The sequence below is a fragment of the Danio aesculapii genome, chromosome 14 (genome assembly GCF_903798145.1).
Source record: "Danio aesculapii chromosome 14, fDanAes4.1, whole genome shotgun sequence".
Classification (NCBI taxonomy): Eukaryota; Metazoa; Chordata; class Actinopteri; order Cypriniformes; family Danionidae; genus Danio; species Danio aesculapii.
In genome coordinates this window covers 14,040,951-14,160,950 of record NC_079448.1, presented here as the reverse complement: position 1 = coordinate 14,160,950, position 120,000 = coordinate 14,040,951, and the positions used below count along the sequence as shown (strand labels likewise).

The window sequence follows — 120,000 nt, the reverse complement described above, 5'->3', positions numbered from 1 at the left end:
GCCAATAATTTTGACCTCAACTCTATATTGCTCATAATATACATGCTATACTTATTTTGATACTAGTATTTGATACTATGCAATTTAAAGAAATAAATAGATTATTATGTTAACCAGGCAAGTTAGGATAATTTGTAAAGTGGTTTGAACTGCTAATTGAATATATATATATATATATATATATATATATATATATATATATATATATATATATATATATATATATATATATATATATATATATATATATATATACATATATATATATATATATATATATATATATATATATATATATACATATATATATATATATATATATATATATATATATATATATATATATACACATATATATATATATATATATATATATATATATATATATATATATATATATATATATATATATATACACATATATATATACACACATATATATATATACACACATATATATATATATATATATATATATATATATATATATATATATATATATATATATATATATATATATATATATATATATATATATATGATGCACAGTGGTTTATGGCCAAGAAACTGTACGAAAGTGTATAAAACAGTTCAGTGCCAGGCATACTGTACAGATGGTTCTACACGCTATTGCCACATTGTACAGTAGCCTAAAATGCCCTGACGCAAAAACAAAGAGCTGCACGTACTGTTTTCTTGTCACGTTTGATTTCAATCAAAAGCTTTGTTACATACATTAACGATTCTTTTGAAAAATGACAACGCTCATTTGAATATTCATTTGGTTATGAAAAGAACTATGCACTTATAACCCTCACGATGAAGAAACTCGTATATATCTGTGCTTCTACGTCCATCAAAGTTCTCAGCAAGAGCACGCAATGCTCAGTAAACTCTGAAACAGACAAACTCTGGAACATAACCTACTCTGGCTCTGGCGGCACGATAGCTCAGTGCTTAGCACTGTCACCTCATAGCAAGAAGGCTGCTGGTTCAAGTCCCAGCTGGATTAGTTGGGATTGTGGAGTTTGCATGTTCTCCCCGTGTTTCCTCCAGGTGCTCCGGTTTCACCCACAGTCTAAAGACATGCAGTATAGGTGAATTGGGTAAACAAAACTGGCCATAGTGTGTGAATGTGAGTGTATAGGTGTTTGCCAGTACTGGGTTGCGGCTGGAAGGGCATCCGCTGCGTAAAACATATGCCGGAATAGCTGGCGGTTCATTCCGCTGTGGCAACCCCAGATTAATAAGGTTTTTTCAAACATAATATTTTATAAAAACAATTTTTAGTCTTTGCTATTATGAAAGTGCATAACAATATACTCTAGTACAGTGGCCGAGAGAGCTTAAGGTGCTGCAACTTAAGAAAACACGTGTGATTACAAAAACACCAGCAAATTAAGAAAAGATCTTCATCAGTTTGACAGCACACGTGCTGCAAATCCTCACAACGCATACACATAAAAAAACACTTTTAAATAGCATAAAAAATAACAAATGTTTCAAGGAGACCCTAAAACGTGACAGACCAGGCAATTTAGGTTATGGTTATTTAGGCTAACAAAACACAAAAGACAAGGGAATCAGGTTGTTGAAATAAACAAAAAATGCACCTTTTGAAGATCACCTACAACTTCATGGAGTAATAGACACAGCACAGTGGTGTCCGTCATGTGTTTGGGTCCCCTTGAAACATTTCCACTGTGTTCTATTGCTTTTGTGTTGTGAGAAAATGCAGCATGTTTTCATTAATTGTTTGTGCTGTGAGAAAATGCAGCATGTTTTATTCATTTGTTTGCATTGTGTGAAAATGCAGCGTGGTTTTTTTATGTGTATGTGTTGTGAGGATTTGCTGCACGTGTGCTGTCAAACAGATGAAGATCTTTTCGTAATATGCTGGCATTTTTTTGTAATTGCATGTGTTTTCATTGCAGCAAGTTCAGCTTTCTCGGCCACCGTACTATTGTCATTTTGCAAGATACTAGTATTCAGCTTAAAGTGCCATTTAAAGACCTAACTAGTTAAAAGTTAAGTTAGGTTCACCAGGCAAGTAATTGGAAAACAGTGGTTTGTTCTGCCAATCAAGAAAAAAAGAAAAAATCTTAAAGGGGTATTAATGTTGACCTTAGCAGTTTTAACAGTTTTTAAAAATAATGTATTTTATTCCAGCCAAACTAAAAGAAAATACTCTCCAGAATATGATAATAGGGAATACTGTGAAAAAAAATTATCCTTGCACTGTTAAACATCACTTTCTTTAAAAAATCTTTTAAATACATATGACAATAATAATTTTAATAATTTTAATTAGAATCAATTTAATAATAATAATTTTGTCTGCTTATATTTTATCAACTACAATTTGTGTGGTAGCTGGCATTTTTCCATATTTTACTTTTAGAAGAATAGTTTGACAATTAATTAACTGTATTAAATGGTTCAGTACATGATGTAGTTTCACACATTTTCAGCACTGCCACTTCAGCGTTACTAGAAGTAGAAAGCATCCTGATGAAAAATCAGCCGTGATACTGATTGGATCATTCAGCAGCAACTATGCATTTAATTGCAGCATTCGAATTTAAAAAGGAATTGCAACAGTATTCTTGTTTCTCTAGCTTTTGCTTCCTTTACAATTCAGAAACAAACAAAAAACAACAATGAATACTTTAAAGAATAAACCTGTAGTTTATGGTTTCATTTTATACAATTTGCTGGACAAAAAGTCAAAGTTAAGGATAAAATGACAGAGGGAAAAAATCTGACATTAAATACAACACCACATCACTCCATTATACAAACAAGTGACTTTTGCTCTTACTTAAAATGCAGTCCTCCTGCTGCACATCTGAAATCACTTCAGTCTGAGCAACAGATGCGTTTTAGTGTGGAGTTTACCTCTTTAGTTATAAGTGCAACAAATCTCTAAACCCTTCAAATGTTACAAAGCAAATCCTTCTTCACTTTAACACAGCAATCAGAATATCAAACAATAATTTCTTCTCTTTAAAATAACATACAAAATCACATTTGTAGCCCTGTGTGTTATTCACTTGCAAAACAAATCATTTGCGCAATTTTACCTCGAGGTCCCTCACAATTATTCCATACATCTCAGATATGATTGTCGAATTCAATAGGTCCTGCTTTAGGAATAACAACAAAGTTAAAGGCACTAAATTGAGAATAACCTCATAATCCATTAAGTGGTTAGTTCACCCAAAAGAAAAAAATTGCCTTTAATTACTCACCCTGATGTTATTTCAAAACCCCTGAGATTTTGTTCATCTTTGGAACACAAATTAAGATACTTTAGATGAAATCCTGGAGCTCTCTCACCCTCCATAAACAGTAATGGCCCAGAGAGGTTCAAAGTCCAGCAAAGGAAAAAAATGACTTTGTTTGACAATGTCTTCCATTTCAGGTGTACGTTTTCTACGGTGCAAAACTATTGTTTTGTGTGTGTTGTACTGCTGACCTTATCACCAATAACTTGTATTGCCCATAGTACACTACCTGACAAGTCTTCTCGCCTAAGTTTTAGAAACAACAAGTAATAACTTCACTTTAAATTGATCATTTGGTATCAGAAGTGTCTTATATGAAAGGCAAAGGCCTCTAAATTACCCTTATTTTACCAAAATAAAATATGATCATGCCTTGATTTTTAATTATTTAAATAGGACAGTAAGTGGAAAAAAATTAATATTATGTATGACTCCCATGATCTGGGAGGACTGCATCCATACATCTCTGCAATGACTCAATTAACTTACTAATCTGGAATGGCAAAGAAAGTATTCTTGCAGGACTCCCAGAGTTAATCAAGATTCTTTGGGTTCATCTTCAATGCCTCCTTCTTCATCTTACCACAGACATGCCTAATAATGTTTATGTCTTGTGACTGGACTGGCCAATCCTGGAGCACCTTGACATTCTTTGCTTTCAGGAACTTTGATGTGGAGGCTGAAGTATGAGAAGGAGTGCAATCCCGCTGAAGAATTTGCCCTTTCCTGTGGTTTGTAATGTACAGTAATGGGCTGCACAAATATCTTGGTACCTCAGGCTGTTGATGTTGCCATCCACTCTGCAGAACTCCCCCACACCCATACTGAATGTAACCCAAACCATGGTTTTTCCCTTACCAAACTTGACTGATTTCTATGATAATCTTGTGTCCGTTCGTTTCAATAGGTTTTCTGCATTATTTGTGATGATTGGTGTGCAGTTCAACAAAAATTCTACCTTCTGCCACTTTTCCAAATGATCAACTAGAAGTCAAGTTATTATTTGCTCTTACCAATTTTTTACAACTGGGATCGTTGACAAGACTTTTGTCAGGTAGTATAAATATGCACCCTGACCTGACGTGGAAGAGAAAACACAGGCGAACAAAGTAATTTTTATAGTTTTTTCCCATGCAAAAGTGTTTTTGGAGCTTTATATGATTACAGTTAAACTACCAAAGTAACATGGAATGTTTTGACAATATTTTTGGTTCATTTTCTGGACTTGTATGGAGAATGAGAGAGCTCTCAGATTTTATCTAGAATATCTTAATGTATTCCAAAAAAAACCAAGTTCTCAGGGGACTGAAACAACATAAGGTGAGTAATTAATAACAGAATTTCTATTTTTGGGTGAACTAACCCATTAATCATCAGTTACATTTGGCTTCAGATGACCTGCGATTAAAATATGAGGCGAGAGAAATATTGACAAGAACTTAATGCTACTGAATAAAAGCTACATACAGTTCAGTCTAGATACCACAGCTCTGAGTTCTGCAATGAAACCTTTGATAGAAGCTGTTGTAGTCTCTTCACGGTCTGTAGGTTTTTATAACGTCCTTGATGGGTCTCCGACAGATCGGACAGCACGCATTGATCTGCCTCTTGAGCCTCTGTCCGCAGTCATTACACAAACACATGTGTCCACAGGTATAGATGACCGTGTCTACCTCCTGATCGAAGCACACAGTGCACTCGCTGCTCTTGCTGCTCAAAGGAGCGTCTGATGAGGACAGACAAGGGGACACTGGAGGACTGAGAGGAGAGCTGGGAGCCGTCACTGGAAAACAATATTTAAAAAAAAATTTGAATTATATAATAACATTTATACAGCCCAAAAACAGAACAGATTCATTGAATTTATTTTAAGAAAAACTTTTTTTAAGGTAAGGTTTATTTGAGGTAACTATTAAGGTAACTATTTATATGATCTAAATGTAAACAAACAAATTAAGTTACTTTACTAAGTAACATCTGTTTGTTTAAATTCAGCCCATATAAATGCAATTTTGTTTGCAACCAGTTTTTCAGTTTTCCTGGTATTTTGTGTAATATACCGTTATGGGTCAACCATGGATAAAAACAAACAAACAAACATGTAGCTACTAACAAAAATCGTATGAAACATCACTATTCAGTTTACTAATGCCACCGACATTCAGTTCACTTCACTATTATGTGCCAACTATATATTTTCTATACAGAAATACTATTTCTGATGCACCATTAGTGTCCTCTGGTAAATACATTTGTTAATTCATTGGTCAAAAAAGGAAGATAGATTTGGCTTTAAGTTATTATCATTTCATCTGATATCATGAGAGCCCTACTTTACAATAAGATTTGTAATGCATTCCACGCTGACTTTAATCAGCCGTTTCATTAGCATTCTGCCTCTTCTAGCGGTTCAAAGCTGAGAGTGAGCTGATGAATGCTTGTTGAGACTCACCAAGAGAGGACTCAGATGCTGAAGATGATCTGTTGACACTGAAAGCCAGATCAGAGTCACTGTCATCAGGCGTTGATCCTTGAGACACTGATGGAGAGGTGGGTGGGCTGGCCTGAACCGTTCCTTATGCAAAAAAAGAGAATAATTGAATACATCTGCCTTCCTTGCAACAATCACTGATAAACTACTGATACCATCTTTATCTGGCAATGACAGAATGAGTCCAACAAAATATTAAAGTGCAACTGTTTATATAATATCTTTCCTTGTCCATGCAAAACAGGGTTTCTGCAGGTTTCACCAAGTTAAATTTAAGACTTTAAGACATTTTTCAGACCATTATAAATGAAATTTTAGACTCATATAGGGCTAAACGCTAAGGAATTTTTCTAATGGTCCAAATGGAATTCTTTTTATTTGACCCATCAAAAATGATAATTTAATACATTTAATAGTACAATAATACTAATTATTTAATTATAAAAATGTTATAATTTTTTTTTATTTCTTAGCAACATATTTTAAATACTGTCTCAAAACAAGCAATCGCTAGTTTTTATACATACACTTGTTTTTAACATAACCTTTCTTTAATATATATATATATATATATATATATATATATATTTTTTTTTTTTTTTTAACAATAATAAACTAACTGACAGATTTTTGAATGAAGGGTGCATTACTTGATTTTAAAATAATTGAAGGAAACACACATACCATCTACTGTCTATGATTATTTATTGAACAACAGAAATTAATCTGCACCATCCAGACTCGTTACCACTATCAAACTGACCAATCATAATGACTGTGCTAAGTGTCGTCGCGATGTGTAGTTACATTTTTTGAGAGGTGCACAGGTATGTGACTGTGAGAAGGCTGTGCCAGACAATATGCATGCACTCGACGCAGGAGTATAAATCTTAACAGGGCAGGATCACGTAACTCCACACGCGAGTAGGCAAAATGAAAAATAAAAAATTGCCCTACTACATCCCGAATTCTACCTAATAATACAACCATAATAACTATCAATAAGCAGCAAGTTAGGAGTTTATTGAGCTTAAAGTAAGTTCATTGTTTATTAACAACAGATCAATAATAAATTGTACTTTAAAATGAAGTGTGAGCTGGACTTTGGATTGATGTAAAGTTTTCATTCTCATGTAATATATTTTCTTCTGTGTGGTTGTGAATCATTTAACTAGACTAGAGGGAAATTATTTTGGAATATTGGTAGTGTCATCTTCAAGATAAACTAAAGTTGACTGTAGAACCTCTTTGAATGTACTAGTTGTGGGATGAGGAACGCTGGGAGAAAACTATTTTATAGTGATTGTATTTATAGTGAAGAAGTTATATGTTAAATTGAGCTCACTGTCGCTAACACACACACAACCGAGTCATTCTACAGTGAACTAAAAATAAAAAACAATACCACATACACTAGCGGTCAAAAGTTTGGGGTCAGTAGGATTTTTAAATGTTTTAAAATAAGCTTCTCCTGCTCACCAAGGCTGCATTTATTTCATCATAAATACAGTACAAATTGTACAATTGAGAAATATTTTTGCACTTTAAAATAACTGTTCAAAAGTAGTTTATAATTTAATTTAATAATTTATTCCAGTAATTTTAATGATGAATTTTCAGCTTCATTACTCCTGTCTTCAGAGTCACGTGATCATTTAGAAATCACTCTAATATTAATTATTATTTGTATTATTATTAATGGTAATAGTAATAAAAGTAATAATGACTGGAGTTTCATTTGAAACTACATACAATAAGTAATAAATAAATATTTAATAAATAAGTATTTAACAATTTTTTTTACTTGATGAACAGAATCATTTTATTTAAATAATAATAATAAAACAAAAACTAAACCAACTTTTGACCGCTAGTGTATGTCACAGATACATTTGAAGTCAGAATTTTTAGCCCCCCTTTGAATTATTATTTTTTTTCTTTTTTAAAATTTTTCCAAATGATGTTTAACAGAGCAAGGAAATTTTAACAGTATGTCTGGTAATATTTTTTCTTCTAAAGAAAGTCTTATTTGTTTTATTTTGGCTAGAATAAAAGCAGTTTTTAATTTTTTAAAAACATTTTAAGGTCAAAATTATTAGCCCCTTTAAGCTATAGTTTTTTTTTCAATAGTCTACAAAATAAACCATCCTTATACAATAACTTGCCTAATTACCCTAACCTGCCTAGTTAACCTGATTAACCTAGTTAAGCCTTTAAATGTCAATTTAAGCTGAATTCTAGTGCCTTGACACATATCTAGTAAAATATTATTTACTGTCATCATGGCAAAGATAAAAAAAATCAGTTATTAGAAATGAGTTATTAAAACTATTATGTTTAGAAATGTGTTGAGAAAATCTTCTCTCTGTTAAACAATATGGGGACAAAAATAAACAGGGCTAATAGTTATGACTTTAACTGTAAATAGCAAAACCAATCAATGTTTTAAATGCTGAATTTATAATATCACGAACTGTTAGATGTAAGAGTTTTTCCTTAAATTAGTTTTGAAGACAAATATTTTGTACCTACAAAATAATTTAAATGCAAAATTAAATGTGATTTATAAAAAGCCACTATGTAAAGCATACAAATAAACTACTTTGTTAATGCTAAAAAAGCATCTCAGAATGCTTTTATACCAATATGAGCACAGAAGCTCAGATAAGAGAGTCTTTGGATTAAATGAACAGGTCAGTGTTTCTCAACCCAGCTCCTGGAGGTACACCAACAGTACATTTTTTGGATGTCTTCCTTATCTGACCTATTTCAGGTCTTGGGCCAATCCCAAATGGCATGCTGACCCCTTGTGGTCCTCCTTTTGATCCATGTTATTGTGATGTATTAATGCTTTGCAACTCTTTTAGTGCTACAAGGACCTGTTTTAGTTCCCCTCCTGTTTTAGGTCCCCCTTAATTTACATGCTGCCCCTTAACATTAGAAAACATGGGGTTAGTTTGCAATGTTATGTTAATGATACTGTAGGATTATTTTTCATAAAAACAAGGTGAAATGTCTCCGTCGAAGTTAACAGAATGTATTACTGACGTTGAAGACTGAATAACCAGTATTTTTCTTTTTAAGAAAGACTTTTCTTTTTAAAAAGACTCATTGGAACAAATTCTGTACACAGAAGATTTTGGAATATAATTAGGATCTATGAGGATCTACTGTTGCTTCAGCTTTTATTGTAAAAGTCCTGGGTGTTTTATTAGACAGCAATTTGACTTTATATTTCATTTGTTTCAAAAAGAGCCTTAATTAGTGCTGTAACGGATCACAAATCTTATGGTTCAAATCACATAATATTTTTTTAGTCACGAATCAGACCATTTTTTGCATCAAAAGGGGAGGAGACAAATGTAATTTGCTTTCCATTTATTACAAAAATAGTACTGCAACACACTTTTGGTTTTAACAAACAGAACTTAGAACCTGTCATTTTATTAAAAATAAAATGAAGAAATAATCAGCTGAGTAAAAATAAATTGTAAAATATTCAGTACTATGAAAAATTCACTACTACTACTGTTGCTGATAATGCTAAATGTTTAAATCTAACATTAGAATTTGTACAACCCATATTTATTTCTAGTCTCATTTTCAATAAATGATTCAGTTATTCACTCATAAAACTTCATGTTTCATTGCTAGATAGATAATTTGTGAAGAAATATTCAGTGGCATACTTTTTAATGTAATTGCTCCCTACAACTTTCATTTTTGAGCATCATTAAATGCATATGACGGTGGTTTTAATCTTTACCATAATCATCAGTGGGTTTATATAAACTATAAACTGTTATCCCAGTACTTGTAACTAATTTGTAACTCAAAAGACTAAGGACTAATTATCTTTCTTAATTTTTGCGTTTTTCAAACACAGAAAATTCGGCAATTCGATGGATTAATAAACATATGCAAATCACAATCATTTATAATTTATGTTCCATGAGTGTTGAGATCCCGATCTTTTAATGATTAATCATGCAGCTTATGCTGAATGCATTGATGCAGGCTAAACAAGTAGTAACAGAAAACACCTTGAAACCCACCACATCCCGAATAACCTTCCACAACTACTTCCGTCATCATTATAATTTACAGGAAAACCTAAATGCTTTCATACATGTGATTTGAAATATGCGAGAGGCAATCCCTTTGTGATTGTTATCAGTATACAAATCACGGATTAACCATGATCCGTTACACCTCTAGCCTTAAACTACCTCTGGAATATTGGCAAGTTACAAAATATGTTGTCTATTTCTGATACCAAAAACTCATTTGCGCATTCATGACCTCAAGATTGGAATTGGTTATCCAACTGGTTATCCAACATCTTTAATAAACAAGTCATTAGGTTTTGCTTAAAGCCTGGTTGATACTCGATGCATTCGCTACTTCGCTTGAGTGCACGCGGTGAATGTGACGTCATCGTGGTGTTTGCGGAGGTTCGCTTTGGGTGCGTGCGACATGATTTCGGCTGGCAGAGCACACTAATTTTTTGACTTAAGTGAACAGTTCGTGCGGCGCCACATTTGATTTGAGTTAAATATGAATCACTTTGATAAGATTTTGTCTGAAACAGGTACGCCTGTACAGACATCTTTATGATCCGTTCATGCGTGATCATAGAGATAACCAGATGGACAATAATTATTGGCTAGAAATTGCAACAGCTGTGGGAAAGATAGTCTTTGTAAAAGGTTTAGAAAAACTTGAGGGATAAGTTTGTTAAAACCAAAAGGCAAAAGTGGAGACCCAGGTGGTTTTAATAAACAATTACAGAATATGTTTTTTTACCATTTATAGGTTTTACACTGATGTATATATTACAATTTTGAATTTAAAACTATTTAATAGTTACAAAACTAAAATGAAGAGACAAATTATAGATTATTTGAATATATCGGTTTACAATATACCCATGCCCTGTTTTTCTAGGCTTTATTTGTGATAATGGTCAGGAAAGTTGGACCATTATTGCCTTTTTAGCATATTGGCAGAGGACAGAAACTAACCAGACAGTAATGTGTGTATTGTGGAGTGAGCTAAATCTAAAAAAAAAAAAAGTCAGTATTATTTAGAAAATTTACTTTTTTTGTAAAGCAACAAGCATGTTCTGGTGTCATTGATATTATGATAAACTTTAATAGGTAGCACTGTCCGAGATCTGAACAAAAGCAAGTGATGCCTTAAAGTTTGATTTAAAAAAAAATCTTGAATGGTTATAAAAATCTTTATAACCATTAAAATAATTTATAAATATAATAAAAATAATTCGTTTAAAAATGTTGAAAGATATTAATGATATTACCTACTTCCGGAAACTTCATACTTCTATGTTTATCCATCTGGTTTTACGGTCTCTTTCTTTTGAGCGCTCTCTGTCATTTTAAAGAATATCCCAACGGCGAATGCTTCAAGTATAAAAGCCTTGTCCATTTTGTGAGGTGCGCGCGCAGTCAGCAGAGATCCGCGATGTGGCGCCAGGCGAAAGTATAAATCAGCCTCAATGGGTTCTGCTTAATAGTATACAGCTAATAACCTACACCTTTAAATTGTTTAGTTCCTGTGTACTAAACCTGTCTTCTATCATACTTAGAGGCCCTAGGGTCTCAACAAATAAGCTTATGGGTAACTTGTTGTTGAGAAAAAGTTACTTACCTAATATCCTGAGTCGGTTCACAGCTCCATGCAGCGTGAAGAAGGCCCACAGAACCTGAGAGGAGTCAACACACAGGAGACGACCACGCGCCACTCCATTGACCCCATGATGTACCTCCCCGTTGGCCAGAAAGGTGAAACTGAGCACATCACCTGCTGTGGGCACAGGAAAACCCCTGTAGACCACCCAGTACTCCTTACGGTCCAGAAGCAGCTCTGGGTCTGCTGGCAACTCCCCAGCACTAAGAGTACCAGGATCACAAGAGGTCATGCCAAATAGTAGAGCTCCAAAGTACGGCAAGCCCAGATGGCCCACCTCCAAGTACAGAGTCTCGCCCACCCGAACAGGCCTGTCGCTGAACATCAGAGTCCTGCTGCTGTCCAGAAAGTGAGTACAAGCAACTGTGCGATCATTTGAGAGAACCACATCAGGGCCTCGCACAGGGTGAAAATGTAGGTCGACGTCGAGGGGCAAGGAGAGGCTGCGGGCAGGCCTATGGACAGATGAAGAGGGGGTAGAGGAGGTGGAGCAGCAGGGGATCAACTGGTTGTAGTTGCTAAGTTGTAGTGTGGCAAATTTTGCAGCGGCAGCCTGGTTGGTCTCTAGCTGGTTGTTACTGTAGTTGGCAGAGTCGTGGTTGCTCTGGGGCAGATAGGCACTGAGTCGGGCGGTACTCAGACAGCTCGCGCCTACGCTCTCAGCAAATGTGCTCTCTGAAAGAGGAAAGAGAGAGCAGTGAGACGATACAAATGATAACAAGTGAAAACACTTTCAATCCTTCTATTCTAATAACAACAGTATGCCTTTTTACTGTCTTGATTTTGCTCTACAGGCAGAAAATTTACTTTTCCTCTGTAAAATTGCTATGTGTCTGTTGCTATCCCTAGTAACATAGCTTGACAGCAAGCGCAATTATCCTCCACTTATTGAGCATGTTGTGATGAATGAATGATGAATGGATAGCTCCCTATGAGGAAAAAATGACTGCCATTACTTTTAAAGAACATATACTTTGCTGTGCAAGGCTAGTGTTAAAATAACGGTAATAATTATTTTTATTTTTTTTCATTCTATAGGCATAACAACAGGTGTTGAGGATAACATTAGAAAAAGATGACACCAGTGTCTCGTGGCTTGGTCCGACATTTGGCACAGATGTCTTTTGAGAATCACATTGCACCCTTTTTACCCTGTGCTTTCTCGCCTGATCTTCATAATATATAGGACCAAAGTGACTGTGAAAGTGAAAAGCACAATAAACATTTACATGTACTACGTTCCAAGAGTTATAAAAACATTCGGTGTCTTTATTTAAAGAACTGACAGTGATAGTTAAATGCAAGTTGACAGAAACTCTTCCCTCTGCTGCAGCAGTCATTCATGTTTAGTTACGAGGATCAACAACAGTAAAACTCTTTCCAAGACACTCCAGTTCATTTGGATCACAAGTGAGAGGTTAAAACTACAAACACAGGCCAATCCATGGTTAAGTAGAGAGGTTTAGGAAAAGGGGTTTGAGTGAGTAATTAATTAATATAACCTGATGAAAAATACTTAATCTTTAAAGGGCATCTATTTTACCCCTTTTTCAAGATTTAAGATAAGTCTTTCATGTCTCCAGAATCTGTCTGTAAAGTTTCAACTCAAAACACCCATCAGATTATTTATTATACCTTTCAGATTATTGGAATTTTCAGCTCTGGACACACTGTAGCTGTTTTTGTTGCCTGTGCCATTAATGCAAATGAGCTAGTTCTCCCCGCCCACTGTTGCCATGTGCCTGTCAGAGTCAAGCGGCAACCTCCCGCTCTCCCTCGGGAAGCCAATACGGAAGTAACTAAAACTGCGATTCAGGGAAATTCCGCTAGTCTTGGCTCCATAATAGAGCAAATTTCAATTGAGCCTACTGTTAGAATGGCCAACTTTACAACAGAAAAAAAGGTGTTTACAGCCTGGTACAAAGAACGATTTTGGTTCATATAGCTATTATTACCCTCGGAATATACATCGTATATTTGTGTTGTTTTATGTGGCTTTACAGTTGCCTTTTGGACTTATTTCTTACAATTATCAGATGATATGGGATGCTGTGTGCACTTAATTGTGCTCACAAACCAATCATGTGGCCTCGTTTCCCATGTGAGTAAAGTTATATACTTATATACCATCTTTATAAATGCATGTTTTATTTAGGATCATTTATCATTAATATTTTTCTTTAGACCCGTAAAGCACTCCAGAATGTGACAGATTGATTAGCTGTAGGCTCTAGAACAGTCATCTGAAGCGTTGTAATAGTGTTATGTTGGATTTCATCAATAGTCTTGCATTTACTAACAGCAACACAGGCTATATCTAAAGTGTTTGGAAGTAATTCGCATTTTCGTCCTGTAGAAAAACATCTTAAGAACAATGTTTCGTGGCTCAATGTATTACAACAGTGTTTTTAAAAGTCTAAACACTTTATTGATGTTGTGTACAACCAAGCACATGTGGTCAGAACAAGAACGAGTCACAGGTAATAAAGTATTAAGCGTTCCCCCAAAGTAAAGCCAGGCCCAAGCAAAATGCCAGCAGGTGTCTGTAGCTCCGCACACTCTCTGCCTCTTTGCCCCTGTTTGGTATCCCGCCGTGGGTGTGATGACGCGCGAACATAATGGCGACGGTTGGCCGCGCCTACTTGTAGCTTCTTTTGCAGTGTTCAGAAACCTATGGGTGACGTCATGGATACTACCTCCATATATTTTACAGTCTATGGTCAGAGTGTGTCTCCGTCTCCTGCTGCGTCAGATAAACAGCACAGTGACAGACAGATCTCATGTAATGTTTGTGGGAATTACTATGGTAAGAACTTTTCCAATAATTATTTAATGTATTTGTTGTGGAGCTAATTCAAGCCTTTCTCCAACGATGAGTCACACACAATGTTGTTACAAAGTTCACGCACACACACAGCACTCGCTTTTAATTTTTGCATGACAAATGTGACAGGATACATGTTAATATAAACTGCTGTATGGATATCTGTTATGTTAATGTACAAAATAAACCCTTTAACGTTGTGAACTTTTATACAGACAAGCTTAAATGCATCACTATGCAAAAACATAAGAGGGTCTCAGCACGAAAGACCACTGATTGGCAGATCAATAGACTACTTCTGCAGCATAAATGTAATAAAATGAAATGAAAAATTTCATTTGTAAATCATTTTAGTAACGTAGTGCTATTTTGCGATCCTTTTAATGCCACAGGGGCCTGTCTTAGGCCCCATCCTGTTTTCAATGTACAAGCTGCCTCTTGGCAATATTAATATAAAACATGGAGTTAGTTTGGAGTGTTATGGTAATGATACTATAGCTATATATTTCATTAAAACCAGGTGAAATGTCTTTATAAGAGACATAGAAGAGTGGATGATAAGTACTTTTACTTCTTTTAAATTCAGACATGACAGAGGTATTACTCACTGGACCAAAACCTGTAAAAAAAAGCTTCGGGAATATAATTTGGATCAGCATTGAAGAACTGCAACAGCATTTAATAAACCAAAATGTAGATTTTTGTAAATGAGGAGGTTAACTTTGACAAGATTTAGGGCCAGTTTATGGTGACAGGAAGCATATAATTATGTAACACGTTGGTCTGAAAAGCCAGGGAACAGATTCACAAATTCACAGCAGAAGGTCCGGACTACATAGCAGCTTTCTTTGGCCAAGGACTACCCAAAGTTTTTCTGACTGACATGTAAAGCAACTAATCACAATAAGTTTTGTTTGGTGTCAAGTTTAGGGCTGTGCGAAAATCACATCATTGTCCCTACAATAACATACTCTATATACTCAATAACAAAACTCTTCGATGTAGTTTAAATTGTCTAAATTGGTTAAATTGGTTAAAAAATACATATACTTTTAAAATTTATCTTTTTAGATGATCACGATAAGTGCCACTGCCAAATGTCACAACTTTAAACACGATGGTTTACTTTCTCCATATAAAATGGGCTTACCATTATGAAGGCAAACCATTAAAGCATGTGACACACACTCATATCTCCCAGAGAGCATGTAGAATTCAACTATGAACCATGAAACTAATTTTGGGTCATATGTGCTTCAGATGTTTTGCCAGTGGCCTGTGGACATGACATCTGAGGCTGAGACTACCAAACAGTCAAATCATTAAGGAGTTTATTATCTTAAATTAATTAAATATTTAAAATTGATTGTTGTTTTAATAATTAGGTTACAGACTAAAGACTACATGCCAACTAATTCTCATTAGATTATAAGTAGACTGTTAGGTTGGGGTTAGGGTAAGTGTAAGTTGACATGTACTTGCAAAGTTTCTTATAGTCAGTAAAATGTCTGTTGAAGGAGCAGTATTAGCAGTGTTAAGCAGACAGTCTACTAATACTCAAATGGACCATCAAAATAAAGTGTTACCATACAGATTATGTTAAAAAAAATTCTCCCAGATACCTACATGAAAAAAATAAAAAAAAATACTAGTAATTTACATAAATACTACAGTGTTTTTGTACACTGTAAATTACATCACAGTAAATCCAACACACTTAATTAGAGTCTTCTTTAATGTGTATTGTTCATTTTTGATTTGGAATTCGTTTTTAATTTGTAATTTAGCTTCACAGTCAAAGTTTTAGTTTATTTGCATTAAAGAGTCTTCTTAAGTTTAAATTATTCGCTTTTTTATTTAGATTATGTTTTAAAATTGAAATTTAGTAATTGCAGAAAATATTTTATTTTGGAAAAAAAAGTTGTGCAGCATTTGAGAAAAATGAAAGGGATCTTGTTCACCTTAATTTTGTCTCAAATAATTTTGTTTAAAAATTATGACAAAATCGTGTCTCGTGAGATTAGTATCGTGAATCATAACATTGTCAGTCAGGTGATTCGTTACATCCCTATTTACTACAGATCAAATACACTATAGAATTTACTATACATTGCTAAAAGTTTTTTCATTTGAAATGAGTCGCCCAAAATCTTCATTCTAGTGTTAGTCTGTGTGAGCTGGAATTGCATTTTTTTTTGTATGTTGAAGTACTTCCAACTGAAGTTGATATTGAGTAGGGGACAGAGCTTTTACTTTAGTGTATTGCCTCATAGCAAGCTAACTGTAAAACAGTGTCATAAGTATATGAAACGCAGCACCACAATATGCAATACGATATCTTTAAATGTTAAAAAGAGTTATCTGTGACGGTGATATGCATAATTTCTATTTTAGAAACAAGTTTCTGATTCAGCCATGTCATAGCATATCACCTCAGGTACAGATTATGTACCTAGAATGAGAGAGAGTTCCAAGCCATTTACAGTGATGTGAGCATGGGCAATATGGGCGATCGCCCAGGGCGGCATCTTGCTGGGGGAGGCACGGGGAGATGGTGCAAAAATAAATAAATTTGCAAATGTATTCATTTAGAGTGGTGATTCCAGAATAAAGACTTTAGGGGCCATTCAGACTTGCCGTCAAGTTTGTTATTCTCCATGTGCAACCGAAACAACACTGGTGAAAGGAAACTGACTTCCCGCGCACCTCACGCACTGCTGTTGCTCTCGTTTACAACTCCAGTTTACATTGTCTTTAAATTGATTTCCTGTTACATTTAAGATTGTTTTCTGTTATTTATTTATGATAATAATATTAATAATAATTTTCTTTATAATAAATATAAATATTTTTAATAATCCCAATTCTGGTTTTGTCCATATTTTACCCAAAGTTTGATCAAAACAACAACATTTTTTAGAATGCACATGTTTAACTAGATGGTTTTGGGGAAGGGGGTAGGGGGCAGAGGTTGAGGGGCGTTTATAAGGTGATTAGCCCAGGGTGCCATTTAAGCTAGATCCGCCATTGGCCATATCAACCATATCGTAAATAGCAACTTTTAATTTTCTGTTGATGCAACTACAGAAGATTCAAGCTTTAAATAATAAAATGATATATATATATATATTTATTTATTTTTTTTTCAGTAAGATGCTACTGGTCTAATTTAAATCAATGATTTATGCTAGGCTAAAAGAGCTTCTGCTAGACTGAGAGATTGGCTGAATTTATTAAAAGATGGTAAAACTCAACTCTAGGTGACTTCTAAAAAGAGCCTATTTGTAAAAAAAAAACTGTTGCTTTAAAAATCAGTGTATATGGCAAAAAACTACACAAATAGTGTAGAAATAGCAAGAAATAGTGAAGAAAATGGGATTCAATGGTTCAGAGTCATAATGATTTATAATGCCATGCTCAGTTTGATAGGGACTTCACTTGAAACATTTGTTTTGGTGGTGTAAAAACATCAGATTCTATGTTTACTAATATACTATGACAGCTCAATAAATCTTTCTGCCTATAAATACATCTTTGCGAGCCAACAAAGCAACTGTCAACACATGCAAAACATCGCTACCCTGTAGGTCTGGGTACGGGTTCAGCTGTTCAGTGAGGCTGGGACCCTTACTCCAAAACCACACAGCAGCTCTGACCAAACATGGTCAATGATCTCGCCAGACACAATGTAAACAAAGGAGCCAGAAAGAAGAGACTAGGACAGAAAAGGAAGGGAGTTCAGTTCACTGACTCCCATTCTTAGATTTAGGATGTTCAATGTCAAAAAAGTATTCTCTCACTCACTCACACTCACACACACACACGCACACACAGATTTCCGGTACACTGAACATTTGGTGTGATGTGAATATTTAGGCCTCATTTGACTGGCGCTTTTCAGAGGCGTCAGTCCGGGCGAGTAAGTGAATCATGGCACCTCAGCCGAGATGTTTCTTTGGCATTAGGCCATTCTGTATGCCTCCGGGAAGTGATTCCAACAAAACTGGAGGGTCCATTATCTAATCAAGTAAAATGAGCTCTTATGTCAGCTATTCTAACTATCTTCTGCTAGTTCCTCCTTTTAAAGTCAAGTTGTCTATATTTCATCCACCTGTTTTTATGCGCATTTTGGAATATTGCATTAAAAATGCTTAATGCAAATGCCAAGATGTGCACAAATTTTGAAAATGCGCATAATAATATGTATGCACACAACTGAGTAGTATAAAATTTTTATTCAATAAGAAAAAATTTGCCTAAACTACAATAGAAGCACATTTACCGAATAATGTCCAGCATGTGCATCAAAAAAAAGTGAATCATGTGATTTTGTTTTAACAGATGTGGTAACAAAAATGGATGCAATGGGATGGCATTAATGGACCTCATTGCACAACATCTGAAATGTTGTTTTGGTCATTTTAAAATTCCTTAGCCAAAGTCTGTCATCAAAGTGGTTGTGTCTTGTTACCTTCCAGAACTCTATTGAATACGGAAGTCCTAAGAGGCCATGCAGTAAAATACTTTGTAAAAGACTCTTGCTTTGTCGTGATCATGACTTAATTATCTCGTAATCTTGACATAACTCGTTTTACCGTGATCTCGACATAACAAAAAGTTGTTTTCTCGTGATCATTTTTTGCTTTTATTTATGTATTAATTATAATTATTATTATATCAGGCCAATGTATGAGGCAACCTTTTTTTCTGCCTGATGCCCAAGACATGCCTAAGTTAAGTGTGTGCAATGAATACACAGGCTTGTACAGAAGTTTTTAGGTGTTTTTATAGAAATCAATTTAGTTCAGCTGAACATGTTATGCTACCACGTAGCAGGCACCGCGTGTCTGTTCAAAGCCCGCTCTGAGCTGTAGGAGTGACGAGAATGATACAAAATGACAGATGCAGAATCGCAAGAGAAACATTGTTTTTTTATTTCTTCGTTTAAAATAACTGAGTTGGTCTGTAGGGATGTCAATTACCACTAAATCCCGTGATCGATCATTATTTAAATTAACGATCCATTATAGAATAATAAAAATAATAATTATCATTATAATAATTAATACATAAATAAATAAAAGGAAAAAAAAATGTCATGATAACAAGAAAACAACTTTTGTTATCTCGAGATCACGAGACAACAAGTTCCGATTTTTTTTCTCCCATGTAGCACAGATCGGATATGGCCCATGTACGTGTAAGCAGGAACAAATCACATGGATTCCGATTTACTCAAATCAGATTCAGGCCTTCATTTGTGGAAATTTATCCGATATGAATCGGATCTGTGCCCTCGTGTCTGCAGTGTAAGCAGGTAGATCGGATTTTCACCTGTCAATGCGAGTCGCGCGTCATTGAAAACCGTAGCGAAAGACGTCAAGTCTGACACTTTCTTTTCAGAACAGACCCAAACCATAAATCTCACACACGAGGACTTAAACAGCTTTCATATTGTCATATAGCACACAGGTATTTAAGCATGTTACCGAGACCATTTAGAAACAAGTGATTAGTAATTATATGAACATAGGATCTCATACAGCCGTGCCCCCCACTTTTAAAATGTCCGCTACGCCCCTGATTGTATATGCTTGTAATAGTACGGCAACTCTCATACTCTCATCCTGTATAAAACTGTGAAATGTATGCAACATTCATAGTCTGTGCTTATAATCTGTGTCTTAAACAAGACAACTTCACTAAGTACAATAGTATATTTCTTTTTATTTAATAGTTCTCTCTGGTTCTTGAATCTGATTGGCTGATAGCTGTGCGATATTCTGCAATAACAGCACTTGTACAGCCTCCTCACGCTTCTGTATTAGTCCGCCTACATAGAGTGACAGCAGATCAAAAAACTCAGTTTGACAAATATTGCAGCTGTTGGACAACATAATGTACTTTTGAGGCTTTTTTAGGAAAAAATTTAGTTGTTTAGATTGCAACTAAGCAGTTTATTTATAAGGATAGTGTCTATTTTAAATATTTATAATTTCGGAGATACAGCACGTCAACATTCATCAGCCTGTCATACTGAGCAGAGCAAAGACGGCTGATGTTCAGCTACAAGATGACAACTGAGACCGCATAATAAGCCCTTAGAGGAGAAAAGATCAGTGTATTTCAAACTACAGCTTATCAAATCATTATAAAACAGGTAAGCGTCTTTCTGAGTCGTTCGCTCTCTTTTGTATGTTGTAGTGCTCTATTTATACCATAGTCTGGTAGTGTTTCTGGGGTTAATTATTGTGATATCTCGATTGCAACAGAGAAATACTGGGAAATGTCTCTAAACTGGTGGCATTTCATGCTGTTCAGTCTTATAATCCTAAAATGTGAGCAAAATCACCCATTTTGTCATCACTTTAGACATTAGGCTACAGAATCATTCCAATACTAGCTCTAAAATTATGTTTGTGAAGTACCAACGGTTTCTGCTGTTCTGACGACTGCTGCAGATGTGAATGAATGGCGGAAGAAAGTAGTTCCTCATACAAAAGGATTTTTAGACTCTCCGTGTTTGATTTTTTTTTATATCCACGATTATGTTATCAAACTGTTGTATAAAAGCAATATCACACGAGTAGCAGTGCGATGAGGCTGTATATTGTCACTGGTGGGACACTGAGGCCTGCAGCCTCGAGCCAATGCACGCCTTCTACCAGTGCAGATTTAGCGCCATATCACACTGCTACTCGTGTGATATTGCTCATTTCTTTTTTTGCATGTATAACTGCTGCAGTCAAGTGTTTATTTAGGCTTTCAAGTTTGTAACCTACATGGCTGCCTATAATCATCGCGGACAAATCTACATTTAGCTTCATTTGAAGTAAAGCTTTAAGTGTGACAGCCAGAGTGACATATCCCAGATGACCCTTCTCTGACCTACTTAAAGCTGAAAAAGTTTATGAAAACCACTGGCATATGGCAAATCTGTGAGTGTCCCCAATGAACATGAGCAATGATGTCATGTATGAACATTTGTAAAGGGAGCTAATGAAAACAATGCTATTTGGGACAGTCTAAACCTCTCTATTAGTCTTCTCTGTTTTTTCATCTTTCTACATTTCTTGTTAATGTAAAAGATTAAGTCTGGTGGTGTACAGAGTTACTGAATAATTAACATTTATCTTTCAACCACTTGATGGTGTATGGGTCAAGGACAAGACTTATTTTAATATCTTGTTCACAAATAAAAAATGTCTATACAGAAAAGGCATATTAAATAAGTAAACATCTGTTTTATTGTTTAAAACATTTGCAAAAATATAATGTCAAAAATTTGGTGGGATATTTTTGCCCTTCAAAGCATCATACAGTTAAAGACAAAATGATTAGCCCTCCTGTGAAATTTTAATTAATTTTCAAATATTACCCAAGTGATGTTTAACAGAGCAAGGATATCTTTCACTGTGTTTACTAGAGCAATTCCATGCAAATGTCAACCTTGCCATGAAAAAATTAAGTTTTTACCAAAATACAGAAACCGTTTCTGCATTTTTTGTGCAAGTAAGTATTTTACAGTACTTCAGAAATACTCAAAAAAGTCTCTGTCAATGTTTTCAAACTATTATATGTGATTTACCAAAGCCACGCAAGCTTCAATTTCACATCTGTCACATCCATAATGACACTTTTTCCACATAAATGCAAAAATGTAAAATCAAATAAAATCAATCATGTTTGTTCTATAGAGAGCCAACTCTTATGCATTTGATAAGCATTATTTCTCTTGGGTTGTGAAGTTTAATTCACAGAATTTCTACAAAGTATGTTGTATCCTGTAAACTATCAGACTTTTTTGGTCACATCCACAATGTATGTTTATTTCTCTCATTTACAGTACAAAACATGTTTGCAGATTGATATTTTTTGTCCCTTAACTCTGTGGTCAGTTGTTCTAGAAAATGTAAACAGATGTTTTAATATAATGTTAACGTATACTTTCTTTGTGAATTTATGTTTTGAGTTTTTACTGTAAATGTCACATCCATAACTCTGGAATTGCTCACTATTATATTTTTCTGCTGTAAATAAACGTTTTAGTTCTTTTAATTTGGCTGGAATAAAAGAAAACATGTAACGGCTTAGGTCAATATTACATTGCACTTTTTGCTCAATCTTGCACAATAGGTAGTAGAATATTATTTACTGTCATCATGACAAGAACAAAAGAAATTTGTTTGAGAAATAGAAAATGTCACACAAGGGCTAATAAATTTGACATATTTATGAAAAATTTAAACAAAATAGGATTCTGACCAGTACTTAATAAAATATAGGACAGAGAATCTGAAGGTTTAAAACTACAAAGATATATAATTATTCAGTATTTTGGTGCAAAACTGAAGATTGTTCATATATGCTAATACATTTAGGCGTGGATGAATAAATAAGATGAATGAAAGTTTATCCAAAATGACAATTAAATTTAATCGTTTACTCACTTTAAGCTGTCACAGATTAATATGCCAATATCAATATTATTTGGACACACCAATGTCCAATATTATTTGTAACTGTAAGAAATTAAAAAAGTCAGATTTGGACTGATATCATGATGAGTAAACTGAGTAAACAGAATTTTCTGTCTCTGGGGCACAGTATCTTTTCAATAATTTGCAAACTTCTGTGCTTATGTTGCTCATAGTTATATTAACGCACATCAGTGCTTTATTATTACACTTTACTACTATTGTGAGCCATTTATTTAAATGCAACACCAGCTGAGAGAACTTACACACTTTGAAAGCAATGATTCTTCCACCAGCTGATGCTTTATTCAACATCATTAATTACTTCTGAACTTCTGAGTCAATTAAACTGTAGTGTATACTCACCCAGTAATGTCACTTCCTGTGTAATTCCGTAGATGTCTATGATGGCCCAGACCGGGCAGCCAACTCTTAGGCCACAGTGGAAGAGAATGGGCTCTCCGTCATTAATACTGTAGAAGACCCGGCCGTGTCGGTCCGCCCAGAAGGCCAGAACATTGTCCCGCATGGCCAGCCTCTCTGGCAGAGCCTTGGCCCAGTATCCTGGCCGTGTCACCAGGTCGGGGCAAGCATATTTGGGGATGTCAGCTAAGGAAAGCTCACTGGGGTCTAAACTGGTGAAACCAAACCGGAGAGCCCCACTCCAGCCTGTGTGGACTCCCGAGAGGCGCAATCGCACCTTCTCGTACAGGCGCACAGGACGCTGACTGAAAGTGATGCCATTGCAGAAGCTGTTCTTGCGGGTGGCCCGGCGCAGATGTGCGTCCAGCCGAATGTTCTTGCCCTTGGCGTGAGGATGAAAGCGTGGAGACTCGATGCTGACTGGAGGGGCAGATGAGCGGCGCTCTGCTCCACTGGTGGACACTGTGCAGTACTGCCGACTGGCCACTGAGCGATGCTGTAGATTGGCATCTGTTTCAGTAAACACAATAGAGACTATTAGAAAGATCTACACTGCCATAGAACACTCTTATTAGAGTAATGCACACAAATGACAAAATATGAAACCCTGGACCACAAAACATTAAAAACTGAGTTACATGATATTTAAAGCAATAAGACTAAGTTGAGATACAATTTTTTGAACATTTGAAATCTGATTCACAATGCTTAGAATGTCACCTAATGTCTAAATGAAGACAGAAATTGAGTTTTGATCAGAAATTGAGTTTTGATATAAAGTAGGACCATTATTTCATCAAAAATACAGTACAAATTGTGAAATGTTTTTGCACTATAAAATAACTGTTCAAAAGTAGTTTATAATTTAATTTAATAATTTATTTCAGTAATTTTAATGATGAATTTTCAGCTTCATTACTTCAGAGTCACACGATCCTTCAGAAATCACTCTAATATTATTAATATTATTTTTATATTATTATTATTATTATTATTAATATTAATATTGGTAATAGTAATAAAAAGCAATAATGACTGGAGTAATAATTTCATTTGAGACTACAAACAATAAGAAAGCAGTTATTTAATAATATTTAAATAAATATTTAACAATTTATTTACATGTAATAAATGCCACTTTGTTGAACAGAATAATTTTCTTAAAGGTTCAAGACACCCTGGAGTACTTTTATTGAGATTTTAACAGATTTGTGTGTGTTGAGCATCAGTTAAGACAACGTTAGCACCTGTTAGTTTTAATTATGGGGAAAACTGAATCATTTTGAGCATTTGTCAGCTAATTTCATCTTCCGGGTTTAAAATAATTTTTGGGGCTGGATAAAAATCGGTGACGTAGCGTGAATCTGCTAGTGGAGTGATGACTGTCTGTTTCTCATTACTATTCATAGCGGAGTTTTCTTATCCTATGAGAAGTCCCTGCTTCTTAATTATTCATGTTTTTACCTGCGATGCTGTCAGGGCCGATACAGTACAGCTGTTGGTTTGCAGCAAGCATTTTTGTTGGGAGAGCTGTACGAGAATTGGAGAATGGCAGCCTTTGTCTTTTATCAGTTGAGTTTGTTACCATTCAGACACATCACCTATATCCGTGCTGCCGTGTTCGCCTATTTTTAAAATTCTCTGGATTACCAGCAGGGTAAATGGTTGGACAGGGCAAGAGACCTGCTAGACTCCTATCCACTGTGTCTGCATTCAGACCCGGGAACTGAGGAGGAGAGAAGTCCTCCTCATTTATAGTGTTTATATAAGCACTATTATCTTTATAACGATATTACAAATTGTGGTTGTGTGTAAGTGAAATTCCAAATAACAAATGCAGCAGGACATTCAATTACTTACTGTTTATTTCTTTACATTTTTACTTTGTAAACTATAAAATCATGGGTTTCACAGTGTGTGTCTCATTTTGTTTCATGTCCCTTTAAAAAAAAACATGAAAAAAAAAACTTTTGACCAGAAGTGTATATACACACACACTTGTGCAACTTAAAACATTTGATCCATAGTCACATTTTTTACAGGCTGTATCCTATTGAAATTCAATAAATCTCATTTAACCATTTTTATTTTAAAAAGTGATTTTTTTATCTCCTAGTATAAAGTACTCTCTAAATAAAGGCAGTGGGATTCAAGACTAAAGTGAAAATATGAGCTTTTATCTCTAAAGGATAGCTCACACACAAATTCAAATTTACACACCATTTACTCTGCCTCAAGGGTTTCAATACCTTTACGAGTTTCCTTTTTCTGTTAAAAATAAAAGAAGATATTTTGAAAAATATTAGAAGTCAATGCTAAAAGGTTTCTGACATTTTTCTAAATATATTATTTTGTGTGTAGCAGAAGGATGAAACTAAAACAGGTTTGTTAAAAGAAGGGTGAGTAAATGATGACAGACTCTTCAGTTTTAAATTTTTCTTCAGTTTAAAATTTTTCTTCAATTTTAAATCTCGAGATTGGCAAAGTTCGATGAAAGATCATTTGGAAACTTTCAATTTAATTATGATGAATCACTGATAAATTATATCAAATTAACTGACAATGAAAGAAATAATAACATTTTACAAGCAACTGAAAAGTTTTTGATCTTATTGTCTAGCCCTAAAATGTAGTAAGCATAAGTGCATTGGTATTTAGTTCAGACATCTCTCAAGGGCACTTAAAAGGCACTATTCCAGGAAACAATGGCATATAATCAGCAGCACTAAAGAGTATAACGATGACAGCATTGACAGAACTCCCATACTTCACTGCACATGCCGCAATATCAAAGTAGAGCAAATCAGCAGCAGTAAATCTTCCGTACCCTAATTTCTCACTTCCAAGAACAAGCACTGCATGCATCTTAAATAGCACCTTACAAGAGCAAACATACTTGAACCGTTTCTGTCAAAGCCATTCTGGCATTAGGTGAATCTAACAGGAAAGGAGTGTCTGGGTTATGATTTACTGCAAAATCATGAGAATGTACACAATGAACAATGAAGCCATAAACATTTTTGTGCAATGTGTGACAGTATTTTAATGACCATTGTGTACACTCTGTGTCTCAGTGTTTCCTTTGCAACAGAGTGCACACTACATGTGCTTATGAACTATATTAATCAGTACTAAATTGTGCAATTACACAAGGACAGCTTATACACCTAATGCTACTCTTACCCTCGCTAAGCGTCAAAAGGAGGTTAATAAATGCTGTTAGCTGTTAATTTTATTCTAATTCTACCTGAGAATTTGACGTAGTATGACTATCAAAGGTCAAGTAAAATGTTTGAAAGTAACATCCCGACCATCTTCCCAAGTCTATATCAACAATGATTTATAAAATCCACCAAAATAAAAGCTCTATGCATATTTGAAAGCAAAAAACAAAAACAACCATAAACAGTATTAAATATTGTATCAAAGTGAAGGAGTAACCAACCACATTTTCTTCATTTTCCTGTTATATAATATATAAAATATTGTTGTATTATTATTTTGCTATTTGTTTTAAAGGGTGGCGTGGTGGTGCAGTGGGTAGCGCTGTTGCCTCACAGCAAGAAGGTCACTGGTTTGAGCCTCCGCTGGGTCAGGTGGCATTTCTGTGTGGAGTTTGCATGTTCTCCCCGTGTTTGCATGGGTTTCCTCCGAGTGCTCTGGTTTCCCCCCACAAGTCCAAGGACATGCGTTATAGATGAATTGGGTAAGCTAAATTGTCTGTAGTATATGTGTGCGAATGAGTGTGTATGGGTGTTTCCCAGTGATGGGCTGCAGCTGGAAAGGGCATCCGCTGTGTAAAACACATGCTGGATAAGTTGGCAATTCATTCCGCTGTGGTGACTCCAGATTAATAAAGGGACTAAGCTAAAAATTAAAATGAATGAATGAATGAATGTTTAATTGCTTGATTTACTGTCATTGTTTAAAAAGTGTGCTTTAAAAGGTGCTAAATTGTTTTGTAACAATGCATGAATAAATTACTAATCCAGATTTGTTTAAGAATATACATTTTTATTGGGGGGAGGTGTACCTAGTAGGGATGTGTGATTTGGGGAATATTTCTAATAGCATTTTTTGACAGATATTGCGATTTCGATTTGACTTAATATTTTAGTTAAGCTTCAGCTCAATCGCACTCCTTATATAGCTGCCTGTGGTTCTTTTTGGGTGCCGGTTGTTGTATTTTTTTGTGCCGGCAACAATTCTGTGACAGATCTTACAAATTACCTGCTTTTGTTCGGTGTCTGTGACTTTGAACCCAAAATATTCCCATATTACAGACGTGCTGTTTTTCTTTGATATTAATTGATCTATTAATGCTTTTGAAGCACCAGACGCCATCATCCCGCTTACAGTTTTTTTTTTTTTTTTTTTTTTATTGTGGGCATTCTGCGCAGTAATGTTGCACTATTCTGATTGGGCAGAATGAAAGTGTGCTCATTTAATTGTCCAGTAAGTCTGTCACACACCTACAGCAGTCATGCATTTCCTCTGCGTGGGGAAAAATAACTCGATTAATTGCACAGCCCTACAACCTGGACATTTTTTGTACTGTTTTAATGATATTCATTCTCAATTTAAAAACAGATAAATTATTACATTTAACAACTGTTTTTTTTTTTTTTTGTGGCACAGTTATGTTTTATTTTTCATTGTACTAAGCTTTTAGCTCTGCCTACAAAAGGTTTCTGTACTGATTAGCTCTATGTACAATCAGTAAAGCTTGATATATATAACTGCATTTGAAGGGGACCTATTATGCCCATTTTTACAAGTAGTAAACAAACAGTACGTCAGATCAAGTGTGATTTCGCGGCCGCAAACATCATTACATTAAGATATAAATGACATTTTTGGGTGATTTATACTTTATAAATACAGTATGTGACACTTTTAACACCATTTGGAGTTGTCCATGTTGGCAAGCAACATATGTAAAACAATGTGAAGACTTGTCTGACCACCTTTACATTTCTCTCCTGACCTTGAAATATAATTGGCTGAATCATAGAAAAGCAGAATTAAGATCATGTGTAGGGTCTAATCGAGATCGTGACCTTTTTTCATATAATCTTGCAGCACTATCTTTAATTGAGCAATATTTAATGTTGGGCCAGTAACAGTTTTGCAATAGACTTTGAAAAAAGTGTTTAGTTGATAAACATCTATTTTATATTTCTACACCTTTATCAAATATTTACGAATTTTACAACAAATATTAGCCCTGCAGTTCAGATTAAAGTGAGAAATAAAAGTATGTAAATTAATAATAGATTGAATTTACAAAAAAAAGTTATATATCATGAAATTACTTGATTTGATACCATGATTTGAGAAATGTGGAGTAAGCGGGGAGAACCTAGTAATTTAAGTGGGCCTGGAGAACGAACTCATTTGCATGAACGACACAGGCGCAAAAACAGCTACATTCTCAACAGAGTATATAACGAATAATCTGATGGCTATTTTGATCTGAAACTTCACAGAAACATTATGGAGACACAAAAGACTTATCTTACATCTTGTAAAAAGGCCAAAGTTGGAGCCTTTTAAAATAAGTCAGAATCATGCTCTTGTGGCCTGGCAGCACTCTGACACATGGATTTGTCATATCCCCCGGCCCTATTGTAAATCTGAGGTGAAAACATATTTAAAGAATAAGCTTGGTTCTACAAAGTCATTCAGTTTTTGTTTTTTCAATGACTCAAGTTAAAAGGGGCACATACCTGAAGGCTTTGCTTCAAAAGTACAGCATTTAATCAGGTGAGATACTAAGGCGGATTGCATCACAAAGAATGTGCATTCATTATGGAGCTGAATATATAATAAAAATGGGGATGTATGATATTCATTCATTTTCTTGTCGGCTTAGTCCCTTTATTAATCCAGGGTCACCACAGTGGAATGAACCGCCAACTTATCCAGCACATGCAGCGGATGCCCTTCCAGCCGCAACCCATCTCTGGGAAACATCCATACACACTCACCCACACACTACGGACAATTTAGCCTATCCAATTCACCTGTACCACATGTCTTTGGACTGTGGGGGAAACCGGAGCACCCAAAGGAAACCCATGCTAACGCAGGGAGAACATGCAAACTCCACACAGAAACGCCAACAGACCCAGCCGAGGCTCGAACCGGCGACCTTCTTGCTGTGAGGCGACAGCACTACCTACTGCGCCACCAGATGTATGATATACTGACAGTAATAGTCTATTTTGACTGTTGACTTTCCTGTGGTGTGATGCATCATACGCAGCAGACATGTGCTTTAGAAGTGTTTACGCCAAAAGGAAAATAACATCTCAGTGCTGTAGGGGTTTTAAAAATTTATCAGAATTGTGATTTGTAAACAATACTGGGAATAGAAAGATCTACCGTAGATGTTTCCATGTTTTCTGCATTAAAAGTTTTGAAATAAAATCATTAATCGGCCCTATGTGTTTGCCCTTGAGTTTTAGGGCAGGATCGGAAATTAATTATTACCAAACAATAAGAAAAAGATTTATTACTGGCATATATATTGATTATTACATAGCACAAATAAAAATGATATGAGTTATCAATTGGGCTATACAATATCCTAATACCAGTGTATCATTGTAGCACTCAAATATTTCATTATTATTTAATTGGTAAAAGGAACTGTATGAAAATACTTTTGATCAATAATCTGCGTTTCAAAAACAACTTTGTGTGACTGAATCATAAAAAACTTGGTGTTTTACTGCCTCTGAGTTACTTTTTTATGGCTGTGAATTGTATGTGTAAGATACATACGTTTTGAGGTTTTAAGGTTTCAAAATCCAATTTTTATTCATTTTTATATTTTTCAATGTGCAAGGCCTAGTTTGCAAAAGTGAAAAATAAGGTGGAGAGAAAGTATCCAGAGAAAGTAATGGAGCAATATAAAATATACTTGTACACTTAATATATTTATACATAAATAGAAAATATATTTATTCAGTTATAAATAATGCACCTTTGTAGGGTGACACGGTGGCTCAGTGGTTAGCACTGTCACCTCACAGCAAGAAGGTCGCTGGTTCAAGTCCTGGCTGGGTCAGTTGGCATTTCTTTTCTTTTGCTTTTTTAACAAGTGTTTTTATTTGTTTTACATTTTTCAATAATTACCAAACAACACAACAACAATAAAAAATACATGGAATAACCATAACAATACAAAGAAAATAATACAAAAAAAAATTTATTATTAAAAACAAATAGGGGGCGTCACGGTGGCGCAGTGGGTAGCACGATCGCCTCACAGCAATAGTGTGGGGTTGTGGCTAGAAGGGCATCCGCTGCATAAAACATATGCTGGATAAGTTGGCAGTTCATTCCGCTGCGGCGACCCCAGATTAATAAAGGGACTAAGCCGAAAAGAAAATGAATGAATGAATGAATGAATGAATGAAACAACAATTGGGACATATAAATGGTTTCAATGAAAATACAAAGAGGTAGTCAATAGTGGTAGTTAGTATATTAAGCACTGCCCTGCTGCTCAGAATCCGCATTATATTGGCCCAGGTGATCAAGAAATGGTTGCCATATATTATAAAACCAAGATTATCAATAACTCCATAACGGACTTTTTCATGTAAACTGCATTTCGTTGCCTTGTACTTGTACATGTGTAATGACAATAAAGTTGAATCTAATCTAATCTAATTTGAGTGAGATAAATAAATCATGTCTTAAATTGAGCAATAGAATCTGACTTTCACAGTTTTAGAATGACACTCTTAGCAATAAACATTCAATTAATTATGGTGCTTTGTATGGACATATTATAATCCAGCAGAGAACGAGATTACCCAAATATAGCAATTTCTGTGTCAGGTGTAAAGCTAAAACCATACATATCAGACAACTAAATATGTCACACCAAAAATCATAAAGATTTGGACATGTCCAAAAGAGGTGGGTCAGGGAGCCTTCAGCAGACTTACACTGGTCACATGTAGGGGAGATGGTAGGATAAAGTATGCGTAATTTAGATTTTGAGTAGTGTCAGCTGGCATTTCTGTGTGGAGTTTGCATGTTCTCCTTATGTTCGCTTGGGTTTCTTCTGGGTGCTCCGATTTCCCCCACAGTCCAAAGACATTTATAGGTGAATTTAATAAACTAAATTAGCCGTAGTGTATGTGTGAATAAGGATGGATGTTTCCCAACACTTGGTTGCAGCTAGAAGAGCATCCGCTGTGTAAAACATATGCAAGATAAGTTGGTGGTTCATTCCACTGTGGCAACCCATGATGAATAAGCCGACTAAGCCGAAGACGTGTTAGCGTGTTTAAAATATACATTCATATTTAAGCTCAGAATACATAAAATCAATGCCCTATAATCATTTTCTGTAAATAAATATTCATAAATGAACTTTTGAAGACACATTATCAGTAGTTTATAAAGTAGAACATAAACGAACATTTTATCTAAAACATCTATTAATGGCTAATCAAAAGAACAAATAATAACTTTGAAGTGCAATAATAAATTAACCAATCTTTTTTTTTCAATAGCACATATATACATATATAGTATATATAGTATACATATATAGTACATATATGTTAAATATGTAGATACATTTCTGCATTTGATTTTGAAGTTGACAGGAACAAATACAAAAGAAAAATAAATAAACGTGGTGAAGAAAAAGAGCATGAGCTGGGACTTAAATCACTCAAATCCACCCAGCTCATTCTGATTAGGTACCCCTATATGCATTTCTGGAGAGAGCAAAATATGTCCCAGGAGCTACATACGTTTTTGCGAATCCACCAGAGGCTGCTGTGTATGCTTTTTGAGATCTCAAATTTCTCTCACGAGTGCCATTTGTGCCTGATCTTCTCACCTAAATCCACCAGAGGTCGCTGTTGACTAACTCACTGACTGACTGACCAACCGACCAATCCCCCCCCACACCACCCCCTTCCTTAAACCCAACCAATAGTATTTTGAAAAGCACCGATTGAGCCACCCCCCCTTCCCTAAACCCAACCGCAGTGTTTTGAAAAGCAATGCTGAAAAAAAAGGCCCCCTGATCTTTACCATGTTTTCAGATTTTACAACATTCCCACCCTGTTATTTACTTGTTTATTTTATTTTTTGGCTTCTGTTTTTATCTTACCCCCTTTCTGGAACAGTTCTTCACCAAACTCGAACCCCCTTGACACTATCAACTCCGCTCTGCATCTCCAGTCCACAGACGTACCCGTCGAGCTAACTGGACAAACTGGTGACAGTGAAAAAGCCATCCACGTGCATGTAAGCAGTCAGCTGGTTAGCGAGAAAAGGAACGATGTCATACCGCCACGTATCGGTCATTTAAAGACGAAATGCATGCAGCTCTGGCTACATAATTTGATCTCCAAAAATGTATATTCTGTAGGGCTACATTTTCAGAATGAGCCTATGTTGCTCAAATCCATGTATATGGCAAAGAGGTGGCCCACCGCACAAGCACACTTCTGACCTATATTTATTTTAACATTTAAATGAAAACAAAATCTACAATGTTTTTATAACTAGCGCAGATTGTTAGTCTTAAAGTGAACAATTAATCCATGGACAATAATCCACAGAAAAAAATCTTTAATTAAAATATTGATTTATTATCATTATATCCTTCTGCTTTGGAATGGCAGTCAATCTCTGGGGATGTCAGTTTGACGGCTTGGACAAAATATGCGTAGCCATGCCCCTTTGACCATTAGTTGATGGTCAAGATGAACTTCTGGTAAATGCTGATGTTAAAACTGATTAGTTAACTTTTGGTTTGCATTGCAAAAAAAAATTAATTAGACAAAAAAAAAATGAATGAATGCTAATGACTGAACACTAACGTAAGTCACGTCTTGCTGGAATTTAGTATGAATTTAGTATTCATTGCCGCAAAACTTACATATTGTGTTCTGACAACATTCTTGTGCGTTGCCTTCGATAGCTTAGTTTAATACATATTTTATAGCTTTACACATTAATGAGTCGTCAAATATAAATACAGACAATAAATGGACTGAATTTTTTTTTTTTTTCAAATCTGCTTAACTCTGGCAGGCTTCAGGTCTTACATATGAGGGAGCCATGCTGGGTAAAGTATCTGGCAAATAATTCTTGAATTTCCTGCCTTTCATTGTCCAAGATGTATGTACCAATACCCATGTGATCCAGCCAGTTGGGCAATAGCATCTAAATAATAGGCAAAATAAAAAGAATGATGAAAACCATGATGATGAAAACACTCATGTGTTTCCAGACCATTCCAAAAAAGTACTGTGACCTGATCCAGGATTGTGTCCCACACACCCAATCATGGTGTGCTTCACGAGTTGAGCTGTAAATCACCTTTTACCGCATGCCAACCCATACATTCAAGCATGTTTATTCAAATTTAACACACAAGTTCACATTTGCCAAGAAATAAATCACTCATCGTCCCCTTTAAATAGATGTATCCATGCTACACGTCTACATTTACAGTACATTGTGCTGTGGGGGTGCACAAGTTCTACAACATTCCAGTAGTATCAGAGTTGAAGCAACTGCTCGAGACAGAACTGGTTACCAGAGGGTGGGGACTGAGCACACAATGAGAAATAATGGATACCAGATAGAGCTTTACTTGTGAATATGAAAACAAAGCATATTCTTCTGGGGTCAGCGAGCAGTAGATCTCCAGCACTGCCATTGAAACACATCCATGGCTCATTTTTAACTTTTAGATACAAGCACATGGTGAGCATATACATGCGTTGGCCGTGCTTTGCTGACCGTGTAGAATTTGCCAATTATATATGTAATTAAACCTAGTAATGCATGGTTAGTGACACTTACTTTTCTTCAGCATTGCTTAAAACACTTAGAAACAAGTAAAAACTCTCTTTTGATGCAACATTTCGATTAAATATTACATATTATGAGCAGAAGCTGAGCAAATATTTAAAATGGACAATATTTTGATGATGCTTTTATGGAGAATGAACATTTGACTATCTGTACAAAGTGATTTATACTATCAGTTCCTAATGTTCATATTGAATTATTGAGCTATAAGAAATATGTATTTGATTTATGTCAAAAATTATCTTTAAAGTGCTTAAAACCAAAATAAAAAATCCTTTTGGACTTTTGGATGCGTCTCCATGTTATGCATATACATTTATTTGAAATAAACACACTTCAGGTACACTTCAGGTCTCTAGATCCCATAAAAGCAATTATTTAACTTACAAAGATTTAGTAGGATTAATTAAGGCTTTAAATGGAAACTGTGTCCATATGGTATGCTTGAGGCAAACTCTGTGTACATTAAATCTGGTCGATGCTGGAGTGTGTAAAAAAAAGAAATGCAGAATTCAGCACATATGGATGGAGAAAGGTCATCTTTACAATTGCAGTTTGTCATCAGCATCAAATTATTCGCCCATGGTATTAAAGATATAATATTTGATGAAGGCAAGTACTGTCAAATAAGTATTATCCAAACCTGAATAAGGAGAATATTTATTTATGACAAGATACTTGGAGAAACTGTGGTCGGTTTCCCTTTCCAAATACTGTTTTTCGTTTTAAAAAAAACATGCAATATCTACAAAAATCATAGTACAACATTAAGGTTTGAGTAGTGCTTAATGAACTAGCTTTGAGCAATGACACATTTGCAGGATCTCTGAATAACTTGATCATCACCGTCATATTCTCACTCCTACGCAGCGCGCGCTGTCATCCAAATATAGTTCAGAAGCGTGTTATTTGCACCAGAAATCAAGACATTTAGCATATCTGTCCACAGTAAATCACACAAAACGCTGTTACAAGTCAATATTAACCAGTAGGCAACCAAGCCATCTCCTACCTATTAGTGGTTTGGGTGTTGTATTCCCCATTATTTCCAATAATTGCTCTCCCTCGGTGACAAGTGGATCGGGAATGCTCCCGCTCCTGGTGCGTCCATTTATTATCAGATTTAAGGAATCTTTTCGCAACCTCGGTTGTGTGAAATGTCTAGGCGTTTGAGAGTCTCAGCGTCTTCATTCTATCATGCACACAGAAGCGGCTTTTCAAGACATTGGTGTCTATTAGCGCATTTGGCCAGCCAAACCCTCCCCACGCCTCTGCACGCGACGCAACCAACCAAACTACAACGCTGCCGCTGAAATCAATAAAACTGACCGCACTGCTAACGCGCTACGTCTTAAATGATGAGAAAGTGTTAAATAAAGCTCGCGACGGAATAGAACCGTTAACGCAGGTATCTCAAAAAGCTATTTAACTTATCACGCGTTTTAAGACGCAACGCCAGTGACGCGAGATGCAGAAACACAATGGCAAAACGCAACGCAACGGCTTTCAAACGCGATGTTGATTCTTCCTGCTTAAACAAGGCGTTTAGTACGCGTTTCAAACAGCTGGGCGTGCGGGTGCTATTCGCGTTGAACTATTTTTAACTTGATATAGCCAACTAATTAAGCAACGATGGGAAACACGCAAGTGCCAAAGACGCAATTGTTTTTTGACCAATAATTATAAACGAACTATAATTTTGCTTGTTGTTTATCATGCACGTAATTTGTCACTAAATCCGTTTTATAAAAGCCTCCCTTTACTTTTCAAATGAATCACGGTTTTACAAACACACTAACACAAATAATTATGATTTTGATAACTATGCAGCCTATGATATGTGCTTATGCAAAGAGAGAGAGAGGGGGGGGGGATTAAAAGAAAATAATAAATCAATACATCTATCAAAATGACAATCAAGTTTCATAATATTCAGGCCCACATTTTACTCAAAAGAATAAAATGTTACCTGTGCATGTCCAAACATCATGGTATTGTGCTTTGAGTATAAACGTAAAAAATAAATAGATATGTAATTTCAAAAAAGCTTAATTCATTAAAATGAATAAATATGTAGTATATACACTCTGAAAAGGTTTAAATCAGGGGTGCCCAAACTTTTTCTCATGAAGGGCCAAAATCCCTTAAAAAAATAAATATAGCAAGCTGTATTACATTAAAGTTGGCATGGTTTATTTCCTAATTTATTTCATAATATAACTCAAAATACTTTGACCATATTTACTAATGCATTGAATTTTTTTGAAAATGTATTTTATTTTAACAAACTTATTACATTCATTCATTTTCTTTTCGGCTTAGTCGCTTTATTAATCTGGGGTCGCCACAGCAGAATGAACTGCCGTTTATCCAGCATGTTTTACACAGCAGATGCCCTTCCAGCCGCAACCCATTACTGAGAAAAATCCATACACTCTCACATTCAAACTCAAACACTACAGACAGCTTAGCTGCACCAATTCACCTATATCCGGCGCACCCGGAGGAAACCCACGCGAACACGGGGAGAACATGCAAACTCCACACAGAAATGCTTACTGATCAAGCAGAGGCTTGAACCAGCGACCTTCTTGCTGTAAGGCGACATCGCTACCCACTGCACCACCGCGTTGCCCAGAACGTATTACAATAAAACCATAAACAAAATTCCATTTATAAAACAATGAGTTCAATGCTGAATACACTAGTCATGCTGAGCCTGCCTTTGCCTTGATTTGCATGCTGATGTCTTCTGCTTTGTCCCCTATTCATTCCGTGACAGTATGTGCATTTTTTAAAAATCTGATTCATTTGAAAAAATTATTTGAAACATTTATTTTTGTTTATAATTTTCATAATGTTTTATAACATTTAGAATTTATTTAATAAAAAAACAAACAAACAAAAGGTTACATTAAAATAGAAATGAAAATCTCTGTTAAAGGCTTTGTATAACCCTTCTCAATCATTTTCTATCTGGCGGGCCAAATCAAAGGATACAAAGGACCAACTTTGGCCAGCGGGCCCTAGTTTGGGCCTCGCTGGTCTAAATAAAATACTTTAAAGACACAGAGCTTGTTTTATCCAATTAGCTTGGCCTTAATGTATTATATGGCTCGTTTCCACTGACTGGTACAGTATGGTATGGTATGGTTCAGGTCGGTACGGGTCACCTTAATCTGGCTTGCGTTTACACTACCAAGGGTACCCTTTTGGTGTGCGTGGTGTATGACAAAAAAGTTTCAGTCAACATCATTTTCGCTCAAGAAAATGTCTACAGTAAAGCTGTATGGGTCGCTTACATATCATATGAGAAGCTCTTCTCACAAAACAGATGCTTTATACACATAAATACTTGTGTACATTCTTATTACTAACCTTTCTATGAACATGAGTTGATTATAACTGCAGATCAATGACAGTGCAAAATAGCCTACTGTAACGTCTGCAATTATGTAAAATAAATAAATAAATGCAACATATATGAACACATACAGACCCTTACAGTTTCCGATATGTTACCAACTACAGAAGACCTACACACAACATATTTAGTCCTTATTTGGGTTCAAAAACAACAGGAAATATAGCCAACCATCAGAGCAGACCTCTCATCTTTGTCTGTAATCTTCAGCAGCACATGTAGCCTCTGTTAAAGAGCAATTCCATCATTCTGAGTTCATAATAGTCCAAAAGGTGGTGATAATAGTGATGATAATTATGAAAAAATAATGTGCTCCTTTTTTTCCGGCTACTACTTTTGTTTTTTTCGCGCGCCACTCTCGCGTTTGGCAGTTTTCTGACAGGATCAGGTTTCAAAAGCATGTCAATAATCAAGCGCACGTTATTATCATCAGCTCAAGAAGTTTGTTATTTCAAATATAGACGTGCGGCGAGCGAAAGCAACAAAGCGAAACCGCTCACGCTTCAGACTGGCGCGTAAAAAGCTACGAGGCACAGGGTAAAATCTCCTCTTCTTTTTGGCTTTGTGGCTGTTCATCAAGATGACGACATGGTTTGTTTGAGCCCGGGTGGAACATGGCTCTTTATTAAATGTATATATATTGCCACTGTAATCTCTTGGCTGTGTATTTAAAACATGGCGGTTCCTTTGTTTTCATTCTGGCTTGTTGCGTAAACGAATGACGTATCTTTGTAAACCAATAGTGTTCAGCTGCGCGTCTAGCTCTGCCTTTTGCTACACTTTCTCGTGTTTGGTACCCTTTCGAAAGGGTGCCAAAAAAGTGGTATGGTACGATTCGGTACGGTACGCCTTTTGACAGTGGAAACAGCCATAAAAGCGTACCAAACCGAATAGTACCGTACCACTCAGTGGAAAAGGGCCATTAGTGCATAAGTAATGCATTTTTTTTACCTCACTATATAAATGCACATTTAAGTGCAATATAAACTTTGTATCTGGGCTAACAAACAAACCAACAGATATTAAAGCACTTGAAATAACAAGACAAGGAACATACTTCTGTGTCTACAGAATAGTTGGGTATTTTTTAAAAAAGACACTATAGGCCGTCAGAGGAAATCCCCTCTCTAGCCCAACCCCCATCCCATCTCCTCACAACCTTGACCGCTTGGGATCCATGCAAGCTGCTTCCTGTCTTGTGAGCTGTAGCTGTCTCTGAGGAGCCTTGTCCAAACAGACCTAGCCCATGATTGCCGGCCGTAGGCCAACGGCTATTAAATCTGCCCCAGATCTTCTCGGAAGAGTTACATTCACATTATGCACAGCATGTCACCTAGAGTGACCGTTCAGACAGAAACAAGGCCCACGGTCACTCCAAATTCATGCATGTGAAATGATTTCAAAAAGCCTCTTGTTTTAGCCATGGTTGTTGGGATGGGAACGCTGGTGCATTTCACACAAAAAGGGCAACTGTGGACGTCAAAGAACTTGAGTGGGATTATTAATGCGTGTCTGGTTTTGGAATGCCAGCTATTTCCCAGAAAAATCATTTAACAACGCGTAGCCTAGCTTGAAATGTCCTTTAATATCAGACCTATGCCGGTTTTTAGTGAAGAACAAACTATGAATACATTCATCTGTATCAGATAAAAGTGCTGACTTTCCTGTTATGAGACATGAACACTAAAGCAGCACCAGTGCACAATGAAAATCTGAAGAAACGTTTATCATGGCTCTAGAAGGAAAGGCGGCAATAAATGTGGTTTACACGGGAAGAATGCTTGAGGTGGAGACTGTTTGAACTGTAAACAAAACGTCACATGAATAAACGCATAAAGGCTCTTTGTCTGGCATAGATTGAAATCTTGTGATGAGATGCATATCATCAGATCATCTTTGAAATAAGAAACAAATGCTTTATTATGTTAAATTTCATAATACATTCTACTAAATATGATTAAATGTATACAGTGCAAGACATTAATACATTAACAAACATTAATAGCCCTCCTGTGAAATTTGAATTCTTTTTCAAATATTCCCCAAGGGCTGTTTAATGGAGAGAAAGTTTTTAACATATTTTTAAACATAGTAGTTTTAATAATTAATTCCTAATAACCAATTTGCTTTTGTCTTTGACATGATGACAGTGCATGATATTTTACTAGTTATTTTGCAAGATATTAGTAACTTTAATTTAAAAGGTTTGACTAATTTAATTAGCTAGGCAAGTTATTGTTCAACAGCAGTTTATTCTGTACCCAGTAGGGAAAAATATTAAGCGGGCTAATAATATTGACCATAGCAGTTTTTTGTTTTGTTTTATTCCAGCCAAAGAAAAAAAAACTCCAAATGGAAAAATATACTAGGAAACACATTGAAAAATGTCCTTGCTCTGTTAAACATCACTTGGGTTGAAAATTAACTGTATGAAAATTAAACCAGCAGGATTAAGAATTAGGATGAATGTTTATGATTGTCATGGATTGGTCAGGCTCTCACGACCCCCACTCACGAAGATCACCATCACCTGACTTCTAATGAGCACACAGCTGCATCACATTCACGAGCACCAGATAAAAGCACAGCACTCCAGTCGCTCATTGTCCGGGCTCGTCTCGACGAAAGCGGACAACTGAGCGACCACTCAGCGTAGTCATCCTCAGCTAAAACAAACGATTTACTTACCTGTTCTCTTTGTATTCCTCCTAGTCTTCCTGGTCCTCCCGAATCGTCCTGTCTTCCAGTCCTTCCAAGTCTGTGTCATCCTCTGTCAGCTGTATCTGGTGTGTGCTGTCCATCCTCGTGTATTCCTGTTACCCAGCCACGGAGGAAAAGACCCCAACATCATTCCTGATCCTCCTGGCTATCCTTCATGTGCTCCTTGTTGTCATTTAATAAACACCCTAACGTTTCCTTACCTCTGTCTCCTGTCCGCTTCATAACAGAAGCCCGGACCCATAACGACGACAACATGAGCACCCCCGATCACCTTCAAGAGCTGGTGGACCAGTTGAAGCGGATTCTACAGCCACCAGCTCCACTTTCCAACGCACCACCAGCACCGAGCACTTCCGCCTCCACAGTTTCTTCTTCGGCCCTTCCTTCCAGTCCCATGGCCCGACCAGCGCCCTACTCAGGCGGAGCGGGGGAGTGCAATGGTTTTCTGTTACAATGTTCCCTCATATTCGAAATGCAACCTTCTCTATATCCCACAGATAAGTCGAAGATCGCCTACATCGTATCTCTACTCTCTGGACCTGCACTTAAATGGGCTGAGACGATCTGGAACCAAGCCGGGCCGGTCATGAATTCCATCACTACCTTCACGGAGTATTTCAAAGAGGTGTTTGGACGTTCTGATGGGGAAGTAGCCGCTGGAGAGCAGCTGTATCATCTAAAGCAAGGTACTCTATCTACACAGGAATATGCTCTCCGGTTTCGCACTCTAGCAGCTGCAAGTGGATGGAATGAGAGATCGTTGTTGACCACGTACCGGCTCGGCTTGGAACCCACTCTCCGAATCCAACTGGCCACATTAGATGATACAATGGGTCTGGAGAGATTCATCCAACATTCTCTCCGATGTTCCGATCGTCTCCGTTCCTATCAACAGGACACCATCACCCCCTCGTCTGCACTCCTCCAATCGCCTGAGTCAACAGCCTCTCCAGAACCAGAACCCATGATAATAGAGTCTGGAAGACTGACATCAGCGGAACGACAGAGGAGGCTGACCCGGGGTCTGTGTCTATACTGCGGTGTCAGTGGACACACCCGTATGGAGTGTCCCCTTCGTCCCATTCGGACTTCAGTGAGTGTATTCAGTACGAATATTGAACAATGTAAACCACTTACTACCACCGTACAAATAACTACTGCCTCTATTTCTCTCCTTGTCACAGCCCTCATCGACTCCGGGTCAGCAGGGAACTTCATCTCCCAATCCCTCTGTCGTCAACTCCACCTCCGTACTGAGGCGTCCTCGCATATATACCAGATACAACCGATAACCCAGTGCACTCGATCTTCGACCCGTATCCATCGACAATGCGAAGACATCCTTCTTCAAGTGGGGTTGTTACATCAAGAGAGGATTCAATTTCTGGTTCTGGAGGGTGCAAATATGGACATCATTCTAGGGCGCCCGTGGCTGGTGAAGCACGATCCCATCATCTCTTGGGGCACAGGAGAGATAAAGAAATGGGGATCTGGATGTACACCTGCCTGTTTTCCAAATCTCCCTCTTCAAGGTCGGAACCCCATTTCTTTGTTTGCAACATCGGTCGAGAGCCCTCCTGAGAAGCAGTCTATCCACATTCCTAAGGAGTACAGCTCCTTTCATGATGTCTTCTGCCCCAAGAGAGCTTCCCAGCTACCGCCGCATCGGCCATGGGACTGCGCGATCGACCTAGTTCCAGATGCCCAGTTGCCAAGAGGTAGGATCTACCCGCTCTCGCTTCCAGAGAATCAGGCAATGGAAGATTACATAAGGGAGGCTCTGAGTCAGGGGTACATACGTCACTCAAAATCACCAGCCGCCTCAAGCTTCTTCTTTGTGGCCAAGAAGGACGGAGGGCTGCGTCCATGCATCGACTACAGGGTCCTAAATAACGGTACAGTAAAATACCGATATCCCCTTCCTCTGGTACCAGCCGCTTTGGAACAGCTCCGAGAAGCTAAAGTCTTCACTAAATTGGACCTCCGCAGCGCGTATAATCTGATAAGAATACGTGAGGGGGACCAATGGAAGACAGCATTCGTGACCCCTACTGGCCACTATGAATATGAGGTCATGCCTTACGGTCTGGTCAACGCCCCCTCCGTATTCCAAAACTTCATTCATGAAGTCCTCCGGGAGTTTCTTCACCACTGTGTAATAGTGTACATAGATGACATCCTCATTTACTCCCGGAGTGAGGCCGAACATCGCCAACACGTTGCGGAGGTCCTACACACATTGAGAGAACATCACCTCTACCTCAAAGCGGAGAAATGCTCATTCCACCAGAAGTCGATTCATTTCTTGGGATACATCATTGACCAAACCGGTATACGTATGGATGGGAAGAAAATTGAGGCTGTTCTATCCTGGTCAGAACCCACTTCCATTAAGGAGCTCCAGAGGTTTCTTGGGTTTGCTAACTTTTATAGACGGTTTATCAAGGACTACAGCAGGATTACATCACCTCTCACTAATCTCCTCAAGGGTAAACCCAAAGGACTGGAGTGGACCAAAGAAGCAGCCGCAGCCTTCCGCCTTCTTAAGAAGGAGTTCACAAGGGCCCCACTCCTGACTCATCCTGACCCAAATCTTCCTTTCGTGGTGGAAGTGGACGCATCCACCACCGGCGTCGGGGCAGTATTATCTCAACATCATGATACACCGCCCCGACTGCATCCCTGTGCCTATTTCTCTCGGAAGTTGAGCCCGGCGGAGCAGAATTACAGCATAGGAGACAGGGAGCTTCTAGCAATCAAGCTAGCCTTGGAGGAGTGGCGTCACTGGTTGGAGGGAGCCAAACATCCGTTCCAGGTGATCACAGATCACAAAAACCTCCAATACATCAAAGAGGCCAAGAGACTATGTCCACGTCAAGCCAGATGGTCACTTTTCTTCTCACGTTTTGATTTCTCCATTTCCTATCGTCCAGGACCCAAGAATCTAAGAGCAGACGCTCTCTCTCGTTTACACGAGCATCACGATCATGAAGAACTCCCAACGAAGATTCTTCCCGAACACATCTCCATTTGTCCGATCACCTGGAACGCTCCTCCAGTCGTTGCCACTCCGGAAGCCCCTGCTCCGCCGGGATGCCCTCCTCATCGGCAGTTCATACCACCTGAACACCGGGTAGATCTGATCCACTCCTTACATACCTCGCTAGGCACTGGACATCCAGGGATCAACAATACTCTCTCGCTAGTATCCCAACGATTCTGGTGGCCAAACATGGCAAGGGATGTGAGGCAATATGTTCAGGGCTGTAAGGACTGTGCCCAATCCAAGAGCCCACGTCATCTACCCGCTGGAAAGCTCCATCCCTTGCCGATTCCGAACCGTCCCTGGTCACACCTAGGAGTGGACTTTATCACTGACCTCCCTTCGTCAGAAGGTAATACCTGTATTCTAGTCATAGTAGATAGATTCTCAAAGTTTGTCAAACTAATCCCTCTGAAAGGTCTTCCCACAGCCTTTGAAACTGCCGACAATATCTTTAATCAAGTCTTCAGGTCATTTGGTATTCCAGAAGATATTGTGTCGGACAGAGGTCCACAGTTCATCTCACGTCTATGGAAAGCCTTCTTCAAGCTCCTAGGTGTGGCCGTCAGCCTCTCTTCTGGATATCATCCCCAAACCAACGGGCAGACAGAGAGGAAGATTCAGGAGGTGGGACGGTTCCTGAGGACCTTCTGCAGTGGTCACCAGAACTCCTGGAGCCAGTATTTGGGCTGGGCAGAATATGCCCAAAATTCACTGCGGCAACCCTCCACCGGACTCACGCCATTCCAGTGCGTCCTGGGCTTCCAACCACCGCTCTTTCCCTGGGATGGCGAACCATCTGATGTCCCCGCAGTGGATCACTGGTTCCGGGAGAGCGAGAGAGTCTGGGACGAGGCTCATCAACATCTGCAGAGGGCAGTCCGTCGAAGCAAGGTAACCGCCGATAGGAGAAGGTCTGAAGAACCCAGATACACACCCGGACAAAAGGTGTGGCTATCCACCCGGGACATACGCATGCGACTGCCCTCTCGCAAGTTAAGTCCCCGATTTGTTGGTCCCTTCACCATCGTGGAACAGGTTAACCCCGTCACCTACAAACTACAATTACCCTCTCACTACCGTATTCACCCTACATTCCACGTATCACTCCTGAAACCCTATCACGATCCTGTTCTTCCCTCCACAGAGCCTGACCACGAAGAGGAACCCCCTCCTCCACTGCTCCTAGAAGAAGGAGCCGTCTACGCAGTGAAGGAGATCTTGCGTTCCCGACGTCGTGGTGGCCAGTTGGAGTACCTGGTGGACTGGGAAGGGTACGGCCCCGAAGAAAGGACATGGGTTCCCAGAGCTGATATTCTCGATCCTAGTCTCATGGTGGAGTTTCATGAGAGCCACCCTGAGTTCCCAGCGCCTAGAGGCAGAGGGAGACCACCACGGCGTCGGAGGTGTCGGCCCTCAGGAGCGGGCCCTGGGGAGGGGGGTACTGTCATGGATTGGTCAGGCTCTCACGACCCCCACTCACGAAGATCACCATCACCTGACTTCTAATGAGCACACAGCTGCATCACATTCACGAGCACCAGATAAAAGCACAGCACTCCAGTCGCTCATTGTCCGGGCTCGTCTCGACGAAAGCGGACAACTGAGCGACCACTCAGCGTAGTCATCCTCAGCTAAAACAAACGATTTACTTACCTGTTCTCTTTGTATTCCTCCTAGTCTTCCTGGTCCTCCCGAATCGTCCTGTCTTCCAGTCCTTCCAAGTCTGTGTCATCCTCTGTCAGCTGTATCTGGTGTGTGCTGTCCATCCTCGTGTATTCCTGTTACCCAGCCACGGAGGAAAAGACCCCAACATCATTCCTGATCCTCCTGGCTATCCTTCATGTGCTCCTTGTTGTCATTTAATAAACACCCTAACGTTTCCTTACCTCTGTCTCCTGTCCGCTTCATAACAATGATAGGATATGACATGACATTAAGATTACCTTTCTAGATTTTCATTTAAATTTTTGGAAAAAAATATGTATTAATATAGTATTATAGTCATCCTAATTAAATATGACTTAAAATATTATATTAACTATATTATTTAATATACATATTAAATCACAAATTTTATAATAGTACTGGATACTCATACATGTCAACCCTCCTGTTTTTTCCAGGATTCTTCCGTATTTTACAATTTTATCCCAGTTCAGCGTGACTCTTAGATGCCCTATATTGATAAATAGACACTGTTTACCAAACGGATTCATGATTTGAAACAGAGCGAAAGTGGACATTCTGGATTTTACGTGAGTGTTTGAACAGACATATACACATAATAATAATAATAATAATAATAATAATAATAATATCTAAACACGTTGATCTTGGTGGGTTTTCGTTTAAACACAACAAATTTTGTCTTAAATGAGCATAAAGAGTAAGGCTTTCATTATAGATGTGTGCATTTTTAAAGTGACACCTCTGTTATTTAATGTGATCAAACTAAAAATTTTAATGATTCATTCGCTGCTCTTTAATCAGAATGTTTAAATTATACAGTGAAGAAAAGGTTAATGAGATTTGATTTATAATAGCTGTTAATTTGAATAAGCTAAACTGCTTCCTAATTTATTAATAGCTGTTAATCTGAATAAGCCAAACTGTTTCCTAATGTATTTGCAGCTTTTTCTAATGTATCCTATTAATTGTATCCTTTGTAAATAATAATAAACAAATTACTGACCGTTTCAACTGTTTATTTACAATGAACAGCATGAACATATTTAGTAAATTGGTGAATTTCTGGGGAGAGGCAGGCGCGTTATCCCTTATTTTCACATCTCAATGTTGACAGTTATGATATAACTACACTGTTAAATTTATGGAAAAATACCGGCAGCTGTGGTTGCCAGGATTTTTCTGTAGAAAATATGGAAGTTTTATAACTGTTACAATTTATGGAAAATAACCGTATTTCATTAACTGATACAATATTCATTGTAACTTAGTTGACAAAAATGTAAAGTCATTAAATGCATTAATGTGTTCATTTGTAATTGCAATTAGCAAACAAATTTTCACTGCATTAGTAACTACACAGTTACATTTAAACAAAAGAAGATGCAGCCAAACATCAGACATCCTTAGTTCATCATGGACACACAGACACTATCCTGCACAATGGTAACACAAAAAAAAGTTTTACAGTATTATACGAAAAAATACCAGCAGCTAAATATCTACTGTTTTTGACATTTTACATTCGTAAACTCAATTTACAGAATATTTCCGTAAAAAATACATTCCACAGTCTGTCTTTTTCATCAAACACATTTAACCCCTTAAATCCCAGAGCAAAATCCTCACTAGTGTCCTCAATACCGAGGGTTGAACACTCAGACAGTGACTGAGTTATTGAGATAATTAAGTGTTTAATTAAAGGGGGATTGAGAATTATCAATGAACAAGTGTTAACAGACAGAATCACTGAAGGAAAGTAAAACATAACTAAATAACACAAATTACAGCCAAAACCAAAGATGAAATCAACTGAAAATAAAATAATAAAAATAAATAAAAATAATAATTAATAATAATAAAACAAATTACAGGCAACGCAGTGGCGCAGTGAGTAGTGCTGTTGCCTCACAGCAAGAAGGTCGCTGGTTCGAGCCTCGGCTGGGTCAGTTGGCATTTCTGTGTGGAGTTGGCATGTTCTTCCTGTGTTCGCGTGGGTTTCCTCCGGGTGCTCCGGTTTCCCCCACTGTCCAAAGACATGCGGTATAGGTGAATTGTGTAAGCTAAATTGTCTGTAGTGTATGAGTGTGAATAAGTGTGTATGGATGTTTCCCAGAGATGGGTTGCATCTGGAAGGGCATCCGCTGCGTAATACATATGCTGGATAAGTTGGCGGTTCATTCCGCTGTGGCGACCCCGGATTAATAAAGGGACTAAGCCGAATAGAAAATGAATGAAAACAAGATCTCAGCAGAGGATCATTAAACAACTTCACAAACATCAGGAGCTTCAGTTATTATTGACCTTTGACTTTATTTCTGTCACGTTCACAAAAGCTCCAAATGACATTTTTGTTGTTCATTTGAAATCACCATGATGGAGGTCAGCATTTGCTTTAGTTGGGCTCTTCAACTTCTTTTTTTCAGACTAGGTTTTTATTTTGGTTGCTTTAATTAATTGTGTTAATCACACTATTTGTATAGCATGAAAAGCCAAAAGAAAACATAAGAATAAATCTGATGAGGTTAGCTATGATTTCAAAACCACCCTCACCTGCTTGTGTACTTGTCGATTATCTTGTTAGCTCTGTGTAAGAAATGAATAATATATGTAAATGAAACCACTGGAGCTTCAGGTCTAAATACACCATTCACAATGAAAATGTTTGAACTATAACAGTAGTTAAAAACACACAGAAGTCAACAATTAGTCTTTGAATCTCAACAATGGTGACAATCAAAAAAAAACAACAACCCAGAACAATACAAAACTATCTACTGAAATATTACCCCCCAAGAACAACATAAAATAAAGGCAAAGATAGAAATTGTAAGAGCATAAAGCTGTATTCATGTTTTCATGCTGCAATGCATGCTGGGGTTTCGTACTATGCTGGCACCCGGCATGAATTGTGCAGCTTTTTTCTTTTTAGCAACCATAATTGAGGTTCATATCCTGATTCTTTATGTACAGTTGAAGTCAGAATTAATAGCCCCCCTGAATTATTAGCCTCCATGTTTATTTTTTTCCCCAATTTCTGTTTACGGAGAGAGCAGATTTTTTCAGCACATTTCTAAACATAATAGCTCAGTTCTAATAACTGATTTTTTTCATCTTTGTCATGATGACAGTAAATAATATTTTACTAGATATTTTCAAGACACTTCTATACAGCTTAAAGTGACATTTAAAGGCTTAACTAGGTTAATTAACTAGGCTGGATAGGGTAATTAGGCATGGTTTGTTCTGTAGAATATCGAGAAAAAAACTGTTTAAAGGGGCTAATAATTTTGACCTTAAAATGGCTTTCTCAAGAAGACAAAATATTATCAGACATACTGTGAAAATTTACTTGCTCTGTTAAACATCATTTGGGAAATAAAAAAAAAAAAAAAAAATCAAAGGGGGGCTAATAATTCTGATTTCAACTGTATGTGTGTCTTAAATGTGCTGCTGGAGCTCTCAAGGTTTTGTGCATGACACTCTAATTAATTTTTTTTATTATTTCCTTCCTAATTGTTTGTTAACCCTCCATGAAAAGCTGCAGTATTGTCCCAAAAAGCATTAATAAAAATTTGCAATTCTTTTTTATGACCTAACTTATAAAATACCAAACATTATATCTGTAACAATTAAGTACATGTAGCTTCTCATTGCCTTTCTTGCTAGAACCAATAAGTTTCAGAAACAGTCAGAGAAACATTAAGATAGAAGCACAAAGGTTCAAAAGCCCAACTAAAGCATCTTCTGATCTCTACGATGGTGAGGTCAAATGAAACATTCTCAATAAAAAATATAAACCTCTGTTAATTATCAAATATTCTTGTAGATATGATGGAAATGAAGTCAAACTGTAATCAGTGAAGCTGGTGATGCTGTTATTTAATGGAGTTGTTTAATCCTCTGTTTTAATTCAGTTGGTTCGGTAAAAGGGTGTTGCTGTATAGTTTTATTTCTTATTTTTTCCTTCAGTGATTGTGCTTGTTAACAGCAGCTATTCATCAGTGTCTGAATTCACTCATTTGTGGTCATTCACTCTGTCTAGTGGACTAAACTAATCAACTAATTTAGGGACTAGTGAATAAGGGTGTATGTTGAGATTTCAGATACTCTGATTAGATTCTCGAAAAACAAAGGTTAGATCTGTTTCAGTTATTTTCTGTATTTTGTCCAGAAAATGAGCTGTTAATAATTTTTACTGTTAAAATCACAGACATTTTTTACAGTGTACATTGAGGGACGAGAAAGAATTTAATTTAACCTTTTATAAATGTCTTTAAATGTCTTGTTAAAAGAAGAAAAAACAAAAATAGGCACCTGGCTTCCTAAATTCCTTCTTTTGGGATTAAATATTACTACTGTACGACACTTGATGGGTTGACTGAGACTTATCCACAGTTCATTTCTTTTTTTTTTTTTTTACTTCATTATACAAAGGCAGCATGGAAAATAAAACAATACTGGATTGATTTCTACATTTCCAGAACCAGAAGGAGAAAAAAGGAAAGAAGTTGATCCCATTGAACTTGACAGCACCTCAATCTACAAACCTTTTTTTGAGCATTATTGTCAGTGTCCCCTCTCCTCTGGGAACGGCTAACACAAATCTGTCAGTCTAATTTTATGTACTGTTAGCAGCCATCGGCATGGTCAGGGATGGCAATCAGTGCAATGTGACTCGACAAAAAGAATATGCATGAAATAACATCAATTCCAGAAAGAGAGGATGATATTTGGCTGGAGACTCGATTTATACAAGGCATACGTTTAAATGTGCAGGAAAATGGCACAAATTCCAAAGCCATTCCCAGAACAGAACTCTTTTGTCAGAGCAGAAGCGTTATGTGCTTTGAGAGAGGATGCTGTCACACTGTGTGGTAAGACTTGGACTATCGCATCAAAATTGCTGCCATGCGGTGGAGTGACTAGTTCTTGGATGGAGAAGTGTTACATTAGCAGTATTCTAATTCCCGTCAAGTTTCAAAGACACTGAAACGCTAAGCAGATGGCCAACTGGGAGGACTGCATGTGGTTGTCTGAGCAGCAGTAGAATCTTGTCCAAAGCCAAACTCACAGATCTAATGACAAAATGAATCATAACCGCCGACGAAGCAGACTTAACGTTTTCATTAAACGCACGTGTGAAACACTGCAGCCATTAAAGTACGGAAAATACATGCAGCTATACTGGCTTCACTTACCTTGGCTGTACTATAACACATTTATTTTTCTTCACGCATGCTACGCTTTGGTTTAGTAACTGTTTGCAACTAATGAATTGAGTTTTATTAATGATATGAAATCTAGGTGCTTTCTGATCCTCCATAGACAGCCATGACCGTCATGAATCTTTAAATGCAGGGCTCGACAATAAGGACTGCTCGATGGCCCGGGGCCAGTGTGCGAGATGCTCAGGACAGTAGACAGGATCGTCTTGTCACTAAAGTTTAATTTAGCTGTTTGTCAACTGCGTGCCAAGAGGGTTTTCACACCTAGAGATTTGTTTCGGAACCTGTATCGTTTGCCCAGTTAGCGCAGTTCGTTTGGCATTTGTGAATCCCACAATTGGGCTCGGATCAACGCTGAAACAATCGGTCCAAGATCGCCTGAATAAGATTGAAACGAACTCTGGAGCAGATCGATTGTAGTGAGAAAGAAAAATGATTCAACAAACTAACGAACCAGGCTATATCACTGTGTACCATGGTTATGTAATAGCCATATACAGAGAATTATAAGTTAGGACGGGATATCATTCCTACCCGCAAATGTACGTTTCATGTCGAATACGAAATAACAAGCATTCTGAAATATTACAGAGTGCTGTTTATCCATTAGGAAAATTTACAAAAATTACCATCTGATCCTTTTTCCATATTTTATTCTTATACAATTTGGGATAAGGCCTACTGTTTTGTTCCTTTCTGCACTGACACCTCGAAAGAATGATCAACATTGATCTGCTTCATAATCTGACTGCAGTATCGGTTCATCTGTTATTTCTCTCTATAATTTCAGCCTATAATGCATAATTCTAGCCAATGTTTTTTTAAATAGATTTGTTAATTCAATACATAGATTTTTACAAAACAACTGACAACTGAAATGAGGCTATGAGAAAGTCTTACCTCTGTGATTTATATTTATTGACACATTTTTGCTTATAATATAATACTGTAAATATAGCTTTGAATGTGTCCGATTTATTTTACATTAAACAGCAACTCTGTTTCATGAAAGACTAAGTTAGGATGCCGTTATTTTATCTCACATGGATGCTGAGGATAAACAAGAGACAAAAAAGAGACCAAGACCTTGAGTATGGTGAGAATGAATGAATGACAGCTTTTAAAAGTGTCTGAGGCACATCCCTTTTTACCCAGTAGGCCTACCTTGTGTTTTATATGCTAATGTAAGCTATTTTTAAAAGATAAATGTAATGTATAAAACGATACAATATTTATATTAATTCATATTACCTATATGTCTCATAAGCTTTTTATATTAATGGACAATGCACAACGCAGATATTGATGTTTCACAATGTTTTTAACACTACATTATTTGAATCTAAGCTTAGTTTGCAATGTTTACATTGTTCTACTTACATTAAATCTAAATGTAATGTTATTAATGCACTTGATGCACAGTTTGAATTTCTATTTAGTAAAAAGGCATTAGTGCTCCATTTGGGACAATACTAAACTCATACACTACATGTTTGAGTGTATTGCATAGTGTATAGTTTGTCATTTGGATGGGTCAGAAGCATAAACTTTTTTTGTCCACTAAAATTTAAATAAAAACTTAATATTCATTTTGAATTGAATTTGAAAAATTATTCTATTTGGCATCAGTTCAGCTCGCATGTTCACAAGAGCATTGCATGTTGCACTGCTGAGGTTTGTATAAGTAAAGCTGTGCAAAAGAGTGCAAGTAATCCTCTCTCTGGAACACTTCAGACATGTTTACGAATACAGCGTATATGTAGAATGTGCTTTTTCCTCTTCTTGTAATCAACCCATGGGCATATCTAGATTATACGTCATCAGCGTGATCTCTGTTTTGCTTCTGTGAATGGAGGTAGAGCCTTCTAATTTATGGCTCCTAAACTTTGGAAAAGCCTTCCTGATAACGTCCGAGGCTCAGACACACTCTCCCAATTCAAAACTAGATTAAAGACCTATCTGTTCAGTAAAGCATACACTCAGTGCACCACTTAGCGGGTTTCCACACAGGTTTCTGCATCTTGTTTATGTAAACTATGAACAGCAGCTATGCTAATTATTCTTTTTATTCTCCATTTCCACCTGGGGATACTCTTCCTGAAGCCCTCAGACTATGCAGAGTCACTGATTCGATCCAAGACCAACAACAAGATGATCCCAAGGTTTCCATATCCTGGACCAGGCTGTATCCTGAGCAGCTACTGTGGTGGTCATAGAGGAGTGGAGAGCATGTGACTCCTGTGACGCTCCAGGGACAGACGAGTCTTCACTGAGGCCAGCGTCCAGCCTCTGCCACTGAGACTGCAGCTTTGCACAAGACGTTTGGCCAGAGGAGAAATTAAAATGGTCGTGCCCAACTGAGTCTGGTTTCTCTCAAGGTTTTTTTTTTTTTCTTCACTTTCGCCATTTAGTGAAGTTTTTTTTCCCTCTCCGCTGTCGCCTCTAGCTTGCATAGTTTGGGATCGGTAGAGCTACGCATCGTTGGATTTGCTCTTCAGTGTTTGGACTCTCAGTAGTGATTATTAAACCACACTGAACTGAGCTAAACTGAACTGAACTTAAACACTACAAACTGAACTACACTGTTCCAATTTACTATGACCTTTTATGTGAAGCTGCTTTGACACAATCTACATTGTATGAGCGCTATACAAATAAAGCTCTGAAATCTGAATGCATGCCCTGAACTGACACTGAAGAGAAGAAATTGTTGATTTAAGACGTTACTTTGGAGTATTTCGTTTAGTAAATGTATTCTCATAGCTTCATGAAATTACAGTTTAACCACTGATGACACATTAACTGTTTTGATTATATTCTTGGTACCTGGCTTTAAAAGTTGCATGACCTTTGCTTTTATGGAGGGTCAAAGTATTTAGATTTGATCAAAAATATTTTTATTTGTGCTTCGAAGATGAAATAATTAATGAATTCATTTAATTTTTGCGTGAATTATGCCTTTAGGCATAGCTTTCCTATATTGACATATTGCATATATAAATAAAGTAGCCAGAAAATATCCATAGATCCATTTGTTTGTTTAATAGCCAAAACCCTTTAGTATCCTCACAGCTGTCGACCATGATTTGCTACTTTCTATTGGTAACTAGAGCTATGCTGATATAGAGAACAACATTCTACTGAGGTTTTTCAATAAGGTACTTGGGGTTTTATGGGGTCTTAATGTTTTATGAAGATAAAGACTTATGATATTCTATTTCCGAAAAAAAGCTCACATTGTGGAACACAGGTAAAACATCTGAAACATGTCAAATCTGTGATTTTGGAATGTTTACATGTGAAACCCAAGTGATCATGAGTAAATGTTGATGTGTAGAAACAAAGATTTCACATAAAACTTATTTTGCATATGTTTCACATATTGCCGAAAAAACTTTTACAAGTGACAGCATGTGAAGAACATTAGATTTTTTAAAGGGTTTTTAATTAAAATAAACTTTAAAAGAAAAATACGAAATAGGTTGTACCCAAGTGTAAATGAGGGGTTGTCCCCTTAAAAATATGATTAAAAACCACACTGCGTATTAGGGCTGGGCGATATGATAGTATGCCTTGACCGCAGAATGAAATGTGTACCGATAATTTATTTTTTTTATCCCATATATACCACGAAATGTAAATAAGCGTCCATGGCCAACTCACATGCAGCAAAGAAAGATGCTACAGACTGCCAGTGTTGCCAATTGTTGTATATTTTCAACAAGAAGTGATCACTTAGTTAATAATTTTACAAGAATTCATTCATTCATTTTCTTTTCGGCTTAGTCCCTTTATTAATCTGGGGTCGCCACAGCGGAATGAACCGTCAACTTATCCAGCATATGTTTTACGCAGTGGATGCCCTTCCAGCGGGAACCCATCACTGGGAAACACCCATACACACTCATTCACACACATACAATACGGGCAATTTAGCTTACCCAATTCACCTGTACCGCATGTCTTTGTACTTGTGGGGGAAACTGGAGCACCTGGAGGAAACCCACGCAAACATGAGGACAACATGCAAACTCCACACAGAAACCATGACCTTCTTGCCGTGAGGCGATTGTGCTACCCACTACGCCACCGTGCTGCTATACAAGAATTGTAATTGTTTATGATTTGTACTGGAAAAGTTAGATATACAGTTAGACATTTCCTGATACACAGTTAGACATTTTCCTAACAACAGTTAGATTTTCCTTAGTGTTTACATATTTATATTTTCACATATACATTTTATTTTCCTGTTACTTGGGATATATTTTATATCTGTGAGAAGATGTTACTTGAGAAATGTTTATAATAATAAGGTCTGTCCACATAAAATTGTGACATACAGTGGAATTTGTTGTTCACCTGAAGTCATATTTTGTTTATATTTATAGAGCAAATAAATACAAAATAATCAAATAGGATCAGGTCACCTTTTATTAAATATTCAAGCGTATATATTATATAAAGCCATTTTGTACATTTTCTGGAATAATTACCTTTATAAAAAACTATGAAAGATAATATTTCTCATAATGCGAGATAAAATTTGGGTCATACCCCCCATTCTCATACCCATACCCATGTTTTATGTAGCGCCTTTAAAAGTAGCATCTCAAATGTTTTATATGCATATAAAAAGTATATAGGTATAAGATACATACAGTGATACATGCATAAAAAACAAAGCAATGATAATAAAAACAAAGAAATATTTGAAATCTATTTTTTTTAAATCACATAAAATAATAACGTTACTTCCTTGATGGATAGAAATGTGTACAATGGACACGACTGCTCTGGCAATTGCAAAGATCTTGAAAGGGGTCTGGATGCAGACCTGGTGCAGATGCAATTTGAGCTGCATGCAATGCTTTTTAATGGGCTCACCTAACCCCACCTCTAACCCTACCCCTCACAGTGACCTCACTAGCTCCACTGAGTGCATTGTGTCTGACATTGCATCTCTGAGATATGCATCTCTGCTTGCATCATAAAGGTTGCATCCAGATAGTATTAAACATTTTCGGTATACATTGCCACTAACAAATGAGGAAGGCGTTCAAGCGACTCATCATCATTTTCCGCATAATTCATTATTCTAAAAAGTACATTATGGTTAGGATAACTCTCCTTTCAGACATTATATGGAAATAACTTTTACTGTACTCTCAGAAATAAATGTGCTGAAGATCAACTGCTTATCACTTAGAGCTGTAGGTATATATTTGCATCTTATTTATCTATAAAAGTTCATGGTAGTACCATAAGGGGATTTTTTTACTCTTAAGAACGGAAATAATCCTTTTAGGGGTTAACAAAGTTGTCATTTTAAGAGCGATTAGCTGTTGTTCCTTCACTGTAAAAATGCTGGGTTCCACACTATCGATTTGTGTTGGGACAACATGATGGAATTAAGCTAAATTAGTTTTCACAAATGTACGTGGATTGGACATTAAACAATTAAGTTGTGTGAAAAAAAACTCAATTAAGTTGTTTCAGCTTTTTGTAAAGTAAATAGTTTGAGCAAACAGCAAACATTTGAGTTTTTGAAGCCATGTATCTTTTTGTACCATGTGTGACCCTGGACCAAACCAGTCATACACCAAAGTGTCAATTTTTTGGAAATTGTGATTTACACGTTATTTATAAAGCTGAAAAAAAAATGCTTTCCATTAATGTGTGGATTGTTATCATATGACAGTATTGACTATTATATTGGACAAAACATAAAGGGACAAAATAAGAAAAATCACTTACTGCTAAAGCTGTAAAGATGTCTAAATAAAGTGCTTAGCAATGCATAATCAAAAAGAAGTTTAAGAAGTCTTCATAGAAGATGATCTTTACTCAATATTTTAATATTTATTTTATATATATATATATATATATATATATATATATATATATATATATATATACACACATCAAAGAGAAATCGCAACACCCATACAATGTATTTTTGCATTGTTTTTAGCATTAGCCAAAAATGTGCAAAATAAGGTTTAGTGCTCCCGGGTCACATATTTGAACATTTATTCTGACAATATACCTTCTGAATCACAATATAATGGCTAAAGGTTTTTTACTAGTGAAACAAAATTTTAGGAGATGTAAAGTCTTGATTTCTGTAAAATTAATTAAAGTGAAACATGTGTATGATTAAAAAATAACAATCTGTCAGTGTGATCAGAAAAATCTACTCAATTAAAGTGGAAAAGTCTTTCATATCCCAATGACAGACATTTTTTTGTTTTAGGATTAAGCTCACTTAATTTTGTTAGGTTTCTCAGAAAACAAGACTTAATATCTCATGTAATATTGCCTTCAAACTAAATGTATCTTTAGACGTTTGCTTTGATTTGCCTTTGATGTGTTCTCCAGAAAGTAAACGATCATGAAAATGTATAATTGATTGAAGTTTATCAAAGTTATAATTACACAAGCACAAAAGACTTACAGACATGGACTAAACTCCAAATCAAAAATCCCTCCCATGGCCTCTTTATTAAATGGTTTCTGTGGAATAATTGATTATGATTAGTAAAACAGGACATTCTGAGGTCAGGTTATTTAACATAATGGCTGCTAACCCGTGTGCAGCTGTTTTTACTACACATGGTGCCTTTTAAGATGGTTTATTAGATAAATATGTACTTTGACATGCATTTCAATTCACTGTAATTAGCAAATCCAATGGTTGCTTTCCTAATGTATATCCTATTCTTGTCATTGAAAATCATAGAAACAATTTTATGCATGCTTATATTAACGTCGTTCGCTCAGTATGACATTTTAAATGCAAAGATGACATTGTTTGTTATGACAACTTGACATAAACCAATACATCACAACCTGGTTTTTGTCTTTGTCATGACAACGTAACATTACTAAGACAACATAATTGTGATAAATCTGTCATAAACATGATTGTTATAAATATTAATAACGCCGGCGATGCAGTGGCACAGTAGGTAGTGCTGTTGCCTCACAGCAAGAAGGTCACTGGTTCAAGCCTCGGCTGGGTCAGTTGCCGTTTCTGTGTGGAGTTTGCATGTTCTCCCTTCATTCGCGTGGGCTTCCTCCGGATGCTCTGGTTTCCCCCACAGTCCAAAGACTGTGAAGAATTGTTTGGGTAGGCTAAATTGTCCGTAGCGTATGTATGTGTGAATAAGTGTGTATGGGTTGCAGCTGGAAGGGCATCAGCTGCATAAAACAAATGCTGGATAAGTTGGTGGTTCATTCCACTGTGGCGACCCCAGATTAATAAAGGGACTAAGCCAAAAAGAAAATGAATGAATGATATTAATAACGCTGTTAAAATGATTTGACAAAGTAATGACACTTTTAATAACAAATACAGTTTCTTCCACTGAAAACGTGATCAGAAAAATATTCATGACACAATCATGCCTCGTATCAATCATGTTTATGACAAGTTATTTTGCCTTGGTAATCAGATTGTCATGACAAAGATGAAGACTGGTTGTGATGTGTTTGTTTATGTCAACTGTCATAACAAACAACATCATTTAAAATCTCATAACTGAGTAAAACACATTGCATAAAATCCTATTCACGTCATGTAATGTTCATAAAGGTTCCACGACAGTTTTATGAACACCCCTTCAGTGTTACCAAGTAGATTTCCAAATACTGGCAAAAATGGTTGCTGAAGTTATAACACGACTGTGGACCAATATCTCAAAACTATTCTAGAGAAGCACAGTCTTTGCAAATATGCCCTTCAAAAGAAACATTTGAAATCTCAATCTGCTATCGGTGCTGATGCTATATGAAAGGATCAATTCAGTTTTTGCTCTCTGTGGGTACCAGCCACACTACAATATCCTATATGGTATCACTTACAATATCATCTCAGTCTCTTCTTTTCCTAACAAAAAGCTGATAGCACTGTCCACATTGTTATACCTAGCAATTAAGGTCTACATAGGGTAAATTAACCTAATGCTAATAAAAAAAATGCTGAAAAGTTTCAATGATTTAATTATGAAGAAAAGTTAGCAAACTCTTTAAACTTTAAAAACCAACAGATATTAGCATATTAGCAATACATTTTTGAATATTTTGAATTGTAAACTGAAATAAAGCAGCAGTGTCAGCACACACTGAGGAAGATAAATAACTGACATTCTTACCTCAAATTACCTTTGATGTAACAGATACATTCTATGGATATCCACTGGTAACCTGCATTACATATCCAAACATATCCAAACTTTCAGTCTTTGAGGTCTTAAATTTCAGGTTAGTGCTCTAGAGTATCAGAGGTTCATTTGCCAAACAGTAGGAGGTGATCTCCAAACAGACAAAAGACCAGTGCTAACCTTGACAAGAGAGGTCGACTTGCCTAACAAAGCCCTGAGGTCAACAGGGGTCAAATACCAAAAGAATATTTTAATGACTGTCCAAGAGTAGTATTTTTCCAAGACCGGTCTTCTTCCATTCAGGCCAACTGACCCGAACATGTAGAACAGTCTAAGTGTGGCAGACCACCTGGTGATGGTGAAGCTATTATATAGCCAAGGGAGCAGTTATAAATCTAAGTTCAGATAAAGTTTGATAAGATAAGCCACTTTGTTATTCGAAGAAAACATTCTAAATTAATACACACACAGTGGGTTTCCATGTTTTGTGAAGGCTTCCTATAGACATAATTGTTATGCTGTACAAACTGCATCAATCGTTTTATTTAGCACCTACTGATGCTTTGTGCAAATTTTGGTTGCAAATTTTGTTTTTGTTAAATATGTAAAAAAAAATAAAAAATAAATAAAAAAAACTCCACTTAAATATCATATCTTAAATAGCTTTCTGCAGCAACATTTTTGACTCTTGGATACTCACATTCCTTCAGCTTATTCACTTCTTTATTAGGGGTCACCACAGCTGAACAAACCAGCTATTATGGACATTAAGGTCCAATCCCAATTCTATTTCTGTACCCCTACCCCTTCCCTTGGCCCTTAAAATCAAGTGTGAAGGGGAAGGGCTTCAAAATGTACTTCTAAGAAATGGGACAGCACTTCAGCACCTGCACACATCATCATATGTCATCGTGATCTCTTGCTTCATATGAGATTAGACGATCGTGACTGTTGTAGGTATTCCAGTTGTGCTATTTTTTAGTATTTATCTTCAGAAAATCGTTGAAGGCATTTATTATGTTATCATAATGATCTAATGTGGCAATAAGATCGTAACTATACTGTGCATTTACACAGTGGCCATATTCATCTATGAAAACACACCAAAAACAACATTAACATTATGACAGACACTGTAAAAAGCTCATTCCCAGCCACTAGACTTTTCTGACACGATATTGGAGTGTCATCGAGTGACAGAATGTTGTGGGACTGCAGTACAGGAGTTATAAAAAGGGATTATAGATATTTAGCGGTTTTTATTTTAGCGTTTTTTTTTAAAGCATGACGGTAAAACACAAATGACGGTAAAACTCATTTGTGCATCTCCTTATTTCTGGGTGCAGTGACCCTGCCGTTGTGGCTGGTGTATTCTGGGAAATTTTCCTACCCCTTGGCTTTGAGTGTGGTCTTGAAAAATCTTCATTCGAAGGGGTATCTACCCCTTCCCCTTAGCCCTATGCCTTCAAGCTAAAGAGAATTGGGACACCCCTACCCCTTCACGGGAACGTGCAAAATGAGGGGTAAGGGGAAGGGCTAAGGGGTAGAACTGGGATTGGGCCTAAATATTTGCTTTGATAAATATATAAAATAATCTGGAGGAGCAGAACAGAGTTCCAGTCACAGATATCATTTTGATACTACCAACATTATTTTTGTGACAGAAAAAGACATTAAAAGCCATTTGCTTGCATTTTACTTTCACTAGGGATATAGATTACTTGTAGCACAATCCTTTTACCTGTTTCAGTTCTTCTGAAAAGGTGTTCCCCAACCAGGAAGTGCAACCCCCATATCTTCAGGAAAAATGTGCATACTCACTTTTCTAAATCTAACCTGACCCCTAAATACAATCCTTTATGCATTTCTAAATTTTTCTTTATTTTTCATAGGAGGAACAAAACTGTCCCCATTGACTGAAAAAATTCAATAAGGAGACATCTGGTCCCCTCAAGTACTGAATACTAGGACCACACACAAATGAATCTCTGATGATGACACATCAATTCACTTTATTTCGTTATTATTTCAGCATTGCTTGGGAACCTAAAATACTAACAGCAAGATGACTGAACTTTAATAGCTAAAGGAAGAATTTATACAGTCATTTATTCACGAGTCTAACTAGGTCATGCGCTACAGTGACTTTACAATGCTTATGGGGTATTTGTGGTAAAATGACAGAATTGCAAGATCTCTATTGCTTTAAAGAGGAAGCTACATGAGAGACTATCAATGACTTTAAAATGTCGTGAGTACAAGTGATCAGCATGCAGTAGTTAGCATGCGCATATGGATCCCAGACACAAATGTTTCATTGCAGTGACTTTTTACAGAGAATTAAAAAAGTCTCGTGGATCAAATTCTTATGAGGCAAAAGCATTGAATACAAGAAAGCGGTTTCACAGCATGTCTATGTCCTTGGATGTTTCCATTTGCTTTTTCAGAAAGACATGGACACCAGTAACAACAAGACCAAATGATGGCATCTGAAATCATGAGGTCAAAGAGTGGTTAAAAGTTGGGAACCAGAATAAATAACGAATGATCTCCTCAGGGGAAAGAGATCACAAATCGTTTCTAATTTCTGTATGTAATTAACATACTTATAAAGTTATACAAGTATGTCACTTTAGCATCTCAAGAGATTCAAGAAAATGCCCAGTCCTGCTTAATGACAAAGAGCTGGTAATTCCCGCTCATACTGATTTAGCACAACACTGTTATTCCAGAGAATTCCGCTATTGAAAACCAATGGAATGTAGCCATGTGTTCTAAATAGGGCTTACACATCGTAAGATGTAATGGGAGCCATGTGAATTTTAGATTAATGAGAGGTGAATTTAATCTTTTAATGGGACTGCAGGTTTTAGGGACCCTAGTTACTCTGTCAGCAACATTATCTATCACAAAAAGCACTTTAAAAAGTTAGTAAAAATCTAACCAGATTTCCTTTGGAAAATAAATGACAATAAATAAATCAAACTGTTTAAAAAAATATTATTAGCTTCGTATCATTGAGCACTGTAGCGAATCAAAGGCATGTCCAATGACTACCTGAATCCAATGGCCAATCAGAGGTGTTTAAAGGCACAATATGTAATTTTTGCTTCTTGAGGGCTTATATAAAACAAAGGCGTAGTTTGATGATGCCTTGAACAAGTGTTGTACCATGGAAATTGTTATCTTCATTAAATCTATCAGGACTCCTGCATAAATCATTTTCGTGGATGAACTTAAGTATTCAAAACTTAGTATTAGTAGTAATAAGTTCAAGTAGCAGTAATAGTGCTATAAAGCAAAGTAAAACTTAGTGCCCTATCATACACCCAGCGCAATAAGGTGCAAGACATGTTTGGCGCCTTTGTAAAAAGGAGGTGTGTTAAGGCGCTTTTTTTTTTGCACATTGCTATTTTGAGGAACTGAAATAGGTCACGCCATTGACCATCTAAAAGCTGGTCTAAAGCCCAGTGCAGAGCATGTTAGTTATGTACCTATGCGGGTCCAAACGCTTAGATATTGCTTAATACACACAGGATGTACAGCAATACACAAATGTATGAAAAAATAAATAAAGGATTAAGCCATATGGGGCATAAGAATAGGAAGTGTGCTTGGATATAGCACAGTTTTTTTTAACCATACTTCGTTATCATTATTCATTTATTTATTGGCTGGAAATTAGAACTGAATTTAGAAATAGTTCTGAAACAAATCTTTTCACTTAACAAACTAAGTGAAGTGCGAACAACATTGTTTCCTTATCCATGAAAGTAAAGGATTAAAGTAAAGAGCAAAGGTAAAAGTAAAGAGACTGAATGGAGGAGGCTCATTATTAAGTCTTCAGTTTTTCCACTTACAAAGTCCGCCATGTAAATAACAAATGCGCCATGGCGCGGCACAACTGAAAGGGAATGGGAGATGAGAATATGATTGGTTTAATGCAAGTTAAGCTCAAAACACACCCATAACTCATTAAGAGAATAAGCACAACCCTGTTAGACCATACACCAGGGCGCAGAGCGTATTTGACTGAATATAAGTGGATTCGGAAACACCATTAATGCTTTTGTCCCATGTGCTTTAGACTTTGCGCCTAGATCATTGAAACAGAGCCCATAAAGTTTTTGCTCAGCTCACTTGTTGTGTTGTAAACTCTTGCAGATTCTTTCATTATTTTGGAGCCCTTAAATGTTGGGTGAGTGGAATTCAGTCATAAATATATTACTTTCAATATTACAATGGTTAGTTGTCCATGTGTATTTGTTGACAACCAAATCACAGGTCAAACCTCAAATGCCAAGGACCAGACCCCTGATCCTTGGAATATATATTTTCATAATTTATAACACATCTAAAGTTATGCAGTGGCACAGAGTTAGACCTCTTTCTTGACTTTACACAGAAACAGCAATGTGTGCGGCATGACATCACTTACTGGAGATACTATAAAGAAGTGCTCTGTTTCTTAACAGATTTGTTGAAATTTAAAATGAGGTGAATTAAATAAAAAAATGAGGAATATCCTGGATCTGTTTCTTTGCTCTTCTTTATTCTTTTTTATGTTTTATATAAGTTTCGGATGGGATTTTGGTATCGGTAGATACTCAAAATCAAATGACTCAGACTCAAGGGCAAAAAAACCCTGATCAGGACATCCCTATTTTTAACTAAGAAGTAATGCTTGCTTATTCAAAAGCAGTGTTCTCTGATGCTGGAAACACTCAAAATTCAAAGAGCCTTTGAATTTATATGTGTCATAAGACTTTTAACAGTAGAGCAATTAGCTTATCAAAGTCTGATGTTGTTTATACAAGGACATTCGCATCCCACTGATGTCATTAGTTACAGATGTACAATATTTATCTCAGAAGCCCTAGATAACACAGCTGTCCTGTCCTTTGAATTCTATTTTAATACTCTTTAAAGCAACTCTAAACTGCCCCATGGGGTCTGGTGTCACCTCTCCTGCACAAGGTTAACAACACCCTGAGAGCTGTCACCAAAACACACAGTGAGGCCCTGCGGGAGGTGGGCCATACCACACTCCATGGGAAACAGACATTGAAGGGTATTTTTGGGTTAAAGCACCCAATTGAATGTTATTTGTTGACCTTCTCGGGCACGAGGGGATGTAAAATAGTGGTCTTGCATGCACTTAGGCGTGTGTGAGATCTCATTCTAGTTTATGGCTAACATCAGTTCATATAACATTCACAGATGCTGAATTTGAAATATGGCCTCATTTACTTGCAGTCATCTCTAATTTTGTCTATGCAATTTTCATAGTCTTTAGACCTTTTTCTTTATTGCTGCATGGAGGGTGCCATAGTGACAAGCACCTTCCGGTAGGATGCTTCAAACTTTCAATTGATGATTGACAATCTAATTGACAATTTGAAATTGGGTGGCAATACTGTTTTGTGTGGGTTATTGATTGTTTTTGCAATCCACAACTTTGATTTTGAAAGATGGGTGTTAAAGCAATTTATGCTTCTGTCAGATGTGGTTCAAGTATGGGAGAAAAACGTTCTCCTGATTCAGTGTCTGACATTGTATTTCCACAGCTTATCTCATGACCTGTCAGCTGTTGTGCTGTGCTCATATTTCACGCAAAACATCACTGTAGGGCTGCTCGATTATGGAAAAAATCATCATCACGATTATTTTGGTAATAATTGTAATCACAATTATTCAAAACGATTATCAGTCAAAATTATTCACCCTCCTGTGCACCTTTTAATATAAATATTTCCCAAATGATGTTTAACAGAGCAAGGAATTTTTCACAGCATTTCCTATAACATTTTTTTTTTCATTTTGGCTAGAATAAAAGCAGGTTTAAATATTTTGAAACCTATTTTAAGGTCAATATTATTAGCCCCCTTAAGCTGCATATTTTTTTGATTGTCGGCAGAAGAAATTATTATTAATTATTATTATTATAAATTGTTATACAATGACTTGCCTAATTACCCTAATTAAGGCTTTGAATCGCACTTTAATCTGAATGCTTGTATTTTGAAAAATATTTAGTAAAATATTATGTACTGTCATAGCAAAGATAAAAGAAATCAGTTATTATAAATGAGTTATTAAATCTATTATGTTTAGAATTGGGTTGAAAAAAATCTTTCCATTAAACAGAAATTGGGAGGAAAAGGGTCGCTAATAATTTAGGAGGGCTAATAATTCTGACTTCAACTGTATGTATGCAGTAATTTTCCTACCTGTAAATAAGGAAAGGGAAATAAATACAATAGAATAAAAATATGAAGTAAAAATATGAAACATGAAAAATATGAAACAAACTGTGCTTTAAGCATCTTTGTTGTTTAATTGCTAAAAACAGTCGTGGCCTTCCTTGCCGAGGCTCCTCTGCGATCTCCGGCCAGTACCCAGAGCACCGTAGCCCTGCAGAGCACACCAGCTCAGCCCGCGGCTCCACCTTGAGGCTGCCGTTCAGCCAGAACCACGGCCGTTCCATCATGACGGGGCTCACCATCTCCATCTCCCAGAAGGCAGTCCTCTCCAGCCTCATCATTCGCCTCAGCCATGTCCTCCGTCCCGGCCACGGGGATAAACACCGTCTCCGACCTCTGCCAACCATTGGCCAGCGCAGGCATCATCGTTCCGTGCCGAACCACCAAGGCGAATCTCCTGGCCATGTATAACTCCTTGCAATCCAGAGCACCACTTCCTTCCATCACTCCACCATCCAAAGCCATGAAAAAAATCCAGCCAGGCCTGAAAAACTCCATACTAGCGTCCGGATCCAAACCCATTCTCCAGACCCGAACGCAGTAGCAGGCCTTCAGCGAGTCTGGGGAGAGCCCCAGGTCCAGATGATGTAGGATCTCAATCGCCAGAAGTTGGACTCCACGCCGGCTCTAAGCACGTTCCCTCGAGCCGCCAGTATAGCATGAGCTTGCCTCCGCTAGCGGCACCAGAAGTTCATCCCCAACTCCATCCTTGGCCCGCCTCCCCACCTTCCAACTCAAGCGCAGGGTCGCTAAAGGCAGCACAGGCCCAAATCCATATTCTGCCTCCCCATCCCTTCCAAGTTCAAACGAGCAGTGTGAGCGTGAGGCTGCCTCCGCTCCCAGCTCAAACCCCAGCTCCTCTAATTCCTCCTCTTCTTCCCCAGGTTTTTTCAGGCCCAGACGCAAGTTCCAGTGTGAGGCCGCCTCCGCTGATGTCACTAACGCCGGCAGCCCCTCCTCTCTTCTCTTTTCCTCCCACCGGTGATTCTAGGTCCAGCAGTAGCGCGAGCATGCCTCCGCAAACGGCTCTAACCTCCAACTTTCCTTCAGGCCCCCACGCAAGTTCCAGTGTGAGGCCGTCTCCGCTGATGTCTTTCTCACACTAAGTCTTTTTCTCTGTCCATAGCCACGCCTCTACCCGTTCCACCCCGTCTCCCTACTTACCATTTCATCTTACATATCCCACCACACAATTATCAAAACTCCAGATCAATTCCATCAAAGGCTATCTGAGTGGAAATCAATTTTTCCACAAACTAATTCTCCATTAACTCACCATTACATCCGGGTTCAACCCAAACATTCATCCCACCATATCTGATCTAGTAACGCTGGATAACGAAACCATTTCTTTTCTCATTAAGCAGAGCAAAACTGATCAACAAAAAGAGGCCATTACATTTACATTTTCAACCTTCAATCACCTATTTGTCCATACCAAACACTGCTAGCATTTTCACAAATCAGGAAATCACAAGCCACTTCCCTATTAGACCCTCTTTTTACAGATGATAGCAATCGCCCAGTCACTCGTTTCTGGTTCCAGAAGCATCTTAAATGCATCCTAATTAAGTCTGGCTTTCCAGCCGACAATTTCTCCAGCCATTCCTTCAGAATTCCACTGCAGCACAAAATGGTCTATCATAGCAGCAGATCCAAACACTCGGACACTGGTCCTCACAGGCCTTTAAGTGCTACATTCAATCTGACCGCTCTCACATTAGAAGAGCCCATCAAACCCTTATTCAAAAACCCCTCTAGGATCAAATTTTACATCCACTAGAGCCCATCCCACCACATCTTGCAACACATTCCGTCACTGACAAATTACAAGGCTCTTCCCTTTGAAATACACTTTGCATACTATATTTCAATAATGCTAGTACAGCATCCGCTCCTACTGGAGTTGCACAATTTATTACGCACTCCTTATTATGCACCACTGCTAGTGCAGTGACCGCTCCTAAGTGAGACGCACACCTTATTACACACTACTGCAAGCGCAGTGATCCCTCCTACCGCAGACATACAACTTACTATGCACCACTGCTAACAGAGTGACCGCTCCTATGGGAAACGCACACCTTTTTTATCAAGCACCACTGCTAGTGCATTGACCGCTGCTACGGGAGACGCACACCTCATTTTTACGCAGCACTGCTAGTGCAGTGACAGCTTCCACGGGAGACGTATACCTTATGCACCACCGCTAGTGCAGTGACCACTCCAACGGGAGACACACACATTATGCACCACTGCAAGCGCAGTGACCGCTCCTACAGGAGATGCACACCTTATTATTATGCACCACTGCAAGTGCAATGACAGCTCCCACGGGAGACTTACACATTATCATGCACCAATGCTAGTGCAGTGACCGCTCCTACGGGAGACGCACACATTATACACCACTGCAAGCGCAGTGACCACTCCTAGGGGAGACGCACACCTCATTAGTATGCACCACTGCAAGCGCAGTGACAGCTCCCATGGGAGACGTACACCTTATTACTCACCACAGCTAGTGCAGTGACGGCTCTAACGGGAGACGCACACCTTATTATTAGGCATCACTGCAAGTGCATTGACAGCTCCCTCGAGAGACGTACACCTTATTATGCACTACTGCTAGTGCAGTGACCACTCCTACGGGAGACGCACACCTCATTATTATGCACCACTGCAAGCGCAGTGACCGCTCCTACAGGAGACGTACACCTTATTTTTATGCACCACTGCAAGCACAGTGACAGCTCCCACGGGAGACGTACATCTTATTACTATGCACCACTGCTAGTGCAGTGACAGCTCCCACGGGAGACAAACACATTATTATACACCACTGCTAATGCAGTGGCCGCTCCTACGGGAGACGTACACCTTATAATTATTCACCACTGATAGTGCAGTGACCGCTCCCACGGGAGACGTACACCTTATAATTTTGAACCACTGCAAGGAGCGGCCACTCCTGCTGGAGACACTCATAATCATCGCATCATCAACACAGCAACTGCCTCCCCCCGAGACACCTTACAACACACAACCTTCAACTCAAAAGCACCACTCCAAATTTTTAGGTTAGCTAATTTTGGGGGGCTCACACACTTGTCTGGCTGCTGTCCTGTAACCAAATAGCGACTTTTGGGGAGCGTTCTGGGGCCGGGCTAGATACTTCGCTCGAATCCCAACTCCTTTCTGTTTCCTGATAAGGAGCATAATTCGAGTTGGGGTGTCTCCTCGAGCTCAGAGCCCTTTCCCTGGACAGCAAGCCAAATACGCCTTATTCTTAAACTATTGCAAGGGTAAACTCGTGAAGTGATGTTTTGTAAACAAATTTTGGGAGGAGCATGTGCAGAAGTTTCAGTATCGAATACGTCATTGACAATTATCCTATTATCAAATCAGTTCTAGACCAAACCCCTATATAGATACCAAAGCTGTCTTACCTGCAGCATCTCACGACTTTAGCATCCGTCCACCACCCCGACACCTCACCTCTTAAGCATTACATTCCCAGGGGGAGCGCTCTGGGGCCGGGCTAGATACTTTGCTCGAATCCCAACTCCTCTCTGTTTTCTGATAATGGGCATAATTCGAGTTGGGGTGTCTCCAGAGCCCTCTCCCCGGACAGCACGCCAAATACGCCTTATTCTTAAACGATTGCAAGTGTGAACTCGTGAAAAACACAGCGTTTCGACACCTATTTGACCATTTAAAGCGCTCGCATTAAGATGACTTCAGATGTGTGTGCTCTGCTCATCTCTGAGACTGAGCGCGCACACACACAACAGCATGCAGTCTCATTCGTGCTTTTAAAAACATGAATGATTCGAATATACATCAATGAATGATGCGCATCCCGTGCTGCAAAAGTTTCATTACAGTACATGCTTTTAGACATTTTCACGTAAAACTGAGCTTTGCAGAGCAACAAATGTGTACAACTGGAAAGGGGCAGTATATGATGCAATAATCGTTTTATCTCGATTAATGTTTTTTCATAATCCTTAGAAGCCAAAATTGAAACCGAATTTTCAATTAATTGCACAGCACTACATCACTGCATTATAAACAAACCATATTGCAACTTAACCCCTTCGGACCCTATGTTCATTACAATGGACATCACATGTCAGCCCATGTTTATTGTGGTTCCTGAGCATTTCATCTACTTTAAAGCCTACAGTCCATGAGAGTGGACTGTTGTCATCCTATCAAATGGCACTACAAATAATTACCCTACACTGAAAAGTAGCATGGCATCATTTCACTCCAGACACAAACATAAGCCACAATTACAATGTTTTTATTCAGATTAATTGAAATGTTTGCCAATATTGATATGTTTGCACTTTCTAATTAAAGTTCTAAATCTTTTGTAGAGTTAGATCAGGATTTTTTTTTTTTCAAATATGCCTGTCTATTAGAATAGATAATGGGTTCAATGAGATCTGTTACTGAAAGTAAATCTCCAGTAATGCTGATTGAAATTGTTTATATTTAAATAAAAAACTATATAGTATATAGTATATAATGTCTAGCCAGCGTCTAAGGACAGCGTTATTTTGATGTCCAATAATAACATTAAATGACGTTGATTTTTGGTTGATTTTAGGTTGTTAGAAAGTAAACAAAACCCACGTCGTCCCAACATCTAAAATCAACATCATATTGACGTCAAATACTGACATTTATTCATCAGGTATGCCAACCAAAATCCAACGTCTGATAAATGTCAATAGTGGTAACGTCCACACAACGTCAAGCTGTTACATCATTGGACGTTGATATTTGGTTGGTTTTAGGTTGGACGTTGGACATTGTTGTTAGCCTGAAGTGGAGTTCTGACGTCAATCTGATTTTCATTTACAAACAAAATGCAACGTCCCCATGACGTTGGGGTACAATGTCAATCTGACACCATGTTGACGTCTTGTGCCTGCTGGGTGTCATCAGTGACATGCATCTAAACAGTTTCTGGGTCAATGTGTGTTTAGACCTTGGACATCTTCTTGGACACTTTGAATACTTACAAACAGTTTGCTGCAATTATAAATCACCCATGTCTTGAGGTAGTTCATTATGATGTGATTTACCTTATATGTGTGATTTAATTGGACTCGCAGGACTGATTTTTCTAATCCCCATAGACAAGAACAAACAATGTAGTGACTGCAGGTTGAAGGAAAGTAGTGGAGTAAAAGTACAGATGCAGCACTAAAAATGTACAAGGGAAAGTAAAAGTACACATTTTTAAAACTACTCAGTTGCAGTAGTTTGAGTATTTGTAATTAGCTACTTTACACCACTGCAACTATACAACAAAAACCTCAAAATGTTGGTATAATGTTCAGGAAGTACAACTGTTCTGACCTTATGTCCATTGAAAGGGACAAAAAATAGATATTCTTAAAGGATGTTGAATTTTTATATTTATAATTTGGTCTCATTTATAGGAGCCTCAAGGACTGTGAAAACATTTTTTTTTACATTTTTCAGAAGCATTATGGATACCATGCTGGCTGATTTACATGTGTATTCTATTACTTAGGAGAAGTTTGTTTTATTCAGTTAATATGTATTATGCATAATTTACCATGGTATTTGTTTCTCTGTAATATCAAAATGGCACTTTGTGCCACTCTTTCAATTAATGTGTTAGTTAAGTGGGATAGTATGTGTGTGTGTCAAACATTTTGGTGAAATACATTTGTTTGGGTTAGTTATAGATTAGAAAAGAGAGAAAATGTTCACTTTAACAATGACAATGATCCATTTAAGTGGCACAAAACGCTATCTGACGATAAGGGTAAAAAACAGTGGCTCACAGCACTTGTTTTTCATTCCCATATGACATTGCATTTTTTAAATAATCAATCCAGGAGGTGATGACCTGAAGTTCACAGAATCCTCCTTACGCATATATGCAAAGCATAATCAGCTCATTAAGTTGTGACATGGAATACTGTTTCCGGGTCCAAGCCGCTACTCATCCGAATTGAGAAAGTATTTGTTTATGATACCTTATATCACACATTAAACTGAATTTTATATAAATTCATGGTGTCCACAACAGTCTCTTGACTTGCTGCATCACCAACACCAATATTTTAACAATTTATTAAAAATATATCATTTTCTGGCCATCAGATATAAGTTATGGATATATATTGCGATCGTGATTTTTTTGTAAACAGTTATTACTACTATTTGTTTTGTCTACCCATACAGTTTGCTTTAGCGCTTGGATCTGGACGCCGTTATTCATGACGTCACACTTAACAAGCAGCCATTTTGTGTTATGTGAAAATAGTCTATAACAATATTGGCTTGTTATATATGTGATTGTTTTTTTTTTTCTTTAAAACGAAATTATTGCATTACAATATTGAGTATTGTGGTTCTGAGTCTGACGTTTTTACACTTCTGCGTCGAGTGCACATAAATGGTCCGGCGCAGACTTCGCTCAGTCGCATATATTTTGCCATGGCTGACACTGACCCTGAGGCGGATCTCTCAAGAATGTAACAACACATTGCAACAATGCGTAACATAAGCACTGTGATTAGTAGGCTTCGTAGCTTTAATGAGCATGGGTGGGACCGAGAGTTGAGAGAGAGAAGCAAACCTGTTGTTGCAAGATGAATCCTTTTTAATTTTGTGTTTGCTTCATGATCAAAGTTGTTGGAGGTTAGCCAGTTCCTGCCAGTGAATAAGCAAGTTTGAGCTACTTTACAGTAAGTTAGCATGACAGGTATATTTGGTAAAAACAAAACACCCACATAAAAGGCAAATTATCCATAAAGACTTTTTCTGTGGTTGCTTGACCTGTACAATACCTAAAACCCAGAATTGGTGCAAACTAAACTAAAACTTAACTGGCTAGCCAGCTAATCTGGCTTCATGGTACTAGCTCCTGCTCTGTCACCATTGACTTTTTTTTTTCTTCCCATGATTTAACAGAGAAACAACAACAACAACAACTAAAAAAAAAAACACTCTAAGTACTGGGTCCTGAGATGTGAAAGATTATTACTTTTTTGTAGTTTTGTAAAACTCTCCCAATGGTTTGGCTTTGTTTCCCATCTGTCATTTTCTTTTAGCCTTGTCTTCTATTGGATTGCGTTCTGATGGGCTGAATTACAGTCTTGCACTCAAGTGCTCCACTGATGAAGCCATGCTATTGCATGCACTTATGTTAAGTAATCTGAGACGAAAGATCTATTCCAAAACAGAGATTTGACAATATCTCATTGTTGACGTTGTTGGAAATGTTGTCTAATTGTTTCAGCCCTATTTGTATCACATAGTCAGGTGTCTTCATTTACCAGACATTTCATTTCTGAAGCGCAACAATCAGCCTTACAAAATGGTACCAGCTTTACATTCATCTGTTTTGGATGAAATTTAGCATTTTTAACCTGCTGTAATGTGCTGGAAGGAAATAAATATCATTCTGGTCATGTGTAGATAGAGGCATGCTGTTGCAATGAGTCTGGGTTAATAAAACAAGTCCAAAAATGTTACGTATCTTTATGACAATAATTTTATCTATTCTATGAATACATTGTATAGATTGATTTCAGTGAAGTACTTTAGTGTATTACTTGATCAAAAAAGAAATACTACTAAACCAGGCAGCTTTGTAACAAATACATGTAAGCCTTATTGGCAGGACAAGCCTCCTGGAGAGGGGAACACAATGACTGCACTGGCCAACAATAGGATTGTGCATGTCAGCGTTACTGTTTTGGTGGTTTCCAAGGCACATCACTGTCGCATGACTCGCTCAAACAGCTGCAACATGTGCAGCAGTGGAAGTCTGAAGATAGCTTGCTTGTTTTCTTGAGATTAAATCTGCTTATTTTGGCACCCTCTTGAAGTGTTCCTCCCTAACACAAAAGTATTGTGAAGGGGACTTTTTCAAACACAAAAAGGCAGAGGAAGGATCTATTTAGATACAGCACTCTGTTTTCCCCATTTCAGAATTTTTCTTCCAAGTCACGTAGATACTGGGCTGTTCAGAGGCATGTTTCAACACCAAAGTCACATGTTTGATTAAAATGACAGAAATTATGTATGTGTTTAAATCAAAGTGACAGTACTATATTCACAAACACACCAAAAAAAACCTTGCTAGTGCAATGTTGGACCCTTTTTGTCTTCAGAACTGCCTTAATTGTGCCATAGATGAAGAAGTGACTGTAAAATGTTTTCAGATATTTTCATCTAAAGATTTGCTTCAAATTTGTCAGTTGCAAATTCATGACACACATCTGAAACCAAATGACTGTGGAGGCCATTTGAGTATAGTGAACCCATTGTCATGTTCAAGAAAGCAGCTTCTGATGATCTTTTTGATATGCGCATTACAAAATAGCCATTCTAGGATGGGCACACTATGTCATAAAGACATGAACATAGACAGCAACATTACTCAAGTAAGCTGTGGCATTTATAATTCAATTATGGTACAAACCCCAAATCAGAAAAAGTTGGGACAGTATAAAAAACGCCAAAAAAAAAAAAAAAAAAGAAGAAGAAAAAAAAAGAAAGAAGTGATTTCTAAATTTACTTTGATTGGCATTTCATTGCAGACAATACAACAGCACACTATTTAATGTGTTCCTCTGATTTTATTTACAAAATAAAGTTGGAACAGTGAAGCATTTACCACTTTGTAATGTTGCCATTCCTTTTCACAACACTTAAAAGATGGTTTGGGACTGAAGACACCAAGTGATGAAATGTTTCAGGTGTTATTTTTCCCATTCTTCCTGCAAACAAGTCTTAAGTTGGGCAACAGTACGAGGTCTTTGTTGTCGCATTTTACACTTTAAAATGCACTATACATTCTGTATTGGAGACAGGTTAGGACTGCAGGCTGTCCACTCAATTACCGGTGTCTTCATACTTCACAGCCAATACTTTGTAAAGTGTGCAGAATGTGGTTTTGCATTGCTTATTGAAATATGCATGGGCATCCCTGGAAAAGAGCAGCATATTGTGCTCCAAAATCTCTATGTACTTTTCAGCATTAATGGTGCCATCACAGAAGTGCAAGTTACGTTTGCCAAAGACACTGACACAGCCCAATACCATGGCAGACCCTGGTATTTGGACTTGTTGCTGATAACAGTCTGGACGATCCTTTTCATTTCTGGTCTGGAGAATACAGCATCCATTTCCCCCCAAAAAATTGCTTCCAAGCTGAAATACTGATTCATCTGACCACAGCACATGTTTCGTTTTCTGCGTGATGATCCATCCCGAGACCAGACAAGTCGACGGCGCTTCTGGACACTGTTAAGATAGGGCTTCCTTTTGACACAGTACAGCTTTAACTGGCATTTGTGGATTTAACTACATATTGTGGTCCTTGACATAAGGACTAAGGTTTGCCAATGTAGTCCTGAGTCCAAGTGGTGATAACACTTATAGATGAATGACAATTCTTGATTCTAAGGGATTAGAGATCGGTTGTTCAGCTTAGGCTTGCACCCTTGTCCTTTACACATTCCTTGAATCTTTAAATTATGTTATGCACAGCTGGGGGTGAAATATCCAAATTTCTTCCTATATATCTTTCCTTGAGAAACATTGTTTTTAAATATTTCAATAACTTTCTGATGTATTTGTTGGAAAACTAGTGATCCTCTGACCATCTTAGTCAAACTAAATTTGGAAATCACTACTTTCTTTTTTTATTTTTATTTTTTTTCAATACTGTCGAAACTTTTTCTGATTTAGGGTTGTAATAGAAACATCAAATAACTCAACTCAAATAACTAAGATGTGAAAACCATAGAAAGTAAAAGATAGGGACGGAGTGTCCGTGACGTCACCCATAGGTTTCTGAAGAACCCAAAAGAAGCTACCAGTAGGCGTGACCAAACGTCGCCATTTTGTTTGCGCGTCATCGCACCAACCAGGGATACAAAACAAGGGCAAAGAGGCGGAGCATGAGCAGACCTACAGACGCATGCTGGCATTTCTTATGGCTTAGATGGGCTTTCCTAAGGGAGAAACGCTTTATACTTCATTACCTGTAACTCGTTTGTGTTCTCACCACATGTGCTTGGTTGAATACTAAAGTGTTTAGACTTTTAAAAACACTGTTGTAATACATTGAGCCACTAAACATTGTTCTTATGACGTTTTTCTACAGGAGGAAAATGCAAATTGCATCCAAACACTTCAAATATAGTCCGTGTTAGTAAATGCAAGGCTATTAATGAAATCCAGGCATACAACTGTATGACAACGTTTCATATGACTGTTTGATCGCCTACAGCTAATTAATCTGTCAGATTCTGGAGTACTTTACAGGTCTAAAGAACATTATAAATGATGAATGATCTTAAATAAAACAAATACATTTATAGAGATGGTATATACGTATATAATTTCACTCACCTGGGAAACGGAGGCCAAGTGAATGGTTTGTGAGCACAATTAAGTGCACGCAGCATGCCATATCATCTGATAATTGTAAGAAATAATTCCAAAAGGCAATTGAAAGCCACATAAAACAACACAAAATTACGATGTATATGTCGAGTTTTGCAGCTAATCAGCCAGAATCAGCTAATGTGAAGTGACGGCGACCAGCGAGACCTAGCTGTCAATCAAGTGGCCACGCCCTTAATTGTGCCGACTTAGTATAACCTAATATAAAGGGAAATATATGAGTTATAAATAAAATTCACCCCCCCTCACAGTTGTCATGAAGGGTAATATTAGCTATATGAACCAAAATCGTTCTTTGTACCAGGCTGTAAACACCTTTTTTCTGCTGTAAAGTTGGCCATTCTAACAGTGGGGTCAATAGAAATTTGCTCCTTAAGAAGCCAGGACTAGCGGAATTTCGATGAATTGCAGTTTCAGTTACTTCTGTATATGCTTCACGAGGGAGAGTGGAAGGTTGCCGCTTGGTGAAAACTAAACAAAACTGTTCTGTCTGCTTGCTTACACAACAATGCCACTTTGCCAACATTAACCTTTGGAAATGCCAACATTACCCTTACCCTTTCTGTGTAAACACCCGAAATGGGAGCCTTTAAATAAGGTTATAAGGCATTGTACATATTACATGCAAAGTTCTTCTTGATTTTACAGTAAACATGATTAAACATACAGTAGTCTACATTTGAAAACTAGTTTTTCAAATTTGCCCTAAGACAAGAATAGGTGTTATTCAATCATTTTAGGGAAACTTTGATGAAAGTACACTTCAAATGTTGACTACTGTACAGTGGCAGAGTACATGTTAGTATTGTTGCTGGTCAAAGGTTTGCTAATGTTTCTTTAGCAAAGTTTGTATTTTCTTCACCAATATTACAACTAGCAGATACATCTCTCATGATAAACATGTCTCATTTTTAAAAATTAATTGTGTATACATAAAACATTTTTAAAATGCAATGAAAAAACCTTTCAGTTTTTGGTTACATCCTGGTCATGTTAACGCAGCTTAAGATGGTCAGGCTATCACAGCTACAGAGAAATTCCTGTTAATTAAACATTAGTCAATATCATGGTTAATACACCTTTTTACTACTAAAACTCCATGACATTTCCATGATTTTTCCTAGACTTTCAAAGTAAATTTTCCTGACCAAATGTTTCATGCATTGTCTACATATGCGTGGTAAAAGAAAAACAATGCATATGCATTTATTACAGCATATCGTAAAACATGCAGCAATCTATTTAGTTTCATTTTATATTTATATCTATGTAAAATTGATTTAGATAAGGCTTACACTGCACTAATAATGTGAGAGTATGTGATTGGCCAAGGAAAAGAAAAGAAGTAAAGACAACTAACCCAAGGTTTCCGCTACATTCATTCTTCCATGGCGGGGTGCCACATCAAAAGCACACGACGTATAGCTTTCAGTTAGGATGAACACAGTGTCCATAATTATACTTTATTTATAGATAAAGGACCATGGTTCTACATACAAACAAAGACTTTGTCTTGCTGGAGTTTTTAGTCGTTTTACTTTACTTCAGAACGCATTAATACTGCTCTGTAGGTCTATTGGAGACATTCATAAATATTCCTAGCCAATCTAATAAATGGTGACATATTTACTATAAACAAACTAAATTGCACTTCAGCAGCGTTTATTTGAGAGCGCACAAGAAAATCTGCACTCGAGCAGCGTATATTTGAGGGCTCGCAAAAAGTTTTGAGTGAAATCACGGCGCAAGCAAAGAGATTCGCATGCTCGTCTTACATAAATCTAATATCGACTTGTAATACTGTTGTTGGTAGATCTGTGCAAAAGGCCTGCCGCCACAGCTGGAAAAAATGTAACACTGTAACCTATATTCAAGAATACAGATATTTGTTTTCCAAGACTTTTCCAAAACTTTGTGGGTTTTACGGTTTTTCCAAAACTTTTCCAGGCCTGGAAAATGCCATGTCAAAATTCCATGACTTTTCCAGGTTTTTCATGACCGTATGAACCCTGCAATACAAATACCTTTTGAAACAGGTACACAGAAGTACAATCTAATTCATTACACCCCTTAATAACATGTTACTCTTTTCTAGAACCTTACAGAATACTCAAAATACTCAAAAGCATTTAAAACAGCATGATGATGATTGATCCTTATTCAATCCGTATACTGTATTACAGTATACATGAATGAAATGTATAGAACTAAATGACGACAATTAATACTAAATTTAGGAAAGACCCTCCCTATAGGAAAACGACATCAACAGGTATGAATGCAGTGAGTCCACCCACACAGAACCAACAAAACCATTTCCTCAAGCAAAGATGAAAGGGTGGCAAGGTGTTAATAGCAGGTCACCGATTCTTCTGCATTACATAACAGTTTCCCCAGCAGACTGCTTAAGTGATGAGGGGAAATGAGCCTTTGGTTTCACAGAGTTTCTGGTCACCTTTTGCTCCTCTGACAGTGACCAACATCCGCGCATACATGCCCTTTTCCCTTCGGCTCTTCACTGCTCACCATGACATCAATTTCAGCCATGTGTGGGAAAACTCTGGGCCCCTCGCTGGACGGGACACTGATACACGCCAAGTGCTGTGTGCAGGGGCTATTTTAAGAAGCTGTAAATATGGGAACTTCCTCTGTGTAAGGGTATCTCATATCTCAAAGGATCCTTTTACATTATTAACAACAAACTTCAAGCGCAGTAAGCCGTGCTGCCATATGTGTGACTTTTTATTCTCTAACTAGGACAAACAAGTTGTCCTGAATTATATAAAACTGAGTATCTGATCATGTTTGTGCTTGGACTTCTTCCTCCCTGTTCTTTTTTTGGAGGAATGCAAGGACAGCTGAGAAACAAATACATTGTAGGATTTTAAAGAGTGATGTTTAAGATATAGAAGTCATGCATTTGACCCTGTTTGTTTTCTTAATGACAATGCTAACTGGCCCTTCAGAAATGTGCCTATTATCCCAAACCCTTCAACTATTCTGAGCTGTGACGCCAAAATAAAACTAAGAAACTAATTAAAAAAAAAAACACTGGCAAAACATCTACAATAATTCTAAGCCATAACCACCTCAAGACATTAATGAGGACAATAAATAGCCAAATTGTGACTCCATTATTGATATTGATGCTGTTCTGCTTGTTGTTAGGATGACTGATTGAATGTTAAAAGTTTTGGCACAGCACTGGTTAATGATGGATAATCAAATCAAGTAAGGCAGGGCTTTACTCTTCATATAACAAACAAGTACAACATTAATCTTCTGTTTTTAACAATGAAAGATATCTGAGTTAAATGTAAGCAGCTTTTAATAAGTAACAAGCATTTTCTGACAGAAATATAAAACGGAAAACAGTGATATATTGTGATGCAACCACTGGCCTTTTTTGTGAACTGTTCTAAATACTTGATGAAGCATTCACATTAAAAATTTTAATTGGTTATAACAAAACAAATATTTTACTTTAAATTCTTAAATTTCCTTCTCTCTTGTTTCGTTGAAAAAAAATACATACATACAAAATAAATTTCATTACTGTTAATTAAAGTTAAGAATAATAGCAACTGACAGAAGAAAAAGCTGACTTTTTATTCATTTGTTTCTCAGCTTATGTAGGTTTTTCTCAGCTTATGTAGGTTTTGTTTTGATCAGAAATGTAGACTGGGGGTTGATTTAATCTTTATTTTGTGTTTTCTAGTGTCAGTCGACATGCCCCAATGTCCTAATTAATAGAAATTGACTTAATTACATGCAATAATCTTGATAAAAATTTTAAGTTAAAAATATCTTTCTTTTAGAACTGTAAGAAGAACACTAAAAAAACTACATTTGTAAACGTATTACCTCTGTTCAACTAACTTTATTTGCTGAGGTGTCTTTCAAAATTATCACAATTTTCAATGTGAAGCATTGGCATATTTACACTTCTAAGATTCATCCATACTGAAATCAGACAAAAGATTGCCAAATCGTAACCAACTATATAATGCACTCCTATTGCATATCAACAAATGACATCCAACCGATGATCAATGGAAATATTCGCATCATCCTATATTTTTGCGAAACCACAAAAACATACTTTAACTTTTACTTTATTACACTAATGATATTCACAGAGACATAATATCAATGAATAAAATATATTTCTTCAAATTTTTTTTTTCATAACATCAAATATCAACATATCCAAAAACAACTTAAGGGTGTCTATAATTTGTAATCGAATACATTTGCTTCACATATCAATCTCCATATGGAGATAGTTTTCTGGCATGGTGAGTTTGCTCGGAAATGCAGTTTTGCTTGTAATTCAGAGTGCTCGGATTCAAGTCCAGTGAAGAACAGTTCCACAAAACATAAAAGCAATGTATAAAAACAAGTTTAAACTGTGTGATCGCAGAACACATTTCTCTAACGTTTTTGCCATTGAAAAAGCTATTCAGGGTTCAACGCTAAGGATTTTTCTACTGGCCCAATCGGTTCTAAATTATTTAACAAAAGGTGGCTGATCTGCCAAATTGATGCCAAACCATGCAAAAGATCACTTCTTTTTTCATCATGTTGTACCCATGTAAATGTCTATTTCCAAGACGTTTGAAAAAGACGTTTTCTTTTGGCCTCATAATTTGATGTTGCCGCCATGTTGCCGTCTCTTCGCTGTACTGGTTGTTACCAGGTTACGGAAATGTGCTCACAACATCCAATTAGATAAGAGGAACCAAAAAGCAGTATGTTTACAACATCACAGAGAAGATAGCATTTAAAGGCTTAAAAGCACAAACTGTGTCTCGACTCTGAGACGATATTTGCACACAATTGACAAATAGTCGCAAATTAAACTTTAGTGACAAGGCAGCACTGGCCCGATCAGGCTAGTAATGATCCTGTCTACTGTCTAAAGCATCTCTCACGCTGGCCCTGGGCCATCAGGCAGTCCTTATTGTTGAGCCCTGTATTTAAGATTCACAAAAATGTTGACAGCGCACTCTAAAGAATTTGTCATCTTAAACATGCAACCAAATGTATCCGGATCAATTTATTTTATGGTTTGCAAAAATGTAGGCTGATGCACATATTTTTTTTAAAGAGCCTGGTTTCACCACTCTGCATTTGCAATATGCTCTGGTCAAATTTGCTGCATTTTTAGTGGGACGGCACAATATATAGTTACAGCATCGATATTACAATGTGCACATCCACAATAGTCACATCGCAAGATCTGCAATGTTGAGTCTGAATTGTAGTTGACCAGAAGCTACAGAACACATCTGATTTATAGAGTCACTGCTAAGTTCAACCATCATGGAGTGAAAAGTTTTCATTAGCATTTGGTTTTAAGGTCTGTGACTGAGCACTTCAAGAGAGTGTAAAATATTTGTAAAGTAACAATGATTAATTGTTTTTACATATTTACACGATTTATTTTAAAAAAAAAATTCTTACTTGAAGTTTTTGTCTTGTTTCTAGTCCTAGTCCACAGTGAAAACAGGATTATTTTACTCATGCCACTGGCAAATTTTGCTTTGTTTTAAAGAAAAAAAAGCTTAATTCTGACTTATTTCTTCTAAACATCAAAACAAAACAATATTTTTACTTGATCTAGATATTAGGACTAGAAATGAGACAAAGCAAAGTAAGAAAAGCATTTTTTTACATTGTTATTTTTTTATTTCTGCACCTGAACACTGTTAGACTCCCCAGAAAACTGTCAAATAGAGCTATTCAATCATCTTGTGAAACTGTATTCACATCACGATTTATTGCAGAAAAAAAAATAATGCAATGTCAGATTTTTCCCATATCGTGCAGCCCTAATTGTCAATGTTAGCCGATGATACTTGAAGCTGCTAGCCCTTTCATTCCAAAAATGTTTGCTTACACACTTTTTTTCACATTTATATCTGGTTTGGGCCCCCCAAAAAATTGCACTGACTTTACTTAAACAATTTTTGTCAAAAGTGCAAAAACTTTCTTAAAAATAAAGGGTCTAAAGAAACTTTACTTTGCAATGGTCCTTCATACTGGAACAAGGTTCTTTAGAATATTATTATGTTGTCCACCCTAAAAACATGGTTCTTTCAAGAGCTCTTTACCATATATGTGTGTGTGTTTGTGTGCGTGTCTGTTATCTAAAAGACATTTATGTACCTCTGCAGCCAATGTCTGGTCTTTAGCATTCTCGGCATGACACTTTCATGACCCCTGCTCTAGGATGTGATAATCCTCACTAAATTATGTGTCTGTTTGCTTGGCCATCATACAATAGGTGCTACAAACCAGACCACTACTAAACATGGCTTTTGAAGGATCCAAGACTAGGTCTTGGCTGATTTGTTTGTAAGGAGATTTAAAATATATATCCTCTCTTAAGGTATATCGCCTTGCGTAAAGCATACAATAAATCTGTTAACTTATAAACACTTTTATTTTACACGCACCATTTTTTGTAGATGGATGCCTGCCCTCTGACTCAGTGGATGATGGAAAGCAGACAAACTACTCATCTGACTTGGAGCCAAGTCCCTTAAACAATGAATGTATGTTCAAAGGGTCATTGCTCAGTTAGAGAAAAAGAGCTGCATGGCGAGAAAAACATGCAAAGAATGTATGTCAGTTTTGTTTTGAAGAATTTGTGTGAATTGTTGACAATTCCTTAATAAATATAATTACACTCATTAAAATATATCTGACAGCAATGTTTTTCAGTCAGTTAGCAGAACTTAGCTGCCATCTGGTGGTAAGACTATGCCAACAAGAGCAAACTGCCCTCAAACTGTGGTGTAACTGAAAGATCCAGCTAGACTACAAGGACACCAGGACCTCAAACTCTAAAGTTCTACAACAATTTCTACCAAATTACTGACAAACTTTCTTAGAAGATTATCACACTAATAAAACCTTTTGTTATAATGTTAATGGGACTGAATGTTTATTGGATTCCTTATTTCCGTACTACAAATAATTGTTCCCTCTCTACAGTTCTCATCAAGGTCCTGGGAAAGCCACAACCTTGCCAACTCTGCATAGCTCAAAAGCCAATGGCCACCCCTCTCTCATCGTGGGAGTTACATTTCCTGTTTGACTTAGAAAACGTCTGGAATCAGTGTATTTTTTCATGGTGTTTCCAAAAATATAATAAATAACACCCTCACCAAACTTTTCTGAAAGCATTATAAACCACGTTCTGTAATTTAAGAGTTTGAAAGACTAATTGTCACGTCACAAAACAATTCTAAGGCTGGAACAGATAAATACAAGGGCTTTTCACACTTGAAAAAGTTATTGTCCATGTGACATTAAAACATACAATGTTTATTTTACTAGTGCACATTGTTATTTTTTAGGTGAACAATTAACCACTGCAACTTAATACACTGAAAAAAATGATTGTTTTGGTAATCTTTAATTAAAGCCTGAGCATTTGCTCTGGGAATTGCTGATCCATCTTTATTGACATCAGTTTGACTACTTCAGTAATAATATTCCTAACTACGTCTCTTACAGATTGCTACAAAAAAATTATGCACAAAAAAGCAGCGTCCCTACTCAATATTTTGTTTCAATTAGAAGTATATCAACATACTGATATACTTCAGCAACCTTCTGAGTAGGGCTGTGCGGAAAATCTCTAATTCCGTTGTTTTGTTTTGTTTTGACAGATTTTGCAATTGCGATTTGATTTATGTTTTAATTCAAGCTTCAAGCTGATTTTAATCAAATTCAAGCTTAAGCTCAATAATCTTAAAGCTGTGTCAACAATTCTGCGACAGCTCTTAAAAATTACCTATTTTTGTTCGGTGTCTGTGACTGAAACTAAAATTTTCCCATATTACAGATGCTGTTTTTCTTTGAAATTAATTCATCTATTAATGCTTCTGAAGCAGCAGACGCCATAATCTCGCTTTTCAGCATTTGCTCTGGTTTCCCCCACAGTCCAAAGACATGTGGTATAGGTGAACTGAATAAGCTAAATTGGCCATAGTGTATGTGTGTGAATGCCAGAGTGAATGGGTCTTTTCCAGTGTTGGGTTGCGGCTGGAAGGGCATCCGCTGCGTTAAACATATTCTGGATAAATTGGCGGTTCATTCAGCTGTGGCAACTCCTGATAAAGGGACTAAGCCGAAAAGTAAATGAATGAATGAATTAATGGATATATACATTTATATTGAAGCCTCTTGCGCACAGCCCTACTTCTGAGTATAAGTGTTGCATCATGTCAAATCACTCCGCACTTGTTGTCATTATTCTGTAGAGAAATAAACTCTCATAAACTTCATAAAACTTAGTTTATGGGAAGAGCAGATACTGAGTTGCTGAGCATAAGCAATTCACAACTGTTCCAAATATGGTCAAAACAGAACTTTTCATTCTATGGATAATACCTGTGACTATATATGAGCATATAAAACTGTAAAACCATTTACCAACCAATACCTACCATGTAGATATCAGAGAACAATTTAACGTATTGAATCAATGCACTCTTTGTCACCTTTGAAAGCTGTATCATTGTATCATCTTACTATACTACCATCTTTTTTACCTTAAAATTAAAAAAGGCTACAAAAGATCTGATCTTTTGATTGTATCCAATTTTTGTCCCGTAAGTAAAAAGTGGAGAAATATTCCTTTACTCAGGGTTAAAAGCTATTGGTATTTATGTGGTGTCTGAGACCCTACTGGAATGCTGTGTTGACCAATCAGCAGCCTCAACTAGATATGTTTAGGTATGAAGTGATACACTAATATGAGCTGCATATATGCAAAAATCACAGGATGTGCAATGTCAAAAACAGATCACAGTTGACCAGGTACCACAGAAACATGAAATCTGGGAAAGTTTATAAATTACTCATGGTTTTAAGGCCTGTTATTGTGTAAAAGGACTGTGAATGTTTTTTTCTTTGTAAAAACATTCAAGCATAAGCTGCAAAATAATGTTTAACTTTGACAAAAATTAATTGACATTTCATTTATATAGAAAAAGAATATGCAGTTTTATTTTTAATTTGATTGTTCAATTTCATAACTTCCATAAATGTATTATAGCTTTGTTCTATTGTATTTATGAGTTCTCAGATTAATATAAAATCACCCCAATCATTTTAAATATTCTTACCAAAACAGAGTTATTCAAAAGATTTTTGACATTGAAAAAAAAAACGAATTTCACAGTATCAGAGCAGATACATCTTTTAAGAAAAAAAGCATTTTCTGTATAGCAGGGTATGAAAATATGTAATGTCTTGTTGTCACTGTCATGTGACCTACTGATCAACTGCTTTGCTTCAGTGCCATTCAAATTCTCTATCATGACCTCATGTGATAGTCTATCCACCAAGTGAGCATTCAGAATCAGAAGTTGCCTATTAAATCCACTAATATGAATAGAGTATATGTTGCAATGGACAAGTAGACATATTTGAATGCTGCATATATATATATATATATATATATATATATATATATATATATATATATATATATGTATGTATGTATGTATATATATATATATATATATATATATATATATATATATATATATATATATATATATATATATATATATATAGTGAAACTTCATTTGTATTAATTTCCGCTAATGGAACACGTTCACATGGTTATTATTCACATTTTGTTACTCATTTTCATACCTGTCTGAACTTGAGGGGAACTGACGTCACCATCCAACCAAAACTCAAACAGTTGTCAAAATGCCAACGAAAACTGCGATGTTTTTAAATAAACTTCATTGTTATATAAACGAGACACTCACCTTTCAGATTGCTGCACTGCCACTGAACTCTTGTCTTGCCGACTGTGTCTTGAGCGGAAAACACAACAAATGATTCGTTGTTCCCCATCAAAACAACTATTGCAGGATATGCAATTAATGCAATGCAAATAATAATTTAAAAACAAGCCGTCACAGAACTGTCTGCTCCCAGAACGGGCTGAGGTGAAGTATCATACTGCGAAGCAAAACAGAAAAACCCGCCTAAATTCAGTTTGAAAGCTAAAAACACCTCACACGTGCATATGTGTATCTTTCGCGTCTTGTCCAATCGCTGTGTCCGGCTCTACTCGTGAACGCCCCAACCGTCCTGACAGAATGCAGACACTCCCGCGCTCCAGCCCGCGTCATCCTTTCAGCAGCGGAATGTGCTCTGCTTTCCATATGTCAGGTAAATTCTTTCCGAATATTGCGAAAATCATTAGGTTTTACATAAAGCAGACCTAAAGGCGATATAAAATTACATATGAAGAATATGTATCAACTGTGATTGAAATGAATCTCTTTTTGTAGTCCTCATTTGAATAGAACTGTTAAATGAGTATGGTTTTCAAATGCAGACAATGGCTCTGACCCACATAAAAATATATAGTCATTTATACTAATGTTTTTGAACCATACATATATTTGTAATATTGTAAAACCAGACCCGTAAAGCAGCCTGGTGAAAGAGGTGGTTCTTTTTTTTTTCTTAAAAAGTTTGCAGTTAATTTCTTATGAGGTTAAAATACTGTATTTTAGTGACATTTTAAGCTCTATTTTTTTCTGGATTAACTTGTCGGATGGTCATCATAACACTTTAACAACACTTTAACTTTATGATTAACCAAAAACATTTTCTAAAGATTTAGAGGAATTTGCTAACCTCTTAAATTATAAACTGTATTGTTATACATTGTCATTGTATAAAGCCTATTGTCATATAGGCAAATAACAAACTGAGCAGCACATTCAGCTTTCCTCTGATGATTTTGGCATGGCGTGACTCCAGAATGGGGCTGCCAACCAACACAAGGGTCTTAAAGCCTTTTTCGATGGGTTATTTTAACAATTATGGCATAGCAGTCAAAATAGGACAAATAAGCTCATGTATAGGACAAATTCTGGACCTTTGACAGTGAGTGGTGGGTCTTTCGAACCACCTGAAACCCCCTGGCTATGGGTCTGAAATCCATGGTCCAGCAGACTGTCAATAGTCTGATAAACCAATAAATATTGTAGTATTAGTTTTACTACAGTAAATTGAACCTATAAAATACTGCAGTAGGCTATGCTTTAGTTTTTACTTCAGCAAACGTCGGTCTATTGTAGCATAATATACTCTATAGTTGTAAAAATATAGGCTATTGGGTATGTTCCTGTTTAATCTGAGAACAAAACACTATATGTCAACCACTATGCTCTGTACAATAGTTCTCATGACATACAGAACTCGCATTATAGTGTAACATTTTAATCGAATGAAACTGATCTAATTTGCAAATATCAATTACAAAGCAATGTTTTTTTTAAGAAATGTCTCTGAAACACATCAGACAGATCATCAGGGGGTTTTAGAGGGAGTTTCTTCATCATCGCTCAGTCTCCTGAGACAAACTTATTGCAATAACCTGGTCTGGCAAGAATGGGTTTGACATTTTGTCCTTTTGTTGATGTTCTTCTGATCAGAGGAGAGATTGACCTCAAACGTCTCTGAAATGGAAATAAAACCTTTTCCATTCTTTGGCAGTCTTTCCTCTGAAGGCTTGTGAGAGTTTGTTTGATCTAACCATGAATTCACTTTGATTCCTGTTTGTGTTGTTTGTATAAGGCAGTGGTTCAGAGTACAAATGATCTTTTAATGCTTTTGATTGCATTTTATCTCAATGATAAAAGTAGAGTTGGCTACTAACTGTTCTTTCTTTATTTTTGTTGAGATTAAAATTAAATGTATACAATTAAAACATTTGTGCCATAATTTTCTTTTCTGACAGTGCAAAATAGTCATCTAAATATATATTTTGTTATAACAAATATTTTCACTAAGTAACCTAGTATATCTAACTTTTATAAATGATACAAAAATATTATGAAGAACTGTTTTACTTATCACATTAGCAAAAAAAATCACATTGGTAATTTTTTTGGATTTGCCAAGGTGAAATCATGTGACTTCAGCATGAACACAAACACACGTAGTTATATATTAATTTAAGTTGATACTTTGTCCTCTTGTTGTTTATTAACTGAAAAAAAGGTGTTATTTAAGGATATTCTGTATAGGCATCTAATCTAAATATTGATAATTATGATACATTTGTTTTTCATATTTATCAAAACATATTTAGATTAAAAAGCTTATTTAATCAATAATTATTTTAAAAATACAAGAATTGGTCGTCTGCTATAGAATCAACATTTGAAGTCTAAGATAATTATGTAGGGAAATATATTTTCCTACGTATGTTTTAGATTTTTTTATGTTAAAAATTAAAGGTTTTTAGTTTAAAGTTTTAGTCTAATCAAAAACTAAAAATCTTGTCAGGATGCAGAAAGCTAAAGGTTACACTCTAAAGCCAGAGGGCGCTCTTTAATTACTTTACCGCATGAGTATACTGCGATATTTTAATGAACAATAGTGTCCTCTGTGGATTTTGCAAGAAATGCAAGCAAGTATTATTGAAAAAAAGATCTCACACCTCTAGAAACAAAATGTAATTTATTTAGTAAAAATGTAATCATTCAAAAAGTATCTAATACAAATTAGAAACAAAAATACTGGCATAATTTCAGGACAAATTATTTCTCATGTAATTCTCCCACTGCAAATCATCAGTAAATATTTTTGATTTGATTTATTTATTTGGAACAGAAAAATCAGACACAAAACAATTATTTAAACAAAATGCAGCACAAGCTTATTATTTTCCCCACCCCATTATCATACATATCATTCACTTATTACTTCAACTTATTTTTTCTTTTACTTATCTCTTCTTTTTACACAAGATATATTTATCCTTTCGGCATATTTGACATATTATTTGTTTGATTCCATTTGTACATTTTATAACATAGACCCAAAAAAATACATAGTATTTGCAAATTATTCATCATTATATTCCTTTAATAATATATATTTATACTACTTTTTAAACTGATTAATATCCTGACTTTGTTCGAGAATCTGTTCCAGACTGTTTCATAATTTCACAACACATACAGACATACACAAATGTTTTTTTTAAGTTGCCCTTGTTTTCAGATTTTGTTCTTCCCTCAGATTATATCCCCCTTGCCTTTCTTCAAAAAACGTTTGTATGCATTTCAGAAGTTATTTATTTCTAGCTTTAAACATAAATTGTGCTGTTTAAAATTTCACTAAATCATTGAAATTAAGTATCTTCAATTTAAGAAATAAAGGATTTGTATGATCCAAATACCCCACATTTTATATCATTCTAATTACTTTTTTGTATTGTACATAAAGATTGTAAGTTAGATTTATATTTCCTCAAATTTCAACACAATAACTCATATATGGCAACATAAGTGTGTTGTATAATACATACATTGATTTATTGTCCAAGATAAATCTTGCTTTATGCACTATTAATACAGTTTTTTACCAGTCTTGATATCACATTATTTATTTGCAGTTTCCAACTAATTTTATGATCCAATACAATACCAAGAAACTTAACTGCATATACTCTTTCTATAACTTCTATTTCTATTATCTGAGAAATATCGCTAAGTTACGAAGTATGCTAGCCATCTCAGACTCAGAAAGCTAGTCCATGCTTTTATGACTTCTAGGCTGGACTACTGTAATGCTCTGTTTGCTGGCTGCAGCATCCTCTAATAGCAAACTTCAATTAGTACAAAATGCAGCTGCCAGAGTTCTTACCAGGTCTAGAAAATATGATCAAATCACCCCAATTTTATCCTCCTTACACTGTCTGCCTGTTCAGTTTCATATAGAATTAAAAATATTGCATCTTACATATGAAGCTTTAAATAATCTAGCTCCTGTTTATCTAACCAACCTTCTGTCTCACTACAATCCAATTCGCTCTTTAAAATCTCAAAACTCAGGGCTTCTGGTAGTATACCTAGAATAGCAAAGTCGAGTAAAGGAGGTAGAGCGTTCTCATTTATGGCTCTTAAACTCTGGAATAGCCTTCCTGATAACGTCCGAGGCTCAGACACATTCTCCCAATTCAAAACTAGATTAAAGACCTATCTGTTCAGTAAAGCATACACTCAGTGCATCACTTAGCGGGTTTCCACACAGGTTTCTGCATCTTGTTCATATACACTATGAACAGCAGCTACGCTAATTATTCTCTTTATTCTCCATTTCCACCTGGAGATACTCTTCCCGAGGCCCTCAGACTATGCAGAGTCACTGATTCGATCCAAGACCAACAACGAGATGATCCCAAGGTTTCCATATCCTGGACTAGGCCGTATCCTGAGCAGCTACTGTGGTGGTCATAGAGGAGTGGAGAGCATGTGACTAATTCCTGTGACGCTCCAGGGACAGACGAGTCTTCGCTGAGGCAACCTTACACCCTCCGCCGCTGAGACTGCAGCTCTGCACAAGACGTTTGGCCAGCGGAGAAATTAAAATGGTCGTGTCCAACTGAGTCTGGTTTCTCTCAAGGTTTTTTTTCTTCACTTTCGCCAATTGGTGAAGTTTTTTTCCCTCTCCGCTGTCGCCACTGGCTTGCATGATTTGGGATCTGTAGAGCTGCGCATCGTTGGATTTGCTCTTCAGTGTTTGGACTCTCAGTAGTGATTATTAAACCACACTGAACTGAGCTAAACTGAACTGAACTTAAACACTACAAACTTAACTACACTGTTCCTATTTACTGTGACCTTTTATGTGAAGCTGCTTTGACACAATCTACATTGTAAAAGCGCTATACAAATAAAGGTGAATTTAATTAAATTTAACTTAATTATTAATTTTAAATCTATATTTATAAATATTTTTTTAATTTACCAAACAACATATGAATTTATCCTTAGTAAGAAAGATTAGATTTGCTTTATTTTAATATATTTCCAAATTAATTGATTCTTTTTTTTCAAACATTTATTATTATTATTATGTTCTTATTTTTTTCTTGTTTTAAATTACCATCTTTATATCAACATTATTTCCTTCTCATCTAGATTTTCTTCAGACGGTTATAGTGAAAAAATCCTCATATCTCCTATGAGCCGTGACATCAGAGCAGCACCTCAAGCTGCTTTATTATGACACGCACAGACAGATTAACAGCAGCTTTAGACAGAGCTGGATAAAGATCACCTACAAACAAAATGAAAACAACACGTCATTCACACCATCTGTATTGTATGCTCATCCTTTCAGGAACACACAATACGTTCTGAGATAAGTGACCCGCTTAGGTGTTATGACACCCACTGCAACAATAAACCTCATTTCGAGCACACATTTAAAGTAGTAGTTCACCCAAATATGAGTAGCCTGTTATTGTTTACCCACTCTCCGCTTAATTCAACCCTTTCTCTGTGTAACACAAAGGAATATCCATTAAAGAATGTTGGGGCGGGAAGCCATTGACTTCCATAGTATTTTTTGTTCTACTATAGATTTCAACGACTGCTTTTTTTTCCCAAAAATCTTTGAAATATATTATTTTGTGTTCAACAGAAGAAAGAAATTCATAAAAGTTGACTGTGATGACGTAATTTTTTTGGTGAACTATCCTTTTAAGAAAAAAATTGTAAATTGAGTAAAAAAGACAAATAGCCACTATTTCTTTATGTGATAAAGAAGAGTTTAATTCAAATCTGCATAAAGTTCTATAAAATTATTACATTTAATAAAGACAATGGAAGTGTGAGTGTGGAAGTGCATTCACATTGTATATTTTTAATTAAATGTTGGAATTGCATTATGGAACATTTATTTCTGACATCTTTTGATATTCAAAATCTTTGCAAAGTGAATTTTATAGATTTTTAGTCATTTGAAAATATGTATTGTTAGGCTGGCCATGTAAATTATAATACCAAAGACAGGGTATGAGCTGCCAGTACATTTTCTGTTATTTTACAGATATATACTGTATATGGGTCAATGACGTGACGCTAATTTTTTGTGTGTCCATGTGTCTAAATCAATTTAAAATGTTTACAGTTTCAAAATAATAAAAAGAAAATTACTTGCATACATTCTCTTTTTTAATTTTTTTGGTTTTAATCCATTTTAAGACAATTATTAGGGGATTATTGCAAGAATGTCAAGGTGGTGTAAACAAAAAAGTATACCAAATAGTTTATCTTCACTCAAAAGTGTTTTTTTTTTCGTATTCAAATTACTTATTAAAATTAAGCTGAAACAACACAATTGTTGAGATTTCATTGGGACAACTTAATTTTTTAATGTTCAATCCACATCAATTTGTTAAAAGTGTAACGGTAACTTAATCGATTTGTGTTGGGACAACATGAATGAATTGTGTGGAACCCTGTATTTTTACAGTGTTGTTTAAAAAGGGAAACAGCATATCAGCTAGTTAATTTTACTGGCATAATTTTACATTAGACATTTAATAGTAAATAAAGGTAAATATAGCACAATTGTTCTAAATATTATAAATAATTTAGGGAATTATGTCTGTCAACTCAAATTCCTGAAGCGTCAAGATGGTGTAACCACCATTTATTGAGCCATTTTGTTAATATTGTGCACAAGACTGTAAGACAGGAAATTGTATCACAGAGAAGGACTCTTGATAAGACTAATTGCTACATGCAAAGGTGAGTAACTCTCTTTAAAATTAGAAATACTTTGACTGTTGGTCAGGTATTCTTAGGTATGCATGTCAAGACCCCAGGAATGCACTGATAATTGATCAATAAGTATTATCAAAAATAAGTATTATCAAAAATAAGTATTATCTTTAAAATTACATTTGAAGTAATCCCACCAAGCCCATGTGCCTACATAGATGTTGATGATAATGCCTGTCAAATTTGAATTTAAGTTAATATGTCAAGCAGTGCAACTGGTTACAATATTTGACTCCTATTACACGTCTTTCAGTTGGGGACCAATTTAGTCAAATATCATTAGTTCATGATGCTGATTAAAAATGCAATATAAATTAATCTACTAACTCTTTGTGTTCACAGTGTTGCAAAATATATTAATATATTTATTAACATATTTCTTTATTTTTGTTTGAGAAAGTGACGCTTAATCCATAAGCTTACTATTAATGCACTGTAAATAATTATACTGCACAAAATGAAGGTTTTTTTAAATGTTAATCCATGTTTCTATTCTATTCCTAATATAATGTACACACTCTCTCATTCGCACACACACACTCGTACACTATGAACAATTTAGTTTCTTCGATTCACCTATACTGCAAGTCTTTGGACTGTGGGGGAAACTCCACACAGAAAGCCCTCCTGGGGACTTGAACCTGCAACCTTCTTGCTGTGAGGCAACCATCCTAAATTAAACTCTGTACCACCCTCCTGTGAAATTCTTATGCAAAAATTCAGTAAAATGTACATTTAGAAATAACTCGAATAAAACAAATGTTGGTGTGATATTTTTAAATTAAGTATTTATTTCTGTGTGTACACTTGCATGTCATCTAGGAGTAAATTATTTATTATTTCACATTTTTTGGCAGTTACACCATTTGACATTTTCAGGTACAGTCAGTCTTAATGTTTGTAAAAAATGGTGCAAATAATCTTTTTAATTACATAAAATCAACATAAATACAATATGTTCAGCTTAAAATACCCGATGGATGCTTTTAAATCAACTTTTTAAAAGATTTTTAAGTTTTTCATCTTGCGACACCTTATTTGTCACTGACCCATATATATACTTTTGTTTATCAAAGCTGGGTGTTTTCTCTCTGCAGATAATGGTATCTTACAGCATCTATAAACAAAATACACAAAGGCATATAAAGTTACAGTGTATCTCTTCCAGTTGTTTATGAGAGTAAATGGACATGTTATACCTTTGCTATTAATTTGTAAAAAATGTAACTTTTAACTTTAAGAAAAATGTTGATAAATCCATTTTGTTAATCTGTATAGAAAAATTGTTAGCATCACACTCATAATGCAATTCGAAAGTGTAAATAAATGGAAAACACCTAAACTCACTACATACAGGAAAGTGTTGAGTAATTGATATTTGGTTGGTACGAGATTTTGTCTCCTCTGAGTCTCTGATATTTTGGTCCCTGTATAGTATTCATATTTTGGTAACACTTTATTTTGATGGTCTATTTGAGTATTAGTAGACTGTCCGCCTAATATCTGTTCATACTGCTCCTTCAAAAGACATTTAACTGACTAGAAACTTTGTGAACTTACACTAACCCTAACTCTAACCCCAACATAACAGTCTACTTATAATCTAATGAGTATATACTCTAATTAGTTGGCATGTAGATGCAATGTAACTTAAATTCAACAAACAGACCATCAAAATAAATTGTGACCCATATTTTTGCAAATATTATTTGTATTATGTCCCATATTCCTAAAACATATAAAAAAGTTTTATATTGTGTTTATTATTTAGGAGTACTTCACTCATAATCAACCATAATTTTTTACATTGCATTCACATTACAATACATTGCATAATGTATAATGTATTTTATAATGATGCATATAATTAATTACAATTCATAATTATTATTTATTTTATATTATTGTTGTTGTTATTTTTATTATTATATTTGCATTATGCAGTTATTGAGTACAAGTCACCTTTGTGGATCATAAACATGTTTGTTGATAGCAATTTATTGGTAACAGTTATAGTATTCAAAACTGTATTTGTAAAACTGTAAACTGTATTTGACATGAAAGAAAACAGATACATCAAACATTAAAATGGCTTTGTGAAGGTAAAACATGCCCCTGGTAATCTATTCTAGAGGTCACTCATTTATACCATGTCCTTTAAAGGGGTGGTCCACAGTGTATTTTTAAGGCTTGGTTGTGTTTATAAGACGCAGAGCAAAGTGTGCTCATGCTTCATTTGTAGAAATCACGTTATTTTTTCATATATCTTACATTGATTATATACAGCTACTCAGCTACCATGAAAATGACTGTCATATTTCCTAGTTCCTCCGAAAGGCTCGCCCTCAAGAGGCTCTGATTGGTCAGCTAACATAATGTGCTGTGATTTACGGATCGGCTCCACTTCACCACTTCATGCCCCTACAAGCACTGTTTAAACAGTAGCTGTTAGCCATATCAGTTTCTGCCTGAATCGCACAGAAAATGAAGAGCACACCGCTGAACCTCACGCCTGCTCTCTAAAATATAATCTGGCAAGTGTCTATCACATATATTCAGAATAAGCATGTGTAAGTAATATAGAACGTTCACATATCTTTTGCGAGTTTGTTTTTTGAGATGTAGAACGCAGGGAAAGCAGCCGCATAGAAAGACACTGCAGCGCTGCTAAAGACTGTGGGTGTTTACAGCGGTTTGGCTGATAAATATGAATTTGTAGCTAAATTGTTAGTGGTGCCAAACAGTGTTTCCTGTTGTTTACATCCTTGTTTATGTCCTCACAACAACATACTGTTAACGCTAGAAACTGTGCATTTAATTGATCAATTTTAACAAGTAGAAATACTTAGGTTGTGGCTCACACAGCTGTGAACTGGGAGAGCTTCTGGAAGCTGTTCTTTGTCAAATGCTAGCTATATATTTTTTTATAATTCTCTGAAACATAATAAAAATTAAATTGTAAGTACTTCTCTCTTTGTGTCATGTCCTTTGGAAGCCCAAATACAGAAACAGAACAAGCTCTGTGGAAATAGCAGAGTTTGGATGGCATTTTAGCTTTCTCTGCTATAACATTACAGCGTCCCTGCGTTACATGCATGTAACCTGAAGAGCCTATGATCTCACAAGCCCAGATGTACTTTTTTGTATAGTCCGCAAAATTCTTTTGCTGTAGCTTTGTTAAGCTAACTCTCTCCAATGTCTCTCTTCACATTGAACTTTGAGCGTTTTACATTTAGAGATGTTGTTTATGTTCACACAGCTACATTACACATCGACTAAAGTTTAAAATATAATATCGTAATGGACCACCCCTTTAATGCAAGTCTGTGTTGTTTGTTTTGTTATGTTTTGTTTTGTTTTTGGTTTTGTTTTGGCCAGGATTATTGTCAGCTATTCAGTTACATTGAAAAGTAACAACAATCCTCATAATCCAACGCATCATTCATGTCCACATAACAAACAGTGTGGGATGAATTACCACCAGAGCTTAGAGGATTGTTCATATCACCAAGTGTTATTATGAGCATCAGTAATTAGCAAACAGAAAGTGCTTGCTGTTTGTGTTTGTTTATGCTGATGTGTGGAGATCTATCAGAGGGGCTCCTCCACAACCCCCCCACCCCCCGCCACCCCCCAAACACTAATGGACAACAACAAGCAGGCCTCCCTTTCTTCACAGCCACAAAAGATCAGTCTGAGCCGCGAAGAGAGCATATGTCACTGAAATCAGCAGGATTTCTTTGGTAAACAACATTTCACAGCGGTCCCCTATATCATGTAAAAGAAGAACTGAAAATGCTTTTTAGGCCTTTTTGCACTGTGTGTGTATTTATGACACTAAATACTAACAGTTGGTCTCCTGAAAGTATATTTTAGTATATTATTTAATATTATTTTATTTATTGTTTTGTAAGTCAGAACATAAAAGCATACATGTGGTGAAAATATTGAACCAACCCAACTGCTGGGTTATATTTTTTAATTCTAATTTTAACCAAGTGGTCACAAACAACTCAAAATGTTTATTGTGTGTTTCTGTTATATATATATATATATATATATATATATATATATATATATATATATATATATATATATATATATATATATATATATATATATATATATATATATATATATATATATGTGGCAAGTTTAAGTTGACGTATATATATATATATATATATATATATATATATATATATATATATATATATATGTGGCAAGTTTAAGTTGACGTATGTAAATAACTACAACTAAATTAATAAAAAAATATTGCAAAGAAAAAATAGTAATTAAAAAATCTTTAACAAATCAAATTAAACTAAATATAATTTGTATATATTTATAATATGAATATTATATACTTTAATTAAACTATTTTAATTAAATATCCCCATGTATCGTACATACTGTTCTATGGTCTCATATTTATGGTTTTATGACATCATATTTATTATTTTAAAATGTGACTTGTTAGCAGATTCACAGTTAGTCATTATCAGGTTCTTCAAATACATTTAAACTACAAGAAAGATGTATAATATACAAATATGTTCATACACACCTAAATGACATAAAAACATTTAAACTTTTTAACATACTATTAAAAGTGATTGCTGTATTACTATTTTCTTCTCTCATACAGTGCTCAGCACTTAAACTCAGATTTTTAATAGGTAGCTATACAATATTGTATTTGTGCATATACATTAGATTAGTCAGTACTGAAGCTAATCTAACAAAATAACTTACGATAATGGTCCAAATACTAGTACACCAAAATGTGTATGTTATAGAAAAATATTAAACACAAATTTTAAAAAGAGGAAAAATCAAGAGCAGCAAAAAATATGGAAAATTTTATTTTTCATTTTTTATTATTTTGCAATATTTTGCTTGAATTGAATTGTATCATCTTTCAATTTCTAAATATATTTGGTGACTAAAATATTATTTTAATAAATATATAATAAATTGTTTTGATTAAATGCACCAAAATACATTGCCTATATTCACTGAGAAATGGATAAAAATATTCATTTTCAAAATGGGGTGTACTCAATTATGATGAACACTGTAAACTCTTAGGAAAAAGAGTACCAAATTAGAGTTCTTTAGCTTATAACAAAAGCATAAACCTTTTAATAAAGTTCCATTAAGGAAGAAAGTACAAAATGGACATTTAAAATATTTGTATAAATATAATAATTGTAATTAAATATATGTTATTAATATTATTAACATTTATCCATATTAAAATTAAAAAGTTTCAGCTGTTTTTAAAATTAATATTAGATTTATAAATTTTTTGATAATAATAGTAATAATAAATATTATTTTCACTATTAGGGTGGCTAGGTGGCACAGTGAGTAGCACAATCGCCTTACAGCAAGAAGGTCACGGGATCAGTTGGCATATCTGCGAGGAGTTTGCATGTTCTCCCCAAGTGTGTGTGGGTTTCCTTCAGGTGCTCCGGTTTCCACCATGAGTCCAAAGACATGTGGTATAAGTGAATTGGGAAAACTTGGTCGTAGTGTATGTGTGAATGAGATGTATTACCAGTGATGGGTTGCAGCTGGAAGGGCATCTGCTGTGTAAAACGTGTGCTGGATAAGCTGTGTTGAACGTGGCTGTGGTACGACACCATTGTAATAATAAAATTATTCAATAGGCTTTAGTTTTCTTCACTATAATAATAAACCATTACAATGCAACACAGTTTACACTAACGTTATTTATTACAGTTTATCAGTTTACTGTGCTACAGTATATTACCAAAGAGTTGTATTATACTTTACTATGTGGTTCAAAAACATGTTTATTATAAATTACTATAACGTTCGTTTTTTACCCATGCGTATATCTTCCAGACATCACAAAATGACAGATGAAAGCTAAAGCGTGGACACAGTCTGCATTATTATTATTTATTTTTGTAAGGGGGAATTAAATAAATTATCTTACCATCAACAAACATTCACCACTGCTGCGCATCTCTATGTTAACGTTGTCTATTCTGCCGAAATGCCAGTAAAGACTTATTACTGTGAAACAAGATGGATATTTTATTGGAGCGATTACATATTTATACACATAGCTAGGCCTGTATATAATCTTTATTGGTGCTGTCAAACGAATTATCGCGTTCAAAAAACAAGTTTGTACACATGAATGTATTAAATGGATGTTTATTACATGCCACCTTTTTTCTGTTTTTCAGCCAGTTTCTTGAACTTTCTCCTCTTTATGAGCAAACACTTTTAGAAGTCTATAAAAGCTGTTCGGCATTTCTTATTTTGGCCAATTTAAACAATTATAAACAACGTAAAACATAAATATGTTGATGTTCTGATAGCGATTCATATGTAGAAGGACCATGGTTCACTTCCTGCCCTTCGTCGGAATTTCGCACATCATGACATCATGTGAAAACAATACACAAAGAACCATTTCAGAGTTCTTCGGGGCAATACTGTTCTAAATAGAACTTACTATATGTACAAAGAACATTTAAAGAAATATAAATATTTTTTTGAGTGTACGTGTGGGTGTACCTTGTATTCCTCATTTTGTGGGGACTGAAAGTCCCCATGTGTATAGCAATACCAGTAAATTTTGACCTTGTGAATACATTTTTTTTTTTGGTTCCCATAAGGAAATCAGACAGAATCAGGCATTTTGAAAATGTAAAATGTAGTTTATTTGCTTTGAAGGTTGGGTTTAGGAGTAGGGTTGGGGTAGGGGGATAGAATACTCTGTAAAAATTATAACGTCTATAAGTGCCCATAAAGATATAAGTGTGTTTGTACAGTATGTATGTGTGTGTCCGTGTAAGTTTCTATGTATTTATAACTGTGCCAAAGAGACAAATAGATTCTTGTTTTTAAATTTGTATCTCAAAAAATTATTTTGTCACTCTCCTACCTCTTGGTGTTAAATGAAAAAAGTCTATGATTTTTTTCATAAATTCTCTGCTTTATAATCAAACTTCTCTTTTTTTTAAGTCTCATATGTCGCTGGCAGTGTTGTGCTAATTTTCAAAGCCACCACGGCTGAGAAAACACTGCCATCATACATGATTCAAAGGAGGAGGCACTGAACACCCTGCACCCGGCCAAACGCTGAGTGCGCTATAGTCGTCACACTTTTCCCAAACGCCTTGCAGCTGCTCCTATTGTGGTCCCTGAAGGGCCCGAGCAGAGCCGCACTTCTGCGACCAGCCCTCCTTCTGTCTGACGGCCCTTAAATGAGCTCATTGAGAAACCCGTGCCGAAACCATTCAAAAGAGTGGGGCCGCAAAGCATTCGCAGTGTGAGATTCCAATGCACGCGCGAACACGGGTCACACTGCCCTAACAAGTCAGGGTGAAAAGGGGATTGTTCGGATATTTTCCCAGCGATATTTGAAAAGTTCACACGGGCCTGTTGAAACAATAAAGTCAGCTGCATTTGTTTGTCTAATGACCCCGCTTTTGGCACAGAAGGTGTTCATCTGTCTAGATACTGAAACACACTGCAGGCTCGAAAAGTATTTGGAAATTTAAATCACTTTAAGATCTTTGAATGTTGCAGCGTTTGTAGAGAAAAACATGTATATGTGCATCTGAAGACATTGTATGTATGTTTATTTTGAACTTTGAATTTACGGAAGACATTTATTTAAAAAAGTAATTTATACACCAAAAAATTAGGCATGTATAGACAAAAAATCTAATTTCAAAGGGTTGATTCACTCCAAAATTTAATTTTGTCATTATTTATTTAATCTCAACTTGTTTCAAACTCTTTCTTCTGATGAACAAAATAGAAGATGTTTGGAAGAATGTTGAAACCTGTAACCATTATCCTACACAGTTTTTGTTTTTCCTAAATGGTTACCGGCTTCCAACATTTTCAAAATATTGTCTTTTGTGTTTAACAGAAGAAAGAAACTCATAAAGGTTTGGGACCACTTGAGGGTGAGCAAAGCCTGATTTATACTTCTGTGTAGAGTAATGTATTTGCCCGTACTCCATGGCATATACCTTCCATATAGCTGACAGCATTGGGAAAATGTAAACTTCTGCATTCTGCTTGTCAATAACACATCAAAAATGCTAGTGGGCAGTGGGGTTTCTGAGTTCCACTGTGTCAAGTTTCTCAGGATTTATGCTGGAAATGTATGCAGTGCTTCTGTAGCAGTACCTCAAACTTTTCTTTCAGAAAAAAAAATATTCAACACACTTATTAATGAAATAAACACAAAATGATCCATCCAGAGCTCCACTCCCACAGCTCTTTTTCTCGTCACCGCTAACCCGGTACGGTCTGTTACACCGTGGTGTAAATTCGAGGTGAGTGGTGTGTGTCAGAGTATTATGAAGGGTGTACAAAGGCTATGTGAAGACTATGCCAGACCTACAATGTGCACTTGATGCAAAAGTATAAATTAACCCTAAACTGTGAGTACATTTTCATGTGTGGGTGAACCCTAATGGTCACAGTGGAGCTCCAAATTTGTTGTTTTAATCTTCACATATGGCTCTTGACCACAAAACTTACATGCCAATTATTATTCAAATATTAAGTGAAGATGTTTTTCCATTAAGATGTTCTATAAATTTCCTACATATATCAAAATAACATTTTAGATTAGTAATGTTGAAGCACTTCATACAGACAACCATAATGTACTTAGGTTTGTTTGAACGCTCAGATTCCAGATTTTAAATAGTTGTATCTGAGCCAATATTGTCCTTTCCTAACAGATACATCAATGGAAAGCTTATTTATTCAGCTTTTTCATGTGATGTAAGAAAAACTGTGGTCCAGGGTCACATTCTATCCTTCAAACTGAGTTTTAACTCATTTGTCTGCGAGATTTATTATTTGTTATTAAGTATAGTTCAATGTTAGAATGTTGTTTAATTTAAATTTTTAAATTTTATTTTTTTATTTCCAAAACCTCCTAGATCTCCAAAGTATTGTTTAAGAGAACAGTTCTTCTTCACAAAAAGTTTTTTCTTAGTGTGAAGAACATTTTTTAAATCCTTTTTATTATTATGAAGAACTTTGTTCTAAAAATCAGTCCATTATTTCAATCAAGAAGCTTTATTTTTAAGAGTGGCTGTTAATATACATTACAGTGAATGTTGATGGAGCATTATTTGGTATTTGTGCCCCATAAGGACTAGATTTTAAAAAGATTTAGAGGATTAAGAAGATTGATAGAAAGCCAAATAAATAAGCTTTCTACTGATGTCTGGTTTGCAGTGGTATAAAGTAACAAATTACAAATAGTCAAACTACTGTAATTGAGTAGTTTTTTCTCAAAAATTGTTATTTACTAAGTAGTTTTAAAAATGTGTACTTTTATTTTACTTTAAGTACATTTTTAGAGGTGAATTGGTACTTTTACTTACTACTTTTTTTAACCTGTAGTCAATACTTTATTTTTTCTTTTCTGTGGGGATTATAAAAATCCGTCCTGTGATTCCTGTCCAATTAAATCACACATAGAAACTAAATCGCATCATATTAAACTACATCAAGACATGGGCGATTTATAATTGCAGCAAACCTTTTGGAAGCATTAAAAGTGTCCAAGAAGATGTCCAAATTCATTACACTAATTGACCCACACACTGTGTAGATGCATGTCACTAATGAGAAGATGAAGAATGTTTACTGTATGATGACCGAAATTTCCCTAAACACCCAGCAGGCACAAGATGTCATATTGATGTTATACTCCAACGTTGTACATTTTTGTGTTGCATTTTGTTCAGAAATGAAAATCAGGTTGATGTCAGAACCCAATGTCAGGCCGACGTCAATGTGCAACGTCCAACCTAAAATCAACCAAATATCAGTGTCTAATGATGTTACAGCTTGACACAATACCACTATTATGTCTATCAGATGTTGAATTTTGGTTGCCATACATGTTGAATAAATGTCAGTATTTGACATCGATATGGCATTGGTTTAAGATGTTGGCTTGACGTTGGATTTTGGTCACTTTATAACACAACACAACCTAAAATTAACCAAATATCAACGTCATTTGACGTCGTTACTGGACATCAAAATAACATTGTCCTTAGATGCTGGATAGACATTGAATTTTGGTCATCTGACATCACAACCTAAATCTAACCTAATATTAACATCTTATGACGTTGTGTGCCTGCTAGGCAATAACTAAACGCACTACATAATATTACGTTGACACACATCCACAAATGACATGTAAATGCATCAGCTTTTTACAGCGTACTCACTACTCTTGAGTACTTTTAAAAGAGGTACTATTTACTCATGATTTTAATAATATTTACAACAGATATTTTTCTCAACTTGCACTACATTTTTAGGTAAGTAATAATACTTTCACTTGTGTATGATTTTTCAGTACTCTTTCCATCACTGATGGTTTGTTAAAATAGAACAATATATTGCAGAGACACAACTATTTGATAATCTGAAATCTGAGGTTGCAAAATCTAAATACTGAAAATATCGCTGTCAAAGCTGTCAAAATGACATGCTTAGTCATACACATTATATTCAAATATGTATTTTATTTATTTTAATATATTTACAGAATTAAATTTACAAAGTATACTTAAGCAACATGATCTTTATTTAATATTTTAATGAATTTTAGCACAAAAAAAAAATCTATAATTTTGACCCATGCAGTGTACTTTTGGCTGTTTTCAAATCTAATATTGGTCAGAAAAACTTTACAAACGTATGTAAAAGTCTAAACACAGAGTTAGAGAATGTTTTTATATTAAGCACAAGACTTAATGCAGATTTATCTGGTCTTTACATTCAAAACATTTTCCCTCACATAACAAACCTCTGCATGTTGCTGTTGTACTTTTTTTGCCCGTATAACATTTTATTTGTAATCTGTTTTATTCCTTCCAAAGATAGATATATGTTGAACATTTAATTATTAAACTTTTTAAATTAAGGAGTGTTTTGTTGACTGTGAAATGTCAGTGGCAGTCATTTTCAAATCATATTTTCTAATTGTGTTTATGAAAGTATATCCAGAGGCGGTTTTAGCAATTTGGGGGCAACTCCAGCCATGGGGCCCTTGTCCTGAAATGCCCCCTTTCTACTTTTATTTAAATGTTATTTATTTTGCTGTTTTTTTATGTCACTCAATCTTCTTTTCTCAGTTTTCTACACAATGCAAGCTCTACATTTTAAATGATTCGTTTTCCTTAAATTATTTACAACTAAAATATATATATATATTTTTTAATAAATTTGACTGCTGGACTGCTCCATGATTGGAGGTGGTGGATATTTTGTTTTTAAAATATTATAATTACATAACATCACATTATTATAATAATATTATGTTTCATTGTATATTAAATAATATTTAATGATGTAAGAATTGTATTTGTTTGACTCTCACTATACAAAATATGATAGAAAATGATGTTAAATATAGTTTATAGGTATAATTTACACTTTTAGATATTTATTGGAGGCCCCCAGATTTCATTGGGCCCTAAGTGGCCACTTAGCTTGCTTATTGTTTAAATCCCCTGCAGTGCAACTAACTACACTGTAAAAAATATCCGCACATTCTATATTTATATATATATATATATATATTCTCTATTTATTTATGCTTTTCAATTGCATTATTGGATCTTGATCTTTCGTCTCACAACTTTCAAAAGTTGAAAAGTTCGAAAAAGTGACTTTTAATTGTTTGCAGTGTTGGGGTAATGCATTACAATTAACGCAAGTTATGTAATAATATAACTTTTCTAAAAAATGAGTAAAGTAACACATTACTTTAAAAAATAAGTAATAACATTAACATAACATTAACATAACATTAATTTGCTTTAAAAAATTGAATATTGAATTAAAATTAATATTAAATCCCACACTCCAAAAGTGCAAAAGCATCAAATACATTGCTTTTAACTTTCATTAATCTGTAAATACGGCATGTATAGCTCTGGATAAGTTCAACATTATACTACATTATTAGTTTTTGATGTGTTTTTTTAAAGGTAAATGAAGGTTGTCTTCTCTATTTGAAATAACAATTAAAAAAAACCTGTGAGTTCTGAAAGAAATCAAGCCAGGTCAGAAAAAAGTAACGCAAAAGTAACGTAACACATTACTTAACCTTAAAAAGTAACTGAGTAACGCAACTAATTTCTTTTTTGGGGAGCAACTCAATATTGTAATGCATTACTTTCAAAAGTAACTTTCCCCAACACTGGATGTATTGTCTGGGATGGTGTTGTGTATTATGGTACAAAAACCATATTTGTAATAAACTGCCAGTAAGTACATTTTCTGTTGTTTTACTGACTTATTTCTTTCTATATTATTTCTAATACATTATATTATTTCAAACATCTAAAGTGTCAATAAAAGACACTTTGTTAAACTATAGAGTTGAATTTTCAACATCAAATCTGGACACAGAGCAGAGCTCAACATCCCATAATTCAATTTGCAACTATAAATAAACAGAAATCACTTCCCTTCAGAAAAAAACTGATAAAAAAAGAGATATATTTTACAGTGTACTGTAGCATTTTAAGTGTTTAATTTGCCATACTGTAATTGTGAGCATTGTCACAAAAATTGTCACAATCATTTTACAGCATATATTAAACTTGGCTCACTACAATTAATACATTCAAACTAATGAACATTGTGTGTTTTTCTAATTATTAATTTAACAAACCATAAATGCTATAAAAACGGTTCATTGGCCGCTCATAACGAAACATAATAACCATTTTTTCCCTAATTTCATGTTGCATTGTGAAGCATCCATGCATTTTAAAGGTCCTGTGTACATGAGTAATACCAATCAAAAGATAGAACTTGAATATTTAGACCAGGGGTGCCCAAAGTTTTTCTTGTAAAGGGCCAAAAACCAAGCTCGATTGAGGGCTGTGGGCTGAATATATAGCAAATCAAACTACAATAAATTTGCCAAGGTGAATTCGCTAATTTATTTATTAATATATATTAAAAAAAAACTAAAATGTTGCTTTAAATAATTAACTAATCCAGTATCACTTTTAACATTTTAAAATGAACTTATTACTGTAAAAACATAAACAATCCCATTTATAACACAATAGAGTTCAATGCTGAATACACTAGTTGAGCTGCTCCTGCCTTGACTTGTGTATTGATCTCTATCTGTCAAGTGACAGTCTTTACATTTTGAAAGTCTGATTCATTTACAACATTTAATTTCATTTTTTGTAGCTCAGCAATAAAACAAAGAAACAAGAGGTTGTTAAATTCAAAATTACGATCTCTGTCAAAGGCATTTGCTCCAACTCTATCCATCTTTCTCCCTCTCTTTTCAGATGGGACGGTGGGTTAAATCAAAGGTTACCATAGGCCAACTTCAGCCCATAGGCCCTACTTTGGACATCTCTGATTTAGACTATTCAAAGATTAAATTCACGACAAAATATTGCATATAAAAACATGTTTATTTGTCAGCAAGTATCACAAATATATGAAAAAATATAGCATAAGAAATATATTAATTTAGTCAATAAATAGTCACATATCAAAAAAAGGCCTGTAAGAGTCATTCCTGTTAGTAGTGCTTATGGGAAGAGGACTCTTACCGGACTGACAACAGTACAGACACATGAGGTATTCACTGTTTGTTTACCGACAACCAACTTTTTGAAAAGGCATGACAGGCTTGTACAAAATAAAACACTTCAACATCCGCTGTCTTACGGCAGAGCCTGGAAAGACTACATTCAATGTTCTAAGTTGGAAAACAAAAAAAATCGTAGCAGTACTTTTTGATAGCACCTTCAAGTCTAGTGACTTCCCTCCTCCTCAGACTCGCATAATAAAAAACAACAACATAAGGACAACAATCCCTGAGTAACCTATAAGACATGGGGCTACTTTGATGCCAACAAATGACCACAAAACTGATTATCAAGATCAAAATAATAATAAAATGGAGGACAGTTTCTACTTTAAAGAGATTGTTCACGTAAAAATGAAATTCTCACCTGTTTTTTTGTCTTTTGAACACAAAATGGATATATTTTGAAGAAAATTTTGAAAACATGTAAACATTGACTTCCATAGTAGAAAAAAAATACAATGGAGGTCAATGGGTACAGATTTTCAACATTTCTCAAAATATCTTTTGTGTTCAAAAAAAAGGTTAAGTCAAATATGGATCACAGTGTAAAAATGCTAAAACAGAGTTCTAGGCTACATTAGCCATCGTCAAATTGAGCAATCGTGGAAAACAGTTAGCAACAGGTACACTCAGGAAGATTCCCAAGCCTTTTAATACTGGCAAGATCACCTCAGGGATCATACAATCTTCATATAAATAAAAGTCTCCCCATTTGACAGGCGAGATAAGGAGTCTGACCACTTTAAGGAGTGCGTCTCAGCAGGAGGGTGAGGTAGTGATGGGACTCTGCAGGAAGGAAAGAGGACTGGCTGCTGTGTGGACGGGGAAGTTGAACACAGTGTTGTTCTTGCCAATGGCGGGGCTTCCTGCTTCTGAGGAACACGTAGAGGAGGCCAGAACTTGGGACTCGAATTGTAAAAGCTGGCCCATGAAGCTGAAGTTGGGCGAGATGATGCTGCGACGCTGTTTGACGAACTCGAAGGCCTCCTCCAGTTTGACACGGTTGGTGCGCATCAGATAAGCCAAACAGATGGTGGCGGAGCGCGAGATTCCCGCTTGGCAGTGAACAAAGACACGTCCACCTTTATTCCGTACAGAATCTGGGAGAAAGAGAAAGGAGAGTGTTGGTTAAAAACTATTCAAATTATTCCTCTCACAACTATGTTTGTTTGTTTGCGTTTAAAGCCATGATAGCCTCTATGGCTGTTTTGTACGCATACTGTAAAATAAGAATAGATCAAATTTTTACTATTTATTTTTTGATCAAAACTCTGAAACTGTATCTGGATTACCAGTGTTAAAACTCACTTCAAAAGAAGAAAATTAATAAAATAAACTCAGGAACCCAAGGTCTTTTAATGATGGTTTGGCTAACCAAACATTCAACTGTAAATTAAACTCCACAGGAATGCAAATGAGGGAAACGGTCCCATTAAAGAAACTGGAAATGATGAAGCAGGCAGGGGTTTGATTAAGAAGGGACCTCCCCCCTTTTCCCTCTCCCTACCATCAGGCCTAAACACACAAGGGGGGGGATGTGTGGCCCCCCTGTGAAGTGCACTGATCTGATAGGAGGGCAACAGAGAACCAGAGACACTACCTTTTGTTTGGGCAAAACAAAGGACGCAAAGCATTCAGATGGAGCCAGTTGCCCCATGAAAAGATCAGGTCACGTCCTGGTGTTATTTGAATAGGGGGGCACTTTTAAAAACAGGATGAGAGGATGATGTAAGCTTTAGTGGCTGTCAAGCCTGGGAGGTACAGCTGGCCGATTTGGAGGGAACTTTTGAAAAATGCAATTCAGACTTGGGTTGAATGGGGGTTGGGCTGTGAGACTGCCTGCCAAACCACGTCATAAGGGTGACATCTGTTCCCAATTTCCTAACGGCATGGAATAATAGCGGCGAAAAATGATACTCACCGATAAATTCAATGGCCTCGTTGAACCAGGAACTGATGTTAGCTTTGTGGTTGTCTTCAACTGGAATACTTTTGTACTGGTAGTGGTCTTCAAAGTGGTTGGGGCAGTTGGAAGAGACGTTAATAAGAGCGGTGATCCCCAACATGTCCAGCATGTCTTTTCTGGAAGCGTGATAAGCACTGCCTAAATATAGGAAGGGCAGAATTTCTACAGGGCCACCCTGAAAAACAAAACAACGATGAACATTAGTGGGATAGTTCACTCACAAGCAGGCTTCTTTACAACAATAGTGTATTAAAATGCTCTGTTTACCTGATCATACAGAGGGGTTGTACATGTGTTACAGGAGGAATCAGCAGTGTTTGAATGGCAGTTGGAGCTCAGAGGTAAACTCAAGCCTTGAGGAGGAATTGGCTTTGTACACTTTTCAGGAAATTCGGCGGAAAATGTGTCAAATCCACCTAAAAATCGACAAAACAGAGGTCAGTGTTTTAAAATGGAGCAGAATTTGTCAAGTTGAGAACAGCTGAAGAAAATATTTGGTCGCGCATTTAACCTTCACCTGGTGTGTAATAAAACTACTATAAACAAAAGTTAAAAAGTAGATTTTTTCGTACCTTTAAGAAGGTATACACTTGCTCCACATCGATTGCGGCACAACGCGTTCACAGCGAGCATTAAAGTCCCGTCTTTCTTCACTTCTCCCATTTCTAGACTGTGGTCATCCAGGAAAACGACACTCTGGTATTCCCCGGACAGAAGCCTGTTCCTTGTGTCCTCGTTGGGCACAATGTGCTCAAGCCCCAGACCCCCTCTGGCCCTCCGGCGCACGATAGTACTGAAGCGCACATTACTGGAGCCCGAAATGTGAGACACGCTGAAAGAAAAGAAGGAGCGACAGTCCAAAACCAGGCAGTCCGGGTCGTCTCCCTCCAACAGATGCCGAAGTGAGGCCGAATCGATAGTGGGCACTTCCATGATGACCATAGTACAGAAGGATAGCTCTAAATACATACAGCTAGATAAATGAAACAAACCCAGCGCGCTTGAAAAGTTTCTCCAAGTCAAGTGATCGAGAATTTGATGTAGTAATAGTCCGTGAAGCGACGCTGAAATGTCAGTTATTTTGTTTCCAACTTTAAACTTGTTAGTCCTTTTCTTGTTCTGAAGCGAGAGGCTCTACGAGGTTTATATACTGACCTCGCTTCCTTCTATTGAGAAACATGACGTCAAACGCCCCGCCTCTTCGGCCGCGTGAAATCGCACGTACGTCAGCGTGCTTGAGCCTGGCAAACCAAACCCACATTATCTGATCCTGTCAAAGCCAGTCGATCTCTAACAAACCTAGTTAATTGTAAACTGCTCTATTTTCCGAGTAGTATCACAGCTATGAGTGTTAACAACGATGGAGGCGATTCTTCTTGTTGTTGGAGTTTGGTTTTGAGGTCTGAGTAACCTAAAAGAGTTTTACTCAGAAGTTGATCTTCGACCTCAGACCTATGCCTCAGACCCATTATCAACCAGGTCAATGAGATATCAGGATTGGCCAGTAATGTTGCTGTCTTGGCAGATTAACACATGCAGTACTTCCCTCATATCACTTCCAACAGGGTATAATGTGTGATCATTTGATTGTCAATGGTTTTGTTCATTTAATCCAAATGGCTTTGTCCCTGAAATTGATTGTAATTTCAAAAAGGTATTAAAACAAATGTTTTTATATTAAAATGTAAGTATATATTAAAGTATATTATGTTAAGTATATTAAAATCTAGTTTTACTTCTTTTTTTTAAGTAATTAAAATTAGTAAAAAATGATAATGTGTTACTTTTGCTTGGCTTTTTAAAATCGTTTTTGATACATATAATGTAAAACTAAAAATGTGATGAGAATAACTGAAGGAAATGTAAAGTCCTGACTGTACAGTTGAGGGCGCAGCTCAAACAAAACATTCAGCTGTGTTGCATGTCTGGGTTGCATGAGGAATATGTGAAAGGAACACTTTTCAGAATTGCTTTTCCAGACTTTGCATTTCTCATGTTTTAATTCACTTTGAGGGACACCAAATATGTGTTTGTGCAAGTGAGATGAGTAAATACATGTTAACATTTGAGCTAGACCTACAATAAGTATCATGTTTAGACACTGAACACTACACCTAAATGCTGCACTCACGGGCAGGGGTGTATTGGACATTTTAAAAGTGGGAGGGACAGCTGTATGAAATCCAAAAGTTTACATTCTTAATTACCTGTATCTAAATGGTCTGTCTCTAAAAGTGAGGGGGACATATCCCACCGTCCCCCCAGGTTGCTACGCCCCTGCTCACGGGGACAGGAGAGACATCTGTCAATAAAACAGTATATTTTCTTGATAATGAAAAAGTAATGTGTTACTTTTGAATAGGCAATGTGATTATGTAACCCCAACACTACATAGATTAAAAAAAGATAATGTTAGTGCTGTTTTTTTGCATCGAAATAATATGCACACATTTAAAACAAGTATAATCTTAATTGTCTTGATTTAGCAAACTTAACAAATAAGAAACTTTATTATATTGTCTGCGATCACATACTGAGATCTCAGGTTTTCTCTTAAAAATAAAGGGTGTAAAAGCATGTTTGATTGCATTTAGTATTTCTAGAACCCCTTTTTCTTATAAACACTCTTTTCATCATTTATTGAACCATTTTCAGCTATAAAGAAGTTATAGGAACCATCGATGCCAAATACAGGCCTTTGTTTTTCAGAGTGCGGTTATTCAAACATCAAGCACCATCATGTTTATAGTTTTCCCCTTGGTATTATTGTTTTTAAAACTTTCCTCTTCACATAAATAACTAGCTAATTATTGAACCTGTCATTGTGCTCATAAAAGTTTATACTTTGTTTTTATTGTACAGGAGTACATAGTGTGCAACGCCGCCAGAGCAAAGGGAAACCATAAAAGTTAATCACTGTATAGAAACTTGAGGTCTGGTAAATTTCCATCAGCTTCCAACACAAACAGGCACAGGTGTAAGAGCTTGTGCTGGAGGAGATCTTTCTTTTTCAAACACAATTAACATATGGTGACCAACTTGTTTGTCAGAGCTGAGAGATTTCCATTGTCATTTATTCCTATTTACATGAATTGTCAATTGATTGAGCTTTTACTGTATGGTACTGTTTTGCTACAATACCACATTTCTAAAAACAAGAGGGATTTCTGTGGAATTATATTATTTGTGTGATGTGATTCAGTAAAATAAGTTTGGACTTTTTCATCAAACAGATGCTAAAATTAAATACTTGTACATCATTCAATTTAAATAGTTTTTTTTAAATGTGTATTGATCACAGTTCTACCCTTGAAAGTCATTGTTACAAACATAAAGACAAGGTGATGTCTTTCATCAAAAGTAAGTGTTGCTGCAATTGATTTTCAGAATCCCTCAGAGGTCTGGTTTCAGGTGCAGTTCTTAAAGTTCCACCTCCAAATTACATACTATGAATTCAAGTTGAATTAACACTGGCTACACAGTATTTTGTATTTTCTATCAAAGATTTAGCTGATTTTATGTCTGAAAAGGCTTACAGATATATATATTATATATATATATATTATTTTAAAAAATGCTAAAAAAAATTTCATGTCAGCAGTGATTTTAAAATCACAATATATATATATATATATATATATATTTTTTTTTTTTTTTTTTGTGATTTTAAAATCACTGCTGACATAAAAAAAATGTTTAGCATTTTTAAAAATAAAAGTTTTTGAAAATCTCTTTTGAAAATATGTATTTATTTAATCCTTCAGGAGCTTTAACAGTGTGGTATAAAGGATAAATAGAAATAAATATGACTTAACTTGACTTTATTAGAGTTGATCTGCATGCCCAAGTACCAATTTACTGTTCTTTATTATGATCAAATGGAATCAATATTAAAATTGTTGCAATAATGTAGCAATTTACTTATATACTCCACATCCAGGCTTGCAAAACTCCTCTCTGCTTCTAAATGCAGTAGAATGATCACTTCTTTCACTAATGATTGCATTGTAAAGAGATTTCTGATCTGTCAAAATTCTTCAGATAACTAAGAAGAACTGGATGACAGAAACTACACTGGCAGATGCACTTTACACACAGTTGCTCCTTTGTTCTTAAAGAAGATTAAAGAGAAAAGTCTGGCACTGTGGTACAACAAGCTCATTCGCACCTTAAAGAATGAAACAAAACTTTTGGTGTTTCATCTAGCATGGATTGTTGTGTCTTCAGAAAGTCCCTTTCAGTCCTGACAGAATCACAGTCCTGTATTTATTTGATAGTGTCTAAATTAATCAGAAATAAAGCATCAGCGCACACACAGCATTAATGACTTTATAGACGTACAAGATTGGTTAAAAGAGACAAACTTATAACCATCATACATACCATCTGCTATAGCTTTATGCCAAATAGCTCTTATCATCTAATTGTATTTTTATATTATTATTGAATTTTAGTGATACAATTTTTGACTCCTCTTGGATACGCTTGTTAGGATTGCACACTTTTCTGAATGTCATCAACTTGTAGCTAGTTTACGCATGTTTTTTTTTATACTCCTGGATGGTTTGTGATCATTATAGCTGTATATATTTCATCATTATAACTTTGTTGATTTTATTTGATAATGTTTTATTCCAGTGATGACAGACATGACAATTACAAGCAAACTGGCATATGTAGGTCATGACGTCAGTACTGCGTTTCTAAAGCATGAGTCAGGACCTGTGGAGCACTGCTCGCAAAATCATTTCTGAGGTTGTCGTACAGAAAAGCAGTAACTAAGTAACAATAAAAACACTGATGAGTCTGCAGAGAAATGCAAGCCACAAGATGAAAACGTTATACCACTGAAAACAAAACAAAACATTTCAATATGTCTTTGCATAAAGGTGACACAAATGAAACATGACATTGTTCATATATTTTAAATTAGAAAATATTCTCAGATATATCCAAATAAACAATTAGTAGTTAAACCTAAACGTACAATTCCTTTTCAAATTAAATTGAATTTAGATTTCAAAACAATTATTTATACTTTATACATGAACGATTGGACTGTTGTCTGGCAATCCAAACAAATAAACATGAAAGAAAGAAGTGCTTCTACTTCAGTTAATAAAACATCTAAATAAAAAAACATGTTAAAGCTATATTTCTGTAATTACTGACACTTACATGTTCTGTCGGTTAAAAAAGGAAGTGAAAGAGAGTGATGAATGAGGCATTTCCTTGGTGTAGCAAATAGAATATACCAATGTCATCAATGTCATTTACGGACAGAGGTGCCTTTGGGCAACAGCTGTTGAGGTCTGGGAAAATACTCCATGACATTTGATCTCTTTTCCATAACTCATTTATAGTAAATTTTGCAGATTGTGAACTAATGTCTCACTGCTAAAATTTCTTGAATGCACTCAGAAATGACACAGTGAAACACTGCATGATGCATCATAGCATTCTGAAATGGCAACTATTGGGTAAATAAGTGCAATGTAAACTAATTAAAATATAAAAATGGGAAAATATTATTGTGTGTTTTGTTTATATTTAAGTGACAACATTTGAGTTTTAATAAATACATTTAAGAATTGTATTTTTGTAATTACATTTTTTAATTTTAGTAAATAAAACAAAAAATATGTTTCACTAAAACACATTAATATAAATTGTAAATTCAGAGATTTTTAATTAATAATTTAATTAAGTTAATAATTAAATATGTATGTCCTTATTTTTAATAAATTAGAATAAAATTCTATTCTATCTATCTATCTATCTATCTATCTATCTATCTATCTATCTATCTATCTATCTATCTATCTATCTATCTATCTATCTATCTATCTATCTATCTATCTATCTATCTATCTATCTATCTATCTATCTAAACTTTCAGCTATTCAGTAATTTTTTATATACTACAATATAGCATGACATACATTTTTTATGAAAGAAATATAAAATACTTCTTCCAAAAATCAATTAAAAAGAGAACACATAGAAAGTCAGTGTGTATGACAAACCTGCACAAGAATTATAGAAATGTAAAACTTGATATAGATCTCAAACAGTTTTATTTCCAGAAACTGAAATGAGACTCTTTCATGTGTAATTTTTGCATAAGCTTTTCCCTATATAGTCGAAACTGACTGTTTTCATTTGTAATACTTTACTGTAAGTTCTTCTATTTGAGTCACTTATGTTGATTCATTTGTTTCTCGAATCAGTCCTATTTTATGACTCAAAATATGTTTAACAGATATCGGTTTGTAAAAACGTTTTTATTTGTTAAAGGTTTTTAAATAGAATTGTAAATAAAGAAAGATTTTAGGCTAACACTTATGGTAAAATCGAGACAATCTAAGTTAGGTTAGTTTTTAGTTATCCGTTTCGTTTATAGCTTGATAAGTTTTAGAATTATATACACATAATTCCAGAAAATTCCCAAAAGTTCCCATTATGAAACGGTTTGATTCTCAAATTTCACTAACAGAGCCACAGGGAGAACCCATCAGTGGCAGATCTTGCTTTTGTTGTTGGGTGTTAGAAACAGCTTTAGACTGCTGGACCACATACACGGAAGCGAAAGTATTCAAATAAACTTCGGTCTTGAATCACCATGGACTACGAGTTGAACTATTTACACATCACTTCTTTTTTCTTAAGCGGAAACAGAATCACGTAGCTCGCGAAACTCCGACCAATAGGATTGTGCAAAGCGTCCTAAGCGGATGTCACGTCCGGTCTGAACAGCCGGCAGGATTGAAGGAAGAATCTGGAGTAACCCATCACAAGTGTCCTTTATCTTTAAACACATTTGAGTTAAATCTATTGCTGCAGTCGCAATGACTTTCGATGTGCGGAGGTGAGTAGAGGTCGAAACGAGTCGGTCGTTGGGTTGTTTTATTTGTTAGTGCATGAATCAAACACGTCAACCAATGATACTCAATGGTAGTGTTTCAAACCCCAGTGAGCTGCCTATTGAGACAGTATTATTCAACCCAAACCTTCGTAACACTTCGTAACTCGATAGAATTACATGGATCTTGTAAATCTGCTCACAACGTATTGAGAAATATCCAGTTGTTCCATAAACTGCAGATTGCTCAGTTTGTAATAGAAAAACACTTTTACAATGCCTCTCTTTTTGTCTAAATGTTATGTAAACCCTCTTTAAAAGTATCAAACTGTCCTTATTTAATGTAAATGTTTATGAAAAACTGAGCAGGACCATGTCAGCCGTCTCTTGGATGTTGTCTGTAGAATTTATCACTTGTTTCATGTGCAGTTCAAAAGTTTCTGTTTGTAAATGTACACATCACCATATTGGCTCCTAACAGACACATAAAACGTTGAGTTCTAGGTTGAATGCTTGCAGATTTTCTTTTAAAGGGATAGTTCAGCCCAAAATTTAAATTCTGGCATTATTTATTCGTCCTCCACTTGTTCCAAACCTGTTTGAGTTTCTTTCTGTTGAACACAAAAGTACATATACCGAAGAATGCTGCCCACTGACAGCCATTGACTTCCATAGTATTTTTTTGTCCCTGTTATGCATGTCAATGGCTGCTTTTTACAACATTCTTCAGAATATCTTGTTTTGTGTTCATCAGAAATTTAGAATCACTTAAGTGTGACCGTGAATAACTAACTATGCCAAGTATATTGTTTAAAGAGTTACTTAGTTTGAATTTAAAGATATGTAATTTTAATGTTTATGAAGTGCCTGTGGTGGCAAAGAAACCATTCTGTTAAACCACTTTGGTGCTTAAGAATCTTTGCCTAGAGTAAAAGTATTTTACAGTATAGTATTTATACAGTTTATAATAAATTTTATATAAGTATTTATATAAAGAGAGACCCCAATTTTCACAATAGTGCGCATGGTCAATGACCACTTTATAATGCTTTAAAGGGATCATTCAACCAGTTCTCATGGCATGTGATCTCCTGATATCTGACTGAGCAAGGCAGTTTGGGTTCTGATCCCGAGCTTAGTTCCAAATAATTTTTTTTTTTTTACTTTTGACACCAAAAGCACCAGGTCTCAACCAATTAAAGAGGTTCTTAAAGATCTCATAAAGTGCTTTCACATGTGCATTTTTTATTTTATATTTGTATGTTGTTTTATGTAATCTCAACTGAAACAACTAGACAGGGTGGGACATAGAGTAGCCCCTAACACCTTTCAAAGACCGTCAATTGCATTTAGTCTTTATTACAATTGTGCTGTTGTTGAGTTGTTGAGCTAATGAGAATCAGAATTTGTTAGTGTGAACGTAAATGTCTTTACAATTGCTATGCGCAACATATTTTAGATTTTTTAAAATGAAATTTAAATTTTATTTTTTAAAAAGAAATTAGTTTTAGTCCACCACTTGTTTAATATTCTGAATCTCCTAATATTCTGAATCTGTATATGTAAAACAACTCTGTGACATTAGAATGACCTTGCAAGTCTTCAACTTCCCATGAAAACAAACAAAACGTTTTTTAGTTGTTAGTAACAATATGTAAGTCTTAATGATATCTATAAGCTAATGTTTTCCAAAACAGTGACACAATTTGCATTTAGAAGGTCTAAACATCCAAAGCTTGTAGTTTGTCACTTCTGCCTAAAAGTGTCAATGCTTTATTTTGATATCATATCATACTATTGAATCAAATCTACTATCAAATACATACTATCAAATCTGATGACCAATTAAATGCTCTCTGGTATCTGTAGCTCTCTAGTAAGACACTTTTCATTTGATATACTTGATCTCAACCCCTCTAACCGGCAGAGCTATGATAAAATGAAACTATTTTATAATATAAATAGAATTGGCTGTTTTATTTTAAAAAAAAAAGGTAAAAAGAGCTCCTCTGTCTTACTAATTCAATTGAAATGACTTCAAACATTAAATAAAAATTCACGTTTCAAAGCACTTTGCAGGACCTATTAGACCATAATGTAATCTCCCAGATGACTGTAGACAGATTGTGAATGAAGTGGATCATGGATTTTCAGTGGTTGGCGCCAGTATATTTCCTGCCTTTGTGTGCTCTGAAAGTTGTGTGGCTGCTTTGGTCAGGGTGAAGTTTAAAGCTTTGTATCAGCTATTTAGACAGTTGTTCTTCAAAACATGTAGCAGTTTTGTCTTTGTCTTGGGCATGGTCAAACAGAGCATGTGCAGATGTTGTAATGTTGCATCATATTATTTAAATTATTGTTGCCAAATAACACAACCTTGTTTCCTTGTATGTAATCATACTTCCTTTTAGCTGATCTGATACCCCAATGAAAGTGACAAAAACATCTGAAATAAACCACTCAGCTGTTTGCATGGTACAAATCACATCCTCTTTAGGAATGATGCCATTTGCTCCAGAATAGACTCCTAAACTTCATGTGACGTAAGACACAGTTGCGCAGTTTTCTCCATTTTTCAGCTGTTCAAAGTGTATCAGTATTAGGGCTGCATTAACTAGCTAATAATTTCTATGATAATTAGTAATTGCACATTTATTCATTTGAATTAAAGCGCAGTGGGTAGCGCTGTCGCCTCATAGCAAGAAGGCCGCTGGTTCGAGCCTCGGCTGGGTCAGTTGGCATTACTGTGTGGAGTTTGCATGTTCTCCCTGTGTTTGCGTGGGTTTCCTCCGGGTTCTCCGGTTTCCAGAAAGACATGCCAATTCCAAAGACATGCGCTATAGGTGAATTGGGTAAGCTAAAAGCCATGTGAAGCTGCTTTGACACAATCTACATTGTAAAGCGCTATACAAATAATGTGAATTTAATTGAATAAAATGTTCGTAGTGTATGTGTTTGAATGAGAGCATATGTGTGTTTCCCAGTGATGGGTTGCAGCTGGAAGGGCATCCGCTGTGTAAAACGTATGTTGGAAAAGTTGGCGGTTCATTCCACTGTGGCGACCCCTGATTAATAAAGGGACTAAGCCAAAAAGAAAATGAATGAATAATCATGTAGTTGCATGCATGTACCTGAACTTTAGTAAGCGTATAGTGCAATCATTCAGTGAAAATGCATTTTACTTACAACATGAAATTTTTTTGAACCAGTATACTAGGATTTTATGAGAGCAGTAACCGTTATGGTACCGTAATAAAATTAATAATATAACGTAGGACTTGACTGCATGATATTGGAAAAAAGAAAGCATGAGAGCATTTATTTGTCTGCTATACATAGTGTGATATTGACTACATTTTCACCAGATGAAATGAAATGGGTATTTGGAAAGAAGTAGGGCTTGGTGATTTGGCCTAAAATTAAAATCTTGATTAATTGAACATTTTAACTCGATTACGATTAATGAATGATTGTTTTGTTTATTTATTTATTTTTGCCCTCAGAGTTCACTGACAAGTTTTGTACAGTAAATATGCTCGCATATTACAAGTGAGAGATTTTTGAATGTAGGGTGCATTTTTTTTATTTTAAATAATTGAATGAAACGCACACTATCTATGATTATTTATTGAACATCATTGCTGAACAACTGAAAATAAAACACACATTGCCTAAAACCAACAATCACTTTTAATTACTTAATTTTACTTTTGGTAGCAAAATATTTTTCTTTCGATGTTTTTCACATTAAAAGTAAAAAATAAGCAGTATTTCTTCTAAATGAAAGAACTTATCACTTGCTGGCTTGCTGCTCTCCTGTGGCTCCTGGCCCCGCCCACACTTGTCAGTGCTTCCAAGCTGACCAATCACAGAGCTTGCGCTACGAGTCATCGCAAAGTAATTACGTAATTAAATTTTTGGAGAGGTGCGTGTCAGCGTCAGCCACGGCGAGGGGTATGCGACCCCACGAAGGCTGTGCTGGATCATACGTGTGTGCTCTGCAAAGGTATAAATCAGTCCTGACAGAGCGGGGTCACGTGACTTCACACCCAGTAGGGAAAGTAATTGGAAAAATTGACTTGGAAAAATTAGATCGATTATAGGTTGTAAATGTCGATTTCGATTACTTTTCGATGAATCACACAGCCCTAGACGGAATTCATAATTTTAGAATGATTTTTGGATGATTTATATGGCAGTACATCTGCATAAAATATAATAAACCAAACACAAGTACTGATTAATACAGTAGAGCAAAGTTGCAAATGAAATAGACAGTATTCTATGGTTTTCTAGGAGTCTAGCTCTATTTAGTTTTTTATTTAGACACTAATTGAATAATCAAAATTAAAATAACACTGTGTTTTTTTACAATTAATTTAGTAAATTTTTGAGGCTTTAAACTGGCTTAATGCTCACACAGTCACAGGCCTTAAAACACAGTCAAATGATAAACTTATCAGTAAATTTATGGTTCAATTCAGTGACTGCAATGACTCCAAAAATCATGTATGTTATCAGATGTGGCTTCTACTCCGCTATAATCCCGATGTGTACTGCGATGTGATGTTTGCAGGTGCAATATAAATTATATATTGTTAGCCTTTATGTAGATGAAATGTAATTGTTATGTTGATGGATGAGTGAGGGTTTTTGTTGTTCAAGTCTGTCATAAAAGGGCTAATATGACAGTGTCAATAAAGCATGCAGCTTGGGTAGCTAACTATTGCTTTTTAGTAGTCACTAGTTACACCTTCACAATTACATTTTGCAGATTGATTAAGACATCAAACAGTGTGTTTACATTATCTGACATTTTTCTTGTCTGCGACATGACAAGAATTTAGTAGTCAGAATTGCAGCTGACGTGGTGACCTTGACAGTACTATTTTAGTAAAAAAGTCATTCAGAAATGTCAACAACACACAAATTATTGGGATTATTTAGAATGTTTGCACAAATGTCACATTTTAAACACTAAAAAGGTCTTTCAGATCAAATCATTTTTCCAAATGTTTACCACAGCTTACCTTGCCAATATTAAGTGCGGGTCCTATTAACGTCATTTTACATGATTAAAACATTGCTTCGTTGCTGTGGTGCAGTGTTGTGTCTGTTATTGACAGTCAGAGTGTGTGTGCTGACGTACTGACTTTCAGAACAGCTGTGGGTGTTGTAATGCCGGTAATAAGAAATATCTGAGAAATTTAAGCTGCGAACTCCTCAACAGCCTGGGGGAAGGTGAAAATGTTACGCTTGTTATGCAACATGCTGAAAAGTATGTGTGTTCTGCCTTGCCAAATCACATGCCGTTTTGAGGTAAAATGTTGTTCAGCTGTATTGAGATTCAGAGGACACAGATAATTTCTTATATTGCTAGTGAGCACAGTTATTCAGAAAACAGTCCACCTGAGTGTATATATTCTCCATACACTTTCTTTTCTTTCTTTGAATTTGATAAAGTTGTGTGCGACACATTTATGTTATGAAGTTATCATAATCACATTATGAAGTTATCATAATCGTGATAATAGTATATGAAATGTCCATATAGTAGAGTAGCATGTAGCAGAGAAGTGCAATAAATGTAATTCATTTTATGCTGCAAGCATGTGTGTGCTACACATCCAAATCTGACCAATCAGTGGTGCATTTCCTAATCCATCGTTCTGTATCAATCCATAAGTTCCGTCATTACAAACATAGTTCAATGATTTGACGTTTCCCAAATCCGTCGTACCACGAACATTCGCACACTACGTCTCAAACTTTAGCACTTGCAACTA

At 36.0% G+C, this 120,000-nt stretch overlaps 3 protein-coding genes across 4 annotated transcripts in view; 1 reads left to right on the top strand and 2 right to left on the bottom strand.

The window, feature by feature from the left end:
• Positions 1-2,665: 2,665 nt before the first annotated feature.
• On the bottom strand, positions 2,666-85,008 carry neurl1b (neuralized E3 ubiquitin protein ligase 1B). Of its 2 annotated transcripts, none has more exons than XM_056472078.1 (5): positions 84,881-85,008; positions 23,155-23,721; positions 11,449-12,162; positions 5,740-5,862; positions 2,666-5,070 (listed from the first exon to the last, which is right to left on the bottom strand). In XM_056472078.1, exons 1-5 carry the CDS (start codon positions 84,966-84,968, stop codon positions 4,823-4,825), a joined length of 1,740 nt encoding a protein of 579 aa, XP_056328053.1. In that variant the 5' UTR covers positions 84,969-85,008; the 3' UTR covers positions 2,666-4,822. The 2 variants fall into 2 exon arrangements, with proteins under 2 accessions (XP_056328053.1, XP_056328054.1); XM_056472079.1 differs by lacking the exon at positions 84,881-85,008 and adding an exon at positions 35,087-35,535.
• A 20,180-nt stretch (positions 85,009-105,188) lies between these two features.
• On the bottom strand, positions 105,189-108,495 carry dusp1 (dual specificity phosphatase 1). Its single transcript, XM_056472313.1, has 4 exons — positions 107,928-108,495; positions 107,623-107,771; positions 107,311-107,530; positions 105,189-106,489 (listed from the first exon to the last, which is right to left on the bottom strand). The coding sequence occupies exons 1-4, from the start codon at positions 108,322-108,324 to the stop codon at positions 106,146-106,148; spliced, it is 1,110 nt and encodes a 369-aa protein (XP_056328288.1). The 5' UTR covers positions 108,325-108,495; the 3' UTR covers positions 105,189-106,145.
• Positions 108,496-114,074: 5,579 nt separating this feature from the next.
• ergic1 (endoplasmic reticulum-golgi intermediate compartment 1) overlaps positions 114,075-120,000 on the top strand; it is a 52,711-nt gene continuing 46,785 nt past the window's right edge. Inside the window, exon 1 of the mRNA XM_056472136.1 lies at positions 114,075-114,223. Coding sequence (XP_056328111.1) covers positions 114,204-114,223 — 20 coding nt within the window. The 5' untranslated portion in view covers positions 114,075-114,203. The remainder of the gene's footprint in view (positions 114,224-120,000) is intronic.

What these genes read in the sequence shown, in the direction of transcription:
- neurl1b (XM_056472078.1), bottom strand. Translation starts at nt 84,968, where the DNA reads ATGGGGAACAACGAATCATTTGTTGTGTTTTCCGCTCAAGACACAGTC. An exon ending in ACAGGAAGTGACATTACTGG is followed by an intron (nt 12,163 to 23,154) that starts GTGAGTATACAC and finishes TTCCTCTTTCAG; the next exon opens with AGAGCACATTTGCTGAGAGC. An exon ending in GAACCGACTCAGGATATTAG is followed by an intron (nt 5,863 to 11,448) that starts GTAAGTAACTTT and finishes TTTTTGCATAAG; the next exon opens with GAACGGTTCAGGCCAGCCCA.
- dusp1 (XM_056472313.1), bottom strand. Translation starts at nt 108,324, where the DNA reads ATGTATTTAGAGCTATCCTTCTGTACTATGGTCATCATGGAAGTGCCC. An exon ending in AAGTGTATACCTTCTTAAAG is followed by an intron (nt 107,772 to 107,927) that starts GTACGAAAAAAT and finishes GTCGATTTTTAG; the next exon opens with GTGGATTTGACACATTTTCC. An exon ending in CGAGGCCATTGAATTTATCG is followed by an intron (nt 106,490 to 107,310) that starts GTGAGTATCATT and finishes TCTTTCTCCCAG; the next exon opens with ATTCTGTACGGAATAAAGGT.